At 42.3% G+C, this 131243-nt stretch overlaps 2 protein-coding genes across 7 annotated transcripts; one reads left to right on the top strand and one right to left on the bottom strand.

Moving 5' to 3' along the window:
- Nucleotides 1–15435: 15435 nt before the first annotated feature.
- On the top strand, nucleotides 15436–75377 carry LOC133081433 (arylamine N-acetyltransferase 1-like). 6 transcript variants are annotated; one of them, XR_009698813.1, is made up of 6 exons: nucleotides 15437–15489; nucleotides 18881–19066; nucleotides 25973–26048; nucleotides 72235–72271; nucleotides 73143–73322; nucleotides 75348–75377. XR_009698813.1 is itself a non-coding variant. In XM_061177562.1 (4 exons), the coding sequence occupies exon 4, from the start codon at nucleotides 28578–28580 to the stop codon at nucleotides 29448–29450; it is 873 nt and encodes a 290-aa protein (XP_061033545.1). In that variant the 5' UTR covers nucleotides 15437–15489; nucleotides 18881–19066; nucleotides 25973–26048; nucleotides 28573–28577; the 3' UTR covers nucleotides 29451–29456. The 6 variants fall into 6 exon arrangements, 3 of the variants coding, with proteins under 3 accessions (XP_061033544.1, XP_061033545.1, XP_061033546.1); XR_009698812.1 differs by lacking the exon at nucleotides 75348–75377 and having other exon boundaries at nucleotides 73143–73480; XR_009698814.1 differs by lacking the exons at nucleotides 72235–72271; nucleotides 73143–73322; nucleotides 75348–75377 and adding an exon at nucleotides 49215–49280.
- Nucleotides 75378–79203: 3826 nt separating this feature from the next.
- Nucleotides 79204–82926, bottom strand: LOC133081295 (thimet oligopeptidase-like). Its single transcript, XM_061177375.1, is given in 9 exon segments — nucleotides 79204–79609; nucleotides 79823–79994; nucleotides 80298–80415; nucleotides 80563–80710; nucleotides 81859–82060; nucleotides 82145–82179; nucleotides 82181–82470; nucleotides 82473–82514; nucleotides 82716–82926. Coding segments are annotated over 9 exon segments (1206 nt in total). The 5' UTR covers nucleotides 82759–82926; the 3' UTR covers nucleotides 79204–79453.
- Nucleotides 82927–131243: the final 48317 nt, after the last annotated feature.

The following is a 131243-nucleotide window of genomic DNA, read 5'->3' as shown; positions in this document are numbered from 1 at the left end:
GGCGGTGGTGGTGTTGATGGTAATTGAAAGGTGCTGGTGGTGGTAGTGGTGGTGGTGGTGGTGTTGGTAGTGGAGGATGTGTGGGTAATTGTTGTGGAGGGGGTAGTGGTGATGGTAATGGTGGTGGTGGATGTGATGGTAGTGGAAGGGGTTGTGCTGACGGTACTGGTGGTGGTGGTTGTGATGGTAGTGGAGGGGGTTGTGCTGATGGTCGTGGCGGTGGTGGTGTTCATGGAAATTGAGGAGTTGCTGGTGGTGGTAGTGGCAGTGGTAGTGTCGATGGTACTTGAGTGGGTGCTGGTGATTTTAGTGGTGGTGGTGGTGGTGATGGTAGTTGTGGGTGTGAGGGTGATAGTAGTAGATGGGGTAGTGGTGATTTTCCTGGTGGTGGTGGTTGTGATGGTAGTTTAGGGGGTTGTGCTGATGGTACTGGTGGTGGTGGTTGTGATGGTAGTGGAGGGGGTTGTAGTGATGGTAGGGCAGTGGTGGTGTCGATGGTACTTGAGGCGGTGCCGGCAGTGGTAGTGGTGGGGGTGGTGTCGAAGGTACTTGTGGGCGTGCTGGTGGTGGTAGTGGCAGTGGTGGTGTCGATGGTACTTTAGTCAGTGCTGGCGGTGTTAGAGGCAGTGGTGGTGTCGATGGTACTTGAGGCGGTGCTGGCGGTGGTAGTGGCGGTGGTGGGGTTGATGGTAACCCTCTGGAACGAAAAGGAGTTTTCTCTAAAGAAAAACGGTGCTTCCATAGCATGGGTGGGAGCTCATCCTGTCAGGCTCTAGAGCTAAAGGGAAACTTGACGAGAATACTTGCCTCAAGCTAAGGCCTGAAAAGCCCTGCTGAAGGGAAAGCATGTAGCAGTTTCCATTAGCTCGTATTCGCAGTTCTTCTTTACTTTAACGTTTCTACACTTTTCCAGACACTTAGGACCCGCGGGTGGGCACCTATTGACTACAAATACAGTGAATACCAGCAGGCTCCACTGCCCTTCTAAGAAACATCCAGGCCCGGAAGTCTTCCCAAGTCACTCTATGTATTCAGAGAATACGGCAAAACACTGCACACTTCCTTGGGAAAGCCAGATGTCCTCGGCACTCCAACAGCTCAGGGATTCTATTCTCTCACGTCCTACATGCCATGGAAGTCTGCCTCATTGCCCTCATTTGAGCTGCACTTAGAAACACAATCTGCTTCGCCTTCCTTCTAGGAACACATACCCAAGGACGGCATACCTACAGGAGAAAGTAGGCTTGCAGTCCTACTGCAACCAAAGCACAGTTGTTCCTGTTACACTGCAGGATTTTAGAATAGGCTAAGGCCCGATAGCCTACATAGAGCGTTCCAAGGATGAGGGAGTTCGCTACATGCAGAACACCCTGTGAAGAAATGTTGATTCAGGCAAGAGACAAGGATGTAGCTAGAGTCTCTTTTGGCTTGTTAGAAATCAGAAGGGTTTAGGCTGCGTGTTCACCGGAAAAAAAGAGCTGATGGCACAAGCCTTGCTTTCCCATTTTAAAAGCTCTAGTCATGCTGCCCTGAAGCTACCTAAATAACTGTGTTTTTGACTGGCCTCTAGTCACTTTAGTTAGCCCTCTGGAACGAAAAGGGGTTTTCTCTAAAGAAACACGGTGCTTCCATAGCATGGGTGGGAGCTCATCCTGTCAGGCTCTAGAGCTAAAGGGAAACTTGACGTGAGTACTTGCCTCACGCTAAGGCCTGAAAAGCCCTGCTGAAGTGAAAGCGTGTAGCAGTTTCTATTAGCTCGTATTCGCAGTTGTGCTTTACTTTAACGTTTCTACACATTTCCAGACACTTAAGACCCTCGTGTGGGCACCTATTGCCTACAAATACAGTGAGTACCAGCAGGGTCCACTGCCCTTCTAAGAAACATCCAGACCCGGAAGCCTTTCAAAGTCACTCTATGTATTCAGAGAGTAAGGCAAAACATTGCACCCTTCCTTGGGAAAGCCAGATGTCCTCGGCACTCCAACAACTCAGGGATTCTGTTCTCTCACGTCCTACATGCCATGGAAGTCTGCCTCATTGCCCTCATTTGAGCTGCACTTAGAAACACAATCTGCTTCGCCTTCCTTCTAGGAACTCATAGCCAAGGACCCCATACCTACAAGAGAAGGTAGGCTTGCATTCCTATTGCAACCAAAGCACAGTTGTTCCTGTTACACTGCAGGATTTTAGAATAGGCGAAGGCCCGATAGCCTACATAGACCGTTCCAAGGATGAGGGAGTTCTCTACATTCAGAACACTTTGTGAAGAAAAGTTGATTCAGGCAAGGGAGCAGGGTGTAGCTAGAGTCTCTTTTGACTTGTTAGAAATCAGAAGGCTTTAGGCTTTTACCGGAAAAGAAGACGTGATGCCACAAGCCTTGCTTTCCCATTTTAAAAGCTCTAGTCACGCTGCCCTGAAACTACCTAAATAACTCTAATTTTCACTGGCCTTTAGTCACTGTAGTTAGCCCTCTGGAACGAAAAGGAGTTTTCTCTAAAGAAACACGGTGCTTCCATAGCATGGGTGGGAGCTCATCCTGTCATATTCTAGAGCTAAAGGGAAACTTGACGTGAGTACTTGCCTCACGCTAAGGCCTGAACAGTCCTGCTGAAGCGAAAGCGTGTAGCAGTTTTCATTAGCTCGTATTCGCAGTTCTTCTTTACTTTAACGTTTCTACACATTTCCAGACACTTAGGACCCTCGTGTGGGCACCCTATTGCCTACAAATACAGTGAGTACTAGCAGGGTCCACTGCCCTTCTAAGAAACATCCAGGCCCGGAAAACTTTCCAAGTTACTCTATGTATTCAGAGAGTAGGGCCACACACTGCACCCTTCCTTGGGAAAGCTAGATGTCCTCAGCACACCAACAGTTCCAGGGATTCTGTTCTCTCACGTCCTACATGACATGGAAGTCTGCCTCATTGTCTTCATTTGAGCTTCACTTAGAATCACATTCTGCTTCGCCTTCCTTCTAGGAACTGATACCCAAGGACCCCATACCTACAGGAGAATGGAGGCTTGCATTCCTACTGCAACCAAAGCACAGTTGTTCCTGTTACACTGCAGGATTTTAGAATAGGCTAAGGCCCGATAGCCTACATAGAGCGTTCCAAGGATGAGGGAGTTCGCTACATGCAGAACACCCTGTGAAGAAAAGTTGATAGAGGCAAGGGACCAGCGTGTAGCTAGAGTCTCTTTTGACTTGTTAGAAATCAGAAGGCTATGGGCTGCATGTTCACCGGAAAAGAAGACCTGATGGCACAAGCCTTGCATTCCCATTTTAAAAGGTCTAGTCATGCTGCCCTGAAGCTACCTAAATAACTCTATTTTTGACTGGCCTCTAGACACTGTAGTTAGCCCTCTGGAAAGTAAAATAATTTGCTCTACAGAAACACGGTGCTTCCATAGCATGGGTGGGAGCTCATCCTGTCAGGCTCTAGAGCTTAAGGGAAACTTAACGTGAGTACTTGCCTCTAGCTAAGCCCTGAAAAGCCCTGCTGAAGCGAAAGTGTGTAGCAGTTTCCATTAGGTCGTAATCGCAGTTCTGCTTTACTTTAACGTTTCTACACTTTTCCAGACACTTAGGACTCCCGTGTGGGCACCCTATTGCCTACAAATACAGTGAGTACCAGCAGGCTCCACTGCCCTTCTAAGAAACATCCAGGCCCGGAAAACTTTCCAAGTTACTCTATGTATTCAGAGAGTAGGGCCACACACTGCACCCTTCCTTGGGAAAGCTAGATGTCCTCAGCACACCAACAGTTCCAGGGATTCTGTTCTCTCACGTCCTACATGACATGGAAGTCTGCCTCATTGTCTTCATTTGAGCTTCACTTAGAATCACATTCTGCTTCGCCTTCCTTCTAGGAACTGATACCCAAGGACCCCATACCTACAGGAGAATGGAGGCTTGCATTCCTACTGCAACCAAAGCACAGTTGTTCCTGTTACACTGCAGGATTTTAGAATAGGCTAAGGCCCGATAGCCTACATAGAGCGTTCCAAGGATGAGGGAGTTCGCTACATGCAGAACACCCTGTGAAGAAAAGTTGATAGAGGCAAGGGACCAGCGTGTAGCTAGAGTCTCTTTTGACTTGTTAGAAATCAGAAGGCTATGGGCTGCATGTTCACCGGAAAAGAAGACCTGATGGCACAAGCCTTGCATTCCCATTTTAAAAGGTCTAGTCATGCTGCCCTGAAGCTACCTAAATAACTCTATTTTTGACTGGCCTCTAGACACTGTAGTTAGCCCTCTGGAAAGTAAAATAATTTGCTCTACAGAAACACGGTGCTTCCATAGCATGGGTGGGAGCTCATCCTGTCAGGCTCTAGAGCTTAAGGGAAACTTAACGTGAGTACTTGCCTCTAGCTAAGCCCTGAAAAGCCCTGCTGAAGCGAAAGTGTGTAGCAGTTTCCATTAGGTCGTAATCGCAGTTCTGCTTTACTTTAACGTTTCTACACTTTTCCAGACACTTAGGACTCCCGTGTGGGCACCCTATTGCCTACAAATACAGTGAGTACCAGCAGGCTCCACTGCCCTTCTAAGAAACATCCAGGCCCGGAAAACTTTCCAAGTTACTCTATGTATTCAGAGAGTAGGGCCACACACTGCACCCTCCCTTGGGAAAGCTAGATGTCCTCAGCACACCAACAGTTCCAGGGATTCTGTTCTCTCACGTCCTACATGACATGGAAGTCTGCCTCATTGTCTTCATTTGAGCTTCACTTAGAATCACATTCTGCTTCGCCTTCCTTCTAGGAACTGATACCCAAGGACCCCATACCTACAGGAGAATGGAGGCTTGCATTCCTACTGCAACCAAAGCACAGTTGTTCCTGTTACACTGCAGGATTTTAGAATAGGCTAAGGCCCGATAGCCTACAGAGAGCGTTCCAAATTTGAGGGAGTTCGCTACATGCAGAACACCTTGTGAAGAAAAGTTGATTCAAGCAAGGGACCAAGGTGGAGCTAAAGTCTCGTTTGATTTGTTAGAAATCAGAAGGCTTCAGGTTGCGTGTTCACCTGTAAAGAAGACCTGATGGCACAAGCCTTGCTTTCCCATTTTAAAAGCTCTAGTCATGCTGCTGTTAAGCTACCTAAATAACACTGTTTTTGACGGGCCTCTAGTCACCGTAGGCAGCCCTCTGGAACGAAAAGGAGTTTTCTCTAAAGAAACACGGTGCTTCCATAGCATGGGTGGGAGCTCATCCTGTCGTGGTCTAGAGCTAAATGGAAACTCGACGGGAGTACTTTCCTCAAGCCAAGTCCTGAACAGCCCTGCTGAAGCGATAGCGTGTAACAGTTTCCATTATGTCGTAGTCGCAGTTCTGCTTTACTTTAACGTTTCTACACTTTTCTAGACACTTAGGACCCTCGTTTGGGCACCCCATTGCCTACAAATACAGTGAGTACCAGCAGTCTACACTGCCCTTCTAAGAAACATCCAGGCCGTAAGCCTTTCCAAGTCACTCTATGTATTCAGAGAGTAGGGCAATACACTGCACCCTTCCTTGGGAACGCTAGATGTCCTCAGCACACCAACAGCTCCAGGGATTCTGTTCTCTCACGTCCTACATGCCATGGAAGTCTGCCTCATTGCCCTCATTTGAGCTGCACTTAGAAAACCAATCTGCTTCGCCTTCCTTCTAGGAACTCATACCCAAGGACCTCCTACCTACAGGAGAAAGTCGGCTTGCATTGCTCCTGCAACTAAAGCACAGGTCTTCCTGTTACACTGCAGGATTTTAGAAGAGGCTAAGGACCGATATCCTACTTAGAGCGTTCCTTGGATGAGGGTGTTCAGTACATGCAGAACACCCTGTGAAGAAACGATGATTCAGGGAAGGGACCAGTGTGTAGCTAGAGTCTCTTTTGACTTGTTAGAAATCACAAGGATATATATAGGCTGCGTGTTCACTGGAAATGGGGGCATGATGGCACAAGCCTTGCTTTCACATTTTGAAAGCTCCTTTCATGCTGCCTTGAAGCTACCTAAATAACATTGTTTTTGACGGGCCTCTAGTAACTGTAGTCAGGGCTCGAGGAAGAAATGGAGTTTTTGCTAAATAAACAGGGTGCTTCCTAAGCATGGATGGGAGCTCATCCTGTCACGCTCTAGAGCTCAATGGAAACTCGATCTGTGTACTTGCCTCAAGGTAAGACTATGAGACTAGATATCAATTAGAGAAAAAAATGTGAAAAATAAACAAATACATGGAGGCCAAACAATACACTACTTAATAACCAAGGTATCACTGAAGAAATCAAAGAGGAAATCAAAAAATACCTAGAAACAAATGACAATGAAAACACGATGACCCAAAACCTATGGGATGCAGCAAAAGCAGTTCTAAGAGGGAAGTTTATACCAATACAATCCTACCTCCAGAAACAAGAAACATCTCAAATAAACAACCTAATCTTACACCTAAAGCAATTAGAGGAAGAAGAACAAAAAACCTCAACGTTAGCAGAAGGAAAGAAATCATAAAGATCAGATCAGAAATAAATGAAATAGAAACAAAGAAAACAATAACAAAGATCAATAAAACTAAAAGCTGGTTCTTTGACAAGATTAACAGAATTGATAAACCATTAGTCAGACTCATCAGGAAAAAAAGTGAGAAGACTCAAATCAATAGAATTAGAAATGAAAAAGGAGAAGTAACAACTGACACTGCAGAAATACAAAGGATCATGAGAGATCACTACAAGCAACTATATGCCAATAAAATGGACAACCTGGAAGAAATGGACAGATTCTTAGAAAAGCACAACCTTCTGAGACTGAACCAGGAAGAAATAGAAAATATAAACAGACCAATCACAAGCACTGAAATTGAGACTCTGATTAAAAATCTTCCAACAAACAAAAGCCTAGAACCAGATGGCTTCACAGGCGAATTCTATCAAACATTTAGAGAAGAGCTAACACCTATCCTTCTCAAAGTCTTCCAAAATATAGTAGAGTGAGGAACACTCCCAAACTCATTCAACGAGGCCACCATCACCCTGATAGCAAAACCAGACAAAGATGTCACAAAGAAAGAAAACTACAGGCCAGTATCACTGATGAACATAGATGCAAAACTCCTCAACAAAATGCTAGCAAACAGAATCCAACAGCACATTAAAAGGATCATACACCGTGATCAAGTGGGGTTTATCCCAGGAATGCAAAAATTCTTCAATATATGCAAATCAATCAATGTGATAAGCCATATTAACAAATTGAAGTATAAAAACCATATGATCATCTCAATAGATGGATAAAAAGTTTTCAAAAATATTTAACACCAATTTATGATAAAAACTCTCTAGAAAGTAGGCATAGAGGGAACTTACCTCAACATAATGAAGGCCATATATGACAAACCCACAGCCAACATTGTCCTCAATGGTGAAAAACTGAAACCATTTCCACTAAGATCAGGAATAAGACAACGTTGCCCACTCTCACCACTATTATTCAACATAATTTTGGAAGTTTTAGCCACAGAAATCAGAAAAGAAAAAGAAATAAAAGGAATCCAAATCGGAAAAGAAGAAGTAAAGTTGACACTGTTTGCAGATAACATGATACTATACATAAAGAATCCTAAAGACGCTACCAGAAAACTACTAGAGCTAATCAATGAATTTGGTAAAATAGCAGGATACAAAATTAATGCACAGAAATTTCTTGCATTCCTATACACTAATGATGAAAAATCTGAAAGATAAATTAAGGAAACACTCCCATTTGTCATTGCAACCAAAAGAATAAAATACCTAGGAATAAACCTAACTAAGGAGACAAAAGACCTGTATACAGAAAACTATAAGACACTGATGAAAGAAATTAAAGATGATGTAAATGGATGGAGAGATATGCCATGTTTTTGGATTGGAAGAATCAACATTGTGAAAATGACTATACTACTTAATACTTGTTTTTAACACTTTGCCCCAGGTTCTGATTTCTGGAGAAACCTAGATAGTGTTTGAGTGGCATGTAATGTCATGGTAATGAATGAGATCATCCAAGAGAAAATGTGTACATTGAGAAGAGAAAGTGTCCCAAGACTAAGGCACCACAACCTTTCTTTAAAAGTGAAAGAGAGAAGGCAATTTTGGGTAAGGAGACAAAGAGGAAATAGCTAACGATTTAGAAGGGAAATCAGGAGATGATGGGCTATGGAAGACAAACAAAAATGTGTGTTTCAAGAAGGAAATGATAGATAATGTTGATAGCTGCAGAGATAAAAGAACTATAAATAAAATAAGCGCTAATTTTTATCGAAGAGCTAGCTTTTGGTTTTGTTATTTTCTCTATTGTTTTTCTGTTTTCAATTTCATTGATTTCTGCCCTGATTTTTATTATGCTTTTTCTTCTGCTTTCTGTAGGTTTGTATTGCTATTCTTTTTCTAGTTTCCTAAGGTTGAAACTTAAGTTATTGTTTTAGATTTTTATTCTTTTCTACATTTAATGTTATAAATTTCTCTCTAAGCACTGTGCATTCCACAAATTTTGATAGATTGTATTTTCCATTTCATTTTCCACTTTTCTTAAGATTTCTTGTTTAGTTCTCATGCTATTAAATGTGTGTCATTTATGATACAAATAAACTTATTTACAAAACAGAAACAGACTCACGGACTTAGAGAATGAATTTATGGTTATGTGCGGGAGGAGTGTAGGGGGGAGGGATAGATTGGGAGTTTGGGATTGACATATACACGCTGCTATATTTAAAGTAGATAACCAACAAGGACCTACTGTATAGCACAGGAAACTCTGCTCAATATTCTGTAATAACCTAAATGGGGAAAGAACTTGAAAAAGAATAGATACATGTAGAATACCTACATGTATTCAGTATAACTGAATCTCTTTGCTGTACACCTGACACAAACACAACATTGTTAATCAAGTATACTCCAATATGAAACAAAAATTTAAAAAAATAAACTAAATGTGTGTCATTTAATCTCCAAAGGCTTTGAGATTTTCCAGCTGTCTTTCTGTTATTAATTTCTAATTTAATTCATTATGGTTTGAGAACATACATTGATTCCCTTTTTTTAAAATTAATGAAGAACATTTTATGGCCTAGAATGTGGTCTTTCTTGGTGGATGATTCCATTCTATTAATGGCAATTAGATCCAATTGATTGTGTGGCTCAGTTCAACTGATCTTTTGTCTACTGGATCTGTCAATTATTGATAGAAAGGAGTTGATGTCTCCAACTATAAGTAGACTCTCTATTTCTTCTTGCAGTTTTATCAGTTTTTCCTTCATATATATTGATGATTTGTTGTTAGGCACATGCACAGCTTTACTTAAAGAATTGACCCCTGTATCATTATGTTCTTTTGTATTCCTGATAATTTTCCTTATTCTGAGTAGGCTTTGTCTAATACTAATATTACCACTTCAGCTTTCTTTTGATTTATGTTAGCATGATTTATGCTAAGAAAGGGATATTTCTTCATCCCTTTACTTTTTTTTTCTTGGTCTTAGCTATTCTAGGGCCCGTTAATTTACATATAAATTTTAGAATAAGCTTGTCTGTATCTACATAAAATAAAAGTAAAATAAGAACAACAAAAAATACTTCCTGAAATATTGATAGGAATTGCATTACACTTATATATCAATCTGGGAAGAATTGACACTATGTTGAGTCTTCCAATCCACAAACACAGTATGTCTCTGCAGGCCAGGTCTACTGGTTACAAATACTCTTAGTTTTTATCTTTCTGGGCACGTCTTTATTCTCCTTCACTTTTCATGGATAAATTTGCTGGATACAGAATTCTAGATTTGTGGGTTTATTCTTTCAAACCATTAAATATTTTTCTTTACTTTTTGCATGGTTTCTGAAAAGAAGTTCACTATAATTCTTGTTTATCTTTAGTGTGTAAGGTGTTTTTTTTCCCCCTCTACCTTCTTTCAAGATTTTCTCTTTGTCTCTGTTTTCTCTGCAGGTGTCCATTTTTGGATATTTATTATGTGTGTTATTCTCTGAGATTTCTGGATCTGTGTTTTAGTGTCTGTCATTAATTTTGGAAAATACATATTCAGCCATTATTACTTCAAATATTTCTTCTGCTTCTTTCTTTCTTTCCTTCTTTCTTTCTTTCCTTCTTTCTTTCTTTCTTTCTTTTCTTTCTTTTCTTTCTTTCTTTCTTTCCTTTCTTTCTTTTCTTTCTTTCTTTCTTTCTTTCTTTCTTTCTTTCTTTCTTTCTTTCTTTCTTTCTTTCTTTCTTTCTTTCTTTCTTTCTTTTCTTTCTTTCTTTCTTTTCTTTCTTCCTCCCTTCCTTCCTTCCTTCCTTTCCTTCTTCTTCTGGTATTCCAATTACATTTATGCTGTATCTTTTACAATTGCCCTGTAGTTCATGAATGTTCTCTATTATTTCTTGGTTTTCTTTTTGCATTTTGGGAAGTTTCTATTGACATATCTTCAAGCACACTGAATCTTTAATTGGCCGTGTTCAGTCTACTGGTAAGCCCATCAAAGGCATTCTTCATTTCTGTTATAAATTTTTATTTCTAACATTTCCTTTTTTTATAAATTTATTTATTTAATTTATTTATTTTTGGCTGTGTTGGGTCTTCATTTTTACACGTGAGCTTTCTCTAGTTGTGGTGAGCCGGGGCTACTCTTTGTTGTGGTGCACAGGTTTCTCATTGTGGTGGTTTCTCTTGTTGTGGAGCATGGGCTCTAGGCACGTGGCCTTCAGTAGTTGCAGCACGAGGACTCAGTAGTTGTAGTGCATGGGCTTAGTTGCTCTGTGGCATGTGGGATCTTCCCAGACCAGGGACTGAACCTGTGTTCCCTTCATTGGCAGGCGGATTCTTAACCACTGCACCACCAGGGAAGTCCCTCTAGCATTTCCTTTGATTCTTCCTTAGAGTTTTAATTTCTATGCTTACAATGCCCATCTATTCTTGCATGTTGTCTGCTTTTCCATTAGAAAGTTTAGCATATTAATCATAGTTATTTTAAATTCCTGGTCTGATAACGCCAAAATCCTTGCCATATCTGAATCTTACTCTGATGCTTGCCTTATTTCTTCATACTGTGTTTTTTCATATGTTAGCATGCCTTGCAATTTTATGTTGGAAGCTAAACATGATGTATTGCATAATAAGAACTGAGGTATGCAGGCCTCTAGTGTGAGGGTTTATGTTTATTTCACTAGGAATTATGCTGTGTTTACTGTTTTCTGTAGCTATAGATGTCCAAGTCTTCAATTTCCTTTACTATGCTAGTTTTGGTCTCTCTCTTGTCTCAGGATTGCCTGGAAATCCCTCATTAAATAGTGTCTGAAACTTGTAGCTTTTCATCTGTAATTCTCTGTTATATACAGTAGAATTATTGATATGGTTATAAGCAGTGGTGAGGAGATAAGTATATTTATAGTCCTATCATTAGTCTCAAGTTTTAAGTAAGCCTGGGTTTTGCCCCAAAGTGTGACCTTCAAAAGTGCATCTCAACTTTTCCTCCCCTTAGGTGAGGCAGAAATGCTGGAGATGATTGGAGTTTGGTATTTTCCTTACCTTACTTTGACTAGGCTGTTATAAAGTAATTTCCCTGGAGGGAAGGGAGAGAACAGAATTCTGTGACCTTATTTCAAAATGGTTACATTTTCCTCCTTCTATCAGAAGCGCATAGAGATTATTCTGTTGTCTTCACAGGAGAACTTGGGTGGGGTTCCTGGTGGTAAAATTCATAAAAGTGTGGAGGACTCCATGAGACTGAGACAGCCCATATTTTGTAACTTTCAAGCTCATCTACACTGAGTCTCCAGGAGTTCATTGAAGTTTTTAAGTGTTCTTAATAATACTGGTTTCAGCTAGGGCTTCTAATCTTGAACTTCAGTTCACAGTAATCTCCAATTCTATGTATGCACCTGTCTGTCTCTCTACTTTTTAGCAGTGTTGCTGAAATTTGGCCTCTGTACACTGATGCCAGATTAAATCTTGGAGACAGAGTTTTGGGTGAAGTAGAAAGAAATAGCTTTATTTCTCTGCCAAGCAAAGGTGGCCACTGTGGGTAATGCCCTCAAGACTGTGTGCCCCACTCTCGAGGGGGTAGCAAGGAGTCCTATAGTGTTCAAGGCACAGGGTGTGATCAGGTCATGGAATTTCTTCTGATTGGTTGGTGGTGAGGTAAGTGGGAATCAGCATCATCAGCCTTCTGGTTCCAACCGCTCTGGGGTCTACATGTTTGTGGGCAGCATACAGTTAACTTCTTCCACTTGGTGGGGGTTTCAGTATCTGCAAAACAACTGAAAGGACATGGCTGAGAATATTATCTATAGTCCTTGAGGAAGAACTAAAGATCCTTGACATTGTTTAATGGCTAAAGTATTATTATTTTGTCTTGCTTGACTGTTTTCCTTTCGTTCTGCATTTTCTCGCTTCTCTGATTAAATTTATTCTTTGACTAAAGTTTTTCTACAGACAAAAGGCAGGAAGAAAACATGGGTGGGGGTCTATTCTGGGAAGGCCTCATAGAGTCTTGCTCGGTTAAAGCAGCATTTTTCCTCATGATGTTGATACACTAATGGATCTGTTTGATTTTTCAGGACTTGTTGATTTTGCAATAAGAATGAGAGGATTGGGGCTTCCCTGGTGGTCCAGTGGTTAAGAATCCACACTTCCAATGCAGGGGGTGTGGGTTCAATCCCTGGTCAGGGAACTAAGATCCCACATGAGGCACGGCAAAAAAAAAAAAAAGAGAGAGAGAGAGAGAGAGAGAGAGAAAGAGAATTGATAACTTTTACCTGTTGGAGCAGAAACCAGAAGTCTTGGCAAGCAAATTTTAAAACAGATTTATTCAACAACAAAAGATCTTAAATTAGAGGTCATTGTCTTCCATAGATTCCATCATCAAGAGGGGGAGTTTTAGTTCAAACTTCCTATCTTTGCAAAAATGTAGGTCTGTTTGTTTTTCTTTAGCAATGAAATAAATTCTTTACATGCTTTAATATTTGAAAGAAAACACTTTAGAACAAGTTAGAATATTTACCATATACAAATTAATTCTACTGTATTAAGTATATTTATTTTTTTAAAAGCAGAATGCTTAAACTTTTCCAACTTGTACATACTGGAATAAAGAGGGAGTTTATTACTACACCTAACTCACCTCCTTTATGGTGAGGAGAATGCTCAGTGACAGTTCCAGTATTTCTCACTTCTGCTCTCCTTCCACATGGAAAGTCTAGGAAGTAGTCAGAATTTGGTTTGGCAGTTCAGATGGCCACCCCGATCCCAGGCCTACATCCTCTGGTGTCCCTGCCCTCAGACCCCAGGATCCATGACTCTGGTCTTACTCTCCCTTAGCCACAAGCCTCCTGACTTCAGGTTTCTGAAACAATTCTTGCTGGAGATCCTCAAGGGCCTCTGTTACTTTGGCTAGAATGATGGAAGCAATCTCAGAATTTCAAACTTGCCATCTGGATCTTAATTCCAGGTGTCACATTTCCCAGGATCAGGGGACAATAGCCCTACTCCATTGGATGAAGCCTTTCCACAATTTCTGTCAAAATGACCTAGGCCCAGACCTGCATTCTGAGATTATATCCTTCTCCAGCAATATTTTTCTAGCAAGATGTCCTCTGCTATCCATCCTTCATCTCTGCTGTGCCCTGGCTACTATGGCAGAAGAGTGCTTCTTCGACACCTTGCCATTTAATTCACCACCAGTAAATGTGATGGGTCAATAGGAATATGAAGTGATGCTCAAACTTACTAGGAATCAGAGAAGTGCAGATGAGAATTACACTGAGCTATCACCTTAGACACATGAGATTGGCAGACATTTGAAGGTTGCTAACTGAAAGTATCAACCAGGATATGAGGAAAGCAGGAAACTTTCTACACAAGAGGACAGAAATGCTTAATGAAATTAAGTACACAAGAGGACAGAAATGCTCAATGAAATTAAGTACACTGATGCACTGTTCTCTAGCACATTCCATTCCTGATGTCTATCCAAGCAAAGTCCTCATGTCCATCTACAGGGCACAAGTAGGAAAGTGCTGATTACAGTGGTGTTTGTAGTAACCAGGAGTTGGCAGCAACCTAAGTGTCCTTCACCAGTGGTACCGGTAGGTTAAATGGTTTTAGGTTGGTTTCCTCCAAAACCAGACCCTGAGATGAGGATTTGCATTCAAGTAGCTTACTTGGGAGGTGATTTAAGGAAGTACCACCATGGGAGTAGGAAAGTGAGGCAGCGGCTCTCTGAGACTCAATGAAGGATACATGATCGGCAGGTTACCTCAGAGAACAATGGAAGCTTCCTCTCACTGGAGAACATAGGGAGGCAGTGCTGGCCATGACCCCAGAGTAACCCCACCTGAGTAGGTGGAACACAGGGGCATTTATGCCCCCACTCACATTTTCCGGGCTGAGTGGTGTTCCAGGGCCACTAGTTGCAGGTCCATCTGGATGGCCAAAGCACAGGCCAAGAGAAAGCCTTCAGGTAGAGAGTCCCAAGTTCATGCAGCATAATACAGGAGGCATGGACTAGAACTGTTAGTGCCAAAGAGAGAGCACAAGGCAATACTTGTGTCATGAAGATGGTTTTAGAAATGGGGGGGTGTTGGAGGAATTAGGAGATAGGAATTGACATATATACACTATTGATACTATGTGTAAAATAGATAACTAATGAGAACCTACTGTATAGCACAGGGAACTCTACTCAGTGCTCTGTGGTGACCTAAATGAGAAGGAAATCCAAAAAACAGGGGATATATGTATATGTATAACTGATTCACTTTGCTGTATTGTATAAACGAAAACAATATTATAAAACAACTATACTCCAATAAAAATTTTTTTTAATTATAAAAAGAAATAAAGTATAGAGGGAAGTTCATTAGAAACAGCAAGAGTGATAGACCTATATCATTAACATAAATTAAAAATACATGCAGAAACAAAAGCACATTATATATGTTGCACTCATAACTTATATGTGGACAAATTGAGGACACATTATACAGTGCCTCAGGGTGGAGTGGTGAATGGGACTGAAGATGGGGAAGAAAAATAGAAATTTAGGGGCCTCATGGAAATTCATGAGGAAATGCTGTCATAACCTGGGGGAGAGATTTAAAATATCCATCTCCTTCTGCTCCTCTAGGTTAATGAACCTGCTTTTCCTGGACCCCCTTAAAACCCTAACCTCCCACGTTACACTTAGGATATCTGGATTCAGCCTCCCTAAGAGTAGGAACTGTATGGATTACAAGGTCACTCCACTCTCAGCCTGGTGCCAGGTCTCACCAGAGTACATTTGAACAAGAGGTGCACAAGGACAACCCAAGTTCCCACGACTACATTTCCCAGAGCTCCCTGGTGATTCTAACTAGATTCAAGGGGTGGAGCAGTTTGCAAACCAGTGAGGTTTCTTCCTGTGCTTGTCCAGGAAGTGGGAGGATGGCAGTCAGCCCGGTTCCTGGTTGTGGGCCCCAGGGGAGCTCGGTAAGTGACATGTTGTGCTTTGAAATCGGGGCTTAATCCTATTTCAAATGTGAGTCCAGGAGACTAGATACTACACAGACCCGAATGTCAGGTCCTAAGCCAGTTCAGAAAGTTTGGCTGACATATAACTTGAGTCCTTATGCTGTAATTACTGTACAGGATAATGGAGGAGATAACACACCCCAATTCAAACTGTCGGGGTTGATGCCGAAAGCTCAGCTTCTCTGTACGCCGGTGCCAAATCAGATCTTGGAGACAGAGTTTTGGGTGAAGTAGAAAAGGAGAGCTTTATTACTTCGTCAGGCAAAGGGGGACACAACAGCTCCTGCCTCGAAAAACTATGTGTCCCAACCCAGGAAGATTTGATAAGGAGTTTTATAACAATACTTCCCAAGGGTGGGGTTGTGGACAAGATAAGGATGTGTGCAGGGTCTCAGGTGGTCAGTCCCCTAATCTTGATGAGCTTCTCTGGTCCCTTTAATCTTGCTTCGGGTGGTTTCTTGGCTGCTCCTCCCTTGATTAGCAACTGTTCGAATCTGCCCTCTGGAACTCAGGGAAGGTCAAGGAGGCTGGAGTCTTGCCGACAAGAAATGGGGGACAAAAATAAGAGGCCAAGCCTCCATACCTGGGTGCCTCACAGGGCCCTGCTCAGTTTCAGGGTTAGAGTAACAGCCATGTGACATCCCAGGTGTGAGGACTTGGGCAGGTCATTTAAGCATCTCTAAAAGTCAGTTTATCCCTCAGAAAATTGGAGCTAATAAGAGAGCTTACTTTAAAAGTTTGTTGTGAGGATTAAAGTATATAAAATATAGCTAATGTGTACAACACGTGATTCAGGGGACAGGATTTCCCTCTTGGATAATTGAAACAGCAATGTCCACCTTCTCTATCCCCACCTGGGTGTGTCCCAAAGGGCCCAGTTAGTCCTGCCGTCAGCAAATTCATGATCACTCCTGCTCCTCCTGCATTAGCTGATCAGAAATTCTCTAATGATCATCCCCAAACTCCAGGGAGGCTGTGTTGCATTGTCTGCACAGTTTAAGGGAATTCTTGAGGACATTTTATCTTGATGGAAGGAAGACCCTAAGGGAAGGTCTCCAGGAGCCATAAATGACAAGAACCAGCTCTTTCACTGTCAGGCAGGCTGAGGACACCACTCCCTGAGCACAAATGTGCAGAATTCCACAGGAGAGAGGAGCCTGTGGAGGCTGACAGCCCCAGAGCAAGGGGTCTGTGGACTCTCCCCTCTGGACTTTGCTCCCTTGCCCTGGCCCGATGCCCACAACAACAACACGCCTGTTGGCTCTTCTTTGATGAACTGACCTTTCCCTTCCCCCAAGTCACAGTTTAGTTCCTCAGCCACAAAATGGCTGACCCCGCCCCCTCTCACTCAGAAGGAAGTTGTTAACTGCCAACTATGTATATAGCTGCATCCTGCCCATAGACTTATTTTGTTTGCCCTTTATAGGTTTAAATAGTTCAGAGCCAACTTTAAAAATAGGCAGATTTCACCCACAACTCTGAGTTTCTGCTCCTCAAGAGGGGGAAAAAAAGAGAAACAGAAACATTCAGAACTTCCTGCTGCCTGGGTGTAACTTTTTTTTTTGGCTCTTTTCCATTGGCCTTCTGTGCACTAAGCACTGTGAAGGATGGTCTGTGGGCACGGCTTGCCTGGCAACTTCTCTTGTTTTCATCCAGCAGATCACTGGGCTGGCCACTTGTCCCTGGGGGTGGGTTGGGTTGTGGTGTCCTTGCAGTGAGCCTCGGCACCAAAAAAAGGTAAGTAAAGGGAAGGGATGGGAAGGGAAGGGAAAGGGAAGGAGAGGAAAAGAAAATCACAGCATATAGAATGAAAAGCCACTTAGAAGCACCTCTTAAAATTCTACTATTCATTTGGACAGTTCTATTGTTAGGCATATACCCAATGAATTGAAAACAGATACAGAAAAAAGTACTTGACCACAAATGTTCTCAGCAGCACTGTTCACAACAGCCGAAGGTGGAGCGGGCATAGAGACAGGACGTAGACTGGTGGTTGCCAGAGGCTGGAGGAAATGGGGAATAACTGCTTCATGAGTCTGGGGTTTTACCAGGGGTAGTGAGATATTTTGGAACTAGATAGAAGTCGTGGTTGCACAAAGTTGTGAATGTACCAAATGACACAGAATTGTTCACTTTAAATGGTTTATTTAGGTCACGTGAATTTCACATCAATTTTTAAAAATCTGTTCAGTCATGACAGATATGCTGGCAGTAGGTACAGAAGGTTCCACCTCTGTCCAAACGTGTATTTATGCTGCTTGTAGCCCTGAGTGTGACATCAGCATTTCACTCCCTTCCCCTGGGCCCTCATTTTAGTTCCTGAAGCATAAAACAGAGGACTCCATTCCTTCCCTCAAAAGGAGGTTTTTTTTTTTTTTTTTACTATCAACTCCCTAGTACTTCTGTCCCAGAAACTTATTTTGTTTGGCTTTTCTATCTTCAGCTGAGCAGCTGTGTTCCTTTAGATTGTCTCTCTGGGCCTGCTTGGTAGTCCTCACAATACCTGCCTGACTCTGCAAGCTTTAGCTCAGAGCCCTGGTTGAGCTGCAGGCCTTCAGTACATAAAGCCCTGTTGTCCAATGGCCTCTGAGCAGGGCTAGCCTAACAGCTCCCTTTCCATCCAGAAATCAAGCAGATGCCCACCTGCCCTGGTGTCAGGGTGGGTTGTAGTGTCAATCCAGTGTGATGCCATGTCCTTCACTGAGACAGAGAAAAGGAAAAAGAAGGAAAAGGATAGGAAATAAAACACAAACATACCACACACACACACACACACACACACACACAAAGAAAAGCCACTCACTAGCACTCCTTAAGGCTCTTTTATTCAGTCATGCCAGAAGTGCAGGAAGTAGGTATAGAAGATTTCATCTCAGTCCATAACTGTACTTGTGGTGGCAGCATCTCAGGGGTGAACTACCTCTGGATCAACCTGTTTTTAATTCTTCTATTTTAGGCTTTTGCTTACAACTTTATTTGGGGAACGAATAAGGGTTTCTTTAGTTGAAAAATAAAAAAATAAAATAATAAAAATGAAATAAAATAAGATAAAATAAAATAAAATAGAAAAACACTGCTATACATGAAAGAGGTAGAGACCCTAGACTGGGAGCTGGACAATGAGTTCTTCATATTGACCTGCTCTCCAGGGCTACATCAAAAAGGTAATTTGTAACTGAAGTACCATGTCACTTAGGGGTAAATCACAGCAGCCAGTTGACTATTGAACATTGACCATTCAACAAAATAACAAGCATTCATTTGGTGACAGAAGAAGTCTCTTTTGCCTGATTTTCAAGGCCCTCTGGAAGTTGCCTCATCTTGTACATCTTACCTTTCTTTCACACAGCTCTCCAAAATGACCACTGATACGACTTGTCAGGTTCCCCAGATTTAGAAGCTGAGGCCAGGACCATGTGCAAGTGGCTTATGATGTGCTCCTGGGAGAACTCCAGTGTCAGCCTGAATGTGAATTATAACTCAAAGTCTTTCCAGACTCAAGGCAAGGCAGCTGGGTTTTCAGAACATCTCACCAGTAAGTCACTGATACAGGGCTGCCCTGGCAGGACATGAAGTCCCTGGCACTTCCAATTTTCACATAGGAAGGCAAAGCAGCTCCAAGAACCCCCACGAAGTCTTCCAAAGAGTCCACAATGCAGCTCCTTAAGCACAAGGACACAGAAGATATGCTAGTCAGAGGCACAGAAAAAGCGGTCAAAGACATCTAAAGGCTTCTGGGTGACTTACAGACAGCATTCTCCCCACATTAGCCTCAGTCCTGAATCCTCACCAATGCCATGTGCCCTCTCAAGGTACCCTGAGCATGTTCTGTTCTTTACCCTCTGTACCTGAGGCAGAAGTCTATAGGTCTGATGGTTTCCATTACATCACATTTTAAAAATGTTTTTAAACTACTTTAGCCAAATTCTCATAACATTTCTACTCTTTGTTCTATATTAAAAGGAAACTATTCCTTATATATAGTTCTGTCTCCACCTTTGATTTCTTTCTTGAATATAGTTTAGGTGAGATGTCTGGCTGGAGTGGAGCTTGGACTCCTCAATCTTTCCAGTGAATACGAGGGAAGATGACTGATGACAGGAGATACTTTAATGGCTGATCTTCTGTATATCGGTGGTTCTGACACCATACATTAAGAACACTGCCTTATTTTCCTACCCCAATATCCCCAATTATACTTTACACATAAAGGAAGACCGTGTGCTACCATTACGTATTGGTCTTTGCTATGTTTGGTAATTCTTGTAGTAGCAATCAGGGACATAGAACATGATTCACCCCTCCTAACTGATCCTATGGCAACTAATCATCTGATTGGTTCCTTCTGAGCCCCCTTGTGCTGGCTTCCACAACCTCCAGGCTCAGAACCCATCAGTGTTGCTGTCATTTCCTGTGGTTGCACTTGCTACACCCTCCCCTATGCAACTCAGATGCCCCCTTTACTCTTCAGTCCTTTCCCTTCTCTTTTGTGATTTTTAGGTACTTTTCACAACTCATGTAACACTAAACTATCTTTCTGTTTTCAAAGGAAGTCACAATATACATTTTACTATCTCTTCTATTATTTCTAGAGTTCGGTCCAGGAGAAAGGAATTTCTGAGACTTCTGAATTAAAACTGAACATCAACTTGCTTCCATTTGCTTAGAAATGTTTTAAGTGCCTTTCTGGGAGTTCTCAGTAGATGCTCTAAGTGTGTTCTTTATATATCCCTTGAGTCTTCTCTAATATTAATCATGAAGCTGAAAGGAAAGGACATATCTGCACAGAAATGCTATATATCAAGAAATAAGGCTAGTTGTGTTTTCAGTTAGCTATTTTCCTGGCAACTGTTTTCTAAGTTTTGCCAGTATTTCACTGTGAATCACAACTTTAGTCATAGCAATTTCTTCTGTTTAATCACAGAATACTCAGGTAATATTTGGTTACTCTTTCTGATTTACTTCACTCTGTATGACAGACTCTAGGTCCATCCACATCTCTACAAATGACCCAATTTTCTTCCTTTCTATGGCTGAGTAATACTCCATTGTATATATGTACCACATCTTTATCCCTTCATCTGTCGATGGACATTTAGGTTAATTCCATCTCCTGGCTATGGTAAATAGCGCTGCAATGAACATTGGGGTGCCTGTGTCTTTTGAAGTATGGTTTTCTCAGGGCATATGCCCAGTAGTGGGACTGCGGGGTCATATGGTAGTTATATTTTTAGGTTTTTAAGGAACCTCGATACTGTTCTCCATAGTGGCTGTATCAATTTACATTCACACCAACAGTGCAAGAGTGTTCCTTTTCTCCACACCCTCTCCAGCATTTATTGTTTATAGATTCTTTTGATGATGGCCATTCTGACCACTGTGAGGTGATACCTCATTGTAGTTTTCATCTGCATTTCTCTAAAAATTAGTGATGTTGAGCATCTTTTCATGTGCCTCTTGGCCATCTGTATGTCTTATTTGGAGAAATGTCTACTTAGGTCTTCTGTCCATTTTTTTTTTTTAATTAATTAATTTATTTATTTTTGGCGGCACTGTGTCTTCATTGCTGCACGCGGGCTTTCTCTAGCTGTGGCGAGGGGGGGGCTACTCTTCGTTGTGGAGCACGGGCTCTAGGCACACGGGCTTCAGTAGTTGTGGCACACGGGCTTAGTTGCTCCACGGCATGTGGGATCTTCCCGGGCCTGGGCTCGAACCAGCGTCCCCTGCATTGGCAGGCGGATTCTTAACCACTGCGCCACCTGGGAAGTCCCCTGCCCATTTTTTAACTGGGTTGTTTCTTTTTTGGATATTGAGGTACATGAACTCTTCGTATATTTTGGAGATTAATCCCATGTCAGTTGCTTCATTTGCAAATATTTTCTCCCATTCTGAGGGTTGTCTTTTCGTCTTGTTTATGGTTTCCTTTGCTGTGCAAAAGCTTTTAAGTTTAATTAGGTCCCATTTGTTTATTTTTGATTTTATTTCCATTACTCTAGGAGGTGGGTCAAAAAGGATCTTTCTGTGATTTATGTCATGGAGTGTTCTGCCTATGTTTTCCTCTAAGAGTTTTATACTTTCTGACCTTATATGTAGGTCTTTAATCCATTTTGAGTTTATTTCGGTGTATGGTGTTAGGGAGTGTTCTAATTTCATTCTTCTACGTGTAGCTGTCCAGTTTTCCCAGTACCACTTATTGAAGAGGCTGTCTTTTCTCCATTGTATACTCTTGCCTCCTTTGTCATAGATTAGGTGACCATAGCTGCATGAGTTTATCTCTGGGCTTGCTATCCTGTTCCATTGCTCTATATTTCTGTTTGTGTTTCAGTACCATACTGTATTGATTACTGTAGCTTTGTAGTATAGTCTGAAGTCCAGGACCCTGATTCCTCTAGCTCCATTTTTCTCTCTCAAGATTGCTTTGACTATTCAGAGTCCTTTTTGTTTCCATACAAATTGTAAAATAGTTTGTTCTAATTCTGTGAAAAATGCCATTGGTAATTTGATAGGGATTGCATTGAATCTGTAGATTGCTATGGGTAGTATAGTCATTTTCACAATATTGATTCCTTCAATCCAAGAACATGGTATATCTCTCCATCTGTTTGTGTCATCTTTAATTTCTTTCATCAGTATCTTATAGTTTTCTGAGTACAGGTTTTTGCCTCCTTAGGTAGGTTTATTCCTAGGTATTTTATTCTTTTGGTTGCAATGGTAAATGGGATTGTTTCCCTAATTTCTCTTTCTGATCTTTCATTGTTAGTGTATAGGTATGCAAGATAGTTCTGTGTATTAATTTTGTATCCTGCAACTTTACTAAATTCATTGATTAGCTCTAGAAGCTTTCTGGTGGCATCTTTAGGATTTTCTATGTATAGTAGAATGTCATCTGCAAACAGTGAGCATTTTACTTCTTTTCCAATTTGTATTCCTTTTATTTCTTTTTCTTCTCTGATTGTCATGGCTAGGACTTCCAAAACTATGTTGAATAATAGTGGCGAGAGTGGACACCCTTGTCTTGTTCCTGATCTTAGAGGAAATGCTTTCAGTTTTTCACCATTGAGAATAATGTTTGCTGTGGGTTTGTCATATATGACCTTTATTATGTTGAGGTAGTTTCCATGTATGCCCACTTTCTGGATAGTTTTCATCATAAATGAGTGCTGAATTTTGTCAAAAGCTTTTTCAGCATCTATTGAAATGATCATATGTTTTTTATTCTTCAAGTTGTTAATATGGTGTGATTTGTGTATATTGAAGAATCCTTGCATCCCTCGGATAAATCCCACTTGATCACGGTGTATGATGCTTTTAATGTGTTGTTGGATTTGGTTTGCTAATATTGAGGATTTTTGTGTCTATATTCATCAGTGATATTGGTCTGTAGTTTTTTTGTGATATCTTTGTCTGTTATTGGTGTCAGGGTGATGGTGGTCTCGTAGAATGAGTTTGGAAGTGTTCCACCCTCTGCAATTTTTTTGGAAGAGTTTGAGAAGGATGGGTGTTACTCTTCTCTAAATGTTTGATAGAATTCTCCTGTGAAGACTTCTGGTTCTGGACCTTTGTTTGTTGGAAGATTTTTAGTCACAGTTTCAATTTCTTTACTTGTGATTGGTCTGTTCATATTTTCTATTTCTTCTGGTTCAGTCTTGGAAGGTTGTACTTTTCTAAGAATTTGTCCATTTCTTCCAGGTTGTCCATTTTATTGGCATATAATTGCTTGTAGTAGTCTCTTCCAATCCTTTGTATTTCTGTGGTGTCAGTTGTAACTTCTCGTTTTTCATTCCTAATTTTGTTGATTTGAGTCTTCTCCCTTTTTTTCTTGAGTCTGGCTAAAGATTTATCAATTTTGTTTATCTTCTCAAAGAACCAGATTTTAATTTTATTGACCATTGCTATTGTTTTCTTCATGACATTAAGAAAGAATTAGGTTTTTAATTCCTACAAAACACCTTTCAGCATGCTTAACTTTCTGATAATACCCTCACCTGCACCAGTTTTGTTTTGGGGGTTTGTTGTTGTTGTTGTTTGTTTTTAGATCCACAGAACATGAAAATCCTTTTTTTGACAAGGCTTAGAAAGCTGACACTATCTCTTTTTTCCTCCCTCTATATGAAGAATATATTTAAATGAATGTTGGTCAGTAGGACATTTGTCAGCTATGGGTATTGGGTGCTCAACTGTCTAATATTACCATTTGAATGTTGTATATGATTGTAAGGCTTATGTCACTAAAGATTTTTATTCTGATTTTTCATGATCAAAATTCATGTGATATTGTATAGACATGCTTTGTAGTGAACTATAGTAGCAATAATTTCTGTACATGATCTAGGGTTTATTCCAGCATTTCTTTTCCTTTTTTTTTTAAACAAAATATTTTTTTAAAAAATTAACAAATGATGGAAATAGAAAAGTCTACATAAAGATTTTAGAAGGAGAACTTACAGGACACAAATTTGTGATTCATTAGATGAGACACTTGGATGTGATTCCAAAAGCTTTTATTGAGCATTGTCAAATTTGTAAGCTTCATAGGGATGGACATCATACTTATAAATGCCCTTCTATAAGGGCTACCGTAGATGTGAAATTCTTGACCTTAATATCATCTTTGAAAATATTAAATTGAAAATTCTGTTAAGTTATATTTTAAGAATCGGCATATTGTATTACTGCAAGAGATTTGATTTTCAGCAGAGTGCAAAGTTCTTTCAAATGGACATGTCTTTTTTTCTAATTTCATTTTGTTTTAAAGCACTTTTTTAGTATAGTTTTCTCATTTAGTAAATGTTGTCTAATTGAACAAAAAAGAAAGACAATAGAAATACATAGCTTATCACCATTAACCTATGGGTGGGATTCTTTGTACCATGTCACCTCAGGCCATGCCATCTTACCAATAGTAATGCACCACTGTTACAATTAGTGTCCATACTAGATTAGAACTCTGGTAACAGGGGACAGAAATTTTTTTCTACATGGGATTTTACAAAATACAGACTTTTGGGGGAGGGGGTGCTCACCTTACCAGAAAGTCAAGAGATAGCCTAATCCTCACCAGTGTCATGTGCCCTCTCAAGGTACACTGAACATGCTCTGTTCTTTACCCTCTGTGCCTGAGGCAGAGGTCAATAGGTCTAATGGCTTTCACTTAAGTCACACTTTTTAAATGTTTTAAAATTACTTCAACCATAATTCTCATAACTTTTCTACTCTATCCTATAATAAAAGGAGTCAATTCTGCATTTCTCTTCCTTAGTTTTTCATTTTGATTTACATCTTCACAGCTGATGGAGAGGTAACACTATTAGAATATATACATATTTTTTTTTTTCTATTATCCTTTTTGAGTTTTATTTTTTCCTTTAGAAATACCAATTACCTTTATATTGGATTGTCTGGTTTTATGTCTATTAGCTTCTCTCTAACTCTTTAATGGCTTTATCTCTTCATTAAAACCATTGAGTATTAAGTTTTTCTTCTACATAAGCCATTTGATATTATGCTATATATATATTCCCCTTTTGTTCATAATTACTTATGTATTATCTTTGTTGTTATTCTTAATTAGTTTCCTAAGTTATAAATAGTTCTTTTGATAACACTGTGTTATTTTATCACCTCATTTTTTGGCTTTTTGGTATGAGTCCGTTTTAAATGTTCTATCTCTTCAAGTACCTGTGAAGAATATCTTTCCGTTGTTCAGTTTATGTTTCTTCTTGAGCTGGTTGTCTTTTTCCCCTATCTTTTGTGTATTATGTCCTTTTCTTCTGATCCCAGTCTCATAGTATATTTGCATTCTGTTTTTTCATCATATTCATGCATGTATAGTTCTGTCTCCAACTTTTATTTGTTTTTTGAGTGAAATGTGACTGGTGAGATGTCTGGCTGGAGTGGACCTTGGACTCTGCAATCTTTCCAGTGGCGATGAGGGAAGATGACTGAAGACAAGAGATATTTTGATGGCTGGTCTTCTGCATATGAATGGTTCTTCCTCCTTTCTGGTGACACCATACATTAAGAACATTGCCTTATTTTTCTGCCCCAATATCCCCAATTATACTTTACACCTAAAGGAAGGCAGGTGCTACCATTACATACTTGTCTTTTCTGTGTTTGGTAAATCTTGTAGTAGCAATCAGGGACCTGAGACAGGGTTCACCCATCCTTGCTGATTGTATGACAAATATTCATCTGGTCTGTTGTGTCTGAGCCCCCTGCTGGTGACTTCTACAGTCTCCAGGCTTAGAACCCACCAGTTTTGCTCCCATGTTCCGTCATTGTACATTCAGCTCTCTATGCAACCCAAAAGGCCATTTTACTCCTTCTATTTTGTGATTTTAAAATATTCTTCATATTCATGTCCCAATGAGAACTACTGTCCTTGTTTTCAAGGAACAATATGATATATTTAAAACTATTTTTTCTTTTATTTCTACAGTGTGAACTAGGAAGAACTATCCTAAGTCTTCTGAATTAAAACTGAGACTCAATCTACATTGAACTTCCTCAGAAAGGTATGCTTTTCTGAGACATCTCAGCTGGCTCCCTAAGTGTGTTCACGCTCCCTCCTTTTATTCTTTTCTTATATTTATGATCAAGCAAAATGAAATGGTATATCAGTGCACATCTAAATTACAAGTCAATATATAAACTTCGCAGTGTTTTCACCTAGTTTTATCCTGACAACTACTTTCTAGTGCCTCCATATTTCACCTTCTATCATAACTTCAGTAGTACAAAATCTCTTATATTTAGTCATGGAATATGCAGGTATAATTTGATTATAACATGTTGCTTGCATCCAGACCCCTATACTGTCTTCTTCTCAATGAACTTGAAGTTACTAAATTCTAAATTAACATAACATCTTTTTTTTTAACATCTTTATTGGAGTATAATTGCTTTACATTGTTGTGTTAGTTTCTGCTGTATAACAAAGTGAATCAACTATATGTACACATATATCCCCATATCCCCTCCAGAAGGAACAAAGAAAAATCTTTAAAATCAAAAGATAGCTTTAAAAAATATACATTAATTTCCAAATAAAAAGATGTTGGTTAACCCAGAAATGAAATGGCCAGGCAGGTCCAAATCATATTTCTTTTGTTCCACATCACCTGCCCTCCTTACTTACCCAGCACTGATTCTGGATACAGAAGCAAAAGAGGGTCTGTGGTGGTCTGGCTAAGTTGTTCTCTCGGTGTCTGAGTGGTAGAGTTTTTGGCTTGTGCAGATGTTGAAAAAGGATACTGATGCGTGTAAAAATGAGAAGAAATGAAATAAGCTTAAGAGATTTGGAGGAGATCAGATTGCAGACATCAAGAATAGAAAAAGTTGAAACACTAGCAAAATGGGAAGAATAACTGATCAAAAAAGAGAATTAGGTGAATCTGAAAGAAATGACATTAAGAAGGACAACAGGAATACATAACTTATCACCATTAACCTAGGGGCAGGGCCTTTTGTAGCCTCTCACCTCAGGCCATGTCATCTTACCAATGGTAATGCACCACTGTTACAATCAGTGTCCACACTGGATTATGACTCTGGTATCAGGGGACAGAAACATTTCCTACATGAGATTTTACAAAATAAGGGCTTCTTTTTTTTTTTTTTTTTTTTTTTTTTTCTGGTTTACCTTACCAGAAAGTCTAGATATAGCTTAAGACTTGATTTTTGTCTTTTCTCATCTTTCCTTTTCCTGCTTTTCATCCCTCAACTCAATACATTCTTTGTTGATATTATTCTTCAGCAAGTTCTCCTAGTAGATTTGAGCAAATATCATACCAGGTTTTGGCCCTGCAGTAGAAGCATCTGCTTAGGTTTCAGCAAAAGTTCCTCAACAGAATCTTATTGAACTGACTTGGACCACATGCCATCCACGAGCAAAACACTGGTCCTAGAGCAAATGTGCTTTGAATTACGCCTACCTGGGTCACATGTCTATTCATTCAGCTCAGTATGTACAGCTCACTCTCCATACAAGCCAGACATAACAATTTGATGATGGTGCATTTTGTCCAAACTGCAGCCTTCCCCTACTGCCCTTCTCACAGTGATTTCTCATCTCAGAGTAAAAGACAAAAGGTCAGATCTCATCTCAATCCATGCTTCCACTTACTCCCTCTGCTCCCTTCATCCTGTCTTCCTTGAATGTTCTTTGGAGACTCTAGGCAGGTTCCAGTTTAGGGTTTTGTTTTTTTTTTTAACTCTCTGGTCCTTCTTCCTAAATCATCCTCCCACACTTGTGGACATGGCTCATTCTCTCACATCCTTAAAGTCATAGTGAAGCTTCCTCTGCCCACCTTATTGGAAACTGAAGCTCTCTCTGTGCACATCTTATCTACCTTCTTTGCTTTATTTTCCCCAGAACACTTATCACTATCTAAGAAATTGCATGTTTTTAAAATTCATTTAATTCACTATCTGTGTCATACCAGACCCCACTAAAATGTAAGATTCTTTAAGATAAGCAACCACCAGTAACATATACATAATAGATTTTCAGTAAACTATTTATTGAATAAATCAATAAATCAGTTTGTGAATGAATATGAATCTTTGAGTGGGGAAATTTGTGTAAGGTTCAGCTGAAGAGGATATTGAGTTGGTCAACTACCATGAATGAAAGTACTATATTATATAATTCTCCTGTTTGTATTAGAAACTGTTTGTAAACTCTATTTTAATTGATAGCAACTTGTACCTCTCCTTATTCATCACCAAGAAAACCACATGTAAGCTGTTTATCATTTTACTCATCACTTCGTCTGGATTTCCAACTTCTCATCCTCAAAACATGGAAGAAGTGATAATATTTTTCTTTCAGGGTTACTCGCACCATTAAGTGAACTTATGCATGTGAAAGCCATTAATACACCAAAAGCACACACAAAAAAGACTTATAATTACAGATATTTATAACCATTGTTCGTGTTTACATGTTTAAAATACATTTGTTATCATTAGGCTAATCAAAGAAATCCAAGTACAAAAGTAATATATTTGTTTTTGTTTTGTTTTCCTTGCCTTAAGGAATCATGAACATTGAAGCATATTTTGAAAGAATTGGTTATAAGCACTGTAGGAACAAATTGGACTTGGAAACATTAACTGACATTCTTCAGCACCAGATCCGAGCCATTCCCTTTGAGAACCTTAACATCCATTGTGGGGAAGCCATGGAATTGGGCTTAGAGGCCACTTTTGATCAAATTGTGAGGAGGAACCGAGGTGGGTGGTGTCTCCAAGTCAATCATCTTCTGTACTGGGCTCTGACCACAATTGGTTTTGAGACCACGATATTGGGAGGGTATGTATACAACACTTCAGCAAACAAATATAGCAATGCCATGATTCACCTCCTGCTGAAGGTGACCATTGATGGCAGGAACTACATAGCTGATGCTGGATTTGGATGCTCTTACCAGATGTGGCAACCTCTAGAGGTAATTTCTGGGAAGGATCAGCCCCAAGTGCCTTGCGTCTTCTGCTTGACAGAAGAGAGAGGAATCTGGTACCTGGACCAAATCAGAAGAGAGCAGTATATCCCAAACCAAGAATTTCTTAATTCTGAGCTCCTGGAGAAGAATAAATATCGGAAAATCTACTCTTTTACTCTTGAACCTCGAAAAATTGAAGACTTTGAGTCTGTGAATATATACCTTCAGGAATCTCCAGCATCTGTCTTTACAAGCAAGTCATTTTGTTCCTTGCAGACTACAGAAGGTGTTCACTGTTTAGTGGGCTTCACCCTCACCTACAGGAGATTCAATTATAAGGACAATACAGATTTGGTAGAGTTTAACACACTGAATGAAGAAGAAGTAAAAGAAAATCTAAAAAATATATTTAATATTTCCTTGGAGAAAAAGCTTGTCCCCAAACATGGTGATAAATTTTTTACCATATAGAGTAAGCAGTAAAAATGGTCTCAGTATTATTTCTGGTGCTGTAACTTTTTATTATAAAAAAATTTTTAACGTCTATAAAAGTAGAGAGAATGAAATAATAAACCTCCATTTGTTTATCACTCAGTTTATCAGCTATAAACTAGAGGCTTATCTATCATATTTTCTCAATGCTCCCACATTATATTGCAGAAAATGCTAGACATCAAATTATTTCATCTTTAAAAATGTCAGCATATATAATTAGATAACATTTAAAAAAACATAACCATATACCTTTTCAAAAATAATAATAGCAAAGATGTTTTAATGATGGCCTATGGTTTTCTTGAGGAAAAAGTGATTTATACTAGAAAACTTTCCACATTGGTTGAATGTTGAATTCATAAAACATGTTTACCTATCATTCAGTAACTAGAACCTTGAGGAAAACTTTTTAATTAAATTCTACCAGTGTATATCCAATGTCATATTTGTTCAGAAATACCACATGTATAATGGGATTATAATTCAACCAAAAAGAAAGAGACATGACATTGCTTCCAAATAACCTAATATTTCTCAAAACAAGGTGTAAACCAATACTTGTTAGCATGTGATCAAGTACCAAGAGAGGGACACAACTAATAATTTCTTACATGGCTACTTTTGCAACCACAGTTCTTCAAGTACCATTTTTCTTAATATGGGGACACTACTATTTATAACTTTCAAATTTTGAAACTCAGTATTTTTGCTTAAAAGTAATAAGTACTGCAAATTTAAAAATACTTATTATTTAAAAACTTGATGTTGGAAAAGTATGTTAAAACATTGTTGGCCAATTCAATATCAGTCATAAAATTTTTGTTTGGAAGAGTTAGGTTATTATGGGGTTTCTTTTTTTTTTTTTTCCTGCAGTAGAGTCTTCCTTGAATCCTCTTTCTTGTCTGCCAGTTCTATTCTTTTACTTCCTTTTACACTTTGTTGTAAGAGAAAGAGTATGTGCTTCACAGCATACATTTCTGAGTTCAAATCCTGTGGACACCAGGTGAATTAATTGATGAATCTGTGGCTCCCATTCCTCAGGGATAAAATGGGGACAATACCTATATGAATAAGTGCCAAACCTAGAGCACCATCTTCCTTCCCTCACGTTGGCCTTGTTCAGCTCTGCTGTTATCTTGCAGCACAGTCCGGTCCTGTATGGTACTGTTGGACAGAAAGGATTTCCTCACATTCTGAAAAGACAATGCCAAGGGAGGAGATGTCGGCAAGAGATACATTCCAGATCAAAATGTGGCTCAAGAGAGGACCTTTAAGATGGCAGAGGACTCAAATATGGAGGTCACCTCCCCACAAATACATCAAAAATATATCTATATGTGGAACAACTCCTACTGAACACTGGCAGAAGACCTCAGACTTCCCAAAAGGCAACGAAATCCCCACGTACATGGCCGTATGGCTGACAGGGACTTGGTGCTCCGGCAGGATGTCAGGCCTGAGCCTCTGAGGTGGGAGAGCTGAGTTCAGGACATTGGACCAGCAGAGACATCCCGGCCATACGTAATATCAATCACCGAGAGTTCCCCAAAGATCTCCGTCTCAACACTAAGAAACAGCTCCACTCAATGACCAGCAAGCTCCAGTGCTGGACATCCCATGTCAAACAACCAGCAAGGAACACCAACACACCCATTAGCAGAGAGACTGGCTAAAATCATAATAAGTTAACAGACACCCCAAAACACACCACCAGACATAGTCCTCCCACCAGAAAGACAAGATCCAGCCTCATCCACCAGAACACAGGCACCAGTCCCCTCCAATAGGAAGCCTACACAACCCACTGAACCAACCTTACCCACTGGGGGCAGACAAAAAAACAACAGGAACTACAAACCTGCAGTCTGTGCAAAGGAATACACAATAAGTTAAGCAAAATGAGAAGACAGAGAAATACGCAGCAGACGAAAGAGCAAGGTAAAAACCCACCCAACTAAACAAATGGAGAGGAAACAGGAAGTCTACCTGAAAAAGAATTCAGAGTAATGATAGTAAAGATGATCCAAAATCTTGGAAATAGAATACAGAAAACACAAGAAACGTTTAACAAGGGCCTAGAAGAACTAAAGAGCAAACAAACAATGATGAACACCACAATAAATGAAATTAAAAATCCTCTAGAAGGAATCAATAGCAGGATAAATGAGGCAGAAGAACGGATAAGTGACTTGGAAGATAAAACAGTGGAAATAACTAACACAGAGCAGAATAAAGAAAAACGAATGAAAAGAATTGAGGACAGTCTCAGAGACCTCTGGGACAACATTAAACGCCCCAACATTCGAATTATAGGGGTCCCAGAAGAAGAAGAGTAAAAGAAAGGGACTGAGAAAATATTTGAAGAGATTATAGTTGAAAACTTCCCTAATGTGGGAAAGGAAATAGTTAATCAAGTCCAGGAAGCACAGAGAGTCCCATACAGAAAAAATCCAAGGAGAAACACGCCAAGACACATACTAATCAAAGAATCAAAAATTAAATACAAAGAAAAAATATTAAAAGCAGCAAGGGAAAAGCAGCAAATAACATACAAGGGAATCCCCATAAGGTTAACAGCTGATCTTTCAGCAGAAACTCTGCAAGCCAGAAGGGAGTGGCAGAACATACTTAAAATGATGAAAGGGAAAAACCTACAACCTAGATTACTCTACACAGCAAGGATCTCATTCAGATTTGATGGATAAACTAAAATCTTTACAGACAAGCAAAAGCTAAGAGAATTCAGCACCACAAAACCAGTTTTACAACAAATGTTAAAGGAAATTCTCTAGGCAGGAAACAGAAAAGAAGGAAAAAACCTACAATAACAAACTGAAAACAATTAAGAAAATGTAATAGGAACATACATATTGATAATTACCTTAAATGTAAATGAATTAAATGCTCGCACCGAAAGACATGGACTGGCTGAATGGATACAAAAACAAGACCCGTATATATGTTTTCTACAAGAGACCCACTTCAGACCTAGGGACACATACAGACTGAAAGTGAGGGGATGGAAAAAAGATATTCCATGCAAATGGAGATCAAAAGAAAGCTGGAGTAGCAATTCTCATATCAGACAAAATAGACTTTAAAACAAAGACTATTACAAGAGACAAAGAAGGACACTACATAATGATCAAGGGATCAATCCAAGAAGAATATATAACAATTGTAAATATTTATGCACCCAACATAGGAGCACATCAATACATAAGGCAAATACTAATAGCCATAAAAGGGGAAATCGACAGTAACACAATCATAGTAAGGGACTTTAACACCCCACTTTCACCAATGGACAGATCATCCAAAATGAAAATAAATAAGGAAACACAAGCTTTAAATGATACATTAAACAAGATGGACTTAATTGATATTTATAGGACATTCCATCCAAAAACAACAGAATACACATTCTTCTCAAGTGCTCATAGAACATTCTCCAGGATAGATCATACCTTGGGTCACAAATCAATACTTGGTAAATTTAAGAAATTTGAAATCGTATCAAGTATTTTTTCCGACCACAACGCTGTGAGACTAGATATCAATTACAGGAAAAAATCTGTTAAAAAAAAAAACACACACACATGGAGACTAAACAATACACTACTAAATAACCAAGAGATCACTGAAGAAATCAAAGAGGAAACCAAAAATTACCTAGAAACAAATGACAATGAAAACACGACGACCCAAAACCTATGGGATGCAGCAAAAGCAGTTGCAACAGTGAAGTTTATAGCAATACAATACTAACTTAAGAAACAAGAAACATCTCAAATAAACAACCTAACCTTACACCTAAAGCAATTAGAGGAAGAAGAACCAAAAAACCCCAAAGTTAGCAGGAGGAAAGAAATCATAAAGATCAGATCAGAAATAAATGAAAAAGAAATGAAGGAAACGATAGCAAAGATCAATAAAACTAAAAGCTGGTTCTTTGAGAAGATAAACAAAATTGAAAAACCATTAGCCATACGCATCAAGAAAAAAAGGAGAAGACTCAAATTAATAAAAATAGAAATGAAAAAGGAGAAGTAACAACTGACACTGCAGAAATACAGAGCATCATGAGAGATTACTACAAGCAACAATATGCCAATAAAATGGCCAACCAGGAAGAAATGGAAAAATTCTTAGAAAAGCACAACATTCTGAGACTGAACCAGGAAGAAAAAGAAAATATGAATAGACCAATAACAAGCACAGAAATTGAAACTGTGATTTAAAATCTTCCAACAAACAAAAGCCCAGGACCAGATGGCTTCACAGGCGAATTCTATCAAACATTTAGAGAAGAGCTAACACCTATCCTTCTCAAACTCTTCCTAAATATAGCAGAGGGAGGAACACTCCCCAACTCATTCTACGAGGAAACCATCACCCTGATACCAAAACCAGACAAAGATGTCACAAAGAAAGAAAACTACAGGCCAATATCACTGATGAACATAGATGCAAAAATCCTCAACAAAATACTAGCAAACAGAATCCAACAACACGTTAAAAGGATCATACACCACGATCAAGTGGGGTTTATTCCAGGAATACAAGGATTCTTCAATATACACAAATCAATCAATGTGAAACACCACATTAACAAATTGAAGGAGAAAAACCATATGATCATCTCAATAGATGCAGGGAAAGCTTTCAACAAAATTCAACACCCATTTATGATAAAAACCCTCCAGAAAGTAGGCATAGAGGGAAATTTACTCAACATAATAAAGGCCATATATGACAAACCCACAGCCAACATTGTCCTCAATGGTGAAAAACTGAAACCATTTCCACTAAGATCAGGAACAAGACAAAATTGCCCACTCTCACCACTATTATTCAACATACTTTTGGAAGTTTTAGCCACAGCAATCAGAGAAGAAAAAGAAATAAAAGGAATCCAAATCGGAAAAGAATAAGTAAAGCTGTCACTGTTTGCAGATGACATGATACTATACATAGAGAATCCTAAAAATGCCTCCAGAAATCTACTAGAGCTAATCAATGAATTTGGTAAAGTTGCAGGATACAAAATTAATGCACAGAAATCTCTTGCATTCCTATACACTAATAATGAAAAATCTGAAAGTGAAATTAAGGAAACACTCCCATTTACCATTGCAACAAAAAGAATAAAATACCTAGGAATAAAGCTACCTAGGGAGACCAAAGACCTGTATGCAGAAAACTATAAGACACTGATGAAAGAAATTAAAGATGGTACAAATAGATGGAGAGATATACCATGTTCTTAGATTGGAAGAATCAACATTGTGAAAATGACTATAATACCCAAAGCAACCTACAGATTCAATGCAATCCCTATCAAACTACCACTGGCATTTTTCACAGAACTAGAACAAAAAATTTCACAATTTGTAAGGAAACAGAAAAGACCCCGAATAGCCAAAGCAATCTTGAGAGAGAAAAGCGGAGCTGGAGGAATCAGGCTCCCTGACTTCAGACTATACTACAAAGCTACAGTAATCAAGACAGTATGGTACTGGCACAGAAACAGAAATATAGATCAATGGAACAGGATAGAAAGCCCAGAGATAAACTCACGCACATATGGTCACCTCATCTTTGATAAAGGAGGCAAGAATATACAGTGGAGAATAGACAGCCTCTTCAATAAGTGGTGATGGGAAAACTGGACAGCTACATGTAAAAGAATGAAATTAGAACACTCCCTAACACCCTACACAGAAATAAACTCAAAATGGATTAAAGACCTAAATGTAAGGCCAAACACTATCAAACTCTTACAGGAAAACATGGGCAGATCACCCTATGACATAAATCACAGCAAGATCCTTTTTGACCCACCTCCTAGAGAAATGGAAATAAAAACAAAAATAAACAAATGGGACTTAATGAAACTTAAAAGCTTTTGCACAGCAAAGGAAACCATAAACAAGACGAAAAGACAACCCTCAGAATGGGAGAAAATATTTGCAAATGAAGAAACAGACAAAGGATTAATCTCCAAAATTTACAAGCAGCTCATGCAGCTCAATATCAAGAAAACAAACAACCCAATCCAAAAATGGGGAGAAGACCTAAATCGACATTTCTCCAAAGAAGATATACAGATTGCCAACAGACACATGAAAGAATGCTCAACGTCATTAATCATTAGAGAAATGCAAATCAAAACTACAATGAGATATCACCTCACACCGGTCAGAATGGCCATCATCAAAAAATCTACAAACAATAAATGCTGGAGAGGGTGTGAAGCAAAGGGAACCCTCCTGCACTGGTGGTGGGAATGTAAATTGATACAGCCACTATGGAGAACAGTATGGAGGTTCCTTAAAAAATGAAAAATTGAACTACCATACAACCCAGCAATCCCACTACTGGGCATATACCCTGAGAAAACCATAGTTCAAAAAGAATCATGTACCAAAATGTTCATTGCAGCTCTATTTACAATAGCCTGGACATGGAAGCAACCTAAGTGTCCATCAACACATGAATGGATAAAGAAGATGTGGCACATATATACAATGGAATATTACTTAGCCATAAAAGGAAACGAAATTGAGTTATTTGTAGTGAGGTGGATGGACCTAGAGTCTGTCATACAGAGTGAAATAAGTCAGAAAGAGAAAAACTAGTACCGTATCCTAACACATATATATGGCTAACACATATATATGGAATCTAAAAAAAAAGAAAAGTAAAAAATGGTCACGAGGAACCTAGGGGCAAGACGGGAATAAAGACACAGACCTACTAGAGAATGGACTTGAGGACATGGGGAGGGGGAAGTGTAAGCTGGGACAAAGTGAGAGAGTGACATGGACATATATACACTACCAAACATAAAATAGATAGCTAGTGGGAAGCAGTCGCATAGCACAGGGAGATCAGCTTGGTGCTTTGTGACCACCTAGAGAGGTGGGATAGGGAGGGTGGGAGGGAGGGAGACGCAAGAGGGAAGAGATATGGGGATATATGTATATGTATAACAGATTCACTTTGTTATAAAGCAGAAACTAACACACCATTGTAAAGCAATTATACTCCAATAAAGATGTTAAAAATAAATAAAATAAAATAAAATTTTAAAAAAAGAAGTAATCAACCAAAGAAATAAACCAACCCAAAAATTAAAATAAACACAATAAAAACAGAAGAAAGAAGAAAACAAAAGGAAAAGACACAAAACAATAAAAAAATAAAGTCAAAAAATAGAAAATATAGTTTAAAAAAGATAAAAGCAAAGGAAAAAAACAGAAACAAGGAAAAAGCACAATATATCAAAAAATAAAGTAGAAATGGAAAAAAATATATATTAAAAATAAATGCATCAAAAGAGAAGAAAAGAAAAAATAAATAAAAAATTAAAAGAATAATTTATTAAAAGAACAACAGCAGACCGAAATGAAACAAAAAAATAATAGCAATAATAATAATAGTTTCCTGGGCCCTCAGCTGTCAGTGTCCTTGCCCCCACGGTGAGCCACCCCCAATCCCTGCCTACCTAGGAAGTCCTCCCATACCTCTAGGTAGGTCTCTAGACCTGCTCTGGGCACTGTGGGACAGCTCAGACTCTGACCTGGCCTTACTTCCACATGTACTTGCCCCCAGAGTCCACAGTTGCCCCCTAAATCCACAGCCTCAATTGTAGGAACACTCATTGTCTACTCAGATACTCCACAGATGCAGAGTTTGCTAAGCCAATTGCGGGGATTTAATCCTCTGCTCCAGCAGCTGCACAGAGAGATTTCTCTTCCTCTTCTTTGGTTGCACCTCCCCTGGCGTCCAGCTTTGGCTTTGGCCCCGCCTCTGCATGTGAGCCACCCTCAGGCATCTCGTCCCCACTCAGCAAGAGTGGCTGAAAGCAGCGGCTGTTTAGGGTTCACTTGCTCCCTCAGGCCGGGGAGAGGGAGGGAAAAGGCAGTCACATTTGGGATGTGCGGGGAGTGCCTGTGGCGGCAGAGGCCCGCTGGAAGTTGCAACAGCCTGGGGTGTGCCGTGCACGCTGCTGCGGAAGTTGGCCCCAGATCGCGGGACCCTTGGGAGTGGCTGGCTGCACAGGCTCCTGGGAAGGTGTGGGCAGTGACCTGCGCTTGCTCACAAGACCCTTGGTGGCAGCGGCAGGAGTGGTAAAGGAGCCACCTCTGGGGTCCGAGATAGCAGCCGTGGCTCATGCTCACCCCTGGAGCTCATGTAGGTTGTACTCTGCTGCCTGGGAGCACATGGAGAAAGAAGCTCCTATGTGGGCCTGCCCCTCTCCTGCCACACCCCCCAACAATGGTCCCTTGCCTCTCTGACAGGCCAAGGCTTCTTCCCGGACTCCCTCAGCTGTGACACACTAGCCCCCTCAGGCTATCTTCACCCAGTCAACCCCAGTCCTCTACCTGGGGTCTGACCTCCAAAGCCTGAGCCTCAGCACCCAGCCCCCATCCAACCCAGTGGGCAGACTAGCGTCTCAGGCTGGGGAGTGCTGGTTGGCACCAATCCTCTTTGCAGGAGTCTCTCATTTTGCCTTCCACATCCCTGTTGCTGCACTCTCCTCTGAGGTTCTGAAGCTCCCCCCACCCTTCTCCGCCAGTGAGGGGGCTCCCTAGTGTGCAAAAACTTTTCCTCCTTCACAGCTCCCTCTCAGAGGTGCAGGTTCCCCCCCAATTCCTTTGTCTTATTTTTTTCTGTTTTCTTTTGTCCTACCCAGTTACATGGAGATTTTCTTGCCTTTTTGGAAGTCTGAGGTCTTCTGCCAGCGTTCAGTAGGTGTTCTGTAGGAGTTGTTCCACATGTAGGTGTATTTTTGATGTATCTGTGGGGAGAAGGTGATCTCCTCATCTTACTCCTCTGCCATCTTGAAGGTTCCCCCCCTTTGTGTTCTGATTATAACTAGTATGCATGGCTGTTTTGAGATCTATCATGATGAATTATTTATTTGCTTGCTTCAGTTAATCTCTGACTAGTTTGTGAATGCTTTTAGTTGATCCACACTTGTGTTTAGCCTTTGCTTGATAAAAGGATATAGAGATGAATACATTTTTGTAAAATTAGTGCACAATTGGATGTGCTTAAGCTATAAAAACAACACTGTACTCAGACATGCAGATAATAAGGAAGATGGGGTGCTTCAGAAAATAGTTACTTTAGTGTGGCTAGTGCATAGCATCATGATGGGAGATGGAGTTGGAAAGAATATCTGGAAAAGGACTGTATATTATGTTGAATTCCTGAGTTTGAACTTTTTAATCTGCTATAAATCTGGGTGTTTTGGTTTTTTTTTGAAATCCTATTAAACATTTTCCAGCTCATCATGAAAATAATTAGTTAGCAGGCAAAGTTCCCTAGTCAATAATAATCAAGATGTCAGAGAGAGCTTTACAAAGGCTTGATATATCACTATCAAAATCTACCCAAGAGTGTTGTGTAACTAGCATGGTAGATGTTAAAAATATGCAATGCTTCATCATGGGTAAAATGAGTGGTGCTCAGGTATGCTGTTAGGTAGAAATATCATACAGATACCATCACCATTGTTTTGTGGACAAGTTATGGGCAACTGGAGACCCAGAAGCCTCACCCTCAGAGGAGGGCTGGAGGCCTGGAGCTCTGCATGGCCTGTGTCCCCTCTGACCACAGGACAGGGTCTGCTTTCTGATCTGAATAGAAAAGGTCTGGTCCTGACGTAAGAATTTTGCTATATTCTCCTCAAAATGAACCTCTCATTCAAGGTACTTGTTAGAGATTCCTCAAACTCATAACAATAAGTTGTATGACGGTTTTTGTTCTTGATAATAAATATTACAATTTGACAGAATTTGATCTAAGGCTTGCTTTCATTCTCATATACCACCAATAGGGGAGAAGACAGATATAGTTCAACTTCTTCTAATCATTGGATTCTACCTATATTTACCAGAAGTCTACCACTTCGTACCTAATAGAATGGCTATAAATAAATAAATAATAAGTGTTAGTGAGGTTGTGGAGAAACTGGAATCCTCATACATTATTAGTGGGAATGTAAAATGGTGCAGCTGCTTTGGAAAATAGGTTGGCAGTTTCTTTAAAAGTTCAACATAAATTTACCATATGAACTAGCAATTTTACTCCTAGGCATCTTCCCAAAAGAAATGAAAACCTATGTCGACAAAAAACTTGTATATGGGGTCATAGCTGAGTTACTCATTATAGACAAAAACTCGAAAAAATTTAAACATTCATCAATTAGTGAATAGATAAACAAAATGTGTCATATTCTCACAACAGTCTATTTGTCAATAAAAAGGAATGGAGAGTATCCTTGCTACCACATGGATGAACTTCAAAATATTATGCTAAGTGAAATAAACTAGACACAAAGCCACATATTGTATGATTCCATTTACATGAAATGTCTAAAAAAGCTAAATCTATAGAGACCTAAAATAGATTAGTGGTTGCATGCGGCTGGGAATGGGAATGGAAACTATCTCTTGGGGAGTTGGAAATATACTAAAATTGGATTGTGAAAATGGTGGTACAACTCTGTAATTAATTTACTAAAAATCATTGAATTGTATACTTAAAACGAGTGATAAATTATATGCCATATAAGCTATTTTTAAATTTTAAATTATATGTCTATATAAGCTATTTTTTAATGTTCTAAAATATATATGTATGTATAAATAATAGATGCTATATAGATGATAGATAGATAGATAGATAGATAGATAGATAGATAGATAGATAGATAGGGATAGGTGGTTGGCCAAATTAGTTTAGATCAGTTTGCAACATCTGACAATGGATGCACTTGTGAAGGGTTTACCTTGTCAACTGAAAAAAATGCACAACCTAAAAGTTGAGAATTATGTTTTACTTGGTGGACTCTCTGAGGACTTCAAGCCCGGGAGGCAGACTCTCAGATAGCCCTGAGGAACTGCTCCAAATAGATAGGGCAGGAGCCAGGGGTCTTTGCAACAATGACCAGGTAATTGGAACATCAAATGATTACTGTTGAGCATCTATTCATGTGCTTTTTGGCCATTTGTATGTCTTCTTTGAAGAAATGTCTATTTAGAACTTCATTCCATTTTTTTTTTTTTTACTTCAGTAGTAACAAAAAAACAAACCAACCAACCAGAAAAACAACTAATACTTAACTTTCTTTGGGTTATTTGTATGGAAATATGTTAATATAAATGTTTCAGACATTACATGAAATTTCTAAAAATCTTATATGTTCTGGTATAATGTTATAAATCATAATTCTAGTTATTACTTTAAAATGTATATCTCAGAAATAACTAAATTTCCTTGTCAATTGCATTATTATGAACTTTCATCAAGTTGTTAACCATGGTCATTAAAAAAAAAGATATTTAATCATTGAAATCATAGATTAGGTAAAGAACATATGACTTGATTTATACTTTGCTTGAAAATATTTTCTGTTTACTGAGGAGGCACAAATTTTGCACTACCAATATAATTAGTTAACATAATTTACATATTCCAAATTTCTTCATTTCAGTTTAAAATACATGTTCCATGTAAATCTTTTTCTTTTTAATGGATGACCACAACAAAAGCAACAATGATTGCAATTACCAAACATGAAACACACTCATACTATGTCATAATATTGACATTCAGTCCAGTAATCCTCCACTGTAGCAGCTCCTTTACTTTGCAGTGAAAATTGATTTGTATATTTTTTGCCTCTGAGTCCTTGTGGAATTTTTTTTTTCTTATTCAAACAGAAACTCACAAAAATTATAATCATCCTCATCAGTTCACTCAGTCCCATGTAATTAATTTTTTTTTTCATCTTGATCTTTTTTCATCTTGATCTTAGCACTTTTATGAATTCATCAGTTTTCCATTAGAGTTCTGAAAATGCTTATTCATTCAGTTCAGCAGTATAGTCAGTTACCAGAAACCTGTACTTGTCAGAGTCTTTTCCATGAATTCCTTAAAGATGAAACCCTTTTATAGGAACATATTTGCAAAAGCATCAGAGTACACCCAGAACTGTCTGTAAATGACAAAAGACTTAAAAATGACCACGGTTAAAGATTTGATGAAAGTTCATAATAATGCAATTGACAAGGAAATTTAGTTATTTCTGAGATATACATTTTAAAGTAATAACTAGAATTATGACTTATAACATTATACCAGAACTTATAAGATTTTTAGAAATTTCATGTAATATCTGAAACAATTATATTAAAATATGTCCATACAAATAACCCAAAGAGAGTTTAGTATTAGTTGTTTTTTTGTTTGTTTGTTTGTTTATACTGCAGGTTCTTATTAGTCATCAATTTTATACACATCAGTGTATACATGTCAATCCCAATGGCCAATTCAGCACACCACCATCCCCACCCCACCACAGTTTTCCCCCCTTGGTGTCCATACCTTTGTTCTCTACATCTGTGTCTCAACTTCTGCCCTCCAAACCGGTTCATCTGTACCATTTTTCTAGGTTCCACATATATGCGTTAATATACGATATTTGTTTTTCTCTTTCTGACTTACTTCACTCTGTATGACAGTCTCTAGATCCATCCACGTCTCAACATATGACTCAATTTCGTTCCTTTTTATGGCTGAGTAATATTCCATTGTATATATGAACCACATCTTCTTTATCCATTCGTCTGTCGATGGGCATTTAGGTTGCTTCCATGACCTGGCTATTGTAAATAGTGATGCAATGAACATTGGGGTGCATGTATCTTTTTGAATTATGGTTTTCCTGGGTATATGCCCAGTAGTGGGATTGCTGGGTCATATGGTAATCCTATTTTTAGTTTTTTAAGGAACCTCCATACTGTTCTCCATAGTGGCTGTATCAATTTACATTCCCACCAACAGTGCAAGAGGGTTCCCTTTTCTCCACACCCTCTCCAGCATTGGTTGCTTGTAGATTTTCTGATGATGCCCATTCTAACTAGTGTGAGGTGATACTTCATTGTAGTTTTGATTTGCATTTCTCTAATAATTAGTGATGTTGAGCAGCATTTCATGTGCTTCTTGGCCATCTGTATGTCTTCTTTGGAGAAATGTCTATTTAGGTCTTCTGCCCATTTTTGGATTGGGTTGGTTTTTTTAATGTTGAGCTGCATGAGCTGTTTATATATTTTGGAGATTAATCCTTTGTCCGTTGATTCGTTTGCAAATATTTTCTCCCATTCTGAGGGTTGTCTTTTCGTCTTGTTTATGGTTTCCTTTGCTGTTCAAAAGCTTTGAAGTTTCATTAGGTCCCATTTGTTTATTTTTGTTTTTATTTCCATTACTCTAGGAGGTGGATCAAAAAATATCTTGTGGTGATTTATGTCAAACAGTGTTCTTCGTATGTTTTCCTCTAAGAGTTTTATAGTGTCCAGTCTTACATTTAGGTCTCAAATCCATTTTGAGTTTATTTTTGAGTATGGTGTTAGGGAGTGTTCTAATTTCATTCTTTTACACGTAGCTGTCCAGTTTTCCCAGCACCACTTATTGAAGAGACTGTCTTTTCTCCATTGTCTATCTTTGCCTTCTTTGTCATAGATTAGTTGACCATAGGTGTGTGGGTTTATCTCTGGGCTTTCTATCTTGTTCCATTGATCTATGTTTCTGTTTTTGTGCCAGTACCATATTGTCTTGATTACTGTAGCTTTGTAGTATAGTCTGAACTCAGAAAGTCTGATTCCTCCAGCTCCGTCTTTTTCCCTCAAGACTGCTTTGGCTATTCGGGGTCTTTTGTGTCTCCATACACATTTTAAGATGATTTGCCCTAGTTCCGAAAAAAATGCAATCGGTAATTTGATAGGGATTGCATTGAATCTGTAGGTTGCTTTGGGTATTATAGTCATTTTCAAAATATTGATTCTTCCAATCCAAGAACATGGTATATCTCTCCATCTGTTGGTATCATCTTTAATTTCTTTCATCAGTGTCTTATAGTTTTCTGCATACAGGTCTTTGGTCTCCCTAGGTAGCTTTATTCCTAGGTATTTTATTCTTTTTGTTGCAATGGTAAATGGGAGTGTTTCCTTAATTTCACTTTCAGATTTTTCATTATTAGTGTATAGGAATGCAAGAGATTTCTGTGCATTAATTTTGTATCCTGCAACTTTACCAAATTCATTGATTAGCTCTAGTAGTTTTCTGGTGGCATTTTTAGGATTCTCTATGTATAGTATCATGTCATCTGCAAACAGTGACAGTTTTACTTCTTCTTTTCCAACTTGTATTCCTTTTATTTCTTTTTCTTCTCTGAGTGCCGTGGCTAGGACTTCCAAAACTATGTTGAATAATAGTGGTGACAGTGGACATCCTTGTCTCATTCCTGATCTTGGAGGAAATGCTTTCAGTTTTTCACCATTGAGAATGATGTTTGCTGTGGGTTTGTCGTATATGGCCTTTATTATGTTGAGGTAGGTTCCCTCTATGCCTACTTTCTGGAGAGTTTTTATCATAAATGGGTGTTGAATTTCGTCAAAAGCTTTTTCTGCATCTATTGAGATGATCATACGGTTTTTATTCTTCAATTTGTTAATGTGGTGTTTCACATTGATTGATTTGTGTATATTGAAGAATCCTTGCATCCCTGGGATAAATCCCACTTGATCGTGGTGTATGATCCTTTTAATGTGTTGTTGGATTCTGTTTGCTAGTATTTTGTTGAGGATTTTTGCATCTATATTCATCAGTGATATTGGTCTGTAATTTTCTTTTTTTGTAGTATCTTTGTCTGGTTTTGGTATCAGGGTGATGGTGGCCTCATAGAATGAGTTTGGGAGTGTTCCTTCCTCTGCAATTTTTTGGAAGCGTTTGAGAAGGATAGGTGTTAGCTCTTCTCTAAATGTTTGATAGAATTCACCTGTGAAGCCATCTGGTCCTGGACTTTTGTTTGTTGGAAGATTTTTAACCACAGTTTCAATTTCATTCCTTGTGATTGGTCTCTTCATATTTTCTGTTTCTTCCTAGTTCAGTCTTGGAAAGTTATACCTTTCTAAGAATTTGTCCATTTCTTCCAGGTTGTCCATTTTATTGGCATAGACTTCCTTGTAGTAGTCTCTTAGAATTCTTTGTATTTCTGCGGTATCTGTTGTAACTTCTCCTTTTTCATTTCTAATTTTATTGATTTGAGTCCTCTCCCTCCTTTTCTTGATGAGTCTGGTTAATGGTTTATCAATTTTGTTTATCTTCTCAAAGAACCAGCTTTTAGTTTTATTGATCTTTGCTACTGTTTTCTTTGTTTCTATTTCACTTATGTCTGCTCTGATCTTTATGATTTCTTACCTTCTGCTAACTTTGAGTTTTGTTTGTTCTTCTTTCTCTCGTTCCTTTAGGTGTAAGGTTAGATTGTTTACTTGAGATGTTTCTTATTTCTTGAGGTTGGCTTGTATAGCTATAAACTTCCCTCTTAGAACTGCTTTTGCTGCATCCCATAGGTTTTGGATCGTCGTGTTTTCATTGTCATTTGTCTCTAGGTATTTTTTGATTTCCTCTTTGATTTCTTCAGTGATCTCTTGGGTATTTAGTTACGTATTGTTTAGCCTCCATGTGTTTGTGTTTTTTACGTTTTTTTCCATGTAATTGATTTCTAATCTCATAGTGTTGTGGTCAGAAAAGATGCTTGATATGAGTTCAATTTTCTTAACTTTACTGAGGCTTGACTTGTGACCCAATATATGATCTATCCTGGAGAGTGTTCCGTGCGCACTTGAGAAGAAAGTGTAATCTGCAGTTTTTGGATGGAATCTCCTATAAATATCAATTAAATCTATCTGGTCTATTGCCTCATTTAGAGCTTCTGTTTCCTTATTTATTTTCATTTCAGATGATCTGTCCATTGGTGTAAGTGAGGTGTTAAAGTCCCTCACTATTATTGTGTTACTGTCGATTTCCTCTGTTATAGCTGTTAGCAGTTGCCTTATGTTTTGAGGTGCTCCTATGTTGGGTGCATATATATTTATAATTGTTATATCTTCTTCTTGGGTTGATCCCTTGATCATTATGTAGTGTCCTTCCTTGTCTCTTGTAACATTCTTTATTATTTTTATTTTTTTATTTTTTTAATTATTAGCACCTTTAATTATTATTTATTTATTTATTTATTTTTTGGGGGTTGTGTTGGGTCTTCCTTTCTGTGCGAGGGCTTCCACTAGTTGCGGCAAGTGGGGGCCACTCTTCATTGTGATGCGCGGGCCTCTCACTATCGTGTCCTCTCTTGTTGCAGAGCACAGGCTCCAGACACGCAGGCTCAGTAGTTGTGGCTCATGGGCCTAGTTGCTCCGCAGCATGTGGGATCTTCCCAAACCAGGGCTCGAACCCATGTCCACTGCATTAGCCGGCAGATTCTCAACCACTGCGCCACCAGGGAAGCCCCATTCTTTACTTTAAAGTCTACTTTATGTGATATGGGTATAGCTACTCCAGCTTTCTTTTGATTTCCATTTGCATGGAATATCTTTTTCCATCCCCTCACTCTCAGTCTGTATGTGTCCCTAGGTCTGAAGTGGGTCTCTTGTAGACAGCATATTTGTGTGTCTTGTTTTTGTATCCATTCAGCAAGCCTGTGTCTTTTGGTTGGAGCATTTAATCCATTCACGTTTAAGGTAATTATTGATATGTATGTTCCTATGACCATTTTCTTAATTGTTTTGGGTTTGTTTTTGTAGGTCCTTTTCTTCTCTTGTGTTTCCCACTTAGACAAGTTCCTTTAGCATTTGTTGTAGAGCTGGTTTGGTGGTGCTGAATTCTCTTAGCTTTTGCTTGTCTGTAAAGCTTTTGATTTCTCCATCAAATCTGAAAGAGATCCTTGCCGGGTAGAGTAATCTTGGTTGTAGGTTCCTCCCTTTCATCACTTTAAGTATATCATGCCACTCCCTTCTGGCTTGTAGAGTTTCTGCTGAGAAATCACCTGTTAACCTTATGGGAGTTCCCTTGTATGTTTTTTGTCATTTTTCCCTCGCTGCTTTCAGTAATTTTTCTTTGTCCTTAATTTTTGCCAATTTGATTACTATGTGTCTCGGTGTGTTTCTCCTTGGGTTATCCTGTATGGGACTCGCTGCACTTCCTGGACTTGGGTGGCTATTTCCTTTCCCACGTTAGGGAAGTTTTCGACTATAATCTCTTCAAATATTTTCTCTGGTCCTTTCTCTCTCTGTTCTCCTTCTGGGACCCCTATAATGCGAATGTTGTTGCATGTAATGTTGTCCCAGAGGTCTCTTAGGCTGTCTTCATTTCTTTTCATTCTTTTTTCTTTAGTCTGTTCTGCAGCAGTGAATTCCACCATTCTGTCTTCCAGGTAACTTATCCATTCTTCTGCCTCAGTTATTCTGCTATTGATTCCTTCTAGTGTAGTTTTCATTTCAGTTATTGTATTGTTCATCTCTGTTTGTTTGTTCTTTAATTCTTCTAGGTCTTTGTTAAACATTTCTTGCATCTTCTCGATCTTTGCCTCCATTCTTATTCCGAGGTCCTGGATCATCTTCACTATCATTATTATGAATTCTTTTTCTGGAAGGTTGCCTATCTCCACTTCATTGAGTTGTTTTTCTGGGGTTTTATCTTGTTCCTTCATCTGGTACATAGCCCTCTGCCTTTTCATCTTGTCTATCTTTCTGTGAATGTGGTTTTTGTTCCACAGGCTGCAGGATTGTAGTTCTTCTTGGTTCCGCCTTTTTAAGACTGTTGATACACATTGCCAAATTACCATCCAGAAATGCTATGCCAATTTGTAGTCCACCCCAACAGTGGATGTGAAGCCTGCCTCACACGAACACTGGCTTGTAGCACTTTTAAAAAAGTGTAAAACTACAAAAGTGAGTACCTCTCCCTTTTTCATGCAAGTGGGATTACTCCAAATTTCATAACTTTTTTCAGTTAATTTAGCAAGTCTGTAAATTTGCATCTACTGCATCATTTTTTGTGACTGTTCAGTGTTCCATTATATGAATATGCCACAGTACACATAGCTTATCCATTCTTGTATATAAGCTACGTCCAGTTTTTCAGTTCCAAATAGTACTCTGATATGTATCCTTGAGTATATCTCTGACTATTTCTTTTGGTTAAATACTTAGAAAGAGAGTTGTTGGATCAAAAGGGTATACACATTTTAAAGGCTTGGCTCAGTCTGATAGGAGAATAACCACATTTTGTTTTATTTTGTATTCCTTTGATTTACTGGTGGGTTTACTGGCTGTTTGTATTAATTTGGCTAGTTGGTTAATTATACCCTGTGTCCATTCTTCTGTAGTGAGAGGTTGTAACGGTTGTATCCTATCCTGTCAGGTCCATATGTCTGACTTTCTGTTTCTGTGTGTCGTGGGGTGTTGAAAGACTCCAGCTATTTTAATGTGATGCTCCACACAGCACTTAAAAAAATGACTCATGATAGTTGCATTTCATGTAATATTTTTTAATACCTGCACTTTTGTGATGATCCCTTTTGTTTAAGTGAGTAGGTTGTTCAGCCCCAGAACTACTAGAATTCATGATCATTTGTTCTAGTTTTTGTCTGACCTTTTACTGAGAGAGTTCTTGACCATCATACTTTCATGATAGGTTTTTAGTATGTACTGTGTCTTCACACATTCTTTGAATTTGTTATTACTTGTATCCTCCTAGACTTGTCTTTTTTGCTCTAAAACTAACAGTTATTATATTTCTTCTCTTTCGTTTTCCCCTTTTAACTAGTTTGAAGTGTGATTTGAAGCTCAAGATCATGATCAAAAGAATGCAGTGCCTTTCTCAGCTCCACCAGTTTTTGCTTCTGAGGTTTACATGCCACTGCTGCCCTTGCTAATTATGAACTGAGATTCATTTTGTGATGTTTTTTTCTCATAGGTTATATACAGTTATTCTTCAGTTCTGTAATTGTAGAACATGTTGGATGATTTATTGGTACTAAAGGCACGGTTATCATTGCACATCCAAAAAGTGCTTTTTTTTTGTTTTGTTTCATTTTTGTTTTTTGCTTTATTGGAGTATAATTGCTTTACAATGGTGTGTTAGTTTCTGCTTTGTAACATAGTGAATCAGCTCTACATTTACATATATCCCCATATCTCCTCCCTCTTGCGTTTCCCTCCCAGCCTCCCTATCCCACCCCTTTAGGTGGTCACAAAGCACCGAGCTGATCTCCCTATGCTGTGCTGCTGCTTCCCACTAGCTGTTGTACATTTGGTAGTGTATATATGTCCATGCCACTCTCTCACTTCGTCCCAGCTTACCCTTCCCCCTCCACGTGTCCTCAAGTCCATTCTCTACACCTGCATCTTTCTTCCTGTCCTGCCCCTAGGTTCTTCATAACCATTTTTTTAAATTCCGTATATATCTGTTAGCATACGGTATTTCTTTTTCTCTTTCTGACTTACTTCACTCTGTATGACAGACTCTAGGTCCATCCACCTGACTACAAATAACTCAATTTCGTTTCTTTTTATGGCTGAGTAATATTCCATTGTATATATATGTGCCACATCTTCTTTATCCATTCATCTGTCGATGGACACTTAGGTTGCTTCCATGTCCTGGCTATTGTAAATAGAGCTGCAATGAACATTCCAAGAAGAGGTTTTTAAATTGGATTATGCATTAGGTGTGTGTGTATACATTTCTGTTTTTTTCCATACCCCAAATTACAAACCTGCCATGGCTGGTCTTGTGCAGGACTCTTCCACACGTGAGAAAATGAGAGTTGTTTATATGTTAAATCTGTATAGACTTCGCAAGTGACCTTTTGTCTTTCATCAAAAGCACTTGACCTGCAGCAGTGTGGCCTCACCAGTGAAGGAGCAAAGGCTTTACTAAAGGCCCTTGAAAGCAACAGATCTCTGGTCGTTTTGGATATAAGAAAAAAATCCACTTGTTGGTATGTGGTCTTTTCTTTTTAAATTGATTAACACACCGCAAAACAAAAAGAGTTTGTTCACGTATTGACAGTTTTTAAAACTTAATGTGTTTCACTTTCCTCATCGTATATAGTTGGCCCTTGAACAGCTTGGGGGTTAGGGGTGCCGCCCCCCATGCAGTTGAAAATCTGGGTATAAGTTTATAGTCAGTGGTTCTGCATCTGTGGATTCAACCAACCTTGGCTCGTGTAGGAAGATAGGACATATTTATTGAAAAATATCCGTGTGTCAATGGACCCGCGAGGTTCAAACCCATGTTGTTCAAGTGTCAACTGTACATTTCTAATGTTACACTTCCCTTATGTTTTTAGCAGATAATGTACTTATTAAAGTGAGTTATACCTTTAAATTGTTCTTATCTCTACTCTGAATAGAGGTGAACCTAGAAACTAAGCCTGCTTCCACCAAGAGCATTATTTCCTTGTTGTGCAACCTCTGAATTCTTGCAAGGAGTACTTTATTCATTTGTCAGTTTCACAAGTAATTTTTTTAATAGCTTCTGTGTGCCAGATACGGGTCAGGCACTAGGGATAAAGCAGTGAACCAGACAGACAAAAGTCTTGCCCTCATGGAGCTCACATTCTAGTGAAGGGGTTCAGATAGAAATGAGTAAACAGATAAGTAATACAATTTTAGATAGTAGGAAGTGCAGAAATATCGTAACGTAAGGAAAGTGAGCAGAGGCAGGTAGGACTCCATTGGATAGGTTTGTTAGGGGATAGCTTCACTGGAGAAGTGGCATTTGAATGGAGACTTGAATGAGGAGAGGAGCAAGCCATGGAAGATCTGGGGTAAGCACATTCCAGGACAAGGAGGCAATGAGTATGCAGGCATGTAGGTGGGTGGAGTATTTAAGGAAAAGCAAGGAGGCCAATCTGGGCAGAGTACTGAGTGAAGAAGAGTGTGGTATGACATGAGGTCAAGGAGATAGCCAGGGGTCTGATCTTGTAAAGTCTTGAAGGCCAGAGTAAAGATGTGGATTATTCTAAACGAGTAGAGGGTTTTGAAGTGGAAAAAGGCATGATCCAAATAGTATCTCAATAAGATGACTTGCTATAGAGAATAGACTTGGGAAGACAAACAGGGAGACCAGTTAGTAGACTATCACAGTGGTCCAAATAAGAGATGTTTATGGCCTAGGTTAGATTGGAAGTTTGCAGCAAGTGAAAAGTGGTTGAATTCAGGTTGTGTTTTGAGGGTGTAGCTAACAAGACCTGCAGATAGATTAGATGTGAGGTATGAAGGAAATAGTAACAAGGAGACAAGTCGCTGATGATTATGTGTGCAACTGGGTGGTATCACTTAGAAGAAGGGGGCTGATAGGAGGAGCAGCTTTTGAGGGAATATCAGGACTTTGGTTTGATATCTTAGATGCCCTTTAGGTACCTAAGTGTCTGGACCGTGCTCAGACTGTACTTTCTATCCAAAGGTATCCAAAGCCACTTTAGATGCAAAATGTTTAAAGTTGACCTTTGCGATAATCTTGCAGCTTGTGGAACAAAAACCACATTCACAGAAAGATAGACAAGATGATAAGGCAGAGGGCTATATACCAGATGAAGGAACAAGATAAAACCCCAGAAAAACAACTCAATGAAGTGGAGATAGGCAACCTTCCAGAAAAAGAATTCATAATAATGATAGTGAAGATGATCCAGGACCTCGGAATAAGAATGGAGGCAAAGATCGAGAAGATGCAAGAAATGTTTAACAAAGACCTAGAAGAATTAAAGAACAAACAAACAGAGATGAACAATACAATAACTGAAATGAAAACTACACTAGAAGGAATCAATAGCAGAATAACTGAGGCAGAAGAATGGATAAGTTACCTGGAAGACAGAATGGTGGAATTCACTGCTGCAGAACAGACTAAAGAAAAAAGAATGAAAAGAAATGAAGACAGCCTAAGAGACCTCTGGGACAACATTACATGCAACAACATTCGCATTATAGGGGTCCCAGAAGGAGAACAGAGAGAGAAAGGACCAGAGAAAATATTTGAAGAGATTATAGTCAAAAACTTCCCTAACGTGGGAAAGGAAATAGCCACCCAAGTCCAGGAAGTGCAGCGAGTCCCATACAGGATAAACCCAAGGAGAAACACACCGAGACACATAGTAATCAAATTGGCAAAAATTAAGGACAAAGAAAAATTACTGAAAGCAGCAAGGGAAAAATGACAAATGACATACAAGGGAACTCCCATAAGGTTAACAGGTGATTTCTCAGCAGAAACTCTACAAGCCAGAAGGGAGTGGCATGATATACTTAAAGTGATGAAAGGGATGAACCTACAACCAAGATTACTCTACCCGGCAAGGATCTCTTTCAGATTTGATGGAGAAATCAAAAGCTTTACAGACAAGCAAAAGCTAAGAGAATTCAGCACCACCAAACCAGCTCTACAACAAATGCTAAAGGAACTTGTCTAAGTGGGAGACACAAGAGAAGAAAAGGACCTACAAAAACAAACCCAAAACAATAAGAAAATGGTCATAGGAACATACATATTGATAATTACCTTAAATGTGAATGGATTAAATGCTCCAACCAAAAGACACAGGCTTGCTGAATGGATACAAAAAGAAGACCCATATATATGCTGTCTACAAGAGACCCACTTCAGACCTAGGGACACATACAGACTGAGAGTGAGGGGATGGAAAAAGATATTCTATGCAAATGGAAATCAAAAGAAAGCTGGAGTAGCTATACTCATATCAGATAAAATAGACTTTACAGTAAAGAATGTTACAAGAGATAAGGAAGGACACTACATAATGATCAAGGGATCAATCCAAAAAGAAGATATAACAATTATAAATATATATGCACCCAAAATAGGAGCACATCAATACATAAGGCAACTGCTAACAGCTATAACAGAGGAAATCAACAGTAACACAATAATAGTGGGGGACTTTAACACCTCACTTACACCAATGGACAGATCATCCAAAATGAAAATAAATAAGGAAACAGAAGCTTTAAATGACACAGTAGACCAGATAGATTTAATTGATATTTATACGACATTCCATCCAAAAACAGCAGATTACATTTTCTTCTCAAGTGCACACAGAACATTCTCCAGGATAGATCACATCTTGGGTCACAAATCAAGCCTCAGTAAATTTAAGAAAATTGAAATCATATCAAGCATCTTTTCTGACCACAACGCTATGAGATTAGAAATGAATTACAGGGAAAAAAAATGTAAAAAACACAAACACATGGAGGCTAAACAATACGTTACTAAATAACCAAGAGACCACTGAAGAAATCAAAGAGGAAATCAAAAAATACCTAGAGACAAATGACAATGAAAACACGATGATCCAAAACCTATGGGATGCAGCAAAAGCAGTTCTAAGAGGGAAGTTTATAGCTATACAAGCCTACCTCAAGAAACAAGAAACATCTCAAGTAAACAATCTAACCTTACACCTAAAGGAACGAGAGAAAGAAGAAGAAACAAAACCCAAAGTTAGCAGAAGGAAAGAAATCATAAAGATCAGAGCGGAAATAAATAAAGTTGACCTTTGCTGCTGCCAAGATAGTAGCCACTGGGGGCAGTCTGCAAGATGGCATCTTAGGTTTATGAGGAAGAAATTAGAATACACAAAGGGGGAAATAAGTGTATAATTCCATAATGTAGATTTCATATTTAATTTTATGGGAAAAGCAATAATTAGTTGGCTTTTTGTTTTAAATGGAAATAGCCACTCATTGGGAAATAATTACTCTAATTTCAATTTATTTTACTTTAAATCATTCTGTGATGAAAGCAGTTATCAAGATAGGTCTCCAGAATGGAAGGAGTGCCAAGTCAGAGGTATATAACATGTTTTAATTCTCTCGGAAGAATTTCTTTTTAATGGCTTGTTTTTCTTTCCTTCTTAAAAGAAAATTGTCAAGGTACTTTCTGCCATCTTAAAACTAAGCTTTTAGTCAAATGAAATGGCTTTTCTGTTTTTGAAAATGTTGTGTGATGCTTTAATTTAGCTTCCCAGAGATGCAGATTGAAGACCTTTTATTAACTTAAAATATCTTAATTTCCAATGAAGATCAAACCCTCCTAAATTACCTGTGACTTAAATGGCATATTTATCATTTCTCTCTCAGTACCAGTAGATAACTTCTCCATCAGTGAAGGAACCATCCAAAGCTGCTAGACAGAAAAAGAGAACTATAATTTTGGGAAGTGGTCGAAAAGGAAAAGCTACTATTAGAATTGGTAACTCTTTCTTTTTTTTAATGCTACTAGAACTTATACCCCTTATATATCCGGTGTGCTAAAATTAAAACAGCCTTAATGGTTATTCCTTAATGGTTAATTATTTCCTTAACGGTTAGCTGTCAGTATTATTTGTGGTTCTTATGGAACACACCTAGGATGTTCCTGACACATAGTGTTTAATATGTATTAGATATTAATTTTAATATGATAAAGCTCTTGAAGTGACAAAATCCATATCCAGATACGAGGTCACCTTTTCTCCCTTTCATGTGGGGTCCAGGCCTTAGGAAAGAGAGGGAAGCATGTGATGTGTCTAGTGACAACCCCAAAATAAAATAAAGTAGGCAGAGCCCTTGGCGCTTTACAGATATTAATACATTTTATTGTCATCACAACCCTGTGAACAGACTGTGTTTTACAGCAATGCAGACAGGTTAGGGTCAGGTGCAGCGGGGAAGTGGGATCAGGCAGGATAAGAACATGGGGAGGGTCGGGCGGGCTGGTTCCAGAGCCTTTACTAAGGAAACAACAAAAATCACAGATGATAATGACTGTTTTTTCAAAACGCAGGAATCAGTGGAAAAACTAGAAATGATCATGTTCTGAATTGTGATCAGTTGTGTCTAAATATGTGAAAGTCAGTTACTTTCCCATAAGCCAGAAATAACAATAAAAAACAAGGAAAGGTCCCATTCGCAACAGTCACAAAAATTAGTAAATATCTAGAAGTCAGTTCAGTGTTCACCTGAAAAAGTTAGTGCAGAAGGATAGATGAAACATTTTAAACAGATTTGTTAACATTAATAAAATGTAATGTTAACATATGATCTATTAACATATAAAGCCACTGGCAGAGGGAAAGACAGATCCGTGGAAAAGTCCAGAAACTGGTCCCTGTTTACTTGAGAATTGTATTTTAACTTAGACAATTTTAAAGTCTAACTTGACTTTTTGTCTAATTGACTGATTGAAGCATTGATAATTCATTTAAACGGAAATTAGATATTTGCCTCACAGCATACACAAATTCTAGTCAGTCAAAAAGATGCAAATGCAACTAAATGCAAGAAGCAAATATAAAATACAGGAGAGAATTTCTGTGTAAGTGTAGGGAGTACAGAAGCCTTCCTAAGTAAGCCATACAACTCAGAAGCCATAAAGTAAAAGATATTTAATTACATGAAAATTTAAAACTTTTCTACAGTTCAAGACATAAACAAAACAAAATGACAGGCACCAAAGTTTGGTAGTGTATTAACATATAAATGTTACTGTTGATATAGAGAAGAACCCACAAATTAATGAAAAAGGATAATCAAATTTTAAAAAGGCAGGGGGTGGTTTCTAACTGTATGAGCAAACAACTCAGAAGAAACACAACTGGCTAATAGACAAATGAAGAGGGGCCAACTTCTTTAGGAAATGCAGATTAAAACCATGGGATTTTCTTCCCCTCTGATGGGCAGAAATTCTAAAGACTGATAACATCTGGTGTAGACAAGGGAACAAACACACTTTGCGTATGTTAAGTATAATAAATGTGTTCAAAATAATAATAATAATAATAAATGTGTTCAATTTTGGAGCAATGTTTGCAGCATCCATGAAAGTTCAAAACTCTCTTGCTCTTTGACCAAAGACTTTTACTTCTAGGCACCTGCCCTCTGCCAGTACTCTGCCTTGCATAGAAGTGTGCATAAAATCAGGCACCCACAAGTCCAATGAGGGATACTTACGTAATGGGGAAAATCTAGAGACAACCCGGATGTCCTTCAGGAGGGGTCTGATGAAGGAAATTAGGATCCTTCCGTGATATGGAGTAAAGTGTGTGTGGACAACGGGGAAGGTTTGTGAGCAAACTGGGAAGATGACCTGATATGTCATCAGGTTAAAAGGAAAAAGAGCAGGTTAAAAGGAAAAATGTAGAAAAGGACATGTCTATTATTCCACTTAGAAACCCACAATGTTTGTATTTGTAAATACTATATATATATATATATGTACATATGGAAACATGCATATATACACGTATACACATTTGTGTATCTGATCCTGAAAATGCACAAAAGACTGTTAATGGCAACCACCTCTATGGAAGGGAACAGATCTTTATATTTTTACTCTAGTTTTCCTAATCGTGTGCAAATTTAGAGTTAATTTTTTATTTAAAAGTTAGGCAGTCAGGAGAGGCCTAGTGACTCTTTTGTGGGCTTCTCTCACCTCAGGATGCACTCTTCACGCCCTTCTTGTTTCTGGTTTGTCTTTTGGAGCAGACACCACTGAAACGAGCGTCTTGTCATCGCTTGCCAACTGTCTGCGGTTTTCTTGGCGCCCTCCTAACCCTCACCACCTTTGTGAGATGCTGTTTCACGCTGAGGTGGTGCCTTTCCCCTCACACATACCCCTCTGGTACCTTGGGAAGTCCCGGGGTTTCTCAGTGGGCATTCTAGAATACTCATCCCAGAGATGCAGTGGGTTTTTCAGCCACATGCATTTGGGGAAAACTGTGTTCCTATATGAATTATCCTCTTGGGAGTTCACAATTCACCGGAGCTCTTGAGACGCTCTAGGAAGTTGAGTCAAGAAACCCTTGTAGCCCTGTTAATTCAGGATTTCCTAAATGTCTATGACTGACTGTGGCACCGCTTTTCCAGTCACAACCATCCTTATCAGCTTCCGTCATAGACTCCCTGGGGAGCGCTGCTCAGACTCTGTCCTGGAAGCTTTGTAGTCCCAGGATTACCCGCTGCTTCCACGCCCACCCGGCCCCGTGCTAGCGCTCTGTCAGCGTGGCACCTTCTCCCTGCCCCCCAACTCATTCAGGCCACAGGCCCTGCCCCCGCTCTGGGATTTAGTGATAACGCCTGGGAGCGGTGGCCCAGCACAGCCCACAGCAGTGCTCGGTGTGGCTCACAGGGTTTAAAACACACAATGTGAGCCCTTATTGGAACGTGGGAAGATGATTTAAATCCAGATGTCTTATTTCATAATCCCCGTGTCTCTGAAAGTGGGAGAAACGGACTGGGAGGGCCGTATGTTTCAAGCAAAAGGGAGACTCTGTTTCTCTGTGGGAGTAAAGAACGGGCCCTCACAGTTAACAGGTAACGTACGGAGTTTGTGCTGAGTCTGTCGTGTTGGGCCTGTTATACTCATTTATATGACCGTTGGGTCCCTATTGGCATTTGCATTTACTGCCCATGCTTGAAACTCCCCAGTGTCCCTGTCTGGGTCACGAGCCCGAATTCTGTTGACCTAGAAAGTTCTTTGTGGGAGCTTTCTAGCAGGCCTCTCCCCCAGTGTCCCCACCCTCCAGCCCCTATGTCGTAGTGCTTTTTCTAAAACGCAGAACTCCTTGTTGTGCAGACCTGATTGCTCCTCGTTGCTCCAGGATCCGATCGATCCAGTTCCCAGGAAAGCGTGTCTGCAGGGCCCTCTGCGGTCTGCAGTCCTGCCCCCAGCCAGGCACCCAGCACCCCAGGTGCTGCAGAGAACTTGCTGGCGTCCCCCGTACCTTGGCAGACACAGCTCTCTGCCAGATGCGCTTCCTTCATCTCCCCCTGTCCTGACCCCTCCCACCTCCCTTCCTCTGAAACCTTCAACCTTCTCTCGGGCAGAGTTACTTGCTCAGCTCTGTGCTTCCACAGCGCTTGTCCTGTGGAATTTGAATTCCCTCCACAGCCGTCTTGCTAGGTTGGGAGCAGCTAATTCCCCTTCATCTTTTTCTTCCTTCCCTCAGCCCCACACCAGGGACACTCTCGGGCACCGTGCAAATTTAATCTTCAGTTTCTAGTTGTTATGACATTGTTGCTGTCATGATATCACCTACGTTCACAGTAGGATGGGTAAATGTGTGGGGGACGACTGTCAATACAGATTCTTTGTAAATCCAGGTTCTTAATTCTTCCCCCTTTTAATATTTTTTCCCCTGAAAGCACGTGTCCATTTTGCTGCTCCAGCTCTATAATTGGACTGTCACCTGGGGAGCCTGAGGCAGCAGAATACCAAAGAGGGTAGACACTAAATTTTTAATGTAAGTGTCAACCAGGATACCTACTACCTGTGCAAAGGGGGGCCCAGAATTCAGGCTCAAAGCCTATTACCAGATACTTGGTTTCCCTGCTTGCATCTCTTCTGTCTGTCGACGTGCACTTGACTCCTATTAACTTTAACAGGAATTATGTGTGTGCCCTGAGGGGTGAGCATAGCTTTTAATGGGGGCTTCCTCACACTCCTTTTCTTTGTTGCTTACTTTTAATGAATCCCACCCACCCTGTAGAAGTGGAAGAATAAGACAGGATGTGTTTGAGAAAATGGGGAGAGTTATTACATATTTTCCTTGTAATCCAGAATAGCATGTCAGCTCTTCAGTTTGTCTCCTTTGGTTGTCAGTGGAAGATAATTTTGGCTTGCTTACTTTCCAAATGAGAAACTGAAGTCAAATACTAACGTATCCTAGATGAAACTTGACCCATTCATTTTTGAGAGTCTGTATGAGCCCTGTGCAAGGTGCTGAGAATAAAAAGACAGATTTATTGACTTCAATAGATATTTACATAGCATTGAATGTGTTCCAGACACTGTTCTAAATTCTATCAGTTATCTACTTTTGCATCATAGAATACTTCAAGACAGTGACTTAAAACCACAGCCATTTCTTTTGCTCAGGATTCTTTTCAGTCAGCAGGTGGGGCTGGGCTCAGTGGGGTGGTTTCTTCTGCTGGTCTCATCTGAGATCACTTACTCAACCAAAGTCATCTGGTGATTCACCTAGAGTTTCAATGGCTCCCCTCATCTGTCTGGCAGCTGGTGCTGGCTGTTGGCTGGGCCTGTTATTTCCAGCAGGCTAGCTCGGGCTTGCTTACATGGCAGTGATGTTTTAAGAGGGCAGGTATAGAAGCTGCATGCCCCTTGAGCCCTCAGCTTGGAAGTTGTACAGCATCACTCCTGTTGCAGTCTCTTGGTCAAAGCAAGTCCACAAGGCCAGCCCAGATTCAAAAGGTGTGGAGCACTAGACCCCACCTCTTGCTGGGAGGGCTGCAGAGAATTTATGGCCATTTTGTCATCACATCAGAGAGGCACAACAGAGAGATTTAGTAACTTGTTCAAGGTCACACAGCTTGGGACAATACAGTGTTTTAAGTGCTCTGAAAGCGGCTGCTCATTATTTTTAAATCTTACAGCCACTATTTGGACCAACTTTTTTTTTTCTCTGCAGCCTTGTAGAGAAAGGGTCATTCACATTGCTGTGTGGCTGCCATGGGTTGGAAGCTTCATATATGTTGTACCACTGAACTGTCGTAACTAGTATGAAATGGAGATATTATTATTATCCCTAATATTCAGATGAGGAGACTGAGGCTCTTGGAAATTAAGTATGAGTCGTATAAGAGAATGTTAGCTCACTGTTCCATATGCAAGAGTGGTCTCCCTAAGTAAATTATAAATGTCCTGGCGCCAGATATTTTTTTTAATCTCTTGTTTTCATCTGGAAAATGGTTTTTAAAACCTTTCTGTTGCTTTGTTAATGGCAATTGCACATTGCAGAAAAAGAGCTGGAACAAAAAACATGTTTTTCAGATGTCCAGTGGAGCCCCAGAATAGAAGCAAGATAAATATTCCATTCCACATTGGCAACACCAAAGGAGATGATGCTTTAGAAAAAAGATTTCTCGACAAAGCTCTTGAACTCAATATGATCTCCCTGAAAGGGCATAGGTGGTGAGTACATGTCCCATCCAGAAGCTTGTCAGAGAATTGATTTAGTTTTCAGACGCTGAATGAAACATATCTAGGAGCCTGCCCAACCTGGAGTAGCAGTTATTGTAACTAGTTGGGAAAGACCATTTGTTACGGGGGTTCTCCTGCTGCTGCTTACAGACCCCTTAGCACGATTCCACGGCCGAGAGCATGGGGGAGCCACACCTTCTAGGAGCTTTGGTCAAAATTACCTTTGAAAATCTCTGCTCTGACAGCACAAAGGGTGCCATCCCATCTCTGGTGCGGCTGGCACAAGCCTGTTCAGTGTAAGAACAGATCACTGTTGCTCCCCTGAACATCAGAGAGAGTAGTTGATTCTGTAAGCTCCATGAAAAATGTATGTTCTCACGCATGAGAATAACTGCCCGCTCCCTGCCCCCTGTACGGCAGGCTCATCGAAGAGTTGAGCTAACCTAGGTTCCATGTGAGCGTGACGGTCCTTCACTGCATTGGAAAGGAATTTTCTAATGACTGAGATGTGTGAAGCTCCTGGCCACCTGCGGGGGCTTTCAGGTGGGAGGTTGGACACGATGGTTTCAGGTGCCGTGATTCTCGCAGGAGCTGGTGACGGGAAGGAGGGTCGTCTTGATGCTAAGCCAGATGCTCCTGTTCTTAACGGCTGCATCGGTGGTTCTTCTGGGTCCGTGGGAGGCATTCGGGCCTCTCTGCATAATGCTGTCACCATCGAAGACGTCCAGAAGCTTGCAGCCTTCATGAAGCATTTTTTGGAGATGCACCAGCTATGAGCACATCCTAACCAATATACACTCTGCCCTTGAACAGTGTACAAAATTGAAAGTCACTTGGGCATGGCTAAAAAAACTAAACAAACTCAGTATTTTTCTCGAATGAACATGCTTATGATAGATTTTCTTCTTTTTTCAGAGAACAGCAAAACATCCACAGCTATCCCAAGCTGTTGAAACTTAACCTTAATTCTGACTTGAACTGGAAGCTTTTAAAAAATCTTCTCTTGCTTTTCTACCAAATTCTAGCTACTGTTGTCTTTGCTGCTACTTTTTCTGCCTAGATCTCACATTCAAAGCTGCCTATGGGTTTAATTATATGCAAATTGCAGGTTATTATTTTTAGAGACACACACACACACAGCATGGAGGGTGGGTGGGGCCCTCTAGGTGCTGAATTTTGATCCTTTGCAAGATGACAGCAGTGGGGTCTTCTGGATTCTTTATACGGTTATTCTCATAAAGCAGTAAGAGTGACATGCTATATGTTTATCTAGCAAGGTCTGTTCTTAACACCAAATAGTTTATATCTCTATGCATTTATATCTCTGTGCCTTTATATTTCTAAGAATACGGTTCTTGTTGGTATATGTTGAGACTTTGAGAATGTTAGGATCCTTGACCTTGTGCATTAGAGTGTTACGTTCTCAACTGTTGTGTGCCTCCCCTTCCCCCTCCCCTCTCCCTTTTTAAGCTGCTTCACAAGATTTGGAAGCTCCCTGATTCACTTTTACTTTCCTTTCAGTGGGTAGAAAAACGGTTGGTTGGTTGGTTGGTTGGTTTTGCACTTATGCTGTTAAACTAAAAATCCCCGTTAAACTCCCTTACTGTTTGTTCATGTGACTGTTCTCTTTCTGGTGTTTGACCAGTGATGCTGTGAGTTCCGGAAGATCTTTGCTGAAGAGTCTTTTCCCAAATGGTTCATCCATTGTCAGTGTTTTATGTTGACCGGATGAAGGACATTAAAGTCCTAAAACATCAATGACTTTCTTTACATGCTTTTTAGACAGATTGTTCTTTTAAAAACTTTATGTTGGGAAAACTTGAGTCTAAACATAGCATCTGTGAAGGGTATTTTGTTCAAAAAGGTGTAAGACTTGAGTCCTGTACATCCACGTTTTTAATCATTCAGCATACTGGTAGCTTTCCGTTGGCTTTTGGAATGGACGTTACCAACAAACCACCTTACAACACAGCTGACGGTATAAAGTTCTATGAACTTTGTCCCACTTAGGCTGGAGACATGCCGCTAGGACAGTTCTGAGCTATCTTCGTGCTTCGTTGGGTTGTGTAATGAGGACGATACTGATCTTTCGTCCCAGCTCTGCACCAGTTAGTTGGGTTAGTTGGGTTTCCTGCTTAGGGCTAAGACTTGCCAGTCTTGGTTCTCTCATCTGCAAAAAGGAGGATTGAAATAACTCCCCCACTTATCTCAGGGATATTTAAAGAGCTTAAAACAAGGGCTCCATGCAGGATGTGACTAATAACCACAGTAAATGTTTAAATAGCAAAAGCCAGCCAGTCCATGGACGCCATCCAAGTGTTCACATGTAATAGTGCTCAGAGTCTATTTTGCCTCCTTCCTCATCCATTCATATGATGGTTACAAGTCCCTGTGGTTTGTACCGGCCCCAAATCTCTTGAATCTCCACTTATTTCCAGTCCCATTGCCACAGCCAGCTCTGTCAGCCCTCAGCGGATCATTTCAGCAGCCTCATCTGCCCCCATCTGCCCCTACCAGCACAGCCAGTTGGACCATCACTTCCCCTTCATGCTCCTCCTTGGTTCATAAAAAAAGCCCAGACTTCTGAGCCCAACGGTCACAGCTTTGTGGTGTCTGGTCTGGCTTCTTCTTTCTTGTGTTTCTGGTTCTTGGAATGTGGCGTGCATATATGCCCATGCTACGTCGGGTAAGCCTGGAGTTCCTGCCCTCGCTCAGCAAGACTGACATTCCTTCAAGACACTTGCCAACCTCCTGACCTTGTTTGTGTCTGCTGCATTGGAAGGATGCGCTTTTCCTTTGTTCTTATAAGCGTGACCCTTTTATCCCATCACAGCACCTCCATTCTGTGTTTTCCTGTGCCGAGGGTGTCTGCTTACGTGCCTTCCCCATCAGAGCAAGGAACAAGCCCTGTTTCTCCACCTGCATCACCTGGCATCCTGCCTTGTCCTTAGGAGGTGCTCAGTGACTGTCTGTTTAATGAATGGAAAGGCAGGGCTTCCTGAATTTTGCAAACAGCCTGCAGTAAAGGCAGAGGTACAATCTCACATACGTGGATGTTTTAATTTTTCAAAAGCTTACTATGTAATTTCATTTTTTACTAAAATTTAAAATCTTGGAGGGCTCCTAGATTCTTCTTTACATATGTGTGAAAGTGTTTGGAAAACGTTCAGCAACTGCATTCATACCAGGACAAAGGGTAGTCACTGTTGTCTGGAGCACAGATCGCTGGAAGATACTCATTGAGCGAAAACCTTGACCTTTGTATGTCTCAAGTGAGTGAACGGATGCCAGTCTGCTGACCACGTGGAGAGAGGGGAAGGGGAGATAAGGATGCAGGCCCCGGGTCAACAGGCTGCGGGAGCCACAGCTGGCCAGTCTTTAAGATTAAAAGCAAAGTGGACAGACAGGTGTCTTTCAGGCCTTGGGAAATGTGTGTAAGACTTGGTGGCCTCATGTTCCTTTATATCCTCTGGAGTGTCCTCCTTCTTCTCCCAAACTGTTTTTGTCTATTTTTCTCTTTCAAAATTTGACAACATATAATCATGTTAATACCACCTACGTGAGAAAAAACAGATTTGTTCCCACGTTGCTTATGTTTACCTCCACACACTGCTTCATCCCCAGCACTGCGGCTCTGTTCTTTGCCTGCACGAGAAACAAAATTTTTCTGTTCCGCGCTAGTCTATGTTTATCTAAACATCTAATGCTGTCTCATCACAACTTAGCAGATGCTGGAAGGTTTGGTAAGCCCTTAGGTGAACTATGTGATGTAACAAATAATTAGTCCCTTTTTTCCCCTATAGAGCTTCAGGAGCCAGTAAAACCCTGTAAAATGGACAAGACCCATTGATAGATGTCCAGCTCTGCCGAAGGCCCTTGCAGGTCTGGCCTTGTATCATTCTGGAATTAATGTTTGTTGTATCGTGTTCTTTGGAAGGAAAATAAAATGAGGAAGAATTTTCTCACATTTGATCAGACTGAACAAAATTAAAAAGTGAAATGCTACTGCATCTGCAAAGAAATCAATCACTTTAATTGCAAAGAAGTTTCCCCACCTCGGTTAGTAATTGGGCTCTTGGTAATTTAGAATCAGAATCCATGATAGTTTGTGATGAATTGGCTCCTTTTGGGCTAAAGAAGGTAAGAAGTTCTAATTACCCCTGGATTATTCCAGAGTGGGTGGAAAAGCTTGATCAAAGAGATATTGGGAGAGAGCTAGAAAAGTTAGCAGTGAGCAATGATTTCTTGAATTTCTTTTTAAGAAGCTAAAGAATAAAATAGTTCATTTGTTGTGACAAAAACCAGAGCCTGTGGTATTTGAAATCCCAGAGCAAATTGGATTTTCTAAGAAAATAGGGAACTGGGCATATTAGAAAAAGTTTATGTAGCCAGAAGTCCTATAGTTAGGTTATGGAAATTGGCCTTGCTTACTTGTTAGCACGCGAGACTACTGACAGCCTTGGGCCTCACTTGGGGAAAACTATGGAATTCATACTTTGAGTGTTTAAATGTATAAGTAATTGGCACTAAGTTTAAGGAAGTCCAAAATGTTTTATTCAAATGAAAGCATAATTTAAGTTAGTAGAAATGTACTCAGGGCCCTAATGAATGAATCTACTAACCCAATCCCTGTTGGTATCCTAGCCTTTGTCTCTCTTCAGATTACCTAACAATACCTGAAGAATAGGCTGGATTTTAGGTTGATGCACTTATTTTGAATGGTGTGTGTTGATTTTATATATCTATATAGATGTAGATATATAGTTATAGACATAATTTCAAACTTAAAGAAAAGTTGCAAGATTAGTACAAAGAACTCTTGTATATGCTTTACATAGATTCACCAATTATTAATATTTAGCTTTATTTGCTTTGGCATTCACTGTCTCTCCATATATACATGTTTTTTTTCTCCTGAACCCCTTAAGGGTAAGGAGGCATTGTGCCCTTTTCCCTGTAAATAGTGATTACTTCCTAAGTGAAACAACATTTTCTTACCAAACCACAGCACAGTGGTCTAAGTCAGAAATTTAACATTGATACTGTTGACTGATCTACCGTCCATATTCAAATTTTGCCACTTATTCCAGTAACATTCTTAATGGCTAATTTTTTTAGCCCAGGAACCAGTCTACAATCATGCGTTGCACTTAGTTCTCATGTCACTTTGGTCTAAGTATGAAATAATTCTTCAGCCTCTTTGTTCTTCATATTATTGAGAGTTTGTGATGAGTACAGGCTGGTTGTTGTGTAGAATGATCCTCGGTCTGGGTTTGTGCTCTGTTTCCTCATGGTTGTTTCATGTTATGTGCTTTGGATGGGGGTTCCACAGAGGTGACAGTGTGTCTCTCTGTGTATCCTTACAGGAGCCACCTGATGGTCGTCTGTCTCATTAGCATCTTGGTTAAGGTGGTGCCCACGAAGTTTCTCCACTGTCAAGTTATTATTTGTCACTTTGTAGTTAATAAGTAATTTATGGAGAGATATTTTGAGACTCAGAGTATTCTGTTCTTCATCAAACTTTTGAATTACTTATTTGGTTCATAGAGCCGGTAATTCAGGTGGATTTATTTGATGGAGAAGGTGAAGTGATTCTTAACGCTTACTTTCCACTAGTATTTTTACAAGCCACTCTTCTCTCTCCCAAAGGAAAAAAAATCCTAAAGTATAAGCACAGGTGTGCAGAACAGTTCATTGAGAAGTCAAAAGTCAACCGTTGGAAGATATAGATTCCAGGAGCTCTGAGAGTAACAAACATATTTTGAGAATGTGAACAGTATGGGCAAGTGTGCTTTTTGGTGAACCAGGGAAGGAGGAAAAGAATCCCCTGATCAGGATATAGGGACCAACTTGTAGACTTTTCCTTCCCTGTCTAGTCAAGGTTGTTTATTTCTCAATAGTTGTAGAAGTACAGCCCTTTGGCCACACAGACCTTTAATCTAACAACCAGATCATGAACCACAGAGCCTGATTATGCTTTGAAAGATGTGATATATCTATAACAACCTAAAGTTAAAGTTGCTTCTAATGACTCTAGCCTAGCAGAATAGCCCCCAAGAGAAAAGTAAAACCTTAGCTTCCATCTAGCCAGGTGAAAAGCTGTAGGCATCCCCAGAAATGAAACTTGAAGTTGAAACGTAAGAAATGTAGGAAGTTACAGGTCATTCTGCTGCAACACTATTATGCTTAGTGAAATAAGTCAAACAGAGAAAGACAAATACGGTATGTTATCACTTATATGTGGAATCTAAAAAATAAGGAATAAATGTAACAAAGGAAATGAACTCACAGATCTAGATATCAAAGCAGTGGTTACCAGTGGGTAGAGGAAAAAGGGGAGGGGCAAGATAGGGGTAAGGGAGGGGATTAAGAGGCACAAACTACTATGCATAAAATAAATAAGCTATAAGGAATATAGCCAATGTTTTATAATAACTTTATATGGAGTATAATCTATAAAAATATTGAATCACTGTGTTCTAATATATTGTTATTATAATATAATACTGTAAATCAACTATACTTCAATTTAAAAAATGATCACCACAGTATGTCTAGTTAACATCCATTACCATACATGGTAGAAATCTTTTTTTCTTGTGATGAGGACTTTGAAGATCTACTCTCTTAGCAATTTTTAAATATGCAGTACGGTATTATTAACTATAGTCACATCCCCAGGACTTATTTATTTTATAACTGGCAGTTTGTACATATTGACCATCTTTACCCATTTCACTCACCCTCCACCCCCTGCCTCTGGTAACCACCAGTCTATGTATCTATGAGCTTTTTAAAAAATTCCATATAAAGTGAGATCATACAGGATTTTTCTTTCTCTGTCTGACATATTTTACCTAGGATAACACCCTCACGGTCCATTCATGCTGTCACAAATGGCAGGATTTGCTTCTTTCTCATGGCTGAATTATATATATATATATATAATATATATATATTATATATATATAAATTATATACATATATAAATAAATAATTTGGCATATTATGACAAATGTCCTTTATCCATTTATCCGTCGATGAACACAGGGGTTTCCAAGTCTTGGTTATTGTAAATAATGCTGCAGTGAATACGGGGGTACAGATTTCATTTTCAATTAGAGTTTCTGTTTCCTTCATACAAATACCAAGTAGTGGAATTGCTGGATCATATGATAGTTCTATTTTTAATTTTTTGAGGACCTCCATACTGTTTTCCATCGTGGCTGCACCAATTTACATTCCTACCAACAGTGCACAAAGCTTCCCTTTTCTCCACACCCTTGCCAACACTTGTTAGTTCCTGTCTTTTTGATATTAGCCATTCTAACCTGTATGAGGTGATATCTCTTTGTGGTTTGATTTGCATTTCTCTGCTGATTAGTGATTTTAGGTGCCTTTTTAATTACCTGCTGGCCATCTCTGTATCTTCTTTGTAAAAATGTCTATTCAGATCCTCTGCCCATTTTTTAGTTGGATTTTTTTTCTATTTTTTTGGTATGAGTTCTTCATATAATTTGAATACTAACCCCTTATAAGATAAATGATTTGTAAAAATTTTCTCCCATTCGGTACATTGCCTTTTCATTTTGTTGTTGGTTTCCTTTGTTGTGCTTTTTAGTTGGATGTAGCCCCACTTGTTTATTTTTGCTTTTGTTGCCTTTACTCAGATCAACGTCTTTGCATAAGTTCTGGAAACAACTCTTTCATGGTTTCCATGGATCGTTTTTAGGGGAGAGGGTGAGTGAGATGAACTACTAGTGAAAGGAGGGTCAGTGGGTGGAACTATAGCCTCTGTTACTGTAGGTGGCCTCAAGACCACAACTGGTAGTCATTGTCTCCCTCCTGTGCTATCCATTCTCAATTCCCCTCATCCTTGGATAATATCTCTGCTAAAATGGATGGCTTACTTGGTGGGGTGACCCTCACCCTCGTCCCTGAGTGAGTGTTCTGAGCCCTGGTCATCATTTCTTTCTCAAACCATGGCTGCTGTACTTGACCATTTACTGTGTACTTGACCATTTACTGTGAAAATTGGGAAAGGCAGTACCAAGAAATACCCCACAGACTTTTGTTTTTAATCAATAATTTTCCAATTAAAAAAATTTTACTTCCCACAGACATTTTTATCACCCCAAAAGGAAACTCTGTACCCATTGAGAAGATACTACTTCTCTCTTTCTATCAGGCCCTGGAGACCACCAATCTGTTTTCTTTCTCTATGGATTTACTTATTCTGGATATTTCAGATAAATGGAATCATACAATGTGTGACCTTTGTGTCTGGCATCTTTCACTTAGCATGATGTTTGTGAGAGTCATCCACACTGTAATATGTATTAGTATTTCATTCCTTAAAAAAGTTTTTGACCGTGTAATTGTTTGATATTTAGTTGCTCCATTTCTTTTTATGACTGCATTACTATTCCACTGTAGGTATATACCACAATTTGTTTATTCATTCATCCATTGGTGGACATTTGGGTTATTTCCATGATTTTTCTACCGTGAATAGTGCTGCTATAAACATGTGTGTACGTAGGTTTGTTTGTTTGTTTTCAATGATTTAGGAGTGGAATTGCTGAGTCATACGGTAATTCTATGTTTATCCCAAAAAACACACCCCAAGAAACTTCCTGAAAGTCTGTCCTTGTCTCAGAATCAGCTTTTCAGGGAACATGACCTGCAACAGTATGGACAGTGTCCAATGAGAGCTTATTTGTGATGCCTGGGGGTCTGGAGTTGGGAAGGGCTTCCCTTAAGAAGTGGCAGCTAAACTGAGGGCAAATTCAATGTTTTTTCCTTCCTTCCTTTCTTCCTTCCTTCTTCCCTTCAGAGGGATGACATAGATGTTTTACACAGTATACCCTTTTAAAACTTTTGCATTTGAACCCTGAACTTATTCATAAGACAAATAAATGATTATTTTAAGCAGGGTATTAGGGCTCAAATTATTAATATCATAGAACCATTATAGTGACAACTTGGATTGGAAACAATTTATTACGAAAACATATGGAAGGTTTTTTTGTTTTTTTTTTAAATTAATTAATTAATTAATTTATTTATTTTTGGCTGTGTTGGTTCTCCGTTTCCGTGCAAGGGCTTTCTCTAGTTGCGGCGAGCAGGGGCCACTCTTCATCGCAGTGCGCGGGCCTCTCACCGTCGCGGCCTCTCTTGTTGCGCGGAGCACAAGCTCCAGACGCGCAGGCTCAGTAGTTGTGGCTCACGGGCCCAGTTGCTCCCGCGGCATGTGGGATCTTCCCAGACCAGGGCTCGAACCCATGTCCCCTGCATTGGCAGGCAGATTCTCAACCACTGCGCCACCAGGGAAGCCCTGGAAGCTTTTTTTATAACAATTTTGATAAATAAAAAAGTTGAGAAATCAGAGTGTATAGACAGAATATTGGTTATTTGGGAAATTGTATCATAAAATGGATGGGCTCCACAAATTCTTCCATTTAGTTGAAGAAAAGAGTGCTAAGTCAGTTTGGGCTGCTGTCACAAAGTACCACAAACGGGGCGGGGTGGGGCTTGTAAACAACAAAACTGTATTTTCAGTCCTGGAGGCTGGAAGTCTGAGATCTAGGTGCCAGTATCATCGCCTTCTGGTGAGGACTCTCTTCCAGGTTGCAGACTGTCCACTTCTCATTGTGTCCTCACAGGGCAGAGAGCTGAGAGAAAAAATCAGCTCTCATGACTCTCACAAGGGTAAGAATCTCATCATGAGGGCTCCATCCCGATGACCTCATCAAATCCTAATCACCTCCCAAAAGACCCACCTTCTAATACCATCACATTGGAGGTAGGGTGTCAACATGTGAATGCTGGGGAGACCCAAATATTCAGTCTATAACAAGTACTAATGGGGAAATGAGAGCTTCTATTGAGGATGTTAAGGGCTGCTACAAAGATCAACGGTACATGTGTTTCCAGAGAGAACTACAATATAGAATAAGTTCTATAAGGCGTTCACAGAATAGATTCGTCTTTCTTCCCCAAAACAGTCCTTGGTATCCAGGGACCCATTCCTGGAAATTGACTCTTGCTCAAGGAAATCCATCCTCTCATTAAACAAAAATCTTACGAAGCTACATGAATGACACAAAGGACTTTTCCCAGCTCTAAGATTCTGTGTGTAAAACCTGTTAGTCTAACTTTATTTCCAAAAGATAGACCCTCCGCGGGGTCTGCTCCTGCAGGGATGGTGGGACCCCCGCTTGTGCCCCGGCCCCCAGGTGTGGCTTCCTCAAGTTTGGGGTGAAGCCCCCAACCCCCTTGGGCTCTGCAGCGCTGCGGTGGGCTCGGGGGAAGGAGTACGGTCTCTGGGGTTTTTCAGCAGGAGATGCCGGGGCTGCCGTGCAGGAACCCAGCGTCCCTGGGTGGGGCGCAGACTCGCCAGGCCTGGGTGTCCCTGCTGCGCATGGCTGCTGAGAACAGGGTCCGCGATGAAGCTCTGCCTGGCAAACGGGGACTGTGGGTGTCTCCATCCTCCCCTTCCGTCGGCACAGCCCCATCGCAGCCCTCCTTTCCGACAGGCAAAGCCTGTGACCTGCGGCTGGACGGCTCCACACCCTCAGGCCCTGGTGCTCGCCCCACGCTGGGAACAGGCACAACCCCTGGGCCGGCCTCTCCGGACGGCTCGAGCGGGACGGCTTCTTCGGCGCGCCCGTTGCCCTCCCCGAGCCCAGGGGCCGGCAGGGAGGTCTGAGGGCCACTCGGGCCTGGGAGGGGCGGAGGCACGGACTTCGCGGCTGGGCCGGCCCTCCTCACCGCCTCCTGCCTCTGCGCCCCGGCCCGGGGTGGGCTTCCCGTGGCCCCGTCTCCTTCCCAACCCCATCGCGCCTCTTGCCCCCCAGGCCGCGGGCTCCACCCGGAGCAGCACCGCGTCGTGAGGGTGCGGGAGGGCGCCCGCCCTCCGGGCTTCCCCGACACCTACCGGCTGTTTGGCCGTCCACGTCCCGGACGGGCAGTGGCAGGTCAGTGGAGCGGAGTCGGCCCGGGTCTCCTCCCCCCTGAGGAGGGGCGACCGGCACCGCGCAGGAAGCGGCCCTGGCGGGAGGGAGACCAGGGGGGAGGGGTCGGTGGGGAGCTTGACTTGCAGTCACTTCCGAGGGGATGCTGAGTCCCCAGAGCTGGGGGCTGACTGGGCTCAGCACTCCCACGAGGGGGTGGTCAGGATGGAGGGACCCTGTGCCTGGGGCCCAGGGCGCTCCCGGGTCAGGCGGAGTCACCAAGTGTGTCAGGTGCCGTGGACAGCTGAGGCACGTTTAGCCCAAAAGAAAGTTCCAGCGCATTGCGGAGAGCAGACGAAATACCCGGTGGTGAAAATTCACTGTTGCTAAGGGTTGAAACGAACCAATAATTCCTCCTGTTTCTCAGGGTGTTCCGTTTGGCTGTTAGTGAAATGTATTTCCAAGGAATGCAGGCATGTGGCTGAAAAGGCCAGCAGTGCCTGGGGGTCACAGCGAGACCCTCCCATCTTGCCCCCCTCGGCCATCCTGTGCTCTGGGAGCAGAGCTCTCAGCTACAGGTGAAACATAGTAGCTTCCATATCCGGATTCTAAGATTTTCTAAAGCCCTTTAAAGGCCCCCTTCTCTGAGTGGTGCTTGACCTGCTGGTGTTTGGGGCGGGAGGGTGGGCTGGGTGGAGGGTCTGAGCGCCATCCTGAGGGAAGGGCTTTGGAGGCCTGTGTGAGCCTGAGACCGGGGGCCCAGTGCCCGTGTCCGAGGGGAGGCTAGCGCTGACTCCAGCCGTGCCGAACCAGACATCGGCCTCCTTCCCGACAAGCCAGCAAAGCCTGTCGCTCACATTCCTGGCTGTGCTGCTTACACGTGCCCTCTGGGAAGGCCAGTCTGGCAGAGCTCTGTTCCTGCCCTTTGGGCTGCTGGTAACTGAGTACCTAGCCTGGGTGCTGGAGGGGAGGATCCATAGATGGTGGAGGCCCAGTGCCTGCCCAGGGTGCTGCCCCTCTGCTGAGGGACACTTGCCCAGCTGGTTAGACCTGTTCGCACCCAACTGCCCACAGTCAGCACCCAGGCTAGGAACAGCAGCCTCCCCATTTCCTCGGTGACTTCTAGTTTTGTTCCTTTCTTCTTTTTGCTGCCTTCCTCCCCAAAGAGGCAAGATACTAATGTATGTAATTACATTACTTTTTTTGAAGATTACATTACTAATGTAATGTAATCTTCAAGAACCAAATCAGGCCATGATTTTCCAGCTAAACTCATGACACTTCTGCACTTCTGAATGACTGGGTACAAACATTTGCAAGGATGAGCTCTTGGGTGAGGTGCCAGCCAACTTTTCTAGCTTCATCTCTCTTGCTCGTGTGTGGGCACCCCCTGCTGCCCCAGATGCCCTGACTCCTCCATTTTCATATATTCCTCCTCAGAATGCTGCCACCACCCCATCCTGGCCTTTGGGAATGTTAGCTGGCTGTTCACCACAGCATCCTGTCACCCTGGTCCACTCTTTCTAACCTCTGTATGCCCTTCTATGAAATCTAGTCAGGTCCAACTGGAGGAAGACCACCTATAGGTCAATTAGCTTGGGAAGGAACCCAACTGTGTGACCTGCTTCACCTTTCCCAGTGTCTTTAAAATAACGTTAAAAAAAAAAAAGAAAAAATGTTGTTCTAGAGCTCCTATACCATCTCTTACCACCATCAGAAAACCACCCCCCAAAAGGGGAACCTCATTCATATTGAAAATAACTTCTTAACGTGTAGGCATTACCTTAGGGCATTCTAGACACTGGGGGAGGGAAAAACCATTGTATTTTTTTCTAACATGCATGTTAAACTTCTTTCCAAAGTTCTTTAAACTGTGGTATTCTTACAGGTAGACAATGTTGCTGAACAAGCGTTTGTTTCTTCCCTTTTTCTTCCCACAGGCTCAAAGATTTGGAAAGAGATAGTTTAACAGAAAAGGTAAGGTAATCTCCACCTTAAGAAAATTTATGATCAAATGTGACCATTTGACAGACACTATGTAGTTCCTAAAAACAAAGTTAAGTGGAATTGGCTCTCTTTTCCCTGAAGTTGAGGATAACGTGGATGTTTTTGTCTAACGTGCTGGACTAATAGGCTATTATTGGTTAGCTTTTGGTAACTCATCGAGTTTCCCAGTCTGGGTTCCGTACCATCAAGTCTGGATTATAATTTGTCCTGGTCACACTGTCTTTCAAAATCAGGTTTGTTCTAGTATGCTATTATGTGTCTGTTTCACCTTTAATCTTTCCATTTTTCACCACTCTGGAGATGGTGTGATATGATCTTAACGAAAACAACAGGAACATGTCTTGTGAATGTCTTGTGAATATTTAGTTTTCTTTTTGGCCGACTCAGCATTGCCTGCCATTCAGTCATTGTTATGAGACCAGGCAGTGTAACTATTTGTGTATTAGTCCATTGGTTCATAACTTGGGAATGTGGAGACTTCTAAACCTATATCCTTCCCTTAGGAATGCGTGAAGGAGAAATGGAATCTCTTGCTTGAATTTCTGCAGACAGAAATAAAGAATCAGTTATGTGACTTGGAAACCAAATTACATAAAGAAGAATTATCAGAGGTTAAGTCGTCAGCATCCTGGCGGCTAGAAAACGTTTCCTCCCATGTAACTTGTCTGTGACCAGGGAGGCAGGATCATCCCACCTCTCCCTGTTACCTGATAGTTATAAAGGAAGCGCATGTGTTTCCTTATTCTCTCATGGCCACTTGTTTACATTCACTGCTACTTAAATTATCCTCTCCTGCTGTAGGAGGGCTACCTGGCTAAAGTCAAATCCCTTTTAAATACAGATTTGTCCTTGGAGAACGGAGCTCATGCTTTCAGTCGGGAAGTGAATGGATGTCTAGCAAACGGGAGCCAGACAAGTGGTGAGGAGCGCAGAGTGGAAATAACAGAGAAAAAGAAGTCCCCCAAACCTGTTTCCAAACTTTGCATGCCCAGGAGAAGCAAGTCCGATGGAGAAACAAAATGTAAGAGCACTTGACTCGTTTGACCTCGTTGGAATCTGGTACCGCCTAAGGGGAGGACAGACTTGGTGCCATAGGGTCTGTCTGTTCCCCACACACACAACCCCTCCACCGGCAGTACTTGTTTTTTGTGTATCTTTTTTTTTTTTTATTTTTTGGGGGGTGGGGGGTGGGGGTGGCTGTGTTGCTCGGCTTGTACGATCTTAGTTCTCCAACCAGGGATCGAACCCGGGCCCTCGGCAGTGAGAGTGCCGAGTCTTAACCACTGGACCGCCGTGGAATTCCCTCTTGTGTATACTTCTAACTAGCTTAGATATATACTTTAAATTTTTGTCTTCGACCAAGTTATAGAGCATTAGATCCCCAATGTGGTTGAATTTATGAGGTATAAGAAAACAGGAGCTGCTGATATTTATGACTTGTAAGTTACATGCCTGTTTAAGCTAAACATTTATTCTTAGACTCCTTCCCCGCTTGTAGTCAGAGTAACTCTTCTGGAATTTTTAAAAATAAGAGCCTGGGACTTGAGCTCAGGTCAGGTGCTTGGCCACTTCATCGTTTGACGAAATAAGCAGAGGCTCTGTTTCCTTGTCCGTCTTAGGGTTGGGCCCTTCATACGAGAGTTCGTGTTAAAATGGCCTAGCAAACTGGCAGGTGCTAATTTGATGACTTTATGAAGACGGTGGTTGCTTAGAATAAGAAGAGAAGGATACTTAATCCTCAGAACCTGGTCTCTGCACCAGCTTGCTAATGCTGAAGAACTGTACCTTGGCTGTGAACTCTTTATTCATAGTGGCTTTTTTGTTTCTTTTCTGTAAGCAGCTGAAGTCTCATGTAGCCCCAGGATTACAAAGCAAACTACCAGGCAGACCACCATCACATCTCATTTCACAAGGGGGTCAGTATATAATGAATGGACAGCCCCCATTTTAGGGGCCAACTGTTTTTGGTAAAACACATATAGAATTAGTAGGATGTAACTTAGTAATTCTGACTTCCACATTGCTTAGGTTTTCCTTTTGATATTCTGTTTTTAGACATTCATGAACAGCATTTCTGAAGACCTCATCCATTTTTACTCTTAGCATCGGAAACTTCAAATGTACATACACAAAATACCAAGGATAGTAAAATGAACCCCTGTGTACCTATCACCCAGTATCAACAGTTAACAGCTCCTGGCTGTTGTTTCATCTATACCCCCATATGCTCCAAGTGAAAATTATTCCAAATGGATTACAACTCCATACACACCTATGTCCCCCCAGTTGGATTACTTTGAAACAAATCGGACATGTCATCTTATCCACAAATACGATATTTCTAGATGACAAGGTCTCTTTCTCTGACAAGTTTTTTATTCATATTTTGCTATAATTGCTAACATCTAGCAAACAGTCTTTTGAAGAAGACAAAACATGCCTTATAAAGTGTAACAGTTCCTTACTAACAAATATATAGCAGTGTTCATACCTCCCCTTGTGTAACAGAGTTTGGTTGATTTGTTCCTTAAGCCTTTCAAGTGATAGATTCCTTATTTTCTTGCCATTTATTTAAAGAAAATAGGTCTTTTGTCTAATAGCTTCTAGGTCTGGCTGACTGCATCGTTTTGGTGGTTAATGTGTTCCCTTGTCTCCAGTTTTCTGTCAACTGGTAGTTAGGTCTAGAGTCCTGATCAGATTCCAGCTTTATTTTGTGCGACTTCATTGACGGTATGGGGCTGTCCATCAGAGGCATGTAATGTCTCTTCAGTGATTCTAGCAGCCGTTGATCAAAGTCTAGATCCATTATTTCTTAGGGTTTGCAAAACGGTGGTATTCTAAACCTGTCATCCAAAGAAACATTAAGCTCGAAGCTTGTTTTAATGTCCTGGCAAAAAGGGCTTCTCCTTGGAGGGAAGAGGGTGTCCATGCCCTGAATCTTTCCAAACAGAGAGTACTCTTTGTAGGGAGGAATATAAGTTGTTTTGTGCCCACTGCAAGTCTAGGGTCTGGCTGAGCTACCAGTTGGCCTTACTGTATGTGACAGCCCTGCCAAACAGAAACCTGAGGAAGACCCTGAAAAAGCAAAATCAGGTGATTCTGTTGGTGAAGAAGAAAAAGACCAGGTAGGGCTCGCGTTTAAGTTTCTTAACTCTGCCTTATTTTGGTACACTTGCTGGTAATTGTGAATTTACACTTGGTCTGTCTATGGACCGTAAGTGACTGAGAGGGTGCTAGAACATATCCCTGGACCCAGGGCAGTACGAAGTGTATTATGGTTAGACCCGAGGACTCAGCAGGCCGGTAACTTTGGTGTGTTCTCTCCTGTCTACCTTCCTACCTCTCCAGCTGTCAAGATTTGACAGTCAAACCAGCAGATGTGATGCGTTTAAAGCATTTCCTTCTGATGTCAGATAAGCTCCTTTCCCACATCTAATCTCTCTATAAAAGCAGAGTTGTCGTGTTATTATGTGTATTGTAATAATGCTGCTTAGACTTTTTAGCTTAGAAAACTGGTGGCTTGCCAAAGGCCTCCAATATAGAAAATGTCAGTCTCTAGCACTGTCCCGTGTGACTTGAGGGGCAAACCTAGATACTACCAGCTGGTCACACGCTATCTATTTCATTCCTGCCACAGGATTAGCTGTGTAAGTCGGGAAGTCTGTAGGTTTACAGGTGGGTAGTAAATGCCCCGTTACCTGCTAAAGATGAGTATCCGTGGTTTGCTCTAAGGCAGGGTTTCTCAACCAAGGCATTGACTTTTGGGGCCAGATAAACCTTTGCTGTGGGTGTGAGTCCTGTGCATCGTAGAGTGTTTAGCAAGGTCCCGACCTCTACTCACTAGATGCCCGTAACATTCCCTCTCTCTCCTCCCAGTTGTGACAACCAAAATCACCTTCAGACTTTCCCAGATGTCCCCTGGGGGGCACAATTGCACTGAGCGAGAAGCACTGGACTCAAGGCTAGCAATATCATTGAGGTAGACTTGACGTCCTGTTGTAAAAGACATACTCATTCTCCTGTTTTTATTTTGGAAATTAGATGCCACTGTTCATGATCCTTATTCAGATGTCTGTAATTAAGTTGAGTCAGACTACCCACTCACAGGTGGGAGACTGAGACAGAGGGAAACAGCTTGTCCAAGTCACATGGCCACATCGCTTGCCTCCTAAGAAACCGTGTCACAAGGGAAAGCAAGCTGGCTCTTGTAATATTGACAAGTGCTTTTTTTTAAACAAATGTGCCAGTTTTATAGTTGTTCTTTGCCCTCTAACCTTTTGGAGGGCTTACATAGCCTTCAAGCTTCTGAAGAAACGAACTGGGGCACTCTTTCCCAAGCAGGAAGCAGTTTCACTGGCAGTGTGTGAGAGGCCTTGGGGACTTGGAGGATGAACACTTGTCGCAACAGGGTTTATCCCGATATGCTAGAGTAAGGCTCAGTGCACCACACCGGTGTCATCAGGTAGTGTTTGTTGATCAAATAAGTAGTACTACAGAGAGAATCTTACTTTAGGCAATTTAAAGTTTTGAGATCTCACTATGTTTTTTAAAACAGGTATTAAATACATGCATTTGGTAAAACAGTACAAAAGGCTGTTTGGTACATAGCAGCCAAAGAAAAACAATGTGGCTATTCCGTGCTGAGCTAAGCTGTGAGCGTTATCAAATAGATACTGGATTCTGAGGCCTTTGCTCAGGAACAAAAAAGAATATAAAATATCTGATTACCACAACTAAGGAGCCGGCCTGTGGCAACTAAGACCCGGCACAATTAACTAAGTAACTAACTGACTAACTATTTTTCAAAATCTCATTAATAGGTTTTTAATATGATTTTTTTAAATTTATTTATTTCTTTTATTTATTTCTTTTATTTATTTTGACTGCGTTGGCTCTTCCTTGCTGCGTGCGTGCTTTCTCCAGTTGCGGCGAGCGGGGGCTAATCTTGGTTGCGGTGCGTGGGCTTCTCATTGCTTGCGGTGCGTGGGCTTTTCATTGCAGTGGCTTCTCTTGTTGCGGAGCACGGGCTCTAGGCACGCGGGCATCCGTAATTGTGGCTCGCAAGCTCTAGAGTGCAGCCTCAGTAGTTGTGGCGCACGGGCTTCGTTACTCCGCAGCGTGTGAGAACTTCCCAGACCAGGGCTTGAACCCTTGTCCCCTGCATTGGGAGGCAGATTCTTAACCACTGCGCCACCAGGGAAGCCCGAGCTCTAACCTTTTAAAAAATGTGTTCCTTCCACCTTCATGGAGCAGGCGTAGGGGATGGAGAGGAGTGAGAACCCGATTGGCAGGGGTCCGGTCGCAACCCCGGAAGGGGACGGGGGAGGATCTAAGAGGTGGCACCGGGCCACAGTCGACCCCCAGTGACAGCTAACAGCTGCACTGCTGCCCCTTCCTGCCCCAGGACCTGAGCTCAGGTCCCGGGGCGGCTGGAGAAACGCACTGTTTTTGGTGAGATGCTCTTACTTACTGTGTGGAGCTGCTCCGGCTGCCCTGGCGCCCACACCCCTGCAGGGCCCTGTGCCCGTCCTCCCTGCCCCCTGCCCAGGGCTCGGGGAACAGCAGTCTCTGTGGGGCAACCTGCTTCCAAGTCCTTCAGTGACCACGGAGGAGTGGGAACGGGCTGGGCTGCCGGAGAGCCTGGGCATGCAACACCTGAGCTCAGCCCTGGGGGCTCACGTGAGGGCAGGGGCTGGGGGGTGCGGGCGGTGAGCGGATGGGCCTCCAGCCGGCGTCAGTCTGGGCCCTGGACCCGGGGAAAGGCCTCACCCTCTCAGTCCTGACCTGCCACTCGGGAACCCTGTGGCCCACCAGCCCGAGGCCTGTGGCGCCCCCCACAGACTGCCCGGCGCATGGCTGGGGTGCCAACGCCACACCTGGATTTTGCACGGGGACCATCTGGGGGCTCGGTGCACGGGAAGACGAGCAGCCCCCAGGCCCCGACACGCCCCTTCCATGTCCATCGAGAAGTGCCGGATGGAAGGCCGGCTGTGCTCCTTTTCGAGCGCCAGGGAATTCGCAGGAACAGCCCTCCCGGCCACGGGGTGCCTGCCCACCGGCTCTGGGCCTGCGACCAGCCCAAAACACAGAAGGCACAGAAGTGGGTGCAGGGAGCTGAGCCTGGTCTGCAGAAGGGCAGACACCACAGCCTGGTCCACAGCCGACTGGCCCAGGGCGGGTGAGAACGGGCGGGCAGGCTAAGGGGAGGACAGAACGTGGCACAGCCTGCCCGCCTGGGCCCCGGGGAGAAGGTCGGGGCGCTGCCCGCGCCCTCGCTCCGCTGCCTGGCATCCTTTGTGGGGGCGAAGGGCCGGAGGCAGGGCTCCCGAGGAGCTCAAAGGCCAGGGAAGGACACACGGGACGGTCCAGTCCCACCCTAGCGCTCCAGTGGGGCAGCACCCTCTCTGAATTCCTACTGCCACCAAAACACATCCTTAAGGCCTTTGGGAAGAATCGCTAGGACCCAGGAAGGCGGCCCTTTGCTGTGGTCCAGACTTCACCAGCTGCCGATGAGCGGAGGGAGCCAGCCGGCCGGCCGTGAGCAGGAGGACAGGGCACGGGGACAGGGACAGCCACAGCCGGGCTTCCCGCAGCTGTGCCCACCACCAGAACCAGCCGCAGCCAGTCACAGCCCCCAACATGCCAAACAGTGCCGGGCGAGAGGCCAGCAGGAACCTGACACCCCCTCACTGGAGAGCCGGCCCAGCCGGGGTTGGGGGAGCCATCCCCGTCTGAACTCACCCTACAGCTCAGCCATCTCCCAGTGACCCAGACGCTACACCAGCAGAGAGCAGCCTGCAACGGCCGCAGGGCTGATCCCCGACCAAGGTGAGAACTCCCCCCAGTGTGACGGCCCCCATGCCGCTCCTGTGGTGGAAGGGACCGCAGGCAGAGACCAGGAGTGGAGTCTTTTTATTAATGGCTGTGTTTTCAAAGAACCGTTTTGTAAGTAGGAAAGCTCCCCAGGAAGGGATTACGTTAGTGCAACAAGGGGGAGCCTTGACGCCAGGCTCTCCAGACACGTCCAGGTGGAAACTTTTGGCCGAGGCCGGCCGCCAGGGACTCAGGGGCTGGGAGGACACGCGGCCCCTCCCCTGCCCTGGCGGGGTGCTAAGGCACCGGGCCCACCTGGGTGGGCAGAACCCCGTGCCGTCAGCAGGCCGGCGGCTTGCAGCCCTCAACCTGCAGCCCTTTGTTCAGGAGGAAGGCATCCTGCGTGGGGTCGCAACCCAGGAAGAGCTTCACCATGCCCTTGGCATCCTTGGAGCCGCCTGGCCTCAGAATGCAGCTTCTGTAGTCCATGGCAACCTGCCGAGAGGGGGCGGGGCTGCAGGAGGGTGGAGCTCCGCCTTCACTGAGGGTGTGGGTGTGGCCACCTCTGCTGTGACTGAACAAAGGGCAGGGGAGCAGGAGGTCCAGGGCAGGGCCCTCAGAGCCTGGCAGGCCCAGGCGGGCAGCACAAGCATCTAGGCCCAGGCCAAGGACCTCCGTGTTGGTCTGCGCGGCAGGACGGCCTCTCACCTTGCCACTCAGAACGCCCTCCTGCTTGAAGCGTGTGTGGAACGTGTCCACGGAGTACACCTCGCTGCACAGGTAGCCATAGGACTGGGCGCTGTATCTTCCTGCCAGGCGGCCGAAGGTCGCAGGCAGGTGGGTCCCTGGGACACACGCGGAGAGGCTCCTGCCCGGCCCCCTGGCCGCTCAGTGCCCCTTCCCCAGAGCGGGGGCCTCTAACAGCCCTGAGTCCCCTGCCACTAGAGGGAGTATTGGCCCAACACTTGTAGAAAACGGGGACCTTGCGGGCAACTCAGTGGAGGGACACAAATCAATCTTTGCCGACTTTCTGCTGAAGCTCACGAGGGTTCACCCCTAAGCCTCTTACAAGGTCAGCTGCCAAGGCTCTGAGGGATGAGTCAGGGCTCGCCCTCCAGCACGGGGAGAGCGCGGGTTAAAGCGCTCACGAGGGAGTGAACTGCGTGTCCGCACCGACACGCACGGGCAAACCTCGTCGACGCGTTCCGTCCGGGCTATGAAGCCCTCTCCTGCCTCTTCCAGGCTCTCCAGAAAGCACGTGCAGATACGCCCACCCCACCCTCGGACTCCGCGGGCCACAGCTGGAGGTACCAGCCAAGGAACCGAGGCAGGAAGAGGCCAGAGGTCACCGGGCCTCGGCCAGAGCCTGTCAGTCGGTCCCCTTTCACACACCACCAGACGATCCTCTTGACCTGGGCAGTAGCCGCCAACCGACCGCTAAGGTGGGCCCGGCTCGCGCTTGGCTACCTGGCATGGCTGGGCCCCTGAGGATCTCCTGGCAGAGACGGGCATTCTCCTGGGCCGGGTCTGTGGGCGTCTGCGTGTGCAGGGCCTGGTCCACCTCGGCCAGGACGATCTGGCGCAGGTTGAGGAGGCCTGGGGGGTGGGAGGAAGGAGACGGGGGGATGGCACTGTGTCCAGGCCGCGCTTTCCAGCCGGGCGGTCCGGGCTCCCCCTTCCCTTCCCTCGGCCCGCCTGCACCTGGGTTGGCCTGCCGGGACTTGATGAGCTTGTCCCGCAGCCCCTGGGGGACGGCGCTGCCCGTGCCCCACCGAGACTGGCAGCAGCGCCAAGGCCTCACAGGGTGCGGTGCCCCCGGCCCCAGAGCCTTCCCTCTGGTTCTCATCACCGGCTGTCACCAGACTCGCAGGCAACGTGCCTTTCTTTTCTTTTGTCTTTTTTCCGGCCCTCAGCCACGCAAAGGTGTGAAGCCCTGACACTCGCTGCCACGTGCATGGACCCTGAGAACACGATGCTCAGCGAGAGAAGTCAGACACAGAAGGACACACAGGGTGTGACCCCACTGAGGGGAAACGTCCAGAACAGGTAGATCCACAGAGTCAGAGTGGGTTCCTGGTTGTCAGGGGCAGGGGAGGGGAGAGAGTGATAACTAAGGGCGTGAGGGACATTTTTGGGGTGATGGAAATGTTCCAAAACTGGGCAGTAGTGATGGCTGCACAGCTCAGTAAACTGTCCCCATGCGCTCTGGTGCAGCCTGTGAGAGCATCGCTCTCAGGACGAAGGGCTGACTGCAGGAAGACTGAACGAGCAGTGGGTCCTGGGCCCAGACGCTGAGCTGGGGGCCCCCCCGTGGGGAAGTCACTGGGACTTGCTGAGCCTCCACGGAGACTGGCAGCAGCCCCAGGGCCTCACAGGGCGTGGCGCTCCCGGCCCCAGAGCCTTCCCTCTGGTTCTCATCGCCGCCTGTCACCAGACTTGCATGCAACGTGCCTTTCTTTTCTTTTGTCTTTTTTAAAGGCAACTGTTGAGTACATGTACTTAACATGCAGGGAACCAGTCCTGACTCCTTGATCTGGGGCTTCCAGCCTCCAGAGTCTCGAGGACATCCATTTCTGTTGTTTACGCGCCCAGTGCGTGGGCTTTGATGATGGAAGCTGACACCGAGGGCGTCGCCACGTGCGGGGTGACATCAGCGGAAGAATCCCGTGGTGAGGGCCTGCCTGAGGACCACGCGCGCCCGGGCCCTCCCCAGCCCCTGCCCGCAGCCCCGCGTCCGTACCCACCTGGGAGCGGAGCTGGTGCATCGCTTGCCAGAACTCGTGGAAGTAGGTCTCCAGCTCATCGTGCTGCAACAGGGAGGGCGGGTCGGGCGTGGGCTTGGTGAAGTTGGCCACCATGGCCACGATGGCGATCTGGCGGCTCCCATCCTGCTGCAGGCAGCCCGGCTGCAGGCCGAAGCAGGCCGCGTGCCCGGACTTCCCTTCCCTGGGGAGGGACGCGGGGTGAGGCCCAGCTTCCGCAGAGGAGCTCCGGCCCACGGCCGACAGGTTCCCACACGCACTCACGCACCGAGGGTAGAGGTCCAGGTAGAACTTGCCGATGGATGACCTTGCCTGAGGCCGCGTCCCGGACCGTGTAGAGCCTCACGTCTTCGTGACACACGTTGGCGCCCTCCTCCAGGTCGAAGATCAGCCCCAGCAGCTCCTGGGAGATGCCCAGCCGCCCGCGCGTGACCACCTGCATGGGGAAGGACTCATTGAGCAGGTACTGGTCCTCGTGGTAGCGCGTCTCCTCCCCCTGGTTCATGTAGTAGCGCAGGTCCCAGGCGTTGATGGGCCCGTCAAAGTGCGGGCCCCGCCTCTGGCATTCGGCCTTCTTTAGCTCCAGGATCACGGCCGCTCCTGCTCCCCGAGGGGCTTCAGCTTCTGGGCCAGCTCATCTGCAGGCGGAGGGGAGAGGCTCGGCTACGTCCCTGTGGCGGCCCCCCAGCCGCTCCCCACCCTACGCCCCTCGAGGCAGAATGAAGAGTCCGGGAAGGTGACCCCCAAGGGCTGACACAGTGGGGTCTCAGGCAGCACCACGTCCAGTTAAGGTCCGCCTGACGCCCTCCCCACTGGGACTCAGGTCGAGGCGGGGTTACCTAGGAAAGTGGCCACCACCTGGCTGGTCTTGGCCATGTTCATCTCCAGCACGGAGTCGGCACGCGTGCTGAACCCCAGCAGGAAGGACTTCTGGCCCTGCAGCCTCACCAGCTCCCCGAGGATCGTGCAGTTCTCCTGGAACCCAGAGCCGGCCGGCGCTGGGGACTGTGGGCCATGCCCTCCCCGTGGGGCCCCGGGCCAGGTCTCTGCGGGTGGGCAGGGCTCTCAGGCCACTGGCGGGCACAGCCAATCCCCCTCCCTCCTCCTCCTGGCCCGGATTTCTAGACACTTTGGTGCTGTCCTAACACGTGGTCTTTATTAACACAGGTCCTTTTGGAACCAGAAATGGCGTGAACCGTGATGGGCTCTAAGGCCAAGGGCAGGAAGAAATGCGGCCAGGCTCTCCAGGAGCCACCCAGGGGCCTCCCCGGGCTCAACAATACAAACTCGGCTGCAGTGCAGACAGCAGCTCATCCCCACGGCGCCCGAACACCCAGCCCCTGGACGGCGAGACGCCTGTTGCTGCAGGTGGCCCGTGGCTCGCTGGTGAGGCCCGGCCCCAGGCGTACGCCACCTCCTCTGGGGCCACCTCTCCGGTTCTGCAGTGGTGTTCTCCTGGGAGCCCCCAGTCACCACAGGACCAACGTGGCCTGTCTGCAGCCCAAGAAGGTGGGGACACAGGACTGTCCCCCGTGCCCCCCACATCACCCGCGAGGCCGAGCAAGCACCAGTGGTGTCTGCGGGGAAGACGAAGGGCTCATGCACAGCCCCCATCTACTGAAGATGCTGAACGGGAGAAGCACAGACTGCAGCCACACGCGGTATGGACCAAACGCAAGTGTCCTTGCAGGAACCAATGTCTGAATGTCAAGGCCGTACCCGGGCCACAGTGAGAAGGCCCAGACCCCACGCAAGGCACAGAGAGGGGATGAGGGGAACATCTGCGAATCTGAGCTCATCAGGCATCACCCCAGAGGGAGAGGGAGAGGGAGAGAGGCAGAAGGAAATATGGAGGGAGAGGGAGAGAGAGGGAGGGAGAGACTTCTCTCCCTTCTCTGGGGGTTCTCTAGTGCAGCCAAGGCCGAAAACCACTGCATTTCGGGAAATGGGTCCTCGTAGAAAAGTTAAATAGTAGCTCATGGCATTATGGACACATATTAAAAAGGCCCCAAATCTTGGGGAGTCAGGGAGGGGAGCTGGCGGCTGCCTCGTAAACGAGGAGACATTGGGCGTCAGAGAAGGGGCCTGTGCAGCCCGCCGCCCAGGGCCCCGTAGACTTCATCTCCCAGCTGTGGTCCAGGGCTGGAAGTCAGCAGGGAGGTCAGGCCATCCAAGCATCAACGTTGACTTCAGGGCTGATCCAAAAGGTGCCTGGTGTCTGTTGAAGCAGAAAAAAGAGAAAGCAGTGGGGAGAGCATGAGAGGGGGAGGGAGCCCCCCTCCTCAGCCCTTCTCCCTCTCTTCCTCCCTCCCTCTCCCTCCCTGCCTCTCACTCTCCCTCTCCCTCCATCTCTGCCTCTGCCTTTCTCTGTCCCTTCCTCTTCCCTCTCTCCTTCCCTCTCTCCCTGTCCCTCTTTCCCTGTCCCTCTCTCCCTCTCCCTCTTTCCCTCTCCCTCTCCCCCTACCCCTCTCCCTCTCCCCCTACCCCTCTCCCTCTCTCCCTTTCCCTCTTCCTCTCTCCCTCTCCCTCTCTCCCTCCCACTTTCCCTGTCCCACTTTCCCTGTCCCTCTCTCCCTCTACCTCTTTCCCTCTCCCTCTCTCCCTCCCTCTCTCCCTCTCCCTCCCTCTCTCTCCCTCTCCCTCCACCTCCTTTCCTCTCTGGAGACTTCTCTCCTTCCCTCTCTCTCCCTGTTTCCCTCCCTCTCTCCCTCTCTCTCTCTCCCTCCCTCCCTCTCTCCCCCCTCTCCCTCTCCCTCCGTCTCTAGAGGGAGAGGAAAGAGGGAGGGGAAAGAGGGAGAGGAAAGAGGGAGGGGGGAGAGGGAGAAGGAGGGAGGGTGATGGAGGGAGGGAGAGGGAGAGAGGGTGAGGGAGAGAGGGAGAGAAGGAGGAGAGAGGGAGAGAGAGGGAGGAAGAGACCTCCCTCTCCCTCTCTCCCTCTCCTCTCCCTCCCTCCCTCTCCCTCCCTCCCTCTCCCTCTCTCCCTCTCCCTCTCTCCCTCTCCCTCTCCCCCTCTCCCTCTTTCCTCTCCCTTTTTCCTCTCCTTCTTTCCTCTCCCTCTTTCCTCTCCCTCTTCCCTCTCCCTCTCCCCCTCCCTCTTTCCTCTCCCTCTTTCTTCTCCCTCTTCCCTCTCCCTCTCCCCCCTCCCTCTTTCCTCTCCCTCTTTCCTCTCCCTCTTTCCTCTCCCTCTTCCCTCTCCCTCTCTCCCTCTCTCCCTCTCACTCCCTCCCTCTCCCTCTGAGTCTCCCTGTCTCACACTCTGTCTATCCTCTCTCAGGAAGGAGTAGGAGCAGGAGGGAAGGAGAGGCAGAGAGGGAGAGGGACAGAGAGAGACAGACAGACAGACAGAGACAGAGAGAGAGGAGAGGAAGCAGGGAGAAAACAGAGAAAGAACACACCATCTACATTTCTGTCAAATGACACCGGGGATCCTTACATAACCAGGAGAAAATTACACAGCGAGGCTCTTTCTCAGCTGGAACTGGAACTGCAGACGGGGCCAAACACCACCAGGCTGGCCACACATGTCCAGCCGCTGCCCCAGTCCCGTGAGTCTGGTCAACAGGGCTCTGAGTGTCTGCTCCAGGGAGCTGGGGTTCACCCTGTCACCCGGGAGGCCGGGCCAAGCCAGTAGGGCCCCGGGCTGGACACATAGGGGGAAAAGCATCCCCACAGGACAGCTTGTGCGAGCAGATTCAGTTGCCAGATTCTAGAGGCCCGGGATCACCCTGTGGCCCTTGAAACCCAGGAGCCACGTGGGTCTTGCATCGTGATTCCTGTCCATTGGATTGTCAAGTTTATGTAGGGAATCTTGGAAACAGTGGTATCAAGACTGAATTGGAACAAGCTTTAGGCTATTACGGACCACTCTGAAGTGTGTGGGTTGCTAAAAACCCTCCCGGCTTCGCTCTTATTGAACGTGAAGATCCCCGAGATGCAGCCGATGCTGTCCGAGAACTAGATGGGAGAACACTATGTGGCTGCCGAGTAAGAGTGGACCTGTCGAATGGGGAAAAGAGAAGTCGAAATCGTGACTGCCTCCTTCTTGGGGTCGTCGCCCTCGAGATGATTATCGGAGGAGGAGTCCTCCACCTCGCCACACATCTCTGAGACGGAGAAGCTTCTCCCTCAGCCAGAGCAGGTCCCTTTCTAGATATAGGAGAAGAGAGAGATCACTGTCCCAGGAGAGAAATCACAAGCCGTCCCAATCTTTCTCTAGGTCTCCTAGCCGATCTAGGTCAAATGAAAGGAAATAGAAGACCACTTTGCAAGAGGAGTGGTGTACAGGAAATAACTTCATTTGACAGTAGTATGTACAGAAAATTCAAGTTTTGTTTGAGACTTCCGAAGCTTGGTGCACTTTTTAAATGTTTTAGCTGTTCACATTTGTTTGTCTCTTGGGACAGTGACACATACAGGTGTCATTCTCTATGGTTTGAAATGGGTCATATGAGGCATGTAATATGAAGAATTGTTACCTTACAATGTTCCCTTAAGCAAAATTGAATTTGCTTTGAATTTTTGGTCTTGCCTAGACTGATAATAAAACTCTGACTCCTGCCCAGCTAAAGTGTGATGTTTACTATTATGGAAACAACACTGGCAAACATTGAAAAGGCTTTCTGTAGCTGGGATATGGTATGCAGCTGTAGTTAAGCAAGCAGTGTTTAAAAGGTGCTGTGAACACAAGGCAGCAGGTAAAAATTAAAGCTGCACCCTTACCCTAGATTAGAGGTTTAAAAATTCCACTAGTCTTCACACCAGACAAGAGGTTGTCCAGTGACTTTAGAATCTAAGAAGTTTCAAGAAAATTAGTTTACCTTTGATTTAGGTCATAAGTCCCCTGTGTGATTGCTGTACATGAATACAAAGCTCTTTGTAATATTACTTGGGAATTTGAGAGTATTCAAGACACCAATGTCCTGCCAGATTAAGAGTATATTGTAGAGCTGAACTTTGAGTTACTGTGCAATTTTTTTTTCATGCTGTCATTTGTAATATGTTTTGTGACAATCCTTGGGATTAAAGTTTTGGTTCCAAAAGAAAAAAAAAAAAGAATCCGCCTGCCAATGCAGGGGACGCGGGTTCGAGCCCTGGTCCGGGAAGATCCCACGTGCCGCAGATCAACTAAGCCCATGGGCCACAACTCAGTGGCCAGTGGTCCCTCAGGCCAGTGGTTCTCAAGTGTCAAGGCAGTCTGCGCAGCCCCACTGTCCACACCCTCACCTCCCCCAGCCTCGAAGCTCCATGTGCCTGTTGCTCCGGAGGACTTCGGTGCCCACGTGCCCGGGCCCCACCCTGGATGCCAGAGTCCCACAGTCCTCTGAGTCCCGGTTTCCTCCACTGCAAGGCACAGCACCGGCCGAAGCGGGACAGCGTTTCTGTTGAGGAACAAGAACTGTCGCTGAGCCCTGGGTCGGGCCTGGTACCCGCGTTAACCACGTCTGTCACTTTCTGACGCAAACCAGCCAGCGCAGGGCTGCACCCCAGCCCCTTCTGTACGGGGCTCCCACACTCGGGGCCACCGTCCCCCTGCCCTCATCACCCCGGAGAGGCCCGGAGCCCCGGGGTCATTCTAGCCAATCCTGAGCCTGCTCCTTCCCAGGGACCCACACCTCAGGCTCCAGTCCCCAGCCACCCCTCCCCTCATTCCTGCCGAACCCTCGTGCTCCTGGGAGGCCCTAGGTGACAAGGCGTGCCCCTGCCCAGAACCATGAGTGACAAGCTCTTTCCTCATCTGCTGGCCTCACTGTTCTCTGTCCTCCACACAAACCGACTCGGTCAGCCCTCACGACCACCTGTGAGGGGGTCCTTGGGTCACGCACGTTGCAGATGGTGAACAGGGACAGTGGGGTCCAGTGACCGGCCTCCGGGGACCCAGCCAGTTGGTGGCAGAGCTGGGTCTGATCCCGGCCATCAAGATGCGTGTAGCCACGGCGCCCCACGCCACGCACCGAGGTGACGCGCTCGACCGTGGGTGGCTCGCAGTGCCCGCCCCCCTCCCCACCCCACGGGGCTGCCTCCCGGGAGGGGCCGGGCTGCCCATCGTCCGCCTGTCCAGGGTGCTGCAGGGACCCCATCCTGCTGGACCAGGAGTGGGAAGAGCTGAGGGCTCTGGGGTCCACGCTGGGGGCAGAGGGGTGTCAGGCAGCTGGGAGGGCCTGAAGGGACAGGCCCCCCGGGGGGTGCCTACTGGGAACACGCGCGGCCGTAGGGCTCAGCCAAGAGAGGAGGGAGGGGGTGAAGGTGGACGCCATGCTCTTCAGCCTCCCATCGTCCCCCAGCCTCCGTGCCCAGCAGGAGACGCGCTGTGAATTACGGAGAAAGGGGTCGGGTCTTGGCCCCCAGTCCTGGCACACAGCTCCTAAACCTAAAGCCACAGGCTGGGTTGCATCTTACAGCCCCCCTGCCTGCCCACCTACTGCGAGGGGAGAGGGCCAGGGGTTGCGACGTGAATCCGTTGCCCATGGCCCCCGCTGTAATCGTGCTCATGGAACAAAATCTCGGTAAACACGGGGTTCAGAGAGCTGCAGGGTGGGTGCCTGCAGGGGGCCTGGAAGCCCCGCGCCCCGCCCCACGCCTCCCCACCTCCTCCTTCCACCTGACTGTTCCTTTATAATAGCCCGGTGCTCTAGTCTGTGGACTGGGTGCCTGTGTTCTGGGGGCCCGCGCTAGCCAACGAACGGAACTCGGGCTGCGGGCGTGGGAACTCCTGACACAGCCTGTCGACCACAAGCGCAGAGGACGACGTGGACCTGTGGCTGGCGTGGGCCGAGCCCTGACCTGCGGGCTCTGACTCCAGGTAGATGGAGTCCGAACTGAACTGCAGAAAACCGGCAGTCCCAGCGCTGCTGCTGCGGGAGCCCCACGGGCCTGGCGTCGGGACGGAAGCTCTGTGGGAGCAGGGCCTGAGGGTGGAGTAGGCTCGGAGGAGGGGGTCCTTCCTTGAGACCCTCCCACCAAAGCCACGGGGGGCGGGGGGCCCGGATGAGGCGGGGGTGGGGCGGGACGCAGGGAGGGGCCCACGCCGCCGGTGCTCTGGGGAAGCCCTGTGACCCTGAGGACCGAGGGCAGAGCAGGTGCAGAGGGAGCACTGGTCCACGTGGACCTTCCCTCCTGGGGTTGAGGCGGCAGAGAGATGGGCAGAGGCTGGCACGCGGGGCTCAGGCCAGGTGCTCCCCTACTGCGAAACTTCCTAAAAAAGCAGCCATCGCAGGACTCGGCAACCGCAGTCATGGGCACTTACCCCGGGGAAATGGAGACTGAAGTCCACACAGAAGCTGTACACAAACGCTCGCCTGACTGGGAAGAGCCCCAGACCGAAAGCCGCCGGGGGCCTTCCCAGGGCAACGGATGACAGGGGCAGTCGTGTCAACGTCAGGATCCTGCTGGGACGCTGACTTGACTTTCACAAGAGGTGACATTGGGGAAAACTGGGCAATGTAGTTTCGCTTTCTAGGAAGCTGGCCAACTCCTTTCCAGAGTGGCTGCACTGTCTTCCGCTCCCTCCAGCGACGACTCCCCTGTTCTGTGCTGCCTCGCCAGCACTGGGCACCGTCTCCATGTTCTGCTGTGAGCAGAACTTAGGTTTTCTTGTTCTAGGAGAAGCTCCAGAGTGACTCGCTAAGGCCATTAGCGAGTAATTATTTCCCAATGAGTAGCTATTTCCAGTTAAAACCAAAAGCCACCTAACTGTTGCTTTTCCCATAAAATTAAATATGAAATCTACATTATGTAATTGTACACTTATTTCCCCCTTTGTGTATTCTAATTTCTTCCTGAGAAACCTAAGATGCCATCTTGCAGACTGCCCACAGTGGCTACGATTTGGGCAGCAGCAAAGGTCAACTTTAAACAGTTTGCATCTAAAGTGGCTTTGGATACCTTTGGATAGAAAGTACAGTCTGAGCCATTTTACAAAATGTGTGGCCATTTTACAAAACAGCTTGACAGTTCCTGCAAGTGTTAAACATAGAGTTACCCTATGACCCAGCAGTTCCACTTCTAAATATATACCTAAGAGAAATAGAAACTTATGTCTGCACAAAAGCTTGTACGTGGATGTTCATAGAAGCATATTTCTAAAAACAAAAGGTGGAAAAAATTCAAATGTCAATCTGACAAATGAATAAACAAAATGTGGACTATCCGTACGATAGAATAGCATTCAGCTATAAAAAAGAATGAAATATTGATCCATGTTACAACATGGATGAACCATGAAAGCATTCTGTAAAGAAAAGCAGCCACTCTCAAAAGATCACATATTGTATGGTCCCATTTATATGAAATGCCCATAATAGCAAATCTGTAGAGACAGAAAGGAGATTAGTGGTTGCCTAGAGCTGAGAGGGTTGAGAGAATGAAAAGACATTGTTAATGTGTAATGGGTTTCTTTGTGGGGGGACAGAAATCTAAAATTGGATGGTTGTGATGGTTACACACGTCTTTTAGTGGTTACACTAAGAACCACTGAATTGTATACATTAAAGGGTTAAATTATGGTATGTAAATTACATCCCGATAAAGCTGTTAAAATTATAATTTTATACTTATAAATTTGAAAATTCATCCAAAATTACAAATTCTTAAAACATGCAACCTAACAAGACTAACCCAAGAAAAGAAATATCTCAAAAATCTATATCTACTCAAAAAGTTGTTTGTATAATTAAGTACCTTTACAGAAAATGATTTCCAGGGATAAACGGCTTTCCAAGTAAATTCTTCCAAATATTTAGGGAAGAAACATTGGTAATCTTACATAAAACCCTTCCAGGAAACAGAAAATAATATATTGCTCAAAATTTTTATAAGGCCAACATAAGCCTCAGATCAAAAGTAAAAAGAATATTACAAAAATAGAATCATAGGCCAGTTTCTCTTTTGAACATGCATGCAAAATTTGTAAATAAAAGCACAAACTGTATCCATGGTATGTAAAACAGTAATATATCACAATCAAAGTGTCTTTATTCTAGTAATGCAAGGTTGGTTGAATGTTCCCACATGAAACTGATCCCAGGAATGAATCAGAGTGGGAAAAGAAGTCATTTAAAAAAGAAGTCTTGGGAATTCCCTGGTGGTCCAGTGGTTAGGACTTGGCGCTTTCACTGCTGGGGGCCTGGGGTTCAATCCCTGGCCAGGGAACTAAGATCCTGCAAGCCATGAGGCAGGGCCCCCCCCAAAAAAAAGAAAAAATGAAGTTTTAACCAGGAGAAGCACAAGAGTGAATAAACATAACAGATAACGCCTTATGAAAAGTAGGTGAAGATTATGGAATATTCTAAACTTTAAAAACAAACAGAAATTGCTAAAGATTCAAGAGGATGTGACAAATGTTGTACATAGGTAAAAAATAAAATAAAATAAAATATACAAATGATGGGAGCCCAACAATCCAGATGCCCGAGTCCCATCTCTGAAAATCCTCATTCAATGGGTTCTGGATTTCCTCTATGTTTAAAAACCTACAGGTGATTCTGATACGATTCATAGACACAATGTAAAGCTTCTGCTTTACAGGAAATAATACCAGATTATTTTGTTATTTTATAGTTATATTAACAGGCCGTACTATTGATGGATAAGTCTGATGTCAAAATGCACTCCCCACTAGGGTTAAAAAAGGAACTAGTACTCTCTACTGCTCCTTGGTGGCAGCACGCATATATTGCAATGGCAATTATTGTAGGAAGCCAAATTAATGGAACATTTTAGAATTGGAAGACTACATAGAGGTCACCTAGTCAAACTTCCAACTATTATAGTTGTGAAAACTAAGGCCCATATAAATGAAATGATTTATCTCCAAAGAGGGTTAGTGAAAGAGTACGAAATAAAAAATATCTCTGAACTTTTAATTTAGTGCTATTTTTATTCATCTCAATATTAGCTCAAACTTCAGTGTGACAGATTTGGGATTGAATTCTTGCTTGAATTTAGTGGTTGCGTGCCTTTTAGTAAGTTACTAAAACACTTTTAACTTCGCTTTTCACATATGTAAAATGGTGAGCCTTGACTGATATAGAGTATGATATAGCCTAGCACTGTTTTTAACACAAACAAGTACTTAAAATTTTTTGCCTCTCATCCCTCTTAAACAACCTCTATCCTCTTAACAATAAAAGTGTCTTTCAGCTAGCAAAGCACCCCAGAGATGACCACATTCTGGCAAGAGATATAGGATTCCTTTTCTTACTGAGGGCTCTTTATACCTGCTATTTGAACTGCACTGAAACATGAACATCTCTTGTTTATACTGTATTAATGGATTTGATAGATGAATTTTAAAAAGTAATATGCAGGAGTTAAGCTGCATTAGTCTCAAGAAATATAATTCGATAGTGGTGGCTAGAATGATAAACAGTGTTTGGACAGGGAGTCCATATTGGATATGAACAACCTGTACTCCCATTCATCTATTAAGAATAAATAAAATCCTTTCAAAATCTGTTTTAAAGGGCACTTAGTTTCTTCTGCCTCATTTAAGTTAGCTGCAAGAAAAAGACAATCTCCTGAATCCTTGTTTAAAAGGCTTTTAATATAAAGCAAATAATTTTTTGCAACATTTCCCAAGCTTTTCATTATCAAATTAGCTGAGACTTCTCAACGATTATCATTTCACAACAATATCTCCATTTTCACCTTCTTTAAATGAATTGGCCTAATAGATGTGCCATTAAAACAGAGCTTCACCCTCAACATATTTTAAAGTTTGTATTCAAACAGTATGAAGAAAACAGGATCAGGGAATTCAGCCATAAAAGTGAATGGATTACTGATACATGCTACATCATGGATGCAACTAAGTGAAAGAAATCAGGCACGAAAGGCCACATATTGTATGGTTCCATTTATACGAAATGTCCAGCAGTGGCAAATCCATACACACGGAAAATATTATACATTAGTGGTTGCCAGGGGTTTGGAAGAGAGGGAAATAGGAAATGACTGCTTAAAATGGGTGTAGGTTTCCTTTTGGGGTGATGAAAATGTTTTGCAACTAGGCAGTGGTGACAGTTGCACAGCATTGTGACAGTACTAAATTCCACTGAATTGTACAGTGAATTGTAAAATGATCAAAATGGTGACTTTTATGTTATGTTCATTTTACTACAATAAAAAGGAGAAAGAAATAGGGAAAGACTTTGAGTTTGGGAAAGTAAGGTGAACTGGTCAAGAAAAAGACAGCTCTACTATTCGGTTTTCTCTCAGCTCTCCCAGTGCATTAATCGTCAGCAAAAAGTAGCCTGAACTTGTAGATGACAGTCATTCAACAGAGTCCAGGGAAAAGTAGATAAAATAAAACCCAACTATTCTGATTTAGCACATCTATGACAGGTTAACTTCCTGCTCAGCCACATGGACATTCATGAGGACGTTTCAAGTTAGGTGTCCTCTACTCCACTACTTTACTCACAGCTCATTCACACATGTATGCAACAGCATTTCTTAATTTAATGGACTCTGCAGTGCTGGTTGTGATCAGTCTCACGAAAAGGAAAGGAGGAAAAAGCCTCCACACTGGCTTGGTGGTCTTGGGATGAAATGGATGCAGAAGACAGCTTGATTGTCAAACTGGAAACTTTTATTTTCCTTTTCCTCTTCTTTTTATCTTTCCTATCAGGTCTTCTGTCCACTTCCCACTGCCTTCTTTCAAACAGGAAAGACACTGATTAGCTGCTGGATTTTTTTTTTTTGTTAAAACAACTATTGTTTTAGATTTCTTGTTGTTCGCTGAATGTTATTGTTTTTACTGCCAAATGAGCTTCGGTGGTTGATGTAGGGGGTCTCTTGGGAACTTAACTTTTTCAAGTTGAAGTGGAAAAGCTTTTTTGTTTGAATTGGCTTTTACTGGGTGCTTCAAGATTTGCTCTTAGCTCTTTGATGGGGGACTGAATAGCACTATGTTTCCTTTGAGGTCCCAGTAAATAAAGGATCCCATGTCCTCCTGGGCACTTTATCGGGATTTTGCTGTGTGTGCTCTCTAACAGCCAGATACAGATTCCAGGAAAATGACATATAAGTGAATATAAATAATCTAATATTTTTAGAATTTGCTTTGGCCATACTCCTGGTCTCATTCTACTTCTTGTAGCAGATGGCTTTAAAGAGCATTAGCTATGTATATATTAAATATAATATACATATACCAATACTAAATATTATATTGGTGTATAAATGTAATATGTTACTGTTTATATGAATGTATAACAATTATGTATTATATTAACATGTATTTTTGCATAGCATATATTATACACAAACTATATGACTAATGCAATGTATTTATATGTTTAATATGTTCACAGTATTAATATGATATATCATGTAATATTGATTATAAAACAATTATATCATAATATAGAAATATATCATTATTATCTGATATAATACATTATATTTAATGTATTCTATATAACACAATACATAATGTATTATTATAAGACAAGTATATTATATAATATAAATATAATACTTATATAAAAGTATATATATTTTAATTATACACTACACATACAAGTATGTATAACTATTTATAATTTTATTTACGTAGGAATCTGTTCATAACAATTGACGTAAAAATATGCAATATTTTAAATCAAATGGGCCATAATCTCACTACCTACACATAACTACTTTTAAAATCTTGAACCCTGTCTAAATCATGCTTACATATCTCTCAACCTGTTTTTCTACACATGCACATATACACACATTTATACACAATATATATGTATACTACCACTTTTCAGTTTGATGTATATACATATATGATATATATAATTATATTCCTGTGTATGTAGACAAATATAAATCAAAGGTATGGGTATAGATATGTATTTCACATATTTATATAAATATGTCATATAATGTATGTGTATATAAATACATGATTATATACATACATACACAGAAATATACTTATTTAAACAAAAGAGACCTAAATAAACATAGTTCTCAAAGAATAAAACTAGTTATGTCTAACCGTTTCAATAACAGTTTATAGTTTTCTACTGTATGTGCTTCTATAATTGTTATGAACAAGTCCCATTTGTTGAATGTTAAGTTGTTTTAATTTTTGCCATTATTAATGAAGCTCTGAAGAATATGGTGGGCAAGATTACTTGAAAAACTCTCCTAAAAGAAAAGCGGTCAGTATGCTAGGTGAAATGTAAACAACTTATTTTTAAGTGCATGTCTGATTTTTGAAGTGTGCAGTAGAAATTTCCAGGACCCCTGAAAGAAGGGGGGTACATGTGTGAGAGTTATAGCTATATTAAGAGTGGATTGAAGATCTTGATAGCTTAGAACAGAAGCTGGCAATCCTGTTTTTATGGAGCGAAATAGCAAATATTTTAGGCTTTGTGGACCAAAGAGGCAAAATTGAGGATATTATTTAGGTACTTAAGTAACCATTTAAAATATTACCAGTTAAAATGTGAACATTATTCATAGCTCATAGGCCATAAAAAATAGGCAGCTGTCTGCATTTGGAATACAGGCCATAGTTTAATAACACACCTGACCTAACACAGAGACTTGCTGTTAAAATGGCCATGACCACATGGGAGGCAGGAGATAAGACTCCATCCCTCCTAGATGGGAAGTTAGAACTAAACCTATCTATCCCTAGGTTCACCTTTAATGAAAGGGTGTGCCAGTAAAAAAAATATCTGCTGGCAAAGGGAGACTAAGACCAAATTCTCTTGGCCTCTGCTCTGGGTAGGAAACAGGTAGGAAATCTTGAGAATTCTGAACCCCAGATCTGTGTTCACGGTGTTTGGGTTGCAAATTTATTTGCGGTCTTGCAAACAGAAGGTAAGAAATTACCTTAAAATGCTCCCAGATGGGTGGTATTCCAAACACAGAACTAAACACTCTCTGGAGAGGTAGACCTTCAACCCAGGCCTATAGCGTTCCCACAGATAAAGTTTAGCTAAACATGAGCTCATGATCTAAATTTACACAATAATGAAGAAATCAGCTACAATGGGAGAGAATCAGCAAAAACAATCAATACCAGAATTAGATTCCCAAGGCCATCCATTGAATGTTGGAATTATCAGGTGCAAGGCAGTAAATAGACATAAAACTAGAACTGAAACAAGGATCAGGATGTTTTAAAAGAGTGGGTAGGCTCTTTAAAACATTTCTAAAGTACATGTCATTGATAAAGCTAAAAACTCAAAGGTTGTGTAAAACAGCAGATTAATCATGGAGAAGAGTGAAATTATGCTGTTTTTAAAAATATGGCAAATCAGATTTTCTGCCTAATTATATAAGTAGATTTATCTTAAAAAAATACACATATTTTGGGCTTCCCTGGTGGCGCAGTGGTTGAGAATCTGCCTGCCAATGTAGGGGACATGGGTTCGAGCCCTGGTCTGGGAAGATCCCACATGCCGCGGGAGCAACTGGGCCCGTGAGCCACAATTGCTGAGCCTGCGCGTCTGGAGCCTGTGCTCCGCAGCGGGAGAGGCCGCGATAGTGAGAGGCCCGCGCACTGCAATGAAGAGTGGCCCCCGCTTGCCGCAACTAGAGAAAGCCCTCGCGCAGAGACGAAGACCCAACACAACCATAAATAAATAAATTTTTTAAAAAAATACACATATTTTAAAGACTTATTGGCTGGAAAATAACTAAAGGATATTTCAGAGGGCTTCTCTCCAAAGAAAAGTGAGAAGTAGCAAAACACAGAAAGTCGAGGGGAAAAAATGTCAATATATACATTGCTATAGGGTGCACTAAGGCTTAGGCCAGCAACAATGTGGAGGTGCTGACCCTTAGATACTTACAACTAAGCTGGCATCTTCAAAAAGTTCAACTATTTATAACTAAAAAGATTTATTAAAATTAATAACCAAGTGTTTTAATTGACATCAGAAGAGCAGAACAATAAACCCTGAGAACATAGAAAAAATAGATAATAAAGATATGAGCAGAACTTAATAAAACAGAAAAAAGTATAAAATTGAGGTGATTTAGTAAGTCAAAAGAATACTCTTTGAAAAGATTTTAAAAACACACTTTAAGCAAAACAAAAACATAAGTAAATAATACACAGAAAGAATCAGGACAATGTTATAGCAGAGAGTACAAACAGAGAATATATGAAATGCCAGTAAATTTGAACATTTATGTAAAGTGGACAATTTCCTAGCTCCTAAAGTTTACCAAAACTGACACAAGAGGAAGTATATAGCTGGATTTCTTTCACCAGTAAAGGAATTAAGTCAATAGTTTACAATCTTTCACCAAGAAAATACCAGACCCACCCAGAACGTTTGGGTGGGGAATTCTATCAAACTTCTATTAAACAGATAACATCAGTATTAATAAAGAAAAACTTCTAGAGAGTAGCAAAGGAAGAATGCTCCTTTATTCATCTTACGAAGTCTATATAATCCTAATACTGAAAATAGATTAGGACTGTAAGGAAAAAGAAATTTACAGGTCAAATTTACTTGTAAATATAAAAGCAAACATTTTAAGCTATGATATTAGCTACCCAGGTTCACTAGAGTAAGAAAAAGCATGAGCAAGTTAGGTCATCCAATGAATGAAAAGGTAGTTTAATGTCAAGAATATATATCAGTAGATTGAAATCACCACATTTTATTTCTTTCATCTGTCTCTTTAAAAAATTGATAAGTACTTATATTGATCTCTCTTGTACTAGGCACTGTCCTAAGTCATTTACATATTTACTCCTTTAAACCTTCTATTATCCCTGGGGGAAGGTTCTATTTTGCTTCCATTTCTTAGCTAAGACTCTAACCCCCAGGAAAGTAAAGCAACATTGGCAAGTTTTTGTGGATGGTCAGTGATGGGACCAGTACAGGAACATCCAAAGTCTGTGCTTGGAAACAGTGCCCCATGTTGACACTCACATTACAGATGAAAGGAAAGGAACCATGCACTTACCATACAGATGAAATCTCACGTTACAGGTTAAAGGAAAGGAACCATGCACTTACATTATAGGTTAATACCCACATAACAGGTTAAAGGAAAAAGAAACATGTGCTTCTCTCAAAAGTTGTAAAGAGAGCATATCTATTTCTAAATATATTTCCCAATTTCTTTTGCTTGTTTTCTGACCTTTGTAGTGCATTTTGCCATGAGGAAAATTTTAATTCTTATATAATTAAATGTATCCTTTTTTCTTTGTATCTTAGAAAGGTGTTCCTCATGAATAATTTATTTCAAGTCTCCCAGGTTTCTGATACCTTTACAGTTTCATGATTTTTTTACTTTTAACTAGTTGCTATATCTAGAATTTATTAATGATAGCCATATTTTCCCACTTCTGTTGAATAAGTTTGGCTACTGATCCAAAATGTCAATTTTATTTTAATCTCAAATCCCTTATGCTCTTGCATCTAATTTTAAGATGCTTCCTATTCCACTGGTTGTTTTGTCTATCTGAAACAAAATGCTACCTTAATTATAATGTAATTCTAATATAATAAATGTAATTAGTAAACATAATACCATATATAATAAATAGCATAATATAAAATAACCAAATATAATTTACCATATAACAAGGTCAAAAGAGAACAAAACTATACAATCAGTTGAAATATCCCCCAAAGACATTTTATAAAATTCAATATTCATTTCTAATTTAAAAGAAATAGTAAAATAGGGATTGATGAATGCTTCCACAGTAAGAAGAAATTATATATGTAAAAGAGAAAGAGGTAAATGATAACCTTTAGTAACACTGGCAATAAATACAGGACAAGATGAAGATGCCTGATATAATGTTAAAGAAAAACTATTATGTAACATTGTCTTTGCAGCACTGATGAATTCAGTGAAAAGAGAATCTCATAGAAAAGAGTATCTCGTTCTTCTTAATGTCTGTACACTTGTCCATTGCATGAACAGAACAGCTTATTTAACCAATATGTTACTGATCTGCATCTGGATTTCTAGGTTTTCATGGAATTTTATTATGCACAATTGTTACAAACTCTAGGACTTCCTCTTATGTTTATATCTTTTGAAAGAAACAATATCTCCACAGATGATTTATCTGGGCTGGCTGCTAGCCGACTATGGCTACTTCTCAGTTCTTCCCTTTACATTCCTAGTCAATATGAAAACGGAAGGCAAGAAGGTCTTCTGTTTAGAGACTGTAAAGATAGGTCTTGGTGATAAAGTCTTGGTGGTAAAGGCTAAAAATATCAACCCAGAACAAGTGTTTTTCCAGCTGTAACTATGTGTGATTCCCTTGGCTTGATTCTGTAGAGGATGTAAGACAAGACTGTAGGATCTGCCCTCAAAGTGCTTCCAGTAAGATGAGCTAAGTCAAGTATGGTGGCATATCTAATTCAAGACAAAATACAATGGCTCCTTTTCTCTCATAGCAAAACTTCGTGGAGTGAATGTACAAGTCACTGTAGGCTCTTAATTAAAGGAACACAATAAATCTTGTATTGGAAGGTGATTATTCTGGTCTCTTTGTAGAGATGAATTGGAAATTGTCTAGAAGAAGGAAAATTAGCTTAACCAAAGTTAAACTCATAAATAATTGAGCATTAATTAAACATCTGTGGCCTATATTTCTCTTTGATCATACTTTCTCCCAATTTATACACCTCTTTGATACCCGATTAATCATTGTCAAAGATGCAATTAACAATGATTATTACTGTGTATTAGGTTTTGCCTGGGCCCTGAAGAAACCATCCTAAATTACGAGCTATGATTGTCACTTGATTTTCTCACAAAGAACAATCAGAACTCCTAGTCTTAAGTGGCTTGGAATGTGAAACTAATGAGTCTCTTAGATATTATTAGAGGACCCTACAGAGCCCATTGGTGAAAGTTTGGAAAACATTGGGCTTCTTAAAATTAATTCTTGTAGTGTGTTACGAAAGATGACTGAACCAAAAGGATAACGGTGTTTCTGGTTCTGTTGTTAGCGTTCTCCATGGAAACATCGCGGAAGCTTCTGGACTCAATTTCCTCCCCCATGTGTGAATGTCACTGAAAATATCCAACTCCATTCTATCCCCATAGAACTTCAGAAACTAAGCAAAATGAAGACTCAAAATTCATTTCAAATAATGAAATGAAAATATAATGTAGAATGGAACTGGGAAAATACCTGGTTTAAATTCTGGAAAGTACTAACTATACAACTCTGGATAAGTTGCTTAATCTTGTTTAGTCTGATTTCATGCGGATCTCACAGGATGTTATGATGATTAATTTAATACCTTTGTATAACGTACAGTGTTATGTAATTTCTTCTTGTTCTTCTTGAGTCAATTCATATCTTTAAGCAACTCACTTTAAAAAAGTTACTTACTTGCTTAAATTACTATTACCTTCTATTATCAGCTGAATTGTGTCCTGCTCAAGTTAATATGTGGAAGTCTTAACCCCCAATACCTCGTAATATGACTGTATTTGGAGATAAGGCCCTTAAATAGGTAACTGAGGTCAAATGAGCGGGCTCTAGTCCAATATGACTGGGGTCCTTATAAAAAGAAAATATTAGGACACAGACATGCACAGACAGAACAAAGTGATTATTAGTAACCACGATCATGTCCTGAATGCATGGAACACGTCACCATTTGCCAACCACCGTGTCAAGTCAGCATAAACTACAGAAATTGAGAGCTCTCCGCAGAAATTCACACACCCGTGCACCAGGTAACAGACCACAGGCAGACGTTCACTCAGCCTTTCACGTGTCCCTCACAGAGGGCACGCTCTCTCCTGCGCGGGGCGAGCACAGACACTTATCGGGAGTTTTACTACTTTTAAAATGCGTTGAGTCTGGAGCCTGAGCTCCGCAACAAGAGAGGCCGCGACGGTGAGAGGCCCGCGCACCGCGATGAAGAGTGGCCCCTCCCCCTGTGCTCCCCCACAAGAGAAAGCCCTCACACAGAAACGAAGGCCCAACACAGCCAAAAATAAATAAATAAATAAATAAATAAATAAATAAATAATATAAAATTAATTAAATATAAATATATAAAATATGTAAAATATATATATTTATATATATAAATATATATAAATGTAAATAAATTTATATATAAATATATAACATTAAATTAAATTTTAAAAAATAAATTAATTAATAAAAAAATCAACACTGCAATTAAATATTAAAAAAAAAATGCGTTGATACAACCATGTCTCACTTTTGCTTGGATCAGTCAGCAAACGCTTTTTGGAAACCCCAAATTCTCCACACCTCCTACCTTTCCGGCCGCCCTGCTCCTCAGGCCGGGTCCCCATGGGAGGCGGGGCTGCGTGCGGACGCACGGCGAGTGCACTGACGTCCTCGAGCCCCGCCCCCACGGGGCCGCCTGCCGGTTGGAACGGCAGCCCCCCGGCGCGGAGGGCGAGGAGGCCGGCGCCGAAGTGAGCGCGGCACGGAGGGGCCTGCCTAACTGGGGCCCGTGGCCCTGCGTCTTCTGGCTGCGACGCGGGTCTTACCATTTTATTTGTCAATTATATCTCAACAGAGCTGAGGAAAAAAAGAAGGAAAACAACAGGGTCATCTTGGATATTTTCCCTTCCTGTACTGCCACACTGTCCCCCCAACCCCCAAGTCCCTTAGGATAAGGTATAAAAGTTAAATAGTTAAAAACAGAAAGAGCCACTCCCTTACCTGAGGAAAGAAGGAACATTCCACTCAGACACAGTAAAACCGGCCAGTGCAACCAACGGAGCCAGGGGTCAGGGGCAGGCTGTCACCCTTGCTCCAAACAATGGTGTCGAGAAGAAAAGAGCACACCAGATCAGAGAAGGAGGCTGCACTGCACAGGGAAAGCCCACAGAAAGGGACTCACACACAGCTTTTCCGAGGCCAGAGACGAGAGAGGAAGGCCTGCTGCTGGGAGAGCCTGCTGACCGCCCTTCAAGATGGGCACTTAGTGCTTCCACAGAGAAAAGAACAGCCGGCCTTCCGGTGGAGATAAGTCTCCATCAGTTCCGCAGGACCCAAAAAGAGGTACCCTTCAAGAGCATTCAAGGTTAGGGCAAATCTAAGCATTTCAGCTGAAAATCACTTCTGTGGAGGGCCACAGACTGCAGGTGCTTTAAATCTGAACTTGCAGACATCTCATGTACCAAAGCTTCCAGGAGGTCAGTTACAGTAGATGAGAGCATGAGATAATAAAAGTGTCACCTTGTTTGCAACTCCAATACCAAACTCGAAAATCAGTCCAGTAATGTCATCTCCCAAAAGTACAGTCAGAAATGATTTACACAGTTCCGAGCAACGGTGTTTATTTTCATATGAGGAACGGTGCTTGTACACTTGCCAGGCTGTGCCAGAGGCAGGGCCATCCCAGTCCTCTACCTTGAATGAGGAGGACTCAGGTAGGGAATGGTGTACTTTATGACATCAGTCTCAAAAGTTCAAGAAAACAAGTAAATAATTTAAAATGTGAATAAATACTCATGTACAAAGATGTTTATTAACAGGGTCATTTATAATGATCATGAAAAAGAGGAAACCACCTAACTGTCCCCAGACAGGAGAATGGCTGCGGAAACAGGGGTGACTTCTAAAGACGAAATATTATGTAGTCACTAAAATGGTGTAACTTGAGAGTTTTACATGACATTGGAACATAGTAATAATGCTAAGTGAAAAATCAGTACACAAAATGGCCTGGGCCATATTTCAACCGTGTTTAAGAATGCACCGGGGGCTAAGGGACTAAAGAAACACGCCCAATAAGAGCGACTCTCTCTAGGTGCTCTTCACATTTTTTGATATTATGAAAATTGTCTACAATGAGCCATTACTACTTTTATCAATAAAAAAAAAAAACCTTCAAACACTACAAAGAAAAGTACTTTTTTTTTAAAGTTAGGCATGTACAACCAAAACATGCTTAATTTTTCCTAGTAAAGAAAATGAATTTCATATGAATCTGTCTGTTTTCAGCCTAGGCCTCTCAGACAATTCTTTCTTCCTTACGACCCACAACTTAAGATGCAGAATACGTCTTCTGTTCTCTTCATTTATCTTATCTTTGTTTTTCACTTTCAAGGCTGTCCCTTCGTTGTGGTGTCTGAGCCCTCGGTGGATAGGTCTCTGCATGGTTTGGGGCCTCGATGTGCAGGAGTCTAAAGGTTCCTCCTCGGTCACACTTGCTTTTTCTCTGGATTCTTTCTTCAGCCTTCTCATGCTCCTCTGGAGGCTTTGGCCATCAGGACTGAACTTCACCCAAAGAATAAGAAAATTTCCTGCTGGTCCAAGTACTTCACAGTAGTTGAGGTTAATGTTTACAAGAAAAAACCTATGATGAACTCTTTTAGCCTATCTTGGTTCACAGAATTAGAGAATCATAAAACATTGGATCTGAAGGGACTTTTAGAAGTTATCTATTCCAATTTTGGTCCTTCTGAAGATGTGACTGTCCTAACTGAGAGTACAGCTTGTGATTATCCACTTACTACATAGGCGGCGCTCAAACGAAACCCGTGTGAAGGCAGCGGAAGTGATGCCCCTGGCTGACATGCATCGGGCTTTCTTAATGACCCTACTCCTGACCCCGGGGGTTGGGATACCTTGAGGTCCTGGCCTCAGCCAGGGGTGGGGAGGCAGAGACCATGGAGAAAGAGCAGAGGGTGATAAAGAGAGTGGGTTACCAAGAAGGCTGCAGAGCCTGCACCCTGGAACGTTTTCAGGGTCAGCTGATGTCTCAAGTGCTGTCCAGCTCCATTATTTTACATCATCCAGAGACCACAGGGCCGGGAAGAGGCAGTTTAGCCTGGAACTATGAACCACAGGATTGTCCTGCGGGGAGAGGGAGTGGAAATTTCTGACCCTCTCCTGAGCAGTGCAGTCAACGGCCTTCATGAATTTATGGAACATGAACAAACTTATTTTGGTCCTCTAGCTACAGTTTCCACTGCAGAGCCTGTGGGCTCAGCCCTTCTGTACCAGGCCCCATTCCGGATATATTCACTCTCCCTCCTGCATTTTTGTCATTCTGACATTTAAATTTCTTGTTGGCTCATAAAGCGTGTGTGTTATTCAGATGTTTTCCACACAGCCTTTTGCTCCCTGGGAAGGCACTGTCTAAACCTAGGAAGTAAAAATATTTTTTAAAGGATGAAGAAATAAAAGCAAAATTAATTCAAATGAATTAAAAGTTAAAGGAGTCAGGATGATTTGGCCTGAAGAAGGGAAGATTTAGGAGGTCCTACATGACTTACATGAAAAATATTTCTTAAAAACGGAAAGACGGCCTCAGGAGGCATAAGTGCTAGTTTCCTGGAGGTGTTCAAATGGGATCTGAATGACTGAGTGGTGGGTTAGAGCAAAAAAGCCCCTACCTATTGTTTCCATTTTAAACGGATAATTCAGTGATTCCATGAAAAGGTTACCAAAAGGAAATACATTATCAGCCACTCTTTACCCAGTTGGAGATACAGCAAACACTCTTTCCAACGACAGGCGAATGGATAGACAAGATGTGGCACATACATACAATGGAATATTACTCAGCCATAAAAAGGAACGAAATTGGGTCATTTGTAGACACGTGGATGGACCTTAGAGTCTGTCATACAGAGTGAAGTAAGTCAGAAAGAGAAAAGCAGGTATCGTATATTAATGCATATGTGTGGAACCTAGAAAAATGGTACAGACGAACCTATTTGCAGGGCAGGAATAGAGACGTAGACGTAGAGAATGGACATGTGAACACAGAGGGGGAAGGGGAGGGTGGGACGAATTGGGAGATTAGGTTTGACATAAATACACTACCATGTGTAAGTAAAATAGATAGCTAGTGGGAATCTGCTGTATAGCACAGGGAGCTCAGTTCAGTTCTCTGTGATGACCTAGAGGGGTGGGATGGGGGCTAGGGGGTGGGAGGGAGGTCCAAGAAGGAGAGGATATAGGTATACATAGAGCTGATTCACTTTGTTATACAGCAGAAACTAACACAACACTGTAAAGCAATTATGCTGCAATTAAAAAAAAAAAGTCTTTCATTGTAATAAGAAAAACTACACTCAGGAGGAAAAAACTTTGTAACTGAATGGGTTGCCACACACTGCAATAAGCTCTCACTGGAAATGTGGAACTACTTGCAGTGAAGATTTGAAAAAGATCTGAAAAATAGATTATTACCATCTTGCGGAGTGTTTTAGGTGCAATACTGCTTGAAAGCCAGGGACTAGAATAGCTGAGCTTTACACATTTTCTCCCACTCCAAGTCAGAAGTGGCTTCTGAACGTTTTTCCCTTTCTGTAGGCACTATAGACAGATTCCCTCCAAGTATTCTAGGTAAATTTTTTTCTTCACTCCTAACCAAAAATAGATGCATTTTCATGAGCAAATCACTTAACATCCCTTCTATCAACTGGCAAACATAGGATCACTTGTTCCAGTTCTGTGCCCTGAAGTGTTGGGCTCCTTGGCTAAGTTCCAGGAACTATATTAGGGAAATACTTTCCCTTCAGCCACAGTTTAAAATGGAACTATGTATATAAATAGATATCTTGGTTCTTACATATTTATTTGCTAATTCTGTTCCAAGTATAATGGAAGCTCAATAAAAATGTGAATGACACAAAAACATTGATTCCTGATACCACTACATATTATTTCTATTAATGGAACATTAGTATAAGTAGAAGAGTTGATAGATGAAGATTATTATCTTAAGTATTTTCCATGCTCAACTTATAGCCCCATATTTCTTGTTCTCATTTCAGAGGTTCTTAAGCAATAGTTCTTAGGCAGCAGAAGCAAGAGAGGACAGATAACTATTAAAATGATTTAGTCGGACTTTTTGGGATGTAGCAAAGTCTGTTCAAGGCTCTGAAGTGCCTCATCAGAAGGCTGCAAACTTGATTCAGTTCCACCAGTAAGTGCAAAAGAGCAGTGTAAGTAGCCTAAACAAGGCAATAAGTCCATAAATTGTTCATCTGGTTTGTAAGTCAGGTGAAAATTTAGCAGTTCTTCATATCTCTGAGACTATGAAATTAAAGTCTTGTTACTAAATTAAGAAACCATAAGCATTTACTTGATATCACCTTCAAAGAACCACGGAGACAGAAGTTAAAAAATATAAGAGCGATAAGACAGTTTATAAGATTTCTTTGAAAATTATTTCCCAATTCTGAGAGTACTCCTGGCACTTCATTCCTTATGCATGATTAAGATAAACTTTCCTGGGCAAGTCACTAGCTCCCTTTGCCTCAGTTTTTCCTTCAAAAAACTTAGAGCTGGGGAGGATGCTTTGATGTGAACATAAAGGGCTTTCTTATAATAACCAGAAAGCAACCAGATATAAGCTATTCTTTTTTTTTAACTTTTTTTTTAAATTTTAATTTATTTTTATTTTTTATTTTTGGCTGCATTGGGTCTTTGTTGTGGTGCGCGGGCTTCTCACTGCGGTGGATTCTCTTGTTGCGGAGCATGGGCTCTAGGCGCGTGGGCTTCAGTAGTTGTGGCTTGCGGGCTCTAGAGCGCAGGCTCAGTAGTTGTGGCGCACGGGCTTCGTTGCTCCGCGGCATGTGGGATCTTCCCGAACCAGGGCTCAAACCCGTGTACCCTGCATCAGCAGGCGGATTTTTAACCACTGTGCCACCAGGGAAGCCCATAAGCTACTCTTTAGTGATGTTTTAAATCAGTTAAGAGAAGAAAAATATGTAATTATACTGTCTTTTATCATTACCTACTTAATTACCTTTACTGGAGTTCGTGTGTGTATTCAAATTGCTGTCTTGTGTCACTTCCTTTCAGCCTAATGAACTTCTTTTAGTATTTCTTGTAAGGCAGATCTGCTAGGAGGGGATTCTCTCAGTTTTCATTTACTTGGGAATGCTTTTATTTCGAAAGACAGCTCTGCAGGATGCAGGACTCTCTCAGCACTTTCACACGTCTTCTCACTGCCTGCGGGCCTCCACTGTTCCTGATGAGACGTCAGCTGTAGTCTTGGTGGGCTTCCCTCATACTCCACAAGTCACTTCTCCCTTGCTGCTTTCCGATTTTCTCACTTTCAAAATTTTGACTATAATATGTCTGAGTGTGGATCTCTTTGTGTTTATCCTCGTTGGCGTTTGTTAAGCATTCCGGCTGTGTAGGTTAGTGTTTTTCATCAGCTTGGGAAAGTTGTCAGCCATGACTTCTTCGAGTGTTTTTTCTGTCCCTTTCTCTCTCTTCTACTTCTGGTATTCCCATTGTGACACTTAACAGTGGCCTATATTTTTCTGAGGTTCTGTTCATTTTTCTTCATTCTTCTCTCTTTCAGTTCTTCAGACCAGATCATCTCTGTCACTCTATCTTCAAGTTTGCTGATTCCTTCTTCTGACAACTCAAATCCACGGTGCAGCCCCCTAATGAGTTCTTCATTTTGGTTACTGTACTTTTCAACTCGAAAATATCCAATTTAAAAAAATGTTTTAATTGTGGTTAAAATAAACATAAACTTTACCATTTAACCATTTTTAAGTGTATAGTTCAGTGACATTAAGTACATTCACATTATTGTGCAAACATCCCAATCATCCATCTACAGAACTTTTCATCTCAAACGGAAACTCTATACCCATTAAACAATAATTTTCCATTCTCCCTGGCAACCACCATTTTACCTTCTGTCTCTATGAATTTGACTACTCTATCATATGAGTGACATTATACAGTATTTGTCTTTTTGTGACTGTCTTAACTTCACTTAGCATAATGTCTTCAAAGTTCACCCATGTTGTAGTATGTGTCAGAATTTCCTTCATTTTTTTAGGCTGAGTAATAGTCCATTGTATGTATAGACCACATTTTGTTTATCCATTCATCTGCTGATAGACCTCTGGGTTGCTTCTACCTCTTGGCTATTGTGAATAATGGTATTAAAATGGGTGTACAAATACCTCTTCAGGTCCCTGCTTTCAATTCTTTCAGGTATACACCCAGAAGTGGGATTGCTGGGTCATATGGTGATTCTGGTTTTAATTTTTTGAGGAACTGCCATACTATTTTGTACCGCAGCTGCACCATTGTACATTCCCACCAGCAGTGCACAAAGGTTCCAATTTCTCCACATGCTCACCAACACATTATTTTCTATTTTATTTTGTTTTTTAATAGTAGCCATCCTAATGGGTGTGAGGTGATATGTCTCACTGTGATTTTGATTTTCATTTCTCTAATGATTAGTGATGGTGAGCATCTTTTTATGTGCTTGCTGGCCATTTGGAAATCTTCTTTGGAGAAATGTCTATTTAAGCCCTTTGCCCATTTCTGAACCAAGCTGTTTTTTGCTGTTGTTGTAGGGGTTTTTTACACATTTATATTTTGGATAATAACCCTTTATCAGATACATGATTTACAAATGCTTTCTCCCATTCTGTAGGTTGGCTTTTCACTCTATTGATTGCGTCTTTCGATGTGCAGAAGCTTTTAATTTTGATGTAGTCCAATTTATCTGTCCTTACTTTTGCTGCTTTTGCTTTTGGTGTCATATCTACATTTGGTTCTTTTTTTTTTATCATTTCTATCTCTTTAAGAATACTCTCTATCTATGCGATGAGTCACTGCTCCCACACCTTCCTTTAATTCTTTAAGAATGGTTTCTTTTAGTTTTTGAACTAAGAAAATAAAATAATAGCTTCTTTGAAGTCTTTGTCTGCTAAGTTCAGTAACTGGGCCCCTCCAAAAGCAGTCTCTACTGCCCAGTTTCTCTAACATGTCCCATAATTTTCTGTTGAAAAATGGACATTTTAGATAATATATTGTAGCAACCCTGGTTACTGGTTACTCCCTCCCCACCAGAGGTTTGTTGTTGTTATTTGGTTGTTTATTTACTTGGCTGGACTAATTCTGTGGAAGTCTACTTTCCCTACAGGGTACAGCTGTTGATGTCCCTGCTCAGATATTTCTCCCTTTTATATACTTCAGTCTGGCTTGCTAGGGATCACCCTTGGGACAGCATAAGACACTTACCGGTCAAAGGTTGTGCTTAAGTCCCCTTAGCTGGTTAGATTTTCACCCTCTACCATGACGTTTGGGGCTTAGAGACTACTTTCACAGTTCAGAGAGCAAGGGGTGGAGGGAAGGTCTGAATATAAAGGAGCTGCACAGAGTTGGAATTATTACGTATCCTGGCTGTGCTGGTGGCCATAAAAACCTGAGCATGTGTAAAACCTCATACCACTGTACGCCAGAAAAAGCGAATTTTACTGTACGTAAATTTTTAAGTGACTGGATTTGCCTTTTAAGAAAAGATACCTCTACACCTGTACTGCTCTTACACAGCTGGATCCAATTTGATCACTTGGGTTCTTAAAAGTTCAGTACTTAATATTTAATAAGGGGACAGAAAACAAAATCTTTCTTATTATACTACTGCCTACTGGGGGTCATTTCTTCTCAGAACACAATACAAACTAAACTTAAAAATCCACATCCTTCTAATGCTCAATAGTTAGTATGATAAGGTCAAGCTTTTATACCTCACCAAAGAAGTCTCTTCTGGATTAGGCGTCATCATTTTTCTTCAAGGAAAAATTCTGGATTTCCTTAATTGTTACTGACAAGGCCCACAGAGCCTGAAGACACTATGACTTAAAGATCAAGGAAAAATCAAACGAATGTAAACAAAAGTAGAGATGGCAAAAATCAGGCCTGACAGACGAGGTGTGAGGCTGGACGCACTGCCTGCGGGGTCCCCAGGGATCCTCAAGTCTGCACAGCAGGCTGAGGCACAGAGTGACAGAACAACTCAGCGAGCCTCTCTTCCCGCTCCGGCCACCACTTTAATTTCAGGTCAAGTTGAAAGCAATCCCTCTTTTTTTTTTTTTTTTTAAACCTTTATGATAGTAGATGAGCTCATTTATAACTCCCAACCACCTCGCTACGTTGAGTACATCCGTACCCTCTCATTTTTGCTTTTAATCTTCAGAGTAAAGGCAAAAACAAAACAAAAAGGGAATGAACAAACAAAAAAACAAAAAGGAAGGAAATAAACTCAGTCCAAATTTTTAAGCCAAGATTCATTCTCCTCTTGCTCTTACAAAAGCCACCCTTCCCCTCTACAGCCACCAGTTTCCTGCCTTTTCTAAGGTAGCTTATAGTTTCACGAAATACTTTTATCTGCTTTATCCCTTTTATTTTTTTTATTTTTTATTTTTATAAATTTATTTATTTATTTTTGGCTGTGTTGGATCTTCGTTGCTGCGCGCAGGCTTTCTCTAGTTGTGGCGAGCAGGGGCTACTCTTCGTTGTGGTGCACGGGCTTCTCATTGCGGTGGCTTCTCTTGCTGCAGAGCACGGGCTCTAGGCACACGGGCTTCAGTAGTTGTGGCGCACGGGCTTAGCTGCTCCGCGGCATGTGGGATCTTCCCAGACCAGGGCTCGAACCTGTGTCCCCTGCATTGGCAGATGGATTTTTAACCACTGCGCCTCCAGGGAAGTCCCTGCTTTATCCCTTTTAAAAAGATGCTCTCTTTCTTCCTTCGTGCCACTCAACTGGCAAAGCCTTCTATCAATCAAACTGTGACCACCTGCTTATTCATCTTGATACACATTTGTGCTCTAACTGTGTGCGGATAGCTCTGTGTCTCACTGAAGTTGGAACCGCTTGGTGGCAAGGATGTGCGGAAGTGGCCTCCACAGTCCTCACTGGGAACAGGGTTCCATCCACTGAATATCTGACTATCTGGGTTAAACGGTTCACCCACTGCTCTTTTCCTCTCCCCTGCCCAGAGAAAATGAAGATAAACCCATGGGGGATGTGTCTTTACTTCCTCGGGGAGGCAAGAGTGTGGAGAAGGATTACGAGATGATTCCTACTATATAAGTGCAGGAGAAAGAGACAAAGATGATGAAGAAAGGAAAGAGAGGATGAGGAGAAGAACGCTCCTTGTAAGGATGAAAACAGTAGGAAGGAAACTTGAAAAACCAGCTTTCTCAGTTCTCAGGATTCCAGGAAACACTCCTGATGAGTAACAAAGGTTCTGAACCAAAGACTAGGTCAAAATATGGTTGTACAGGATCCTAGATTCCTTCTGGTTTCTCAAGGCTCTTTGGCTTTAAATTAAGCTTAAGGTATCAGTCCTGTTGACAGTGGATTCAACTGAATCTCAGTCCAGACCTCCGTCTTCAAGTGAACCTGGGGATGGATCCACTCATTTGGGCCGAGGCTTAGGAATAGACGAAATGAGAGACCCTTTACATAACCATCAAAAGGACTTACCCTCTCGACTCACCATACAAAGCGGGTAGAAAGGGAGGTCTCCTGCTTCTGCTCAAGACTTTCTTAAATCAACGGCCACCCGTACCAAAGCAGCTCCCCAAAACAGCCTTCTGATTAAGGCCACAAGGACATCCTGGCAGCGTGTGGCAGAAGTAACTGAGACAGCCGGTGCTCTCCTACAGGGCCATCACTCACCTCCGTAAACGCTGCTGAGATACACGCAGATACCACACAGCTAAGTACTGTGGAAACACTACCCGAGGCCCCCAGCACATGGTTCCACCACCCACTACTCTGGATCTACGATCCAGAAGGATGGTCCCTGACAAAACTTAAGTGGGTAATCGTAACACTAGGCATACCATTTTAATGACTTTTTAAAACATGCTGGATTCCCCAGCTCCCTGTTTTCGCTCTCCACAAAACACTGAACCTGAGACCCTGGCCAATTTGACATTCATGTGAGAGTTCACGGAACCTCCAGAGCACCCAGTAGTGACGGCAGACCCCTGTTGAATGCCTTTCACACTGCAGAATTAACAGGATCAACCTTCACTGGTAATTGCTACACATCAGCCTATGTGGGCCTCTTCCCAAGAAACAAGATCTCAAGTCTCTGCCTTACAGTTTTCCATTGTAAAAATAATATGCGTGCATATAAAATTTTTGGTAAATATGGAAAAGGAGAAAGTAAGGCAAGGAACAATGCTCCTAGCCCACCACTGCAAAATGACCATTGTTTTTGTGTACATTTTGGTGCACTAGTTTTATCCACAGGGGTAGGCATTAATTATGTAAGCCACTGGGAGGCCACTGGTGAATTAAATAAAATATAGAAGTCAAAATAAAAATGAGTTACAGGGCTTCCCTGGTGGCGCAGTGGTTAAGAATCCTCCTGCCAATGCAGGGGACACGGGTTCGATCCCTGGTCTGGGAAGATCCCACATGCCGCGGAGCAACTAAGCCCGTGCGCCACAACTACTGAGCCCGTGCTCTAGAGCCCGCGAGCCACAAGTACTGAGCCCACGTGCCACAACTACTGAAGCCCGTGTGCCTAGAGCCCGTGCTCCGCAACGAGAAGCCACCGCAATAAGAAGCCCGTGCACCGCAACGAAGAGTAGCCCCCGCTCGCTGCAACTGGAGAAAGCCCACGCGCAGCAACGAAGACCCAACGCAGCCAAAAATAAATAAATAAATAAATTCTTTAAAAAGAAATTAATTACAATAGTTCCTTTTTGAAAAGAAAGTTTTTCATTATTACATAAGTAATATATGCTCGTTGAAGAAAGAAAGTCTAAAATACAGGTAACCAAAAAGCCAGGGGAAAATCATGCATGAGCTCATTTCCTACAGATAACTATTGTTTATATTTGGTGCACTGCATTCTTTTTTTATGTACATATAAATGTCTTCCTTTTAAAACAGGAATTAAAGCCATTAGCCCATTCAAAAATGCCTTCCATTCAAAAAATGAGGTGATACACGTTTTCTGTAACCTGCTAGTTTTACTCCATGTACATCCAACATCATCATTTCAAATGGCTGCAGTGTGTTGCATTATATGGCAACACCATAAATTATTTAACCTGTACCTTACTTGGTTGTCTCTGGGGATCTTTTATTGAATTATTAGGTGAGTAATTCTTGTGTAGTCTAATAACCAGCTAAGGAGTTTTTTTTCCTCTCCTTTCGAAGACATTAAATTTTTTGACTCAACAACTACCATGAGACGAAGTTAATCCCAAACCATTTAACCACTCTCATTTTTAAAAAAAATTTTTAAATTAATTAATTAATCTTTGGCTGTGCTGGGTCTTTGTTGCTGCGCACGGGCTTTCTCTAGTTGTGGCGAGCGGGGGCTACTCTTCGTTGCGGTGCACGGGCTTCTCATTGCGGTGGCTTCCCTTGTTGCGGAGCACAGGCTCTAGGCGCGCAGGCTTCAGTAGTTGTGGCACGTGGGTTCAGTAGTTGTGGCATGCAGGCTCAGTAGTTGTGGCTCACGGGCTCTAGAGCACAGGCTCAGTAGTTGTGGCGCACGGGCTTAGTTGCTCCGCGGCATGTGGAATCTTCCCGGACCATCGCTCGAACCCGTGTCCCCTGCATTGGCAGGCAGACTCTTAAACCACTGCGCCACCAGGGAAGTCCCACCACTCTCATTTTTAATGACACATCTGTGGACTAGATATGACCGATTTTAGAAACAAAATTACTTTTGCCAGGGCGAAATACCGAAGAAGACTATTTTGTCATTTCTCTTCGTACAGAAATGAAAATAGCCTTTTGCCTGCTACCATGAAGAACCAAATCAAGCAGCCATTTGGATTTCCTCTACTGGATATATAGTTATTGAGAGTTCAGGGGTTTTAAAGATAGTATTTTCTATTCAGAGACTGATCCAGGGCGTTAGAAGTCAGTCATCTTTGCTCTCTGAATCACTAAACCTGTCTTCTCTGTGTGCAACCACCACAGGGACCAGGTCTCACATACTCTGTGCGTGGACACAGATGTAGAACGTGACAGTACACGCGGCCTCATGTCTGAGAAGTCAGTTTTTTCCAACATAACGAGGTATAAAGACTCAGTGACAGCCTTGGAATACTCACCTGCCACCTTCACCCTCTGTCTCCCATGACAAGGCAAACGAGTCTATGTCAGACTGCCCTCACTTGAAGGAATGTTGAATACTCTGCAAATGTGTGATAAAGAACAGCTATAAAAGCTAAGGATGCTACTATCCCGGTTCCCAGCGCTGAGCTCTGAGGGCCTCAGAGCTGGGCCAAGGTAGGACGTGGCCTCTCTGGGGACAACAGTGCGATCCTGGTGCGACACTTTCTAGGCAGCACTGGCAAAACATGTCCTCAGAGAACCCTTTCTTCACTCTGATCACAGGAAGCCCTGATTGTCCTAAACGCTATACAAAGTGTAACACACACACTCTCCGTAGTTTGTTTTCAACCCCAGACAACTCCTTCAAGCAAAAGTACAAAGGAAAAATACACAAAAGGGCAAAGACAACTAAATTAAGATGCATTTTTATTATGTGCAAAATGGGGGGCTGCGGGGGGAGGAGAGGGACTCAGGAGTAAGTACCTGGACTGAGGAGGGTCAGAACTGCCAGCTGCCTGATTCGAGATCATTAATTACACGGGCAAGGGCGGAGCACCTGTGGCCTTGGACGGTGCAACGGAATAATTCACTAGGTATTTGTGTTAAGTGCCTACTAGGTGTCCCGTTGGTTGTTTGCTGTGGATACAAAACAACAGGATAAACAGGTCCCTATCCTCCGGCTCTAAGGGAGACCCACTACCACAATATATTTAGGTCCCCCTGTCCCCAGCTTCCAAGTGGCAGGTGGAACTCCCCATGCAGGCACGAGGGATGGCATCCTGCAGGCAGAAGGGACAGAGTTGGGAAGATGGGGTGGCATCACACTGCCCCTGTCCCCACGCTTCTTCTGAAATGGGGAAGAGCCCCCCTGAAATGGGGACTGTCACAGCAGTCTGCGGCACAGAGGGGTCACGGGCCAACATCAAGGGGCTCCCTATTTTCACAGCTGCCCAAACCTGCCCTCAGGTGGCTGCTGAGAAGTCACATGGGGAGCAGACAGTCTATTTAATGACACTGTGATAGAGCAAAAGCAGGAGATATAACACAGTATGACTTCTATCACAATATCTCATCTGCTCCTCATCTGAAATGGGCACTGTCTTAACTACTGAGTTCAGAAAAGTAATTGCAAAATTCTCCTGGGTAATTATTAGTCTTCTCTCAGTGACAGAGGAAATCCAGAGCAAAGTTAGGGCTAGAGGGGGCTGTGACAGGTCATTTAACTCCTGACTTCAGACAGAATATTGAAGACACTGCAAACAAATATAAACCCATTTTTAGATGACTTCAGGAAAAACGTTTCTATTTTCCAGTACCCAAATTCCCCATTTTGTAATACTCTTCTTTGTACCTCATCTAGTGGTCCTCCAGCTTCATCCGAATCACTTGGGGGGTTAGCTAAAACACAGATTGCTGGGTCCCACCTGCACAGTTTCTGAATCAACAGGTCTTGTGTGGGGCCTGAGAATGTGCATTTCTCACAAGTTCCCAGGTGGTACTGATGCTGAGGGTACTAGGACCACACATTGAGGACCACGGTTCTAACCTAACCCTTACTGGACCGAACCCTTACATCCTCAATAGAACTGGATACTAGTTGGCCATCATCCCCTGGTCCAGAGGCACACAGATACTGGAATAACAATTCAAGAGTCCCCTGGTCATTTTTTTCCCTTCAGCCTAAATAATAGACGTTCCCTAACATCTTATTATAGGCATCATTTTTCAACCCTTTAATCATTTTTGAGGTTCTCTGTTTGGATCTCTCCAAGTCCCTTTTAGTTGTGGAGCCGTGAACGAGACCCGGAACCTTAGTCAGAGATGGGATGAGGTTGACTATAAAGGGAAAATGACTCACAGATTCATACCACATCCTCCTTTTATTAATCTCCAATACCCGAGCTTGCCTTGTTAGCTGCCTCTGATTCCTGTCCTTCTGACACCGTTCTGGGCTGCAGTAATGCTGAGCTGACCTTCGAAACGCCTTTCTTCAGAGAAGCTCAGAGCACTTCTCTAACTGATACAACTGTTGACTCGACATCCCCAACCAGATTGGGGATGAAGTAACTTGTTCAATCGTGTATCAGTTTAAGAGGGAGAGAAAATCGGGAACCCATATTCAGGTTTCTATCCAGACATCACTCTGTGGAGCAAGATGCTCCTTACTCTTATGCGGTATCAAGTTTCCTCCTTTATAGACTAATTAACAGTCCCTTTCCAGGTGCAGGTGAAACTCCTGATCTCCTTCCCTGTGTGGGGAATCGTCCCAGAGACCTGGGGCTGTGGATCAGGCCCTGGGGGCCATTCCCCTCTTACCTCCATCACTTCCCCAGCTGCTGGAAGAGACAGGGAAGCAGGGCCCCGTGGCACTGCCGGCTGCCCGAATCCTACAAGGCGGAAGCCCAGATGGACTGAAAGCAGCCCACGGGTGACCCCCGACCCTCCCCATTTGTCTTCCTTTCCTTCCTTCTATTCCTTGCTCTGCAGGTTTACTCAGTGTGCAAGTCGCGGCCCAGGCTCTGTCCCGCCTAATTTGAGCATGTGGGCTCTTTGAGAGTAGGAACTATGCTTTCTTTGTGCATTGTATGGCTCTGGGGGTGCTTAATACATGCTAAATAGTAACAGCCGTCCCAGCGTTTCCAGAAGTAATCGGCATTCCTGCCGAGGACCAGATCCTATTACCATACACTTGTGCCCAAGACAGGCAGCGCTGAAGACACCCCTCTGCTCACTGCTCCTTTCATCCGGAACTCAATGTATCAAATCCTATTCCTGCAAGAGTTCCTTCTGAAAGAGAACATTCTAGAAGTGTGATCACAGAGCACATGCATTAGGCTCCCAACCAAAAGGCAACCTGTTAGATAATGTAAGTCTAGCCACACAGTTACCTACTAAAAACCGCATGTGGATGAAGGGGAGCCAGAGAAAAGGTTCCTCTCCACTTCCCTGAAAACCCCGCAAAGCTTCAGAGCAGAAAGCTCTTCTCTAGGAATGAAGTCACAGTAAAAGAAATCTACTGCGATCAGGAGTTACTCTGTCAGAGCCTCTGGGGCTATAACTATTTTAAGAGGGAGAGGACTAGGACAGGAGGGCAGGCTGCCAGGGAGAGCAGCTTAAACAGCGCTGGAGGACACACCTGCACCAAGTTAAGTGCAGGAGGGCTACGGGAGGCTCAGGCGTGCCCGGCACACGGCCGAAACCACGGGTCCCGGGCTCCTTCCACAGCCCACAAAGTTGCCCATGTTTCTCAGCATCTGGACCCCCTGTTGGTGACTCTAGGTTGAGCTCATTGTGATTGGTCACGGCCAAGGTCACAAGTAGTCAACAGAGCCTCTTCTCAGGAGGGCACCGAGACCACTGTCCCTTTACCAGGCACCCAGGGTGAACAGCAGGAGGAGAATCGCGGCTCCAGCAAACAGGAGAAATTCCCACCCTGACACTGACATCACCTCCTGGCCTAGGTCACTCTCTCAAAGCGCATAAATCACAAAAACAAACACTTGGAAAGTGTCTACAAGCATTTTAGTAACTCCTCCTAAAAGAGCATATGCTTCCTTGTAGTAAAAACACCTTTGGAAACTTCTTTCTGTTAAATTAAAAACATGGATAAATCTTAAACAGCTTTTCTTTTTCGCAGGAGTAAACGACAATTGAGCGGATGAATAATAGCTTGAAAAGGATCTAATACTCAACCACAGTATACTTCTAAAAACACTCCACTGAGACTCTGATGGTGCCTTATTAACAGTCAAAAGTAAGAACAGTTACTCTCTCTGGATAAAAGTATATATTCTGAAGAATATCCTGGAACAAAGTCCCTTTAACTGCTGAAGATGACATTACAGACTTTTCTGTTATAATTACAATGAATCCGGGTGGCAAATTTCTCTTCTACTCAATAAAAAGACTTAAGTTAAAAAAAAAAAAAAAGTTTATTTCTAAAAATAGCCCAAGAACTCAGTTCTATTTTCCCCATCTTACATTCTTTTCCTACTAAGTGTACCACTGAAACATTTCCTTTCATTGTTGGCACCTTGGGTTGTTCGGATTTAAAATCAGACAATACATAGTAACAAAGAAGTCTTTAAATACAGCTTTCCAAATGGAAAATGGCATCTGAGGGCAACCCTTCCTCCGGGCCCACAGATGATGGAGCCCTAATGCCTGGGAGCAGCTACTACCCCCTGTTAGAACTGTTTCATTAAAATCAACATTCCCAGGGGGGAGATAATCTACGTATTAATTGATAAAGAAATTCCTGCCAGGTTCCGTGTTATAAGCAAGTTGTTTGGCATGAAGTCCGAGTCTTCTGAATTAAAACACACTTCAAACTAAGCAAGGTGATTCAGACTTAATTGAAAATATTCTACATTAAAATCTTTAGTTTTCTTCAGTCCAAATTTAAGTTGGCGACTTGTTACATTAAGAGCAGTTAAGATTAGGGAATTCTTCCAGAAGATAATTTCAATTACTTTCCAAAAGCTTCCTCCTAAATTCATTTTATTTTTTAAGGGCTTCTCTTTAGGAGTATATGGATTTAAGCACCAAATTCTCCTTTGACAAAAACTGTCCATCTACACATTTTACAAAATTACATTTGACACTCCCATTATTTCTGCACATAAACTTGTAGCTCACAGTAAGTGTAACAGGAATCCACTTTCAACATTTTTTTTTCCTCTCTGAGAGTTAGGTTACCATTGAAAATGAAGCTCAATGACACACCATTCCATTAATCAAATATTTGAGCAGATAAAGTATGTAACAATCCACAGATTGCTTTTGCAAAGATAAAAATAGTAAGACTCACATACTTTCTCTTGGGAAAATGGAGTAAGGCAGGTTTCTTGCATTAGGATACATTTGAGGAAAGCCCTTTCGCCACCATTCTTAGAAGCCTCTAAAGTGCCCACCCCAGAGTTCCCAGTTTTCCCAAGAGATAAAAAATTACTACGATAGCAACATTAGGAAGATTTAAGGAGAAAAGAACAAAGAGAAATCTGAAAGATTCACCCAGTACTCACAAGTACTTTCAAAGGAAATCGGGGCTGCAATTCTTCAAAGACTGCTCTCTGGGGATCACCAACACAACCTAAGTCTAAAATAGACGCCTCTCACATGGGGCGGAGAAGTCACATTTCAGCTTGCTAACTTCTACTTGGGTAAACAGGTTTACACCTCATAGAACAAACCCTGGCTAAAATTAACTGCACCGGCGCAGCGGGCAGGAACTCGCTGATCTGCATCATGTGTGCGGGGATTTATTCACTGGGACAACATTGGTGTCCTCTTAATGGGAGATCTGGCCAAGAGGCGTGCCCTGGGGAACAATACGGAGCATCATGATTATGCTAATTATTGAATTCAGTCCCATGGTGCTATCTCCTTTTACGCTGTTTTCCTGTTTTCGCAAGTACTGACTAGAGGGAGAGTAAGCTCTTTTTCACAACAGGCGTTCACTGGATTTTTAAGCACTTTCAAATCAGACAAAACTTTGGCAACAAGGTGGCAGTGCTGTATGCTCTTCACAAGGAAAAACCAAGTAAAGGGATATTCTGTGAGATTATTTACACAGCATGATTAGACGTGGTACTACGTGAAATTAAACAGGCATCAAAGACACATACCAGTAAGTCTACCAACAAAGAGCGGTAAATGAAAGCTCTTTTCTTGATATATAATGAACGAATTTCGTTTGCTTTCTGGCTTTGTCTTCTGCACCTCCCAAGGAGTCGCTATGAGGATACAGGTTCACTAATAAATTACAACTGAGAACAAATATCTCAAATATTTGCAAAAGGCATCGTCCTTAGCAAGAAGCATGTTGAAGTGTATTTAACTGCCTTGCCTGGCTGTCTGGAACTGGTAAGTTGTCCTTTATAGGTGACAGACCATCTATCAATCGTGTTGAAGCTCAAGTTGACAGTTAAAGACCCTAAGTACATAGCTGATATTCAAAAGAAAATTAGAAGTAACACGGAACTTTCTTTGAAAAATACAAATTGCCTTAATAAGTACAACTTGGATCAAAGACACAACTGCTTATCTACTCAAGATGGTTCAGACTAGTTTGTGTAGATATTTAAGTTCTTATGACATATTTTGCTCTTACTGGACACTTTATGAGAGCTATCCAGGCACACTACGAACATCAATCAAATCTCCAAACATCTCTGGGAGATGTCATTTTCCCTTTTTTTTGGGGGGGGGGGAGTTTTGAGTAATTTTTACTTCCTCGTTTTGCTTTTTTTTTTTTTAAATTATTTATTTGTTTATTTATTTATTTTTGGCTGTGTTGGGTCTTCGTTTCTGTGCGAGGGCTTTCTCCAGTTGCGGCGAGCGGGGGGCCACTCCTCATCGCGGTGCACGGGCCTCTCACTGTGGCGGCCTCTCCTGTTGCGGAGCACAAGCTCCAGACGCGCAGGCTCAGCAGTTGTGGCTCACGGGCCTAGCCGCTCCACGGCATGCGGGATCCCCCCAGACCAGGGCTCGAACCCGTGTCCCCTGCATTGACAGGCAGACTCTCAACCACTGCGCCACCAGGGAAGGCCCCCATTTTGTTTTTTAAACAGATGGGTAAACAGGGAAATTCAATGCCTTGTCCAACGCTTCTCACTGAATCAACACGGGATTATTCCACCCCTGCTCCTAACCTCTCTATGACATGTCTTCCATGTTAACTATTCAGCTATAATCCTACACATCTTTTCAGAGCTGTTTGTTTTCCCAATTTTAAAATGTCGTATGTCAGTTTAGATTTCAAGAGATTTATTCTGCTCAGCTCCCAAATCCCAGGTCTGAGCTCTGAGGCTCACACCCCAACTCCCTGGTACAGGCAGGTGACATGGACCCATAAGACCTGGCTGTGTCCTTATGAAGCACTGGCCACCTGTGGCACGCCACCCAAAGTGGCGAATGGGTTGGTTTTCACTGGCCTGAGCTGGCAGCCACCAGCACAATGCCCCTCCCGGTTGTTTACAAAAACTGCTGGCTGCCAGTCTGGGCGTCCACCCCCAGGCCCAGCCTTAGGCGGTCATAGCCAGCACGAGCTCACCCCTGTGAGATGGTAGCTGCCCTGCACTCACCATCCCAACCCCAGTCGCTGGAGTGGGCCCCCCACTCTGCGCCCAAAGGAAAGAACTTATCGAAGATAGCTGACCTCTGATTAACATGGTCAGTTCTCAGTGATCCACAGCGAACTGACTCTGGAATTCTTCATGCCAAAGGAGGACATCAAGAGGCTATTTTTGACACAATTATCCTTATCCTATTATGTCATAGTTCAGTCAAAGAGTTTCTAAGCCAAAACATTATTTCTAGCCTAAACCGAATAAAAGAAAAAAAGCCAATACACCATAAATACTTATGCATAGGATCTGGCATCGGAGAGGGCCAAGATGATGGACCCACATCCCTTACACTGAAGGCAGAGGACGCCGAGCAGTTTTCCAGTTCCTCACGTGTCAAATATGCTGAGTACGACCCCACTGTTGCTTTCAACAGAGGCCACACCTGTTCCAAAATGCAAGAACGAAAACATTCCAAAGAAAATAGTGTATCCTCCAATGTACGAGTCACCCTGCTGTTTCCTTTTCATTAGTGAAAAGAATGTGACAGTCAACTGTACTCTTGTTCCAGGCATACCTGTGACAGTAGAGAAAAATCTTTGTGCCTCACTTTAAAGCAAGGTAAAGCCTCCCGTTCGCTGTCATGAACTGTGGGTGGCAGGGATGAGGCAGAGGCAGAGCTATGCGCATGGGGGCCGGTGCCTAGGGGCTCTTCAGTCCGACAGACCCATGAAATCCAGACAAAGACAACTGTTCTGATGAACTCACGTTCCTGGACTGGCCTGGATAACGACCCTCCGGAGCAGCTACCTCTATAATTTAAAATTTTCTAGTCACATTAAAAAAGTAAAAATAAACAGGTGAAAGTAATTTTAATAATATTTTTACTTAACTCAATACATCCAAGATGCTGTCATTTCAACATGTAATGAATATAAAGATCACCAGTGAGAGGGTGGGAGAAATGGAAAGCTGAGGAACTCAGACAAACAGGAAGAAAATGACTCAGAAAAGAGAAAGGACTAAAAGGAGGACAAACAGACCAAAAGGAGGAGAGATGAAAAGAAGAAAAGCGTTTCTCCCTGGGCATGGAATCGAGTTATAGAATCATGTAACAAATACTGTTCCCGGAATACTGGAATGTTGCCGTTCCGGCACGTGCTGCTGAGGATACAGAAAGGAAAGACAAGGTCTCTATGTCAAGGAGCTCACGGCTGAGTGAGAGGGACGGACCCCCCAGACCCAACCTGGCAAATACACGGTTCTGGTAAATAGGGTGATGCAGTTATGTGCTGTGGGCCATGGGAGCACAAGGGAGGGGGGCAGCTTCATTTTTAAATGAAGGTTATGTCTAATGAAATTTTTTTATTGAAGTATAGTTGACTTTCAATTTTGTGTTAGTTTCAAGTGTACCGCAAAGTGATTCAGTTATATACATATATATATTTCTTTTTCAGATTCTTTTCCCATATAGGTTTTTACAAAATATTGAGTAGAGTTCCCTGTGCTCTACAGTAGGTCCTTGTTGTTTATCTACCTTATATATTGTAGTGTGTGCATGTTACTCCCAAATTCCTAATTTATCCACCCCCACTGAAATTTTAAATATATGTCCTAGAATATTTCAGGATTCTGAATTTTATTTTGGAATCTAGAAGAGTCATAGATAGATTATTCCAAAATATTTAAAAATGACATCTGGAACCAGCAGTAAAGTTTCCCCTCTGAGTTATTTATCATCTTCAAATTACACCTGGTTATTTGGCCTAACTAGTGAAGGTACAGGGCAGGAAAAAAGTAAGAAGGGGAAAATATTCACATCTCACCACGGTCCCCAGTTTTTCAGAGGATGAAATAAAGTACTTAAAGGCTTCGTGCTGAAAAAAACATCCCCAGCCCACTGGGGAGAAAGTCTTCTTTGGACCATAGCTGGGGAGTCAGTGAGACCTGGTTCAAAAGGCAGCCCCACCCCCCAGCTGTATGACCCCAGGCAGCTCCGCGGGCCTGTGAGTCTGCTTCCTCGCCACCCATAAAACAGGGGCGATGGTGCGACAGCAAGGGGCAGCGTGAGGACTCCGGGCCGGCCAGGCACCCGGTCAGGCACGGCCACGCACGCGCTCTCAATAAACCACTGCGCCTTTAGGGTCGCACCCTTTCCACCTGCAGTGCAGTCCTCGCTGAAGATCGGTTTGGGATGTCACCGAGTGAGGATGAAAGCCTCCCTACTTTCATACTTCAAAGCTTCAAAAAAGACAAAGTTGAAAGGGGCTTCAAACAATTGTTAAGTATTTCAGGGAAGCCAGGGTCTGCAAACTGTCTCCGAAAACCCTGTGGCCTGGACAGCCTGCTCAGTTCTCCTCTATTAGAGCAGCTCAGGCTGCAAGCCTAAGGCTGGATCAGAATTTAGGGACCCTGACCAACAGTATGCACAAATTTCATATCTGCTAGGTGGTGCAGTAATAGCCCCCTATCTGTTCCTGCTTCTCTGTATCCACACCCTGGGGGAGCCCCTGCCCACACTGACCCTGGGCGTGGCCTGCAGACATCACCCAAAGACTTAAGTGCGGGCCCAGGGGAGCCTGCCCTGTCCTGCTGCACTTCGGAGCCCTGAGACCACCACCTGGAGACTCCCGGCTAGCCTTCTGAGGACGAGACCACGTGGAGCACAGACTTGCCCTCTGCCACTGAAGCCCCACCCCGGGCACCCCGACGGGCCAGGAGGCCATCCCAGGCCATGCGGCCCCAGCCAAGACACCGGCTAACTGCAAAGACCAGCCGGGCTAGCTCCCACCAGAAGAGCCACCCGGGTGACCTCCCGAACTGTGAGACAGAGGTTTCCTTTTCCCAGCTGCTAGAATTAGGTGGCTTGTTATATAGCAAAAGCTCACAAATATACTATCTTCAAAAGGTCTGTAATAGTCCATCCCTTTACTTCCAAACGAAATCCTTTAAGACTAATCTACATTTATCTTACTCTTAAAAATTCACAATTCTAGCTTTAAAAAAATCCACAATTCTGATTACTACATTTACTCTGTCATCTCCACTATCACGTTAATCAAACTAAAATGAAATAGTGATATGGTCTGATGATAAAATTGCTAAAATGTAAGTGCTCTATGTATTTCATCCTATAATTGGAAACAAATATAAGTGGCCTTCGATGCTACAACTCTCTGTGCTAAAGTAATGACTTCTCCATCCTGGCCTTCAGAGTGATTACATGGGCAGAGTTCATAGCCTTTCAGTCTGTCTTAATACTTCAGAAATGGATTAAGAGTACCATTTACACACACATGAGCAGAGAAATCTGACTCAAAGAATAAACCACTTTTTCTTCAGCATTTTTTGCAAGCTAAAAATATATATACACATAGTAGCAAGTTCAAGACAGTTCTTTTTTAAGCCTTTGATAAACAGCTAATTCTGCATAATTTATAACATAATTATATCAGGACTATGAGAATAAAGGCAGCATTATTACTGCTGTTGTTTGAATACTTATTTTAACAGAGTTAATTTTTTAAGTATCTTAGAAGTCTCAGGGGAAAATTTATCCTCACCATACATTCCTAATAGTCATCCATCTAACAAACACTTGTTAAACAACTGCTTCCTGCCACTAAGAAACTCCCAAGCATTTGTAAGATTTGAACAAACGGCAGGCTGCCCAAGACTATAGCAGAAAATGGTGTTAGTGACAGTTTTACATTCAAGAGGCTTATAATCTGATAGGAGACATGACAGTATATATATAAACGTTCTACCATATAAGAGGGTAATCAGTAAGCATCCCAAAGGGTAAAAATCCTTTCCAATAGGAATCTAAGAAAAGAAGAAGAGGCTTCTAGTTGGGTTAGTCAAGAAAGGCATCTTGGAGAAAGTGGCATGTGAATTGAGCCTCTGCCTGCTGATAAGCTTTCAACAGTAAAAGGAGTGGAAAGAACATTATACAGAACCAACAACATGAGCAAAGACGGAGGAAAAGGAAGGCTGTGATGCACGTCTGTAGAATGTATGTCTGGGAAATGGATTTCAGCTCTATCAATTAATAGCTGTTTAGACCACTAATAAAGTTCCTTAATTTCTCCAAGTTTATGCTGTAAAGTGTCCAATGATTGTGTGGAGTCCAGAGCAAGACTGCCCGGGTTCCTTCTAGTTTCATCACTTAATAGTTCTTGACCCTGGGCAATTACTCTCTCTGTGTCTCAGTTTCATCATCTTTAAAATGGGCATAACAATATACAAATTTCATAGGGTGATTATGAAGATTAAATGAGTTTATATTTGCAAAGCATGCAGAACAGTGCCTGGTGCTTAATATATAAATATTTTGTTAAATAAACAAACTCATGTTTATGCATACATAGCAAGATAAGATAGATAGTTAGATAGCTAGACCAATAGACAGATGTGTATCAATACAGAAATACAGATATAGCTGTATCACCAAGGACAGAACGTGTATGTAGTAGGTGCTAGATATATTTAATTTTTTCCTTCATCTGAAGTTCACAGAGCACTGTACTAGAACACAAGGGTCAGCCATGTTTTCCCGTGCCTCAACATTAGCCTCCACTCAGAAGATCAGAGACTGTCCCTCCTCTTCTCTCTTGGGGCAACCGTTGTGCACATGAGATGCTAGGTTTAAACTGCTAGACAGACACAGCACGGCTGCCAGATTCAAACAAAGCTGTACTAATGTCTCATGTAATAAATGCACCTTCATTGGAAAAATAAGCATAGGCTCATTAAGTACAATCGGAACCTCTATAATTTATTAGTATTCAAGCTAATCTAAAACAAGAAACCTTAAATGTACTGTAATTTGAGATTTCAGGGGAAAAAAATAGACTTAAAGCCACATAATTCAAAAGGTAGGTTAATGAAATCTTACTAATTCCAGTCTAATTTGGCTTCAAGTAGTTATATATCCAAACTGAAAACACTTTTAAATGCAGTTTTATTACTTGAACCTATTAACAAATATTAAACTGAGTTCCCTCTGTTTTTAAGATGAAAATACAGATTATACTAAAAAAAATAATACTGCTAAAAGTACTTGAAAATATTCTGCTGTGTTGAAATAAGTAAAAACTTTCTGCAATCTTACACTATTTGTTTCGAAACCTCTTTTTCATAGATAATGCAGCAGTAAAAATTTCACCCACCACAGATCAAACTGTATTGTCAATTCCACACTGGTGAACAGAATGTGAATTAACAAGTTATGCTGAACTGCTAATCGTAAATGCCCACTTCTCAGTCGACTCCATCCAATTATAGGAAAACTATTAAGAATCAGGCAACAAGCTACTAACCTCCAAAACCTTCTGGCACATTAGCACTCAGTATTCATTTCTGTTATTCCAGCCATGCTGTTTCACAAGCAATTAAGCCAACTTCAACAGCTCCTACAATCTCTTTCAGGGTAAGGACTAAAAGAGGGCTGTAGGTGAGCTCTTTAATACAGCCGTGCTGCTGGGTTCATTCGAATCCCAACTTCACTACCTACTAGCTTAGCAACCATAGGCAAGTTAACAGACTGTTGTAAAAATGAGTCAATGGACATACAACACTCAGAACAGTACTTGGCATGGATTTTTTAAAAAAATATTTATTTTACCTATGTAAAATAATGATGAAGGGGAATTCCTGTTTGAACCACCTGTACATAGTAGAGAATCTACTTTGGGGCTCTGGGTTTTTATAGGAAACTTGCAGGGTAAAGCTGAAAGAACCCTCATAATAGCAGCCCAAGGCTGCCAGTTTTACTAATAATAATTTCAAGTAAGTTCTCATGGCTCCTGTGTTCCATTCTCAAGTCGCCAAGCATTTGTAAGATGCCTAAGTGTGTGGGAAAACACGACACTTGGTACCAGTTTACCAAGACAGTTGGGAAATCAAGGATTTGCTTTCTAACTTTTAACAGTTTCGTTGTAAATGGATGTGGTCTGTTCTCAACCAGACACACTGAGAAGTGGTCACTTCGGGGGTAAGCAGTTCAAAATCAACCTCAAATTAGAAGAGCTGAGATACTCATAAGAGATTCTAACTTCACTTGGCTACAAGAATCCGGTAGGTGGCTGGTTTCAATAGGGGGACAGAGCCTAGTCTCTTGAGATAAATGTACATGATTCTACCTCTCAAGCACTGTATATTTCGTTTAAAAAAGTGCTCCAATGAGGGCTCATTTTTCAGAATATCAGCAATAAACAAGAAAACAGAAGGATTAACAACTCAGCTCTTAAAACTGCAATAGCCCAGAAATTATAATAATCCAAGAGGCCATTCTCAGAAACACAGAGACCAGTTCCTTTACACAGACCCTGGTTCACAAAAAGAAGCGTGGACAAACGGTACCAGGGTATTGGGGTTGATTGTAGACTGTGAAACAGGAGACAATTATCCATTTTAGACCTTAGGGCTCACATTGTAAGACTCGGTTTCTTCTTTTTCTTGACATTCTCTTCCTGTCTCACTAATTGCCAGGAAAGGGTGCATTTCCCAGTTCTTCGAGTCAGATCTGTTTTTTAAAAAATGCTCCTAAAAAATAACTAAAAATTATTCTTTTTAGTTTCACTAATTAAGATCCTTTCATGTCAACTACATTGAAAGGAGGAGTTCTTGATTAATCCAGATTTCTTTAAGGCTTAACATGGGGAATACAGCCAATATTTTATAATAACTATAAATGAAGCATAACCTTTAAAAATTGTGAATCACTATATTGTAGACCTGTAACTTATAAAACATTGTACAACTATACTTCAATTTTAAAAAGTAAAAAAAAAAAACCCTCTTTTTAAATAAGATGATGGACACGTAAAAGAGTAGCATATTAATAAATTCCAACTAACACTTTGATTTTGAATAAGAAAATTCTTGTTATTATTCAACTCTAAGATATGATATTGGATTATAGGATAATAAACAGCCAGTTAGACAAAGGGTATTCTAGTTGTTCATACACAGCCTATCAGAAAAACATGCAAATCATGATGTCGGACTAGTACTTACTGTTCTTTGTGTAAAAGTGTTAAATAAGCCATATCTTCTCCTAAGAGTGTAGTGGTAGGCCAGTGTACAGGAAAAATAATTAAGATAAAACCCCGAACAATATCCAAAAGAATCTCTCTGAGATCATTCACTAAAGTAATCTCTTTCAAAATTTAATCCTGGGCACTGAAGAAAAGGAGGAATCAATCACATTTAAGTTATGATTCTTTAGAATGTGTTGGACAATTCTGAGACACACTGAGAAAAAAAGTATTAACAACAGCCAAGAGAAGACAGCAGCTAAAACTTAAGGGTCAGAGATGAGATCAAAATTAGAAACATATAATGTCTGGAGAACCATCCATATAAGGGTATCTTTAAATCAGTAACTAAGTTAGGATAATCCACTAGGCAAAATAAACAGCTGCCATCATCGGAGTGGCTGATTCTTCATCTCTCATTCAGAAACCTCTGTACCATCTCAGGAGCCAAATATGACATGACTTTACGCTCAACAATGTTTGGAGCTATTGTCAAAGCTGGTCTCGACTTTCCTAGTCCCAGATGAGAAACTCATATACTTTGATCTTTCCTTTTTATAAAAGTACAAAAAAGCAACAGTAGAGGATGAACTTTTGCCGAGCCTTCCTCACCACATCTGGTACAGCACATTTACTTACACTCTCCAACCCCGTGGACTTTCTGATTCCCCAGAGTAGGCTGCTTTCCCCTCTCATTTACTTATTCATCAGACTTTCAGGGAACTTGTTAAGCTGGTGCCAAGCATGAGAAAGGTGAAATAAATAAGGATCTTACCTTCTAGGAGTTCAGTGTGGTATGGAAGACAGACACAAATAATTGTAATACAGTGTAAGGCCTATAACAGAAGTTTGCACAAAAGAAGGGTTGCAACTGTCTTTGGGACTTGGGGAGGGTCTGCGACGGAAATGACCAGGCAGAGAAAGAGCGAAAGGCATTTGAGGCAGAGCAATCAGTCCACGCAAAAGCTCGGAGCATGTTCTGAGAATAGCAAAAACTATGTGCCCGGAGTGTAAGTGACAGGATGTGAATGGGGGAAGAGGCAGAAGATTAGGCTGAAAAAGTCGACTGCTGAGGTCCCTATGTGCCATGCTAACTCGGTGGTCCACTGTCCTGTAGCCCTGAGGCTCTCAACTCTGGCTACACATTAAAATCTCCTAGGAAGATTTAAAACAAAATATTGATGTCTGGTATTTGTTAGTATCAATTAATTGGTCCAGGATGGGGACTGGGCATTGGTGTTTTTTAACAGTCTTCCCATGTGACTCTGTTATGTGGCTGGGGTGAGAACAGCCACTACAGGCAACAGGGAGTCAACACAACTGTATGCACAGGATGGGGGTGTAAGGACACTAAAAAAAAATAATAATAACTGGGCAACAGTGTGAAGAGTAGATCAGAGGCACAGAGACCAGGGGAGGAATGTCAATGGACAGGTTACCGAATACAGTCGAGAGGTAAGAGTCTAAGCCAGTAGTTAGAATCACTTCCAGAGATTCTAAGTTAACTGGCCTGGGTGTAGGTACTTGTTTCGTTTTTAAAGCTAACTAGATAATTCAGACAGAGTTAAGAACCACTGCTTTTTACAGTTCATTCTCTTCCTTCCTTTCTTCCAATCTTTTACAAAGAGCTTTTTCTTTATCAGTTATTTTAAGGCTACATTTGGGAAAGCCAAAACCGATCAACCAGCTGACCCTGTCCCCCGTCTATAATTCATATCGTCCTTATGTGGACTTTTGATGCCCAAATTAAATAAAGTTACGTAAATCCATGGCTACCACAATTAAGGACCCTTCACATGTCAAAAGAGTATTTGTAGCTTTACCTGAATAATAACTTATCATTTATTATAAAGTTTGGAGACAATGATTTTATGAAACATCTTAGGATGCCAATCATTATGTTGGAAAGCAAAAGTGCCAGCACTATTCTACCGATTATCTGAAATTTTGCCAGACATTAGTCAATTAATGGACTTTCTGGTTTTTTGCGCTACTCTAAGTATTTTTAAAAATTCAGCTCTACCACATCGCAGAAAATTGATAAAATGAAAAACCATTGCATGAACTATCTCCCCCAAATTTAGTATCTGAGAACAATTATATGCCCAAGAAAATTTTTAATAAAGTATGAAAGGGGATTCATTAACAAAATGAAATATTTATTTAGTACATATTACATTACAGTACAAAAAAGACAGAATTCTATACTTTGGACGCATGCCGCAATTTATACAGATAGTTTAAAACAAAGGACAATGTATATTATTTATATTATTTATAATGGCTGGTATTAACAAATAATTGCCTTTATATATATATATCTACAAGTGTGGACGGCATTAGCATGCATTTTCAAAGAAGCTTACAACGGTCCATCAAAGGAGTTTTGATCCAGGAATTGCACTCCTAAGCATTTATCCTACTGAAATGAAAACTCAGGTCCACACAAAACACCTGTATACAAATGCTCACAACAGCTTTATCTGTAACAGCCCCAAACTGGAAACCACCCAAATGTCCTTCCAAAAGACAAAGGTTAAACTGTGATACATCCATACCATGCCAGTACTCAGCAATAAAAGGGAACAAACTACTGATACACGCAACAGCATGAAGGGATCTCCGGGGCATTATGCCAAATTAAAAAAGCCAATCTCAAAAGGTCACATGCTGCATGATTCCATTTATATAATAGTCTCAAAATGACGAAATTATAAAGCTGGAGAACACGTTAGTGGTTACCAAGGGTTGGTGGGTAGAGGGAAGGTTATAAAGAGGTAGCAAGAAGCCTTGAGTTGATGGGTCAGTTGTGTATCCTGGTTGTGGTGGTGGTTACACAGATCTACACGTGATGGAACTGCACACACACACACACACGCCACATATACATACACACCCACACACCACATATACATACACACCCACACACACACACCACATATACATACACACCCAGTCACACACACACACCACATATACATACACACCCACACCACATATACATACACACCCACACATAGTCACACACACACACACCCAGTCACACACACACACCCCCCACATATACATACACACCCACCCACAGTCTCACACACACACACCACATATACATACACACCCACACAGTCACACACACACACACCACATATACATACACACCCATAGTCTCACACACACACACCACATATACACACCCAGTCACACACACACCATATACATACGCACCCACACAGTCACACACACACACACCCCCACATATACATACACACCCAGTCTCACACACACACCCCACACATACACACCCAGTCACACACCCCCCACATATACATACACACCCAGTCACACACACACCACATATACATACACACCCACAGTCACACACACACACACCACATATATATACACACCCACAGGCACACACACACACACCACATATACATACACACCCA

The sequence above is a fragment of the Eubalaena glacialis genome, chromosome 20 (assembly GCF_028564815.1).
Source record: "Eubalaena glacialis isolate mEubGla1 chromosome 20, mEubGla1.1.hap2.+ XY, whole genome shotgun sequence".
Taxonomy (NCBI): Eukaryota; Metazoa; Chordata; class Mammalia; order Artiodactyla; family Balaenidae; genus Eubalaena; species Eubalaena glacialis.
The sequence above is the reverse complement of the archived record's forward strand: the minus strand, read 5'-3'. Positions and strand labels throughout refer to the sequence as shown.

Bases quoted from the DNA above. Each gene is read 5' to 3' on its own strand.
- LOC133081433 (XM_061177561.1), top strand. From the start codon at position 28,578: ATGAACATTGAAGCATATTTTGAAAGAATTGGTTATAAGCACTGTAGG.